This window comes from Mustela nivalis, assembly GCF_964662115.1.
Source record: "Mustela nivalis genome assembly, chromosome: 19".
Classification (NCBI taxonomy): domain Eukaryota; kingdom Metazoa; phylum Chordata; class Mammalia; order Carnivora; family Mustelidae; genus Mustela; species Mustela nivalis.
This window is the reverse complement of record NC_139038.1, coordinates 21090172-21211316: the sequence shown is the minus strand read 5'-3', so window position 1 is coordinate 21211316 and position 121145 is coordinate 21090172. Positions and strand designations below refer to the sequence as shown.

Genomic DNA, 121145 nt, shown 5'->3' with positions numbered 1-121145 from the left:
GTGCTCCGGGCCTGACACACAGAGAACAGCCCAGCATCCAGGACACGAGAGAGCCATATTTATTTCACATGGACAAGCATGATTCCTTCGCATGCTGAACATGAAAGCTCGCGTGAGTAAAGTACCCGTAACAGCAGAATTAATGTGCTTTTGTCCATAGGGAGCAGGGAGGGTCACAAAGTGGTTTTCAAAGACCGTTAACCTTCAAGCAGAGTTGAGACCACAGGCTTTGAAATCTCTGGTTTATTTCATCATCGAAGGGTCTGTCTGCGAGGAGTGACTGGGGGGTGCTTCCGGCCCTGCAAAGTCTCGATGAGCTGCTAAGGTCAGGAGGAAGAGGACGGTCTCCTGGCCCACCACCCGGGGCGGCTGGGGAGGGAGAGTGAAGCTCAGAGGGGAGGTACATGCCACTAGGAATTAGCGACAGGGACAGACTGCTGTGTTCACAGCAACAGAACCATCACCACTTATAATATCTAGCATAATCAGAAGATCCCTTCTTCTTAAAGCCGTTTCCCAAGGCCTCGGAGGGGCTGAAGGGAAATGATTCGGAACTGACTGGACAGGCCAGAAGCGGGTCAGCTCTGCCTCGACAGACTGGGGAGAGCGAGTGGCAAGGACCCCCTGGTCTCGTGGCCTTAGCTGGTCCTCCCAGATCCAGGACGATGGAACCCGAGATGGGAAAGGGGGCTGGAGCCTGGCTTGGGTTTGCTGCAGGAAGAGGATCACAGGCTCGGGGGGCCAGCCTCACGGAAGAGACAAGCAGAAGAACCCTTACATCTTGGTGGCTCACTCCCACCTGAAGTCCTGTCCAACAGTTTCATAAAATTTAATATTATAAGGTCTATAAAATTCCCGGAGCTGGTCTATCACTTCTGGATCAATCTGTACATGAGTTCTGCCTTTCGATTTGCCCAGGCACCGAGGCAGGAGGCTCGATTCTGTTTTTCTCAAGCAAGGGAATCCTTTGGTCTTGTTGAAGTAGAAGTGCTTGTCCGTGATGAACCTCTTGATGCCCAGGAAGTCCTGGACGCGGCCCAGCTCGCCCGCGGGGTCGGTGATGAGCCGCTCGCCGCTGACGAAGTGGATCTGAGCCAGTGGGAAGTACCGCAGCCAGCTCTCCAGGTGGAGCGCGTACATGCCGATGCGGATGGCGCTCCACGACACGTCCACCTGGCCCAGCGTGCGGTTGCGGAAGGACAGGCCCTCGAAGGTGGGGATGTCCGGCTTCTTGGAGAGCGTCTGTGTGTAGTCCGAGATGGCCCGGGTCACGGGGTTCCGCACGACCACGATCAGCTTGGTGTCCCGGGACATGTTGAAGATGCGCCGCGGGGCCTCCTGCGTGACGAAATAGCTGGGGGTCTTCTCCAGTGTGATCTGGCTCTCTAGGGTCCGCGGCATCAGGCTCCTGTGGGGCAGAAGCGGCACACCGTCAGACAGGGCCCCCCGGGGAAGGGGAGCAGGGAGCTGGTTTCCCTACACCCAGCCCCGCAGTGCGGGCCCCCCCGCCCCCCGGTGACACCCGAGCTCCACGTGCATTCACCAGGGGGTGCGGGGTGGGGGGGGGAGGTGCCCACCCGTCTTCAGCCAGCACGACGGACGCCCACACTGCTGCGTCCTCGGCTGCGACCCCTCCACGGCGGCAGGTCTCCGGGGAGGGACCCACTTCAACTCGTGCTAGTTGCTTAAAAAAATCTTTAACAGGTTTGCTTTAAAAGAGGAAACAGCCTAAAAGTTCATCAGTGTGGCTTAAATAAATGATGGACGACCCAATTAACAGAAATAGGCGTATCTGTTATATACAGAAAGGGAATGATCTCCAAGATACAGTGCTGAATGGAGAAAGACAAGATACAGCATGTTCGCCTAAAGGACACGTAACGGGTAAGAATGACGCTTCTGGGGAGGGGTCTTGAGGCGGGGGCAGAGTGAGGGGGTCAGGGATAAATGAGAATTACTTTTATTGGATAACCTTTTATGCTGCTTAAAATTGTTAATGTCTTTGTTGATTACATATTCAAAAAATACAAAAGCAAGCCACTGATGATTCTTCTGGCAAAAGAGATTTCCCCAAACATATTAGGAAAATTTTTTTTTTTCTTTTGCGGGGGGGGTGGGGTGGGGGAGAAGGCTTGTTTTGTAGGAATAGCAAGTGTGTTAGAAACGAGTCCTGATGTCTTTCTCTGCTGCAACACATCGGAAATGCATCCTTGGTGTAAGCCCGAAACAGCACGAACTCCAGGCCGGTCAGGACCTCAGCCAGAAGCCAGGTAATGCAAACTTCTCCTTACTCTTTAGTTTCCTGGTTCGGCTGGAGACTTGAAGAGACAATGGTGGGAAGCTCTGAAGTCTCCCTCGGGCCTTGATGGAGGGGAAGACTCCTTGGCTCCCACTTGGTTCTTCTCTCTGAAGGTCACATTTTACACTTTAGTCCACCCCAGGAATTTTTTAAAAATGCAGCTGTCCAGGGTCTATCCTAGACCAACCGATTAGAAATATATGGGGCGGGTCCTTTTTTTTAAAGCTCCTCAGGTGGTTCCAATGCGGAGGCAGAGCTGAGAACCCCCCACCCCCGCCAGATCATGGTTTCCCTACTGCGACTCATCTATCCCCTGAGCATTCCTCTTCCCCTTCTCTGGAGCGCTGGAGCACTCCTGGCTCCTGGCCCAGATCCCAGCATGCACGCCATCCGACAGCCCAGCTCCAGAGCTCTTTAACCGAACTCTCCACTTTCTCTTTCCTTTTAGCAACCCCTCCTCATCACAATACGTTGGGTCTTGTCATTGGAACTGCCCTAATTCTGAAACAGTTCCCCTCTTAAGTTCCACTCTAGGTCTGTGGAGGGGTCGAATGGTGGCCCTCCGAAAGGTATGTCCACTCAGAACCTACGACTGGGACCTTACTTGGAAAAAGGGTCTTTGCAGATCTAAAGTTGAAGATCTCAAGAGATGAAGCTGGGCGGGCCCCACTCCAACAAGCAGTGAGTAGCCTTCCGGGGAGCAGCGGGGGAGCAGCGACAGTGACGGTGGCATGTGAAGGTGAAGGCAGAGCGGGGGTGACGGATGGACAAGCGAGACATGCCAAGGACTGCTGGCCACCACCAGGGGTTAGTGGTGGTGTCCCCCGGTGTGCGGTCATTTGTTACGGGAGCCCCCGGAAACGAATCCAGACGATAACCTTCTCTCTTCCCACCTCCATTTAACACAGTCTCAAACTCCTTATACCTGATCTTCAAATTCAGCTATGAATCCCTCGACTTCACGGTCCTCCGTGCCTGCTCTGGACCCACAAATACCCACCGCCGTCGCGCCATGGCCACGGTCCTAAGCACCCAACCCCGCACGCATTTCCTCGTTCGAGGAGTTCTCGCCATCTCCGGCAGTGCATGCTTCCCGACCCCCGTCTCTTCCGTTCGCTGCCTGGACTGACAGACAGCAGCAGAGAGCACGACGGACGCGCACCGCTGGGTCCTGGATCTCCTTATTAATTCTGGTTTCGGTGGAACTCCGACCCTGCTCAGTCATGGCTGGTATTTGTCTTTCCAGAACCCCTTACGGTTCTTCCGAAGAAGCGCTCCACATTCTCCCCGGGAGCCCCCAACTCTACTCCTGTTCCTCCGCCTGCACGCACATCAGCTCCACCTCCGGACTGTTCTCTGCACCCACGCTGGGTCCCTCCCACGGGCCCCGGATGACAAGGCGGGCTCACTGATCTGTCCGCTGTGGCGCAGGTCCCTTCCCCCGGCACCTGCAAACCCACTGTGTGCCTGACAGACGGACACAGCTGCCATCCTGCTTCCAGGCTCGAGGTCTAGGAGGGACCCCTGTGAGTTGAAAGCTTAATATTTATTAATACCGAGTAGGCCGATTATTTTTAAAAAATAGTATACCATTATTAGCAATCACAAGTGTACATGAACAGAATTCCTTGGCTGGATTTCCTCAGACGTGTGGCTACAGCTGTGTGCTGTGTGGCTACAGCATTTTCTGACCCTGGCACAGCCTGTAATTAGGCGCTGGCCTTTAGGACAAGAGCGGACGACATTATACCGAGGTGACGGTGCGCTGAAGGTTAAGGACTTCCTATGGGGTTACTGATAGGAAGGTTTTCTCCAACACAAAAGGTTGACTTCACAAGCTACTCAAAAAAATTTCTATGCAACACCCTTTATCACACTAACAAATACCCAAGAGAGAAATGTGTGGTACTGTCTCTTCCCAAGAGACTAAGGAGAGCTACTTTGCCAGGAGCACCAATGAACACCTCTGTCACCAGTTTAGGAGAATTCTGACCAATTCCAGGGATCTCCGGAGTACCCCATCATGCCCCGAGCCGTGCACTGAAGGCAAGCCCCGCCCATCCCATTCCCACTGGCATCTCAGCTGCAAAACCAAGTCACAGATGCTGAGGAGACCCTCACACCAGACGGCAAACCACCTCACGCAAGCGTCAGCACGCCCTGAGCCAAATGGCTCCTGTGCCCGGCGCGCTTTCTCCGTCCCGTCCATACCTGCTTCTCCTCAGGTCATCGGGATAGACGGCTGGAGGCCAGTGACCACCATGGGCAAGGAGACCCCACATATTCCTCGTGGCTCTGGGCACGGGCAGGTGTCGGGTGTGGAGTGGGCAACAGACTTTTCCTCGAGGCTTACTTTCCCTCTTCACATCACTGTTTACATTTTGCTCACCTGTTTCCAGCTGCTAATAGCTGAACCGCTCTCTCTCTCTCAGTTCTGGCCTCCTTTGCTTACGAGGTTGCTCTGCACAAACTCCTGGAAGAACCGTCCGACGCCCCGCAGTCTGGACTCACTCACCTCCCATGTGTGAGCGTGACCTGCTCGGTGGCAATTTTCCCTCCAGCTGGCAACAGCCCCCAGATTTCTCGCGGACGAACTCCCACTCCTGCTTTGGATAAAATCCTGGCAGGCCCAGGGGGTGGGTGCGTGACTGAAGCTAAGACGACCAGTGCCGACCGTGTCATGGAGACTGGGGGACTGAACCCTCCGGGCAGGCACGGGAGCCTGGAAGGGCCTCCGCACCGGCCTCCTCCACCAGGTCCCTCTGTCTGCATTCTCCCCTCCTCTTCCACCAAGTCCCTCTGTCTGCATTCTCCCCTCCTCTTCTCGATTTATTTATTTGAGACAGAGAAAGAGTGTGGGCGGGGGGGGGGGGGCAGAGGCAGAGGGAGGGAGCATCTCAAGCAGGTTCCAGGCTGAGCGTGGAGCCCAAGGCAGGGCTTGATCTCATGACCCTGCGATCATGACCTGAGCAGAAACCAAGAGTCGGACCAGTTTATCCAACTGAGCCCCCACCTGCTCTCACTCTTGCCCTGAGACCTGGTTCTTCCACTTCCCTCTGTCCGTCCCTACCTGGCCTTCCAACAGAGCACTACTGGTTCAAGTCAGTGAGCTTGCTTTCTGTTGCTCACACCCCGAGAATCCGAATCTTACCTCTTTACAACCTGGCCTCCTCCCTATGGAAGCCCTGCTCGCCCCCCTGGCTTACCGGCTCTGCGAGGACAGGGCAGGGAGCCGATGTGCATCTTCCCGATGGTCTGTGTCCCTCTTCCCCGACGCACGTGGTCTCGCCGGAGGACTTCGGTCCTCCCCGGCCTTCACCCACCACCGAAGAGCCGCGGACTCACAAGACGAACAGCAGATCCAACTCGCCCGCGCTCTAGCCGGCCGTGCTCAACCCGCCGTGGGCCGGACGTGGCTCGGACTCACTTCTCTCTTTGGCCCGTCCTTGCAGATGACGTCACCGCGCATCCGCTCACAGAGCAGAGAACCCTCAGGGCCATTCCTGACTCCTCGCATCTAAGGTCTTTCATTCCGGTAAGTTCTCAAGGAGCCCCACCCATCCCCCCCCCCCCCCCCAGCGCTCCGCGGCCCCCGCTGGTCATCTTCCTCCCTGATCTCCATGCTTCCGCCCTCTCCCCGCTCTGTCCGCTCTGCATCCTGCGTCCGCCACGGAAATCTCGCTAAAGCGCATCCTGGCTTGTGAGGCATCAACTATTCTTTGGAAGGAAGCCCATATTCCTTGACTCAAGGCTCTGCCTTGACTTTCCAGAATGCATCCTTTGCCCCTTCCTGGTAACCGGATGCTCCTGTCGTGCTGAACGCAACATCCGCTCCCCGAACACATCCCGCTCCGCCCTGTGTTTCGCTACTTGCTGAGTTCTTGGCTTTTGTTGAGACTCTGGATCGTCTTTCTTGTCCCTCTCACCCTGGAGAACGTTGACTCCTCTTTCCACGCCTAAACCAGAAGTCCCACATCTGTGAACCTTTCTTATAATTTCAGGGCACACGGCGCATCCCTCGGCGGGCGCCCCCACAGCACCCGCGTCCCTGCAGACCTCACGCGGGAGGCGGTCACGCAGCGCAGCACCGGTGGCCCCGTGGGCAGGCTTCCTGTCCATTTTTGCCTTCCCAGCACGACACCCCGCGCTCCGCAGCTGCGCAACCCACGGCTCAGCGATCCGGTGTGAAAGGCAAGTACCCACTGACAGGTTACCGTGAGTCCTCAGAAGCCAGTGTTCGTTCAGGAGGTGCAGCCTTTTCTTGGTGTTCTGGCCTTGGGCGGAGGAAGGTTTCAGCAGACCGTCCTGGGGAGGGAGTGGTCATGGCGCCGTTTTTTACGCATTTTGTCCCGGCCACAGGTGCGCAGGCTCAGAGACGGAGGGAGGTCCCCGCTGGCCTTCAGCCAGACCTCCCTGTGGAAGAACGGAAACTGGGAGCCAGGGAGCACGACCTGCGACCCGTTCTGCCGCGGCACACACTCCTTCGCCCGAGGCAGCCGCGGTGTGGCGGCAGAACTGGCCGTGGTGGGTCTGCAGTGTCCGGGGGTCGCGCTGCCCCCTGAGGCCACCTGCAGCGCCTCCGGAGGGATTTAAAGGGCCGGGCCCCACACCAGACTATTCAAATCGGAAACTCTGAAAGTGGGGCCTGGACTCCTGCCATTTTCAGGCTCCCCAGTCGACCGCAGGGCGTCCCAGGGCCAAGCACCCCTGCCGCAGCCGGCGTGTTCCTTCAGCCAACGCAGCCTTTATAGAGTCGTTCGGGAGCGTCTGCCGGGGTGAGCCTTAGAGGAAGACAATCCACGCCCCGGCTCCGGACACTCTCAGTCAGTGGGTTTGGAGAGCAGGAGTCTCCATTTTTAACAAGCTCGCCCATGATTCTTACCATCAGAAAAACTGGGCAGAGCCACCTTCCTGAGATGCCCCCATCAGCACCGGGCGCAGGCTCCCTCCTATCTGATGCAGGTTCCTCCGCACGCCGCGTCTCTGCCCCTCCCCGCCTCCGGCCGCAGACGCCAAGTCCCAAGAGAACAGGGTTGGGGTCCGTCTTGCTCTCTAGTCCTGGCACCAAGGGGGCCACTGGCTCTTCCAGGGGAGCAGGAAACGCTTGCTGAAGGGAGAACCGCCGTCAGGGTTTTCATCTGGGAAGAGGGAGGACGAAGCCATTCGTGTCGCCGGGCACCTGCGTCTCTTCCACGCCGGCAGTCGGTGGCGCAGCTTCTTCCCGAGGGAAGGAGCAGACCTCCTGGGGGCCCTACCACTAAAAGGAAACAAAATCTAAATACTCTCTTGGCAGCTGGAAGCTCTCTGGAGAGGACACTGTTCTAGCCACGTGGTGGGGCCGAGGCTGCTCCTGCCCCCCCCGCCCCCCCGGCTGTCCACACCGGGGACGTCCTCTGCATGTCAGCACACGGGAGCCCGTCTGAGCCGGGCCGGAGGATGACCGCCAAGACTCTCTGGAAGGTTTCATTTTCTACGAAATCGATACACTCCACGTATGTGTTCTGGGAGGCCCAGCTGCCTGGGGGACTTCGGTGATTTATTAGTTCCTAACTGGCAGCTAGGCTCCTTGAAAACCACGGTGGGCTCCAGAGGGATAATTAAGAGAAGAGGAGGAAAAAGGCTTTATTGCAAGAAGCTGGTTCTTCCAGCGAAAGCTACTCACCCCCGCATGCCAAGCCGAGCGCAGGCTGGCCCTGAAGCCATTTATCCCCGCCTGGTCGAGAGGAGACGCGAGGACCCCTTCCTTCCAAGCCTACAGCCCCGATTCCTTAGGCTCACAGGACCCCCAGGAGCAACACACGAAGTCCCAGCCTGAACTCCGTGAACCGCTCCTCGCCGCACACAGGGTAAGGCCTTGATGGCTTTATGTGACTCTTCTTCATCTGGCCCGTGGCCACCCCGGGCTCTGGCCAGACTGGACCATTCAGGGTTCTCCCGACAAGACTATATTTCAGGCTAAGGGGCCCTTCACAGGTGGTGAAGCCCTCGGTAGCTTGTCAGGCTGTACTTCAGCTCTTAGCTCGTCATCACCTCCACCAGGGAGCCTTCCTTGCTCCCCTCCCGGAAGACGTAGGCGTTTACTACCCGTGTGACTCCACGGTGCCCACGGCAGACAGAGCCCCCATTTTACACACCGTCTGTGTCTATCAGAGCCCTAGAGTGTCAGGTCATGGAAGGTGGGGAATCGAACCTATCACACTGCTACATCGACAGTGCTCGGCCTATGCCTGCTAGGGACTCGTGTAGTCGCTCATTAAACAAGCATTCATGAAGCACCTACTGTATGCCAGGGATACAAAGATAAGCAAGGTGTAGCCTCTGTCCTCAGGAGTTAACAGTCTTGTGGAAATGGGGGGGTCCCTTATTTCCCAGTGTGGGGGCCAGTACCTGAACCTGGCTTCCCACAAGGGCTGGGGGCTTCTTCCCTCTGGCCAGAGGGACTAGGTCTGCACCCAGTTTCACCCCACAGGTCATCAAGGAGCCAGGCAGCTGGCTTTCCCGGAGAACTCCTGTGCCCGGCCTGCCTGGTGTCCCGGTACTGCGCTCAGTGCCCCAGCTGGCAGGGCCGCGCTCAGCCCGCCACAGACAGAGCCCCAGGGTGCAGGTTTACCCAGTGAAGCCTACTGCCTCTTCCATACCTCGTGCATTACGGGATTTGTCCCAGGTCCTGCTGAGTCACAGACAGAGACCAGAGAAGGAGCCTCCTTGTGTGACCTACCCACACAGAGATGTTTGGGGGGCAGTGCACTACTCCAGGCGCTGGTTGTGAGTGTGCGATCTGGAATCAAAGAGCCCCTTGCAAACCACAGAAATGGGCACACGGCTTATTTCTCCAAGCGTAATGGGCCCCAGGTTCATCCCACACTGTTAAAAGGGGCAGGATTTCCTTGTATTTTTTTTTTTTAAACGTCTGAGAGAAATAAGCCAGACACAGAAAGAAAGACAGATACCATGCGATTTCACTTAAATGTCGAACTTCTAGAACCAGAGAGTAGAATGGCGGTTGCCAGAGGCGGGAGGGAGGGGCACTGAGGTGTTAGCGAAAGGGTACAAACTTCCAGTTCCAAGATGAAGAAGTCCCGGGGATCTAGTTACAGCGCGGTGACTCTGGCTAACAGTCCTCCACTGTGTACTTGAAATCTGCTGCGAGAACAGATCCGAAGTCTCCGCACACGTGCGCACGTACGTGCGTGTGCACACAGTCACTGTGAGGTGATGGACAGGTTAATTAACTTGATTGTGGTTAATATCATTTCATGACGCAGCCACATATGAAATCATCATGTTCTAGATTTTTTTTTTTTTAAAGAAAGCAACACAGGCGCAGCGTGCATCGAATGCGAAGGGCCCAATGTTTATATCCTTCGAATTCATCCCCCGAAGCCCTACCTGCTCCCCACACCCTGTGGCCATCTCTGGAGGCGAGGGCTGTGGGAGGCAAGGAGCTCGCGCGAGCCACGTCCGCACAGATGGGCTTCGTGCGTTGCAAGGAGAGAAGCGAGAGAGAGACCCCCCCCCACGGGAAGATCCGGCAGGAAGGCGGCGGTCCACAAAGCAGGGAGAGAGCTCTCACCAGACAGCTCAAATGGGCTGGCAAGCGGATGCTGCACCTCCAGCCTCCGGAAGCGAGAGAACTGAACGCCTGCTGTGGCAGCCCCCACACCCCTCCGTGGTGGTGCTGCCCCAGCACCCAGAGCCACCAGAGACGCGGTCCCCGGGGGCCCGCACATAAGCCAGCGCCTGCGGCACACCGGCGGGGGGCCTGCTCCGGGGGCGAGCCACCTCCCTGGGTCTCCCCGTGAACTCCAGGAGGCCCCACGCCTCCCTCATTCCTGCTCTCGGGCGGAGGAAACTGGGGCAGAACGCACGTCATCGCCAAAGCAAGGCAAGTCACAGACTCTGGATTCAAGTGTGACTCTAGCACCAGAAGAAAACGTGAGAATGTAAAATTAATCTTGGCACGAGGACAGCCTTTCTAAGCATGAGACAAAAATCATGAAAGAAGAAACGGAGAAGTTGGCCTCTGTGAAAAATGGCAGTCTCCGGCATGGAAGCCAAGAGAACAACAGAACCAGAACAGAAGGAAAGTGACCCCGTTGGAAACGCACTGGCGGCATGTGAGGAACGAAGGGACGCTTGTTTCAGAGTTCCTGCAGACCAGGACGAGGACGAGGACGAGCCGGCAGCAGGCAGGCACGCGGGCCATGGAAAGAGGGAACAGTGAAAGAATTGAATTGCAATAAATACATGAAAAAGATACTCCAGCTCTCGCAAAGTTAAAGAAATGCAAATTAAAACCATGAGGCGATGACATCCGCCTTCAACACTGGAAAAATATATTTTCAAAAAATGCTAACCGTTATTGCCGGCTGCGGTGTCCTGAACGAATGAGCACTGTCCCGTGATCGGCAGGGCTGTCGATGGGCTGCAGCAGGACCGCAACGAGAAATTATGCGCCCAGATGGAAAGCGCACGCTCTACTCCAGCCAATCCACTTCCGGGGACTTATTTGTCCAGGCGGGGCAAGACCTGGGTGCTGGGTGTCTGTGGCGGCATCTGGGGAGATGGGGAGGCCCGGCCAGACTCCTGTTCCTCCCTCCAGAGCAGAGCTGTTCCCGGAGGGCAGCTGCCCAGCCAAGGGCCGCCCTTCCCAGCACCCACCGCGTCCACACGGGGCGCTGTGCCTGCGGCTTGCCACAGGGGTGGGGCGGGGGTGGGGGTGGGGGGGTGTCCAGGCGCAGTGCTACCCTCCAGCCAAGGGGCTCGCACCATAGGGGCGACCTCCGCAAGGTCCCTTCTGCCCACAGACGAATGCAGGGAACTCTGGAGGTCGCAGAAGGGCAGAACGAGACTGCATTTCTACCTTTCTCTTCCTGCACTCAGCGGCTTTTTCTTTGCCATAACTATGTATTCTCTGTAGTTTGAAAAAAAAAAAAAAAACCTAGCGAATACAAAAAGTGATGTTAAAAAGTCTCCATTGAGAACAGTTTCGGAAGAAGATGGCCTGTCTGGAAGCGGTTTCGTGGAGTGAGGGGGAGGAAGCGTGTTTGGAGGAGCTGAGGTGTGGGTGGAAAGCAAGGCATCGGGAGGCCCAGAATGTTCAGCTCCCCTCTCGAGAAGCCTGGTCGGAAAGGAGGGAGGGTGACCGTGGGTGGCGGGTGAATGGTGTTCGCTGCTGCACATACAGCTCGCTAAGTTTCCAGGCAACTGCACCTCAGTCTCCCAGGCACCATCTGCGGCTAGTGTGGCCTGACCGTGGGGACACTGTCAGGGTGCTTCGTGGGGGTCACTCCGGGTTCCTTCCTTCTCAGTCTGGGCTTAGCTCCTTGCCCACCTGAAGCCCACTCTCCCCTTTCCCTGGGAGCGCGCCCCTCCCATCAGTGCTTTTCATACTTGAATGTGCCTCTGAACCTCCTGAGGGGTAGGGGGCGGCGGAATCTTGCTGGAATGCAGAGTCTGACTGGGGAAGTCTAGGGAGGGGGCCTGAGACTCTGCATTTCCGACCAGCTCTGCAGCGAGGCTGACCTGCGGTGCACGGGCCACCGCTGCAGCAGCAAGGTCTCACAGGGCCCGGCGATGGCTGCACAGGCCGCAGACTCGGCGAACGTTCGCTGCACTCGGTGGAATTAGCTATTTTTTTTTTTTTTTTACTTCGTTAGTTTTATTGAGATGTAACGGACTTACTAGTTTCAGGTGTGCAGTGTGACTCACTCTATGTATAGATCACAAAATGACCGCAACACGTCTACTGAACCCCCATCGCTACACAGTGACATTTTCCTCTGATGAGAACGTCTAAGACCGAGTCTCTCAGCAGCTTTCAAGCACGCCACGTGATGAGCCGCGGTCACCCTGCTACCGAGTTCGAGGACTTCTGATGTTTAAGAAGCTAATCCTCCGCCCCTTCTCCCTCTCCTGCCACGGCCCTGGGTTTGTCCTTTTCTCCCCCAGGTTCTTGAAATACAGCTCAGCGGCCCCACCTGCTCACCCCACATGCGTCCCCAGCTTGTCCCATCTGCCACCCACCCCGTCACCCCGCGACGCGGCGCGCGCTGAGGACCCCCTCAAGCAGCCGTCCCGGTTCTGTCCTGGTCTTGTCACACTTCCCCATGGCAGCAGAAGCGCCCACTCCCTACTTCGTGAGAAATGTGTCTTTTCTTGGCTCTGGGAACATCTTTTGGTCGTCTTCTCTGCGCATATTTAAATGATTTTTCCCTCCACGTACCGTTTGCCTCCTCGCGTCTCAGTTCCTGACCCCCACCATCCACCAGCTGCCCCAGCAGCTCCCCCATCTAACCCGCGAGCAAGTCCCCTGACGCCGGCCTCAGCCGGCTCCAGAGCGGGCACAGCGCCCTCGTCCACGGTCAGAGCTGCAGGGAGCAGCCCAGCGCTTTTCCGGAGCGAGGCACTGGCTTCTAGTATCCGTTCCGAGCCTGCTCGCTCCCGTGTGACCCTCCCCAGGGACACCAGCCTCCAGGAAGCAAGACGGCACCTGGGGGCCACCAAGTGGGCCCAAGGCTATCAGTGATGGTATCAAGGTGTGGCTTAGGGGATCTTCACCCCCTCACAGTCCCCCAGAGACAATCTCCGTGAAAGGAGAGAGAGGAAGGGCGGGCGGGGGAGGCCAGAGCACCCCTGGAGGACCCGCAAAGCTGGCCGACTGGTTCCCCTACCAATGCCCAACTGCCAACGCAAGGGGCCCGGGCGCAGCGGGCAAGGCCCCCGCGTTCCGAGCCGCCCTCTGCACTACCGTCAGCTCGGACATTTTCCAGCCTCTGCCAATGAGCAAAGCCTGCCCTTCGCTGCCCGTCTGCTGCCGAGCTCACACCATACTCCAGAGAGAACCAAAGCAGCCGTTCGGATGGGGTGTCCTTACCATCCGTCTGCCGAACAAAGCTCTTCCACAGTGACCAACCCCAGGCGGAGGCTGAGGTGTCAGCCCCAGGGCCTCCTGAAGCCAGTGTTCCCATCGCCACCTCCCAGTGCTCCCTGCCTGCAGTGTCCATGGAGGCGGCTCCCTCCACCGGTGCCCGGACCCATTCAAAGGACCTGTCAGGCCCTCCCAGTTCTGAATGCTCCCTGGGCATCTGCAAACCCCCAGCCAATGATCGGGTGAGTCAGTGAGTTTATCTTATTATTACTATTATTTTTAACACAAAGCTTTACAACCTCACATTCCGGAGTCACATCTTGCTTATCTGGGGCTACTAAGTTTTGCAGGAAGGAGCTGCACGCCTGCCCCACTTCCTGCAGCATCACAGTGCCCCCTAGTGGGAGGTGAGCCAACTGCAGCCGTTGTTGGGAACCCACTCCCTGCAGGCCCCTCTGCGACTCTCCTCTCCCAGGCAGGAGGACACTAGCCCCGGACAGAAGTCACTTCCATCCTGCCTCCCGCACACACAAGTGTGCCAGGACACATTAAGCTCCACGGTTGCAAAGGGTTAGCGGGCGCTGGGAAAGCCGTACATAGGGCTCCCGGGAAGTCCACTGCTCACGTATCACCCAGGCCTCTGCTGTGGCGCACACCACATGTATGATGGTTGAGTCAATAATACTTCTGCGGGGTCCAAGGCCTGCGCAAACTGTACAAACCTGGATTCTTGTCCGGGCTATGGTGTGGATGGTCCAGCTCTGCGTTTCAGATCTGGAAAGTGTTCAGGACGCCCCTGCACCACGAGCTAGTAGATGCTCTTGCCTCCAGGCCTTTGCTCTTCTTCCTGCCTGGGACACGGTCTCTGGCCTTCCCATGGCTCAGTCCTTCTCTCCTCCAGTCTCTACTTACCTGTCACTACTCTCAGCTATCACTGTCTACACCCTGGGGTTTATTTCCTGAAAAGCTCGAAGCAGGATCTGTCAGCATCTTGCTTATCTGGTTGTACACCGAATGCCTCTCCCCGCAGTCTCCCCTCGCCTCATCAGGAAAGGATGATGTCGTCCCTGCTGACTGTGGTTCTTTGGTCCTCGTCCCTGTGCCATCTGGTTCCAGGCAGCCGGAACCCATGACTCAGGCGAGCTCGAATGGAGAACACGGGAGGAGCAACGCCCAGATCGAGAAGCCCTGAGCTCCTCCAGGGGACCCAGCAGGCCAAGCTCCCCGACAGCCGGGGCTTCCCCAAGGGCAGTCACAGCTCTTCCATCCCATGTGAGTGACTCTTGGACGGAGCTTACATTTGTTACAGGTGCGTGTTTATTTTAATGTATTTTAGGAAACTGGAACTAGGACATCATCTTCACTTCACAGATTTCATTGCCGAGGGTGAGGCCTCACCACATGGCCAACGCCGCGCACGGTGAGCGCTCAGTGGGTAAGAGGACGGATGGCACACGAATACAGAAGAACGGAGAGATCCTTTGATGACTGAAGTCTGGGAGCCTCTGGCTCAAAGCAATGCCGGCTGGGCCGAAGGGAATCCAAGCCAGAGTGATGTGGACCTACACTCATCCAACAATTATTAAGTGCCTACTGTTTGCTAGCCATTGCGCTAGGCACAGAGGCATGGCTGCCAATATAACGGATGTGGCATGGAGCCTGCAGTCTGGCGGGAGAGACGACAGACGAATCAATGCAGAATTCCAGTGCGCGGGGAAGGAGAGGGGAGCGAGCAGAGCGCGGGAGCCGCGGGGCCGGAGAACCCGGAGGCGAGGAGACCCAGGAAGACAGGAAGAGACAACAGGGTAAGAAAAACCACGTACGGAAGAGGCAAGACGGTGCTGCAGACGAGCCACAAATGCATCAGCAGATGACCCTGGTAGCAGGAAAGAGCAGAACTCGTGATACAGAAAAGTAAAACCGGAACACACCTGAGTCTGATCTTGGGCTTCTCAAGGAAGGGTCTACAAGACCGAACTGGTGAGGGAGGAGGAAGCATGGGAGACAGAATTGTCACAGGCAATGCACGTCTGCCAGGTTACTGAGGAGGAAATCTGAAAGAGGACGGAGTGATGGGCCACGATCGCATTAAAGAGGTATTTATGAAGATAAAAGATGGTCATGGGGGCAGATCAAAGGCCAGCTTTGTCCTAACGAAATAAAACCCACATCCAGGAATCCAGCCAGCCAGCCAGCCAGCCATTCACCCATCGTCTATCTACACAAACACGTATCATTGAATTCTATAAATTCAGACCTGGACTTTGCAGCACCAAAGCTAGAAAAACAGAGATTATCATCTATAGAGTTTTTGCAAAACAAAGAATTGTGACTTTCAGTACTGAGCCAATTTGCTTGTGAAGGCAGAAGAAAAGCATTACAAGACGTGCAACAGCTTTCAAAGCATTCCACCTCTCTCTCCAAAACGTTCCCTGAAAATGAAAGCCCTGACCTGCCTGATGGTGGGAAAGAATCCGAGACTGAGGAGGTTGTGCATGAAAGGGCCATGATTGGGATCAGACCAGTGGGAAGTCCAGATAACCCACAAACTCGGCTTCTCATGTCATGATTTGCCTTTCAGAAATTCCAAAAATCAGTCAACAATAAAGTTAAAAAATTAGTCATTTGATCAATCAAACCCAACATCCCAGATTCAATCGAAGAAGAAGTTGGTACCACAGGAAGGAGGGGAGGGCGCAAGTGTGTGAGGCGCTCTGCCAAGGGCGCTGCCTCCTCGCTTGCTCTATTGGAGCAGAGCGTAGCGAACAATTAAAAACAGGACCTGTACCTTCCAAAACACTGGAAAACAAAGAAGCAAAGAAAATGCAGCTCGTGTAACAAAGGAGACAGGAAAGGAAAGCCAGGGGGGAGAAACAGCCAAAATCGTAGAGCCAGAGGCCTGAAGTGTAGGAGCAGGAATGACTGTGGAGATATTAAAAATGACTGAAAACAGGCTGAACACCCTAATTTTTAAAAACGACAACAATCAAAGATTTCTCATTCTAAAGTGAAACCTAGTCATTTTTGTGTTTACAAGACTACCCCAGGACACAAGGACAGGAACATTTTATATGAAAATGGAGAGGTTCAGATACATTAGGAAAATGCCAGTCTAAAGAGAGATGGAGTCAAGATATTAATACCAGAACAAGACGAATCCAAGGCAAAGACACTGAATGAGACAAAGTGGATCATTTAGTATCAGTAAAGGGCCCAAGTCACAGCAGGACTTCATCTGACATGGTGGCTCAAACACAGTGTTCATCTCCACTCCCTCTCGGTCACCACTAAATCGATAATGAATGGATAAAAACATATAAAGTCAACACATTAAGAGAAAGGGTAAGGAGTCGCCGGCAGACAATGAAGAGAGACATATTTTTGGAAGAAGGAAGGCTGATGTGTGAGCGTATTGGAAGAGAGAGCCAAAACCTAAGTGGCTCAGGGAGGGGCGAGGTCACTAATGAGAAGAAAGTGGATTCTTGCTACAGAATTTTCTGGAATTGGAGGCACCAGGGAGCCTGGTGGGGCGAGAGGCACAGGTGAACATATAGTCAGGGCCCAAGATCTCTAGAAGCAGCAGCTATGCAGCAAAGCTTGCCCGCAACCCCACAGCCCTACCCAGGCCACTGCCCTGCTCCTGTCAGGGTCAGGGGAGGGGCACGTGATGGTCCACACCCGCTGAGCCGGGCAGCCCCCCTGACACCCTCACGGTGGAGGGGGCCCAGACGCCTGCCCGTACACTGACAGGCAGGTCCACCCAGGTCAGGTCGACGAGCAGAAGCTCCCTGACCAGTCAAGATTTCGAGCACTATCTACCAAAAGCATAATTTATTAAAAGAAAAGCTGTCACGTCCCATTGAGATCCATTATCATTACATTTAATACGAAATCATAATTCAGCGCAGAAATGGGTCAGAAGAAAAAAAATGATCATCTCAACAGATTCCGGAAAGGCACTTAGTAAATTCAACATCCATTACTAATCAAGAAAAAAATAATCTTAAGAAACCAGGAAGGCTGCCTCTTTAACATTAAAAAAAAAAAAAGAACGTCCATCTCAAACCCGCAGGCACCAGCATACTGAAGGGTGAAGAAATAGCAACAGTTAACATTTACCGAGAGCCACTGGGGTGTACTTTCCCAAGTACTATCTCATTTAAACCCCATCACCCTCTCACCAGGCAGGTATTTGTATTAGCCTGATTATTCACGTAAAGAGATTTGGTGCAGAGATACAACCCGCCCAAGGACCCAAGGTGCCGGTCGGTGAAGCCAGGCTATAAACCCAAGCATTTTTGACTCGAGTGACTCCGTGCTCGTAACCCACAGGCTCCGAGTCTCATTAAAGTTAGGCAAGACAAAGATGCCTCCTAACACAATTAATATTTAATACTGTTCTATAATTTATAGACAGTTCAATTAAACCTTTAATAAATGGAGAGATGGGAAGTCATAACGTTAGAAAGACATCCATTCTTCTCAAATTAATCTATAAATCAAATGTAGTAGCAATCTAAATCCCAAGAGGATTTGGAAAATCGAATTTGACATTACAATTACGAAGTTTCTTTTGGATGAATAAATTAAAGATAAGAGCTAATGCATCGTGCTTGAAGGAAGACTCATGGGCAGGAAGCTATGATGTCACCCAATATATACTGTGAAGCTGTAGTAATTAAAACAGTGTGGTTCTGGCTTGGGAACAGGCAAATGCATGGGCAGAATCCAGAGTCAGAAAGAAGCACGACTACGTGAAAAGCACACGGTGAAGGGGGCATGCTAGGTCAGTTGGGAAATTGCGGCTCATTGGGACTTTGTTGGGGACAATTAGCAAATCATGGGGCGGGGGGAACGGAATCAAGTTTCTTTATTCACCTACACCTACGTGAATTCAAAATAAATGAAGTCATTCAAAGTGAAAAAGAAAACAGTGGAGTAAGGGGTTAAAATATCAGTAAATATGTATATATTCTTGAGAACTGCGAAGGCTTTATACTCATAATACCAAAGGAAGAAAGCAAAGAAAAAGATTTTAATATAAGACATAAAAATTCTAAAGTTTTGGGTGACCAAAAAAAAAAAAGTCACCATAAGGGGAAATAAAATGCAGAGGAACAAACTGTGCTCTGTACATCATAGATAAATATTTAGTATCTGTGATAAATAGAGTTTTATAGCTCAGTAAGGAAAATACCCCCTCCCCCCCCCAGAAAACAGAGGAAGACACAAACAGTTCCTGAAGATAAAAAATTGGAAAAATACGAAAGCTCATCAGGTACTAAAGAAACGCAAATTAAATCCAAAAGAAGACAGCATTCTGACCTATGACAAAATCGAGAATTGCTTAGCGTTATCCGCGGTACAAGGAAACCTGCTAGGTTTCGCGTGTAAGTTTAAAGTTTACGGAAGTCAGTCTTCAGAAGTTCTTGTGTTGAAATGTGAAGACACTTGCAGATACTTGTATTTTAAGGAAACGCAACAACCGTTTAAATTGGTAAAAGATAATACTAGAGACAACCTAAATGTATAGGCATTTAATGAACTGCTATGCTGTGATTATAGATAATGTTTCAGAAAATAAGACATGGGGAAAACGCTCGTTTTAAATTGGCAGGAAAAAAGAAAAAGTCAGAAAGCACTACAAGCACATGATAGCTGGTCTCTAGTGCGTGAGAGTGTGTTACGTGGCTGTCAGAAGGAAGGACACAGCCACCCTGTGATATTCTGGTATCCCTGACCTCTCCCAACAGTAGGTGTCAACAGACGACCTGCTGTTCCTGATGACTTTCCCTGAAAGATGTGTGCAACAGCCTGCTCTTTGCTCGAAACTCACACAAAACCCTTCCACACTTTGCTCCCAAAGCATTTACAAATTTTATTTATTTATTTTTAAAGATTTTATTTATTTATTTGACAGACAGAGATCACAAGCAGGCAGAGAGGCAGGCAGAGAGAGAGGAGGAAGCAGACTCCCTGCTGAGCAGAGAGCCTGACGCAGGGCTCGATCCCAGGACCCTGGGATCATGACCTGAGCCGAAGGCAGATGCTTAACCCACTGCGCCACCTGGGTGCCCCGCATTTACAAATTTTAAGTAGGAAAATTCAGTACAGAGAAAGAGTCCATTTTAGCCAAATAGCCTATAATAGAAACTTCAAAAAGAAGAGAAGGTGCAGGTGCATCGAATACACTGGAAGATGCTCAAGAACACGAGGCCGGGCCTGCAGGAAGGAAACCAGAGCCGGCTAAGAGCCGGGAGGAAACTCCTTTTCCATGACTTACCCTTTTTGCAGGATTTGACTTTTTTTTTTTTTTTTTGGTCAAATGCACCTTTTTTTTCTTTTCTTTTTTTGAGAGAGAGAGAGAGTGCACACTGGTGAGCAGGAGGGGCAGAGCAAGAGGGAGAGAATCCTCAGCTGACCACACGCCCAGGGCAGAGCCCAACGTGGGGCTCGATCCCATGACCCTGAGATCATGACCTGAGACAAAATCAAAAGTCGGACACTTGACTGACGGAACCACCCAGGCACCCCTCAAGTGCATTTTTCCCCCCAAATGAAGGGTGCAGAAGAGGAAAAGACACAGGCTTTCGAGCCGGGCGTGTGTAAGTCTGAATCTCTGTTTTGCCACTCACTCATGTGCGGCATCGGGCAAGTCACTAACCTCTGAGCCTCAGTTTCCCCATTAAAGGGGGAGAAAAGAGAAGTTAGTCTGCAGGACTGTGGGGAGGATTGATGATGTCTGGGAATTTCCCAGGGTGGTGGCTGGTGCGTAGTAGGTGCTTGTTCGCTGCAGTTCTTATGACTAATCCTGTGCCTGCCCGAGACTGTCGGAGAGCTGGAGCAGAATCTAATTATCCGTGTTGGCACAAAGCCAGGATACCTGAGTCTTGCAAAACACGCTGTTGAATGTTCAATCAAGATATGTAAGTACACAGAGCCGCAGAACATACCCAGTGCTTTCCCCCAGGGCTCGGGAAGTAAAATGCATTCTACCATGGCACAGCTGCTCGTTTTTTAAAGTTCCACAACTAATTAACCAGGATCCTCATCAGCAATCTCCTTGTGGATTAACTAAACATGTCAGCAAACCCTGGCCCTTCTCTGTTAAACACAAGCAATTGCTTCTACCCACTAGCGCCTCCAGCAAGATGCTGAATGCCTGGGGAGTTGAACAGAAAGCGAAATCCAACTTTTACTTAACCTACTGGAAGGAATTTCTCACTCCGGAGGTCAGTGTGATAGCTCCTGAAAATGAGGAAGGCACACATACTTAGCAGTTAAACCCCACAGGCTCTGGAGTCGGTCTAATATGATTTCTAATTGATTACACCCTCAACCGAGAAGTCACTGGTAAGTTACTTAATTCTCTGGAAGCCTCAGTCTTCTTATCTGTGAAATGGTGCCAATGATGGCGCTTTACCCCATAGGATTATTCCAACAGTTAAGGGTAAAGATGGCTACGAATTAAATGTATACGTCACATCAGTGGTGCTCAGCAAGGCCTCAAAACACACAGACCTGTGTGCTTTTCGTAAGAAGATCCAAAGGGAGGATGATGTCCTCATGAGTGCGATGGAGAAATGGATGTGTGTTGTACATACAACTTTGTGTAGAGAGATGCGGGACGGACGTAGCTGCGCTCTCTTTACGGAACCCTGTAAATGGCCAGAAAAAAATAGTCGCAAAGAACCACCACGTTGTCCTCTGCTTATACAGGATTTGCTTATTAAGTACCTCCAAGACAAAAAGTAAGGAAAACCGTTTAAAGGTAGGATTCCATTATAATCAAAGCAATTTCCTAAAACTAATGTAATAGTGTGTGTCCACTAAATTTCAACAAAAAACAGAAACACAAACATTTCAATGATTTTGAGGGGCAAAAAAAATACAGCAATGCCCCTTTAAGAAGAAATTCCCTTTAGAAAACCCCAAAGTCTGATTATTACTGTGATTATGGAATGGGATCTCTCCTGTATCAACACGATTCAAGGGATGGGCTGTCATATAAATGTGATTAATTATTATTTAACTCTACACACTTATTAGAAAAGTAATTTTCTGATTAGTTAAGGAGGTCAAAGGAGAGATATCAGAGGCTTTTTTCCCTCTTTCTGATTGTACAGGATTGTCTTGAGGGAGACAAGGGTTTTTCCTTATAATACCAAGAATCTTGAAATGGAAGAAGGGAGCCACTATTTCACAGCTACACCCTCAAATCAAACCTAAAAATAGTCATTGCTCCAAAGGCAGTTCTTTATTCTATTCTTTTAAAGAAATATTTTTGTCAAAAGTCCATGATTTTCCAACTGAGAGCCTTTCCCCTAAGGTTAGGATCTCCACTTTCACCAGGTCTCTCCGGCACAGCCCAGGAAGTCCTAGCCACAGCAGTCAGACAACAAAAAGAAATAAAAGACATCCACATCAGTAAGGGAGAATAAAACTTTTACCATTTGCAGGGGACACGATACTATACAGAGAAAACCCAAAAGACTCCACCAAAAAAACCGCTAGAGCTGATAAACGAATTTAGTAAAGTCACAGGCTACAAAATCAATCTACAGACATCTGTTGCATTTCTGTACACCAATACGAAGCAGGAGAAAGAGAAATAAAAAACCTCATTTACAACTGCACTAAAAATAGTAACATACCTATGAACCCAGAGGTGAAAGACCTGAATGATGAAAACAAAAAAATCCTCATGAAAGAGGGCACAAAGGAACGGAAAGTCACCCCTTCCACGCTCATGGACTGGAAGAACAAATACTGTTGAAATGTCTACACTGCCCAAAGCAATCTCCACAATTTGCGCAGTCCCTATCAAAACACCAACAGCGTTTTTCACAGAACTAGAACAAATGTTCCTAAAATGTGTACGGAACCACAAAAGTCCCCGAATAGCCAAAGTCATGTTGAAAAAGCAAATTAAAAGCTGGAGGCATCATAATTCCAGACTTCAAGTTATACCACAAATCTACAGTAATCAAAACAGCATGGTACTGGCACAAAAACAGACACCTCGATCAACAGAATAGAACAGAAAACCCAGGCATAACCCCGGAATTATACGGTCAATTAATCTTCAACAAAGCAGGAAAGAATATATAATGGGAAGGAGACGGTGTCTCCAACAAACGGTGCTGGGAGAACTGGGTGGGGACATGGAGAAGAATGAAACTGACCACTTTCTTACACCGTACGCAAAAATATACTCAAAATGGATAAAAGACCTAAATGTGAGACATGAAACCATAAAAATCCTAGAAGAGAACACAGGCAGTAGTTTCTCTGACACTGACTCTGGCAACATTTTTCTAGGTAGGTCTCCTGAGGCACAGGGAAATAAAAGCAAACATAAACTATTGGGACTACATCAAAACAAAAAGTGTCTGTACAGCAACGGTAACAGTCAACAAAACTAAAAAGCAACCTACTGAATGGGAGAGGGTATTTGCAAATGACGTATCTGAGAAAGGGTGAGTGTCCAAAATATATGAAGAAATGGTACAGGGGCGCCTGGGTGGCTGATTCCCATTCAGCTCCGGTCAGGATCTCAGTGAGACGGAGCCCCACGTTGGGGTCCGCACTGGGTGTTGAACCGGCTTAAAAAAAAGAAACCGTATTAAAAAAAAGAAAAAGAAAAGAAAGAAATGATACAACTCAACACCCAAAAAACAATCCAATTAAAAATGGGCTGAAGATGGGGCACCTGGGGGGCTCAGTCGGTTAAGCGGCTGCCTTCGGCTCAGGTCATGATCTCAGGATCCTGGGATCGAGCCCTGCATTAGGCTCTCTGCTCAGCGGGGAGCCTGCTTCTCCCTCTACCTCAGCCTCTCCCCCTGCTCGTGCTCTCTTGCTCTCTACCTCTCTGTCAAATAAATTAAAACCTTTTAAAACAATAAAATAAAAACGGGCAGAAGATGTGAACAGACATTTCTCCAAAGAAGACAAAACAGATGACCAAGAGACACATGAAAAGATGCTTATCAGCCTTTATCATCAGGGACATGCAAATCAAAACCACCTCACACCTGTCAGAATGACTAGAATCAAAAATTTAAGAAACAGGCGGTGTTGGCGAGGACGGAGAGAAAAAAGAACCCTCTTGCACTGTTGCTGGGGACGCAAACTGATGCAGCCAGTATGGAAGACGGTATGAAGGTGCCTCAAAAAGTTAAAGACAGAACTACCCTCCTATCCGGCAACTGCACTCCTGGGTATCTACTGCCCCCGCAAATGCAAAAACACTAACTCAAGGGGCACATGCTCCCCATGTTTGTGGCGGCACAGTTCCAACAGTCATGTTAGGGAAGCAGCTGGGTGTCAATCAGAAGATGAATGCATACAGAAGACGTGTTACATATAAACAAAGGAATACGATTCAGCCGTGTTGTTGCCATTTGCAGCAACACGGATGGAGCTAGAGAGCATAATACGAAGTGAAATCAGAGACGAAGACCACATGATTTCACTCATACATGGAATTTGAGAAACAAAACAAATGAGCGAAGGAGAAAGAGAGACAAACCAAGAAACAGATTTTTCCACCCAAGAAACAGGCTCTTAACTACAGAGAACAAGCGGATGGTGACCAGAGGGGAGGTGGGGGTGGGGACGGGGTGACCTGTGGAAGCGCTAAATCCCTACGACACTGGAATGAAAAATAAACAGCGTAATTTTTAAAAAGTCCATTATTTCCCAGGAAAAGGTTATAGGCAATTCCCAAATGCCAGGTCTTAACCCCAATTCCCAAACGCCAGGTCTTAACCCCACCTCCTTAGTTATGGTTAAACACACAGACACACACAAAACCCCAAAATAAACCCTGCAAAACCCCACAAAAAATATAAAAAACCTACTGAATGTGTAAAGCATGATCCCAAGGAGAATGTTTCAATGGCGTAAGCACTCGGGCCTGGGTGGCGGCCCAGTGTCTCCCACTGTGAGGTCAAGGCACACAGAGCAAGCCACGACAGCTCTCAGACTCAGTTTCCACACATAAACGGAGAAAGTCATGTACCTCTGAGATGCATCGTTTTATGTATCAGTTTGCCTGGGGTGTGGGAGGCCCAAGTGGTTGGTTAAACAGTATTTCTGGGGGTGTCTGTGAGGGTGCTTCTGGAGGAGGTTAGCATTTGAACACAGAGTAAATCCTGAGTAAAGAGACCCACACCATCCAATCTGGAATAAAGCAAGCAAGCAAAGGAAGGGGCAATTCTGGAATAAAAAGGCAAAGGAAGGGTCAATTTGTTCTCTGCTCCTGGGCTGGGAGGTCCAGCTTTTCCTGCCTCCCGACCTTGGGGATCCTGGTCCTCAGGCCTTCAGGCTTGGACTGAATTTATCACCAGTTTCCCTGGTTCTCCATTTTGCAGACAGCAGATTGCGGAACTTCTCAGCCTCCATCACCGCGTGAGCCAATTCCTATAATAAATCTCCTCTTATATATAATCTATATATATCCTATTGGTTCTGTTTCTCTGGAGAACCCTGACAAATACAATTTCTTACAAGGCTTCTGTGAGGATTAAATAAAATATATATAAAATGTTAGTGCAGTGCCCCTGCATGCAAACGATGTAATAATGTTCTGCTCAGCCTCCCTTCTACTTGTTATCACTGTCACTATGTTTGATTTCGGTTGCAGATTTAGCACCCATGTTTTTAAGTCAGAACCTTTCATTGTTCTCTGCGCTTCCTCCTTTGTCTGTTTTCAGAAATGCACGTGTGCACGTATGTGCGTTTCCAGGTTTTTCTATTCGTGTTACTGTTAATTTGTATTTTGTGACTGTTTCGTATTTGTATATTTGTCATTGTGTTGTATGTCGGGTAGACACATCTATGTGTGTCTAGAGTGTAAAGGAAGAAATCTCCATTTTCATGATGCAACGGTCATTATCGTTTCAACTCCTTCCTTCAACAGTCAGTGAGAAGCCGGCTTGTGGGTGCCAGGCGCTGTCCTTGGTGCTGAGAGCAAATATCCAGCCTGAAGGAGGAAGGGCTCGCAATCTGGCGGAGAAGACAAAACAGCTACAGAAGGAGGAGAAATGCAGAACACTGAACAGGCAGTGGGGGCAAGTAAAGACAGGACGCGTAACTCTACTCCAGAAAGTACAAGCGTCAGAAGACTTCTCATGGAGAAGAGGTGGAACTTGAGAAGGAAGAATGTGCCCAATGGGCAAGGGGAGGGAAAGCAGCCAGGGCAAGCAGAGCGTGTGAGCAGACATGTGGCGTTCTAGGGCAAGAGAGCTCAGGGTGGCAAGAATGAAATGGGAGGGGGCCCCTGGGTGGCTCAGTGGGCTAAAGCCTCTGCTTTTGGCTCAGGTCATGATCCCAGGGTCCTGGGATCGAGTCCCATGTCAGGCTCTCTGCTCCATGGCGAGCCTGCTTCCCCTTCTCGCTCTGCCTGTCCCTCTGCCTACTTGTGATCTCTGTCTGTCAAATAAATAAATAAAATCTTTAAAAAAAAAAAAAGAAGAAGGAAACGGGAATATGAAGCAGCGGGTGGAAGTCAGGGAGAAAATTCGGGCGGGGGCCAAACACAGGCATGCCTTTCAGGGCATCCTTTGGAGTCTGACCTCTCCATGGTAGTTGATGGGTAGCCATTGTAGGAGTGACGGCACGACTGTGCCATGATCAGATTCACGCTTTATAGAATGGGGCCAGGCAGACGACATATATGAGAAGCCCAACGAGCTGGTTTTTGGGGAAGTGGAGAGCCTGTGTCCCACCTTAACAAGGCAGCTACTCCTCAGTGGTAGGAACTGCTGCTCTACAGGCTTCAGGAGTGCAGACATGTGAGCTTCATGTGAACAGCTCAGTATTTAGATGCTGACATCTAATGACTTTAAGAAAACCATCATGTAGACCAAAAAAATCATATGCAGAGCGTGGTGATGGCTCAAGACATCCAAAATGCTCAAGACGCCTTGAAGGCCCGACGTCCGCTGATGGCAGCGTGGCCGGGGCAGACGATGGAGGGAAGGAGACATGTGCGCAGGCTTCATACAGCGGGAATGATGAAGGCCTGCCGTGACCGTGGGGTCGGAGACGGAGCACGAGGTGTGTGTGTGCAAAGTCGAGTCTAGGTGGCTCTGGCTTTTGACTCAAAGGGCGAAGGGAGGAAAACTGACACTCGCCAAGGTCGGGAATCGGAGCGGGTCCAGAGGGTGGGGGGCAGGCGGAGGGGCTTATCAGCTCAGGCTTTGGATGACAGAGTTTCGGATGAAGAGGAGATCATTCACAGTCGGCACCGGGAAACCCAAGCAGGAGAGCAGAAGTGCTCTGGAAGGTCGGCCCTGAGGGGTGTGGCCTGGAGGAGCTCCTCCCGAGACAGACTGAACCATGAGGGAACCACAGGAAGCACAAGAGCTCGACAGGCCGGCACAGGAAGGCGATCCGGGCAGAGGACTGAGAAAAAAGGAGAGCCAGGAACACGTGACTGCTGGTGGCCCCCTAAAGCCTCTTACCCCTGTCCCCGCAGGACCAGAGCCTCTGGTTTCAGCTGCACGCAGGCCCGCCAAGGTGAAGACTACACTTCACAGCCTCCCTCGCAGCTCAGTGTGGCCGCTGTGTCTTAACCAGCCAGATGTGAGCAGATGGGAGGTGTGCCCACACCGCACCCTCCCCCACACACGCCTGCACCTTGCTTCCTGCTGAGCCACTCTGGACCACGGGGGTAAGAACGATACTCCAGGAGTAGAGGCCCAGCAAGGCAGAAGGGGTGAGGGCCCTTGGTTGGGGCTGTGGGACAGAGCCTCATCGTGCTGGCCCCAGAGTCTCCCCACACCGGTAAGTAAGAGATGCATGAACTTCCGTCTTGGTCCAGCCAGTCAGGGTTAATCTGGCTCTGTCCACAATTTAACTGACCCTCTGGTGAAGTGGAAGCCAAGGGATAAGTTTCCAAAAGGAGCAAGATGGTCAGTCATGTCTAACGCTGTAAATAAGCCAAAGAAGTTCTTGAATAAGTAGCCCTTGGGGACGCCTGGGTGGCTCGGTTGTGAAGCGTCTGCCCTCAGCTCAGATCTTGATCCCGGGGTCCTGGGATCAAGCCCCGCATCCGGCTCCCTGCTCGGCAGGAAGCCTGCTTCCTCCTCTCCCACTCCCCCTGCTTGTGTTCCCTCTCTTGCTGTGTCTCTCTGTCCAATAAATAAATTTTTAAAAAATGTTTAATTAAAAAAGAAAAGAAAAAGTCGCCCTTTTGTTTATGAGATCATGGGTGGTGTCAGCAAGACAGGAGTGTAAGGGCACGTGTCCGACAGTCAGCTCTGCATGAGAAAGAAGACGCGTGACGGTGTTAGGGAGGGTCTGGGTCCGATTCCCCCCCCAAAAGCGTCATGGAGACAAGGATCTGAGTGCAAGAGAGGTGACACTGAATGCAGTAAGGTGATATGAACCCACCGGAGGGTGACCCAGGAGACACCAGAGACCAGGAGAAGGAGGGAAGGACAGAAAGGCCGACAACAGGAGTGTCATCAGGCCAGCTGCGACCGCGGGCAACTGCCGTGCGATCCTCTGGGAGACGGTGGGGAACACGGCCCGGAGCCGTCCCAGCGCAAGAACAAGAACGAGACGAGCCCCCGTCTGTTGTGGATGGAGCGCGGTCTCCAGGGCCGGGACCCGCCACCACTATGACCGCCCTCCTGAGGCCACACGTGCCTCTGCCGGACCTCAGCCCGCAGTGTGTGCGGGCGGTGACCGGGCAGGGGCTCCTCCCGGCGCACACACCAGGGACAGGTGGGCGGGAGACGGGGGGCCGGGAGGGAGCAAGGTCAGCTGCGGAAGGGCGCACGGCACAGGTGCGGCAGAGGACCTTCGGCAATGGGACAGTTCTGAAATGACCCTGGGAGCTGGGTGTGGGAGGCCAGCAGGCGCGCACCAAAACGCATGCTCAGAAACGCCAGGGCCTCTGAGGGCGTCCGTGACTCAGAATCCCGGAGTGGAATCGGCGATCACACGAGCAGCTCTACAATGGGAGTTTATGAAACGGCACAGAACAGGGGGGCAAAGGTCTCCTTGCCTTCTTCAGTTTGTTTTGTTTTTAAATTCATGAAAACAGAAGCCACGTTGCACCAGGCCCACTGCGCTTCATGCTGTGCGAGAGCGTTCCTGCCCCAGGGTGCCGGGCTCGCAGGGGGGCGGGGGGCGGGAATCCAGGCTCCGTCTGGTTCCCCACACTGTGACTCACCAGATGCAGCCGGGCCCACCAGGCGTGGGGCCTCTGTCTCTACTACAGGAGGCTGGCGCCGGCCCTGGGCCACTTACAAAGGGACCTGACCCACCAAGGTCAGGGCCGAATGGAGATCTCTGAAGGTGGGTCATCAAGGCCCCATGTCCAACAGAGTGAGGCGAGCACCCCCTTACCTGCCTGCACCCCTCCCCAAGTTATACTTGCCAAGAAAGATTTTCTGCCTATTAGTATCGGAGAGAGCAAAGAAAAGCTATATTTCAGTTTGTTTATTGCTCTAAAGCATCTGTTACTTTGCTATGTTTTGCAGGGAAACCTGGCATCTCATACTCATAAACAGGCTGCTTTGGGTTTAATTGTGCAGCTAACTTGAGCTATCAGATGGGATCTGTGGTGGCCTAGAAAGGTTTTTGAGGGAGAAGCAAATGAGCCTCAACGGCTCCTTTGCTTAGAAGATCATCTACGTGCTAACTGTACCCCTGAAAAGAACGCACAGTCAGCCCTGTCTTGGGGTGCAAGGGAGCCTGCGTCCCCACGAGTCACGAGAAGGCAGCGGAAATCTCTGACTCCCAGACTCTTGGTGTCCGGTGACCGGCGACTGCGCCAGCCCTTCTGCGTCGCTCCCTAAATCTCGCCTGTCCCTGACTCACCACGGCGAGGCAGGTGCCGCTCCTCCAGGGAAAGGCCCCGCTTTATCCCCAGTATAAGAGCATCTCTGGTAAAAACCCAGGACCAAAAGGAATCCACAGGGACACACAGTGAGGCCACGAGCCCGAGGTTCTAACACTCCCTTCTTCCTGGGGTTTCCCTTGCTTCTGTCAACTCCCCCCTCCAGGGCCTTGGCAGGGGTTCTCCCGCATCCGAAACTTCGGGGAACGGGGTGAGAAGAGTTTCCAAGTTCACAAAACCTTCAGTGGCAGGGGCAGAAACAGCGGCTCGGGGGGTGGTGGTGTTTTGCGTGAACAGCGAGAAACCTGAGGGTTTAGCGCTGAAGGTGCCTCCAGCAACAAGAAATGACAGTCAAGGCCAGTGTCTCCATGGCATCGGACGCTCCCTAACTTTTCCCAGGGGGTAACACAGACAGCAGATTTCTTCCTCTCCGTTTCACAGGTGGAACACTAAGGCCGGAGGAGGTCCTGAGGTCGTCCAGCTTGGAGGTGGCGAGGGTCTGACCCGTCTCCGAACCAAGCCGAAGCCTGTCCTGGAGGGTGACACTGTGGGTCCCTCCTCAGGATCAGGGAAAAGATCTGGAAGTGACTGTCCCTCTGTTACGGAGTCCTGTGCCCAGGGCCACGGAGACTCCTGCCAAAACCTGCATCCTCTTGGAAAAGCACAGTGAATGAAGCTTCCGCTCTTCCTTCTGTCTTGGCAGGAGCTCCGATCTGAGTCAGACGGACCTGAGTTTGACGCTCAGCTCAACCACTTCCTACTGGGGCCTTAGGCACATGACTCAACTTCTCCGTTCCTCGGGTTTCTTTTACAGAAGACAGAGATGGTAACAGTGACACTCTGTAGGGTTGTTGCAAGGATTAAATAAGATAGTACGATGAGAGAAATCAGATCGTGTGAAGTCCCTTGAAGGTCCCTGAGACACAAGCACTCTGCAAGTGTCAGATGTCTGAAGCAACTGTTACGTGGTTCTCGGACAGGTGGGTCAAGTATGGCTCAGCCTCTTTCTTGAGCCTGTTTCTCTTCCTTTCTCTGCATTTGTGACTTGCCTAGAATTGGAGTCCTTGTCCCAACTGAGGCAGGACCCACCTGTTCTGGTTTCTAGAGCCCAGACTGGAACCCTCTGGCTTTTCTCTCCAAGACCCAGAAGAGAGTGAGGCACTGTAGGTCCTCTCTGTGGCCAGCTGAGTGGATGCCCCAATTTCTCCTGGAGGATGGCCCCCAAGTCAGGATTAGGGAGAGACAGGTTGCTGTAGAACGTCTAATTTTGATCTTGGGTTCAAGATGCACTCTGCAAGGTGCCTGGGTGGCTCAGTGGGTTAATGCCTCTGCCTTCAGCTCTGGTCACGATCCCTGCTCAGCGGAGGGCCTGCTTCCCGCTCTCTCTCTGCCTGCCTCTCTGCCTACTTGTGATCTCTGTCTGTCAAATGAATGGATAAAATCTTAAAAAAAAAAAATGCACTCTGCAATCTAGCTTGAGCAGAACACAAGTAGAAATTACATTTTCATTTCCACTAAATTTAGGTGAGAGCCAGAAGTGGGGAAGGGAGTGATTAACCTCAAATCTCAACAGAAAGGACGTTCAACGACCAACTACTGTTTTATCCTCAAGCCAAAAACAACAGCAAAGATCCAGTCCAGTGGTTAGTCCAACCACTGCAGTGACTTTCTAAAATAGCTCACTCCCCCCGCCCCCCACTTTTTTTTTTTTATAACGGTACTTGTGATTCCTTGAACTTGGCATCCATCTTCCATAACACAGCGGGCCTTCCACGAAACACACTTCCATCACCGAAGTCTTGTTCGAGCAAAATCGTTCCTATTCCCTCAACTCTTGCCCAATGGACCAGTTGTTCTGTGGTGTGCGTGCGTGCGTGCGTGCATGCGTGCGTGTGTGTGTGTGTGTCTTCTGGCCTCTCCAATCTATCTGGATCACCCTTAAGGGTGTGGAACCCTTTGAGCAGCCAGGCTAATGTCCACGGCAGCACTTTCCTGATATATTGAGGCTGAGAAACGTTCTCCAGCTTTTTTTTTTTTTTTTTAAGATTTCATTTATTTATTTGGGAGAGAGAGAGAGAGAGAGAGCAGGGAAAGGAGCAGAGGGAGAGGGAGAAGCAGACTCCCTGCTGAGCCCAGAGACTGACACGGGGCGCGATCCCGTGACCCCGAGACCATGACCGGAGCCGAAACCAAGAGTCAAGTGCTTACCCAACTGAGCCACCAGGCGCCGCTCTGAGTGTCTCTGCTACCACTTCGTTCCCCCCACGCCTCTCAGAGAAGGAAGCACCAACGGTCGATGTGGCCGGGAGCGGGCGGCTGTGGGCAGTTTATAACAATCCGCGAGCATTACACAGTGATCCAAATTTGCCCCAAGTGGAGCATATGGTCAGCAGGGAGGTTCCTATGATCTGGGAATCTGAACGCGGCTAAGTTCACCCGCCCCGCTGATCCCCAAGACTCTCTTTGGAAATCCCACATATGCTGCTTTATTTATTTATTTATTTATTTATTTATTTATTTTTCGTTTTAAAAGCGAAGTGAGAAATAAAGATGTTCATGAGGAATTTCTCAATTATATGACTTTGGCAACTTTTCTTAAACATCAACAGCCATGGGAAACAATAAGGACCAAGTCACATGTGTCCCTGGGGCTGGAGCCTCCCGGCCGCCACTTTGAAACCTGGGTCACCTTCCTCTCTAGAGAGAGAAAGTGAAAGAGAGCTCACAAGCAGGGGGAGGAGCAGAGGGACAGGGAGGGGGAGGGAGAGAGAGAGAGACTCAAGCAGGCTCCAGGCTGAGCGCAGAGCCCAATGCAAGGCTTGACCTCACGACCCTAAAATCATGACCCGAGCTGAAACCAACAGTCAGATGCTCAGACAACTGAGCTACCCAGGCGCCCCCAACATGGTCTTCCTTTCTTTCACCAGATGTCGGTTAAAGACCCACGAAGCACCAGTAACCTGGGAGAAAGCCGGGTGCAGAGAAGCGCGCAAACCACCCCCGGTTCCTGCCACGTGATCTTGCCAAGAACTAGACTAAGCGAAGAACCTAGGGCACAAGTCTCTGAGATGCTACAAAGTGTCTCCTCCGGCTTCCCAAGATCCCTGGAAAGCTTTCTGTCCTCATTCGGTGACGGGTTAGGACCGTGCCGAGGAAGCCCCCCATCCCGACAGAAACCTTATTCCTCCTCCAGTCACGACAGCGCTCCTTTCCCTCGTGGCCTTTGCTTCTCGCCCCTCCCTGGGCTGGACATGCATTCTGGTATGTTCTTTGGGGGCTTGTGACCAAGGGGGGGATGGGGAAACAGGGAGCGGAGAGAGACCGCGCAGGGGCAGGACCCGAGAGCTCGCCGTGTTCGTGAGGTTCCAGCGCCTCCTGACGGCGCCAACGTCTGCACGTCCGACCACAAGGCAGGCCTCCCCGTGCAGCAGGGAAGGAAGGGGACCCTGGCAAGGTCCCAGAACGGTCAGGGGAGGGCACACTGACCCTCCCCCCAGCCTACAAGGCGCACGGTTACTACGATTCCTATTCCGCAGACGCGCGAAGTGAGCCAAGGGAGGTCCCAAGATCATAGAATCCTCAGACGGCGGAGCGGGGGTCTGAGCGGAGGTCTGTCCCTGGGTGCAGGTGACGGAGACTCCACCCAAACCAGCACAAACAGCAAGGGGATTTACAGCCACACATTCTCTGATGGCAGGTGAGCCATCTGGATCCAGCGACCCAAACAGGTCACCCCCATACGTGGGTCTGTCCCCATCACTTGGCTCTGCTGTCCTTGGTACAGTGGCTTCACTTTGCAAACCACTCCCCAGTGTGACCGGCAGAGCTGGAGACCCCAGAGGAAAAGGGCCACACTCCGTCCCGTGGGGAGGGGCTGACTGGCCCGGTTGGAGTCACCCGCCATCCCTACAAATCTCAGCAGCCACAGAATGAAGGTCCCTGATTGGCCAGCCCGGGTCGTGGGCCCCCACCCCCCGGTAGCTGGGGCGCGGCCTTCTCTACTCATCAGCCAGGACCATATGGCACAGAGCAGCGGCAGAGGGGACTCAGCCCTCACCCATGCCCACCAGCTGCCTTCAGCCGCCCGCGGGCGAGGCCAGACACGCAGGACGCCCGGCAAGAACACACTGCACCAGGGGACCTCTGCTGCCTCCCACCCCGCGAGCTCAGTAACACCTGAAGGGACAGAAAGTTCCTGACACAACGGTCCAGGTCTGTAGGGTGCTGGGCCTCGAAAGCTCCGGGGGTGGTCCACAAGATGCCCAAATTCCATAGACTCTGCTCGAATCCCAAGCTGGGTTTTGCTCAGAAAGCAGAGACTGGGTTTGGGGCTGCGTAGACACAGACGCTGGGTTGGTAATGACATAGTACTAATGTTCCACGTGTGGCCGGAGCCCAGACAGTCTGTTCAGATGGTCTTGACAACGGCTGGTGAGGGCAGGTGCTCAGCTTGTGAAGACGGAGTACAAAGCGGCTGACTGAATTTTTCACTAACCGTCCCCCTAGCCCCCACTGCCCAAGGTGGTTGTGGGGCTATACAGACGGGGCTCTGGGGAAATGCCAAGAGACCGAACCCTCCCCCTAACTTCAGTGAATTCATCTCCAACCACTTGCCCTCTCCCTCTCTCCCTGCATTCCAGCCACCTGGGCGATTTTGCAGCTGAACACGCCAGGCACACTCCTACCACAGGCCCTTAGCACATGATGTTCTCTGTGCACAGAAAGCTTCCCCTCAGACCTCCAAGCCTCCCTCTCCTTCTTCAAGTCTGTATTCAAACGCACCTTCTCGGGAAAGACACCCCGGACCGCCTTATCTAGAAGGTCACACTCCTCCCTCTGTGCTCCTTATCTCATTTCGGGTTTTACTTTTCTCTGCATCCCTTACCACCTTCTAATTACTCCATAATTTACTTGTCTCTGTCGTCTGAGTCACACTGTGCCGCTGCTTAATATCCTTCATCCGTTCCCCAAGGCTTACGGGTCTCCCACTGGGTGGCTAATCTGGGGGGTCCTGGGGCTCAGCATCAATTAACACGGAGTCACAGACCAAAAAGGCGATTCCCCGTCCAACCTCTCCTGCTTAGCCAAGGACAAAGTCACAGTTCGGCATCAGCGTGGCTCGAACACCTGTTATTCTGCATTTTTAACAAAGAGAGAGCATGTCTCAGGCACGTCGCAGGCCCCGAGCCCATGGCCAGCAGCATGTCTACTCAGATGTGAAGAACACCATTTTGTTTCTGCTATATTTATTTCTTTGACAAAAGATACCGGTTTTCCCGTCATCACAGCAAGAGAGAGTTTACTCGCTAAGTAATTTAAGTAGAAAATCCAAATGCCTGACACCAAGAAAAATCAACAAGGGGCTCCATGAGTGACAGAAGTTCAAGAAATCGTCACGCACACAACCAGTTCTGAATATCCTCGCACGGCGCCCGCGGCCCATCGAGATCTGGTACTTGCTTTGATCCCGCCGGTACCCGCCTTCACGAACTCTCGACTCTGGAAATTCAGGAGGATTGAAGGTTCACCTGGGCACGCTTCCCACACCCCCGCCCAGCAGGCACGTCCTGACACTGGTCTCCAAGCGAACTCCTGCTCCTGCTTCAGAGCTTGGCGTCACCTCCTCCGGGAAGCCCTTCGTTATCCCTCCGTGCACCACAGAGGCGGGCTGTCCTCCACCCTCTCCGCTGGGCCCCTCGCTGACCCCACACTGCTGCACGGCGCGGTCTCACGACCCTTCCTCTCCTGCCCACCATGCCCAGCGAAGAGCCTGGCACAGCCCAGACGCCCAGTAAACGCTAAGGGAGAGAGACGCCATCTCAGGGACCCTGTGCAGGACAAGCTGCCAGCCTGCTGCTTCGGGGTCAGGGACAGATTTGGGACGTGATTCAAGCAGACACCCACCGGCACCGTCCTCAGGGTGAGCTGTGACTGTAGGACACAGGCTCGGAGTTTCAGATCCGCTCCCCATGCTGCGACTCTCTCTGGCTGTCACAAAGGGACAGTCGCTCTCCGCTGGGCGGTGTCACCCGGCCCGCCGTGAGTGTTAGAAGGGACCTTTGCTTTCCTGCCACGACAGCCATGGGGAAAGACCTCAGCCCGACTCCCTCCTGCTCTCTCCGCCCTCGTGTCGCTCCTCGCGGGGACTTGACTCGTTGGCCGGTCTGCGGGACGCTCCCGAGGACATGGTGGCCAGCACACCCCTTCCCGCCTCCCCCGCCCCCACCTAGGGCACCATCCGCTCCTCGGGGCCATCAGCACTGAGGGGCAGCCGGTGGGGGACCCCTGCAGTCCCTCCGCTCTGCTGGGGCACAGGTGAGTAAGTCTAACTAGGCAGGACGACTCGCGGGCTCTCCTGACCACACCCCCAGCCTCCTCCCCCGGTGACAGGGCTGACAGTCCGATCCCCTGTTGTCGGACTCTCGACTCCACGCGTCTGACCGTGGGGAGGGAAGCGAGGAAAGCAGCCGCACGCGCCACCCTCCCCGTCCTCGTCCCCAGCCCCCAGCAGCTGTCGAGTCCTGAAGTCTCCGGAGGCCAGAGGTCCCAGGTGCACAGAGGACCTGGGCCGGGGCTGCCCCCCGGGGGAGCTGGTCGTCAGCACCCGTGGCGGCCCCTCCAGAGAGATGTGGGTTGGTGAGAACCGCAGCGTGGCAAGAGTCCACCCTGGCTAGGTTCACCCAGTCCCCCCTCGCAGCCTCTCCCCGATCTCTGCTGGCCACCTCAGGGGCCCTCCGCGACATCCCGCGGCAGGGCTTCGGGGCGTCCGAGTCCGACAGGCAGGCCTGGGCGCGACCATCACCCCCGCCCTTCCTGCTGGCTGAGCCGGCACGAGTGACCTCCTCTCCCGCGTCTCGGCTCCCCCGTCTTTCCAACAGCAGCAGCACCACCAGCCTCCCAGGGCTCGCCGCACGCGCCACGGTGCCCGGCGCCCAGCAGAGGCCGCTCAGCGTCGGCTGCCGTCGGGACTGGCCCGTGAGGGCACGTTTCCGCGGCCTTGGCCTCCGAAGCCCTGTGTGGCGTGCGATTCGGTATCAACGCCCATGCTCTGGCGGCGGCTAAGTGTCCCGCGCCCCATCACCCAGCCCCGGGGGGGTCCCACATGGGGACACGCCCAGGCTGCCTCCCTGCAGGGCAGAAGGACAGGCAGCCCCAGGCTGCACAGATCCTGGCCAAGCTCTCGCCAGGAAACCTCAGCGAGTGTGTCCTGAGGACCTCGGGGACTCGGGGGCCTGGCTTAGGGACGCAGATCCGAGGAGAACCCGGAGATCTGCCACTGGTCCAGCCTCTGGGGCCTGCAGGGACAACGGGTCCCAGTACTCGTCCTGACTGTCCCGGGTTCTGGCCCCCGCAGCTGCCTCTGCTGGTTCTCAGCAAGGACGTCCGCAGTACATCATGCCTTTTCCCAGACAGCATATGGCCTTGGCAGCAGCCGGCGTGCAGGAGGCCCAGACTCCCAGCGGCACGGGCTCGCTGCCTGAGCTATTCTAAGTCAGGCCACACCGGGCCGCACGGGCTGGGGGACCGGACTCGGAATCTCCAGGGACAGGCTCGGGCAGAGCACACCAGCCCTGCGTGAAGGCGGGCCGGGGCAGCAGCCGAGGCCCAGAGTCCCTGCAAGCCCGAGGACCTGGGCGTGGGCCCCTGGGGACGAGCATGTACCTTCTGGGTTTTCCACTTCATACAAGTTGAGGGAGTCCTTTTCCAGCTTGACTTACAGTCAAGGTTGGGTCAACTGCGCAAAACCGGGAACAAGAATTCTGCTTCTTGTATTGATGGCCTTTGGGAGAACCGTCTCAGGGTGCCTCCAAACATGACTTCCCGCCGCCAGAGGACACCGGCAAAGGTGACGCATGCAGACCCTTCCAAAGCTCTCGTGCCCCGGGGCCGGCCCTCTTGCTGCTCCTGGAACCCCACGGTCACCACAGAGCATGCGGGGCTAACCAGCCAGAGAGTGAGGGACCACCGGCAGAGGGGGACCCCTCGTCTCAGGTGTCCTGGGCCAAGCCCCACACACCAGCCAGCCCCGGTCCACGGGCCCCGCCAAGCACGGGCCCAGAACCGCCCAGGGGAGCTCGGGCCAGCGCGCCGACCTGCAGGGCTGCCCAACTGCATCGGCGGCGGCTGCTCTGAGCGCCCGAGATCCGGGCTCGTCCGGCAAAAGCACACGGATTCTGCGTTGTCGGAGATCGCAGCGGTGTACCTGTTCAGAACGTCCCCGAACGGTCATCTGCCAAATCTAAAGACCAAAGGGAGGGATGAGGCGTTCAAAACTACCCGCACCAGGAACCGAAAGCCACCTCTGGCCGCTCCCTTTCTTCCTGTTTTAGGTCACCGGAAAGTTCTAGTTGGCTTTAACAAGGGCAGATGGTCCCAGAAGCTCAACATTCAAACAAACTAAGACTTAATGAACATTTAAGAGTTTGCTCTGTGCCAGGCGATGAAACCGGTGTTGAATTTTTTTTTTTTTTTAAGATTTTACTTATTCATTTGACAGAGAGCAAGAGCGCAAGCAGGAGGAGCAGCAGCCAGAAGGAGAGGCAGGCTCCCCGCTGAGCAGGGAGCCCAAGGCGGGGCTTGATCCCAGGACCCCGGGATCATGACCTGAGCCGAAGGCAGATGCTTAACCGACTGGGCCCCCCAGGCGCCCCTGAACCTGGTGTTTCACACATCCCATTCTCAGTTTTGTCGTCCCCCACCTCCCTGTAATAGCCCGTGGCACAGTCTGCTGTCCGGGGGTGGAGGGGTGGGGGGCGGAGGGGCCGGCCTCTGAAACCCCCTCCACTGACTCCGCGTTCTCACAGCAGCACAGGCCCTCCGTCCCGTGGACTCCTGCTCACCGCCGCTCACAGGCCAGGTCCTTTCCCGAACGCTTTACGTGAACAGAACAACCCTAACTCGGAGCCCTAACCCTCTAGCTGGGGACTCGTGTGGTCCTGACCTTACAGACGATGGATCGAGGCCCGGAGAGGGCAGGAAAGCCGGGTGGGGTCACGAGGGCAGCACTTGCCACCATGGGGCCTCCATGTGAGCCCAAGTGAGCGAGAACGTTCAACAGAAGGGACTGGACGTCCGGAAGTGATTGCAGAAAGAGCTCCCTCTCGTCAGCCTGTTGCGGGGCCCCGGGCAGGGGAGGAGACTGCCTGAAAAGTCTGCATTTTGGATTCTTTGAGATGGAGTTTGGGAGAATCTAGAGCTCTGGGGTCCACAGTACCCCTCCTGCCCCCTCAGCGGAGCAGCCGAGTAACCTGTCGGGGCACCTGATGGGGCCGCGCAGGGAACAGGTGAGTGGGACGGGCTGGGGGGGGAGGGGGGCGGCCGACCTCACCCGGACAGGAAAGCCTCTCCCCCTGCCTGCGTGTCGGAAAGCAGAAACAAGTCCCCGAGCGCACCCGATCTCGTCAGAAAGCAAAAATACCGGTCCACCACTGCCCTATTTCCCCATTTTCAAGACAAGCCAGAAATGTAATATTTCTCTGCTTTTTTAAATTGGTACCCAGTAGGGGAAAAAAAATTTTTTTTCCCTCAAAATACAATGTGAGCCAAACAAAACATCTCGGGGCCAAATACGGCCCAAGAGCGGCATTTGCTACATTTGGTCTAGAAGATAAAATTCAGGGTAAATGACAATAAAAATCAGAATGAGTTTAAGGGGGAACTTATCTCCTGGAAAATAAGTCTGGAAGAATCATCTTTAGGGTCGATATGAGAAGTGAAGGGTGGATTATTAAAGAGTCTCTCGCGCGGGTTTATCTCCAGGGCCTGCCACTTGACATCCTAATCCTCAGCTGACAAATCACAGCGCTGTCCCACTTCTCTGCAGCGAGCGGATTTACAAGCCAAGTTCTGAAACGGTCATCTCGGCGTGTCTGCCGGGCGCTGGCTCTCCAGGACCTCCGGTACCCAGATCGCGGTTCCGGCAGCAGCACGAGCCCTCATCCCTTGTCCCCCCCACCCCCCGACCCCGTCACCTCCCTCCCCTGCCCCCGGCAGCCAAGGCCAGGCCTGCACGCCGGGTCAGTTCCTCCCCGGGCCGCCCCAGGGCCTGCGTCCCCCCAGGGGAGCCGCCCCCCGGGCCCCGACAAGCAGTTCTGCCCCCGTGCCCACATCGGAGTCCCAGCCACGTGGGGCTCTCGCCCGCGAGGGGTCCCCGAGCCCGGCGGCTCCCAGCGTAGGAGCCTGGTTCCGCTCTCCTGGGACTTGGCCTCCAGATTCCAGGCCCCCGCCAGCAGGAGGAGGAGACGCTGCACCAGGTTCCTTCATTCATCACGTATTTATGGAGCATCGACATGCGCGAGGCGCTGCTCCAGAGCCCAGAAGGAGCCCGAGCGCAGGAGACAGAAATCCTTGCCTTCCCGGCGGGGCTTGTGCTGTGGTGGGGAGACGGGCGGTAAAAAGGCAAATAAAATGGGCAGGATGTGGGATGATCCCGAGTGCCAAGCAGAGGAAATAAAGCAGGAACAGGGAGAGGAAGGGTCCGGGAGGTAAAAATCTCCAAAGGGCATTCAGGGAAGGCTGTGCTCAGAAGTGGGGTTTGAGCAGAGACTTAAGCGGGGGAGTGGGGGGCAGGCGGCCCCAGGAGGAGCGAGCGTCCCCGGACCGACGGGAGCCACACTCGGCGAGGACACCCGTGTTCCCGGGACAGGACGGGCAAGCGGAGGAGAGAGACCGAGGGGAAGACACGGGCGCCAGGACCTCGGAGGACATCGAGGACGTGGATGTCGACTCTGAGGGAAACGAGAAGCGGGAGAGAGACCTGACCGCCCCTGTTTTCGCAGATCTCACGAGGCTGCGGGGCTGCGGGCGGACGGGAGCAAGGGGCAGAAGCAAGCATCAGGAGGCTGTGGACAGTCACTCGTGGAAGGGGACAGCGGCGTGTCTGGAAGTGGGCGAGGAGCGATCAGACTGCGGGGACACCCAAATCCCCAAAGCCTCAGTGGTTCCTCCCACCACAGCTTACTGGGCCCTGCTGGGCGAGGTGGGGGGAAGGTGGATTCCTGGAAGCGGTTTCACGTCTGGTATATACCTGGGTGGGGGCGGGGGCGGTCGGTCGGCGTAGACAGGTCCTCCCGGAGACTGACCCACGCTCAGCAGGCAGGCGGCCGGAGTTCAAAATCCGCGGGAAACCCAGAGCCCTCAGCAAGCTTTCGGACCTGCCCGGGCCTGCGGAACGGCCGTACGCTCCACGAATGTGAGAGCTGAGGACGGTGTCTGCAGAACACTTCAGAGCAAGTCCTCGATAAATACATTAGCTACTTTTTGTCCAACTTTCTGAAGGCACTGGTGACCCAGATAAGATGGAGACTCCAAGGCTTTTGCCTTCAACTTAAGCCGCACCACGGGGGATGACAAAAGATGCTCCCTTGGCCTGAGTTAAAAGCAGGTTGGGGGCGCCTGGCGTGGCGCGGTAGGTTAGGCGTCGGACTCTCGGTTTCGGCTCAGGTCGTGATCTGAGCGCCGAGTTTGCTTGAGCTTCTTTCCCTGTCCCTCCCCCTCGGTGCCTCCCCCTGCTCATGCTCTCTCTAAATAAATCCTTTTTTAAAAATCACAAAAATAAATAAAAGCAGGCTGAAGATTCGTGGGGTGCAGACCAGTCCCACTCTATCATCTCGAATCAGGAAAGCGAGTCTCGGGTGAGCTGAGCAGTTTGCAGTAACCCACCCAAGACCACAGAGCTAGAGAGTGGCAGAGCCGGGCTTGACTCCACGGCTGGGTGGTCCTAAGGCCACATCGTTACAATACCACGTTGCCTCCCGAATGGGATAGAAGACTTCTGTTCCAAGATTCGTCCAGCGGGGCCGGTCAGGAGGCCTCTAACAGGAGGCAGGGTCCGAACCCGCTGCCTTGGAGGGCTCGCTTTACAAAGACCCCCCTTCTCTGGCTTCACTGGGCTTCCTCCTGCTCTCCGAACCACAGAAATCCTAGCGGCCGGTCTCCCTGGTGAATACTTGTGAGGAAAATGCTAATTTCACTGCAGGTCCCACTGTTGTTGAGATGATCACGAACGGGTCCATCAAAAATCCTTGAGGGACGCCACTTACAAGACTCCCCTGGTAAAGTCTACTGGTGGAGCCTCTTAAAACTGCTGCTTCGTTAATGGGCCATCTTCATACTTGTTAATGTCTAATTACTGACACTAATGGGCCCATGTATTTTAAAAATGAAATTATGGGTTTTATTCAATTAGGAATTGCTGAATAAATCTGGCCAGGGACACAAAGGACTAGTGGTGAAGCAGGCGCCCCCAGCGAAGGGTGCTGTGGCAGCAAAATTCACTCCAAAAAGAAACAAATCAATGCTGGGACTTGTAAGCCGGAGCCCGGCTGAGGATGAATTCATGTGTAGATTAACAGCAGTCCTGGGTCAGGCCTGGGCTCGGAAATGGATCTGAAACTTAACTGCAACCGACTTTAAAATATTTCCTGACTCAGCATTCTCTGGCTGATTTACATGGAAATAACGCATTGGATAAGCAGAAAGGGGGAAAAAATGAAGATCCTGTATAATCCCACCAAGCAGAGATAAACACTATTAACAGTGTGGTGTATATTTATTCAGATTTTTTTATGAATCTCTTTGGGTGATTTTGTGCACGCAGAGTATTTTCAAAAAGCAAACAGAACGGCCCTAAATGAATGTGGTGTTCCGTAACTTTTTAAAAAAATTTGTTCACACGCACTGGATAATATTCCCTACTAAAGTTCACGTTCACGGACCTTGCCTCCGTAAACAGCTGCGCGGTGTTCTGTGACAACCCCCTAGGCCGGGTATTTGTTTTAATACTCCAACAAAACTTGACAAAACATCCTTGAGGTGAATATGAATCTACTCTTTCTTTTCCTGACACTCTCCTAAACACAGAATTTCTGGGTGTGACTCAATGTCTAAGGCTTTTCAACAAATGGCCAAGTTTCCTTCTAGAACAGTTACACCAATGGACCTTCAAAACAGCACTGCAAGAGGGCAGGTCTCCTCTTTCCTGACTTCGCAGGTGGAAAAAATGCGATCGTTATTTTACTTCCTTCTTCTCGGAACTACGGACTGGAGCATTTTCCTTTCATTTGTAAACTGCCCATCTGACTTCCTGCTCGTACACATCGCGTGCTGTGGACACCATCGCCTACATTACCTTCTGCTTGGCCTTTACGATTTCTTTTTCAGTGTACAAATGTCTTTATGTTTTTAGGTCTTCCGATTTCGTAGCCTTTTCCTTTACATTTCCCGACTCGGGTGTCAAGCTTTGAAATTTTCCACCGTTCCATAACGATGAAGCGGTTTTATTTTTAAGTCGAAAATCTGTAATCACGTTGAGACATTTTGATACACGTGAAGGAAGATCGATTTTCCAAATGGCTAGCCAGTTGTCCCAGCACCGTTTGTTGAAAAAAAATCTTTCTCACGGATTCAAATGCCACGTTATCATATGTTAAATTCAAAATTTTTAATGGATTTTCTCTTCTATTCCACTGATCTTTCTTGTATAGCCAGACTATTCTTTTTAATTATTACAAACTTATATTTTATTATTGTTATTTTTTTTAAAGCAGGCTCCACGCCCAGTGTGGGGCTTGAACTCACGACCCTGAGATCGAGAATTGCATGTTCGACCGACGAGCCAGCCAGGAGCCCCGACAAACTTCTATTTTAACATCATCATCTTATTCCCCGTGTTCACAATTTTCTCCGGTGTTCTCACTGATCTCCAGAGGAGCCTTACAAGTCAAGGTTAAAAAAAAGTGAAGATTTCCCCCTTCATTGTGGTTTCCATCTATTGAATAAAAGGACTAGATTAAGGAGAACAAACACCCAGGTACATGTCATGCCGTCCACTTAGGCCCTCTGTTTACATCATCCAGTAAGTTCTAGAGTTTTCTTCATACAGGTCCTTCCTGTGTATTTATTTAAGTATTTAACACTTTTGTTTCTGTTGTAAACAACCTTCCCCCTGTAACAACACACACCATATTACTGAACGGGTTACTCGGTGTGTGTGTGTGTGTGTGTGCCCGCGCACGTGTGTCCCCTTTACGAAACTTTACTCAGCTCTTTTTTTTTTTTTTTTAAAGATTTTATTTATTTATTTGATACAGAGAGACACAGCCAGAGAGAGAACACAAGCAGTGGGAGTGGGAGAGGGAGCAACAGGCTTCCCGCCAAGCAGGGAGCCCGATGTGGGACTCGATCCCAGGACCCTGGGACCATCACCTGAGCCAAAGGCAGACACACTTAACGACTGAGCCATCCAGGCGCCCCAGCTCTCTTATTCTTCTAACAAACGGCCAGCTGGTTCTTTTTGGGTTTGTGGGCACAAAATACCATCATCCTCTACTTCTCGGGGGGGGGGGGCCCTTCTTTTCAAGATTTGTGTCTATTTTCCCTTTGTTCTTTTCTTATTGCGCTGGCCATTCCATCCAGAACGACACTAAGTTACCGCTGTCTTCATCGTGTTGTTCTGGGCTTTAAATGACATGTAGGGGGCCAGTCAAATAAATAACAAAGAGTATCCTGCAGTCCTAACTCGGTATTTTGTTTTCAGACATGCCCACTGACTTCCAGCAGGGCCTAACTTAAAGCCATCCAATTCTGCTTTTTTCATTCCTTTGACCCGCTGTAGTGCCTCGGCAGCGTTGGCAGTCATCCTGAGGACAGGCCACTAGCATTCTTGGAATACTAGTTGGCTACAACACTGTCCCCCTAAATTCTCCAGCTACGTATTTTTTTTTTTTTTTTTTTGCTAACGTAGCCAAATACTATCTGTTCCTGTATCATTCGGGTTTTCTGTGTCTGTATTCAGAGTCTGGTACCAGGGCAATCCAGTTACTTGCCAGTAAAACAAACAGGGAAGTATGTTTTTCATACATAAGTCTGGAGCAGTACAAATAATCTGGTTCCCTGAAGATCTGACTGAATTCACACATCAGATATTTTTGGTCGAGCAGCTTTTTGCGGACACTGTTTTCAAACACACCTATGGTTATCAGTGTATTTTCAGTTTTTCTATATCTTCTTGAGTCAATGTTTTTCCCCTAGGACACCATCTGCTTAAATGACATCTTCCCTAATGAGAGCAATATATATATTTTTAAAAATCTGTTTTGTCTAACATTGTGCATTTGAGGTTTGTTTTGTTTTGCTTTCTCCCTTGATGGTGGCGCTCTGGAGAGATACATCCGGGGATCTACTCTGCCTTTAAAAAAGCAGCACTTGAGGATGCGTTGGTGGCACAGCTGGTTGGGTGTCCAACCCTTGGTTTTGGCTCAGGTTGTGGTCATAGGGTCGTGAGATCAAGCCCCACGTCAGGCTCAGTGCTCAGCGTGGAGTCTGAGTTTCTCTCTCCCTCTGCTCGTCCTGCTGGTGCACTTGCTCTCTTGCTCTCTCTCTAAAATAAAGAAATCTTTGTGTGTTTTTTTTTTTAAGATTTTATTTATTTATTTGACAGAGATCTAAGTAGGCAGAGAGGCAGGCGGGGGAAGCAGGCTCCCCACTGAGCAGAGAGCCTGACGTGGGGCTCGATCCCAGGACCCTGAGATCATGACCTGAGCCCAAGGTAGAGGCTCCAACCCACTGAGCCACCCAGGCGCCCCATAAAATAAATAAATCTTTTTTAAAAAGCAGCTTGGGGTGATTTATTTACTAGAGCGTCTTGAGGGCCATGCTCCTGGGGAAAGTAGTAAGCGTGTGGTTCCTATGTCCTCAGTCACTACCACAGATACACTCTGGGCCCACAGCTTCCGTTCTGCGAGCGGCCTCCTCTCCCCCAGGCCTGGCGCCCGTGGCCATATTTGGACAGAAGAGCTGCCCTGCCCTGGTCTGGACCGGACCAGCCACAGAGGTCTGGCTCAGGCTCTGGCCGCCGAGCGAGCCGTCTCTCTGAAGAACCGGGAACCGAGAAGTGCGCAGCAGAGGCGGCCGCTCGTGTCCGCCGTTCGCCCAAATAGGCAACTGCTGCTTTGGTTCCTGCCTCCGGGTCTTGATGAGGTCCTGCCCTGTTTCCTGTACTCGGTTCCATGAAATATCACTGTAATTTTACAAGAAACCCCCTGGAGATGGGCCACAGGCTCCCTCCGGGACCTGGGCGCCGTGAACTTCTCCATCCCGATCTCTCTCGTGTCTCCCGTGGAACCTCCTCACCATCTGGCCCCTGGGCTCCACGTCACAGATGCCAATCTAGCGGCGTCTTAACACGCGGCCCCGTGCGCTCGGCGATCAGGGCCTCTCAGACGGAGTGAGCGACGCTGCCCAGCTCCACTCGGGAAGGAACAGCGGGGCCCGGCCATGGGGCCCGGGCATGACAGAAGAGGTGGCGGGTCCTTGCCACCAAGCTTCCTGTGTGGCCCGGACCCCTACGGGTTGTGGGAGAAACGAGACAAACTAACACAAAAGGGCTTAAGTGGGCAGAGACTTTCCGCCACCAAACGGTCAGACGCAGACCCCGCTGGGCCCCGGGGGCTCGGACGACGTCCTCAGAGCTCGGGCTCTCTCTGCTCCTCTCAGCTCTGACTCCCTCAGTGTTTAGTCCACGCGGCAGGCCGAGGCCTCCTACGGGCCCCACAGCCGCACTGAAAGAATGCGGTCGCCCGCGGGACTCCGGCAGCAAGAGTCCTGCGGCCGATGCCGTGGCTCAGCTTGGACCGCACACCGACTGCCGCAACCCGGGGGACACATGTTCTGGGACGTGTGAGATCTGGAAGTGGACAGGACGGCAGAGGCGCGGACGGCACGCCGGGGCCTGACAGACAGCCGGACGCTGGTGCAGAGGTCTTGGGATTGCCGCCGGAGGGATGGGCGGGTGAGGGATTCCAGAAGGCTCGGCCACACCCGCCTTCATCCCGAGGCTCAGAAAGGTGTGTGTCTCTGTTTACTTGTGTGTGTGTTTTGACCGCATGTGGAGCTGTTTCCTGTTAAATTCAAGTTCATGGGGGGGAATTCGGATACATGGGCCTTAGCAGGTTTGCTGAACTTCGCACGGGGCCGCCCACGCGCACCGCACCCTGTCCCACGGCATCTTAAAGGCACCACGATCCGCGCTCCCTGCTTCTGTCAGGTTGGTAGGGGAAGTGATCAAACCTAACTAATAAGGGACACTAATCAGGGAGTACAGAAGCAAACGCTGTCATTTTAGCCGTGGCCATTTAAAAAATTCCACTCAAGTTTTCCTTGGCATCTAGTAGTTTCCAAGCTGTGCTAGGTGCTCAGGATGCCGGCCGTGGACAAACCAGGCCCGGCTCCCGCTCTGCTGGGCTGCCCTCCGCCTTCCCAGGGGAGACATGCCAAGACTTTGTCGCCAGCGCACACTCCTTTCTGCCTGGCCGTCAACCGGGCTCAACGTCTCTGGAAAAACGAGAGCCATCAGCCATGCCTCGAGACCGCTGGGCCTGGTCCTCCCGCCAGCCTCCTGAGAACGAGCTGACGCCTGGGGAGAGCCGGGGAGGCCCCAGAAGGTGTCCGAGTGTTCCACGTCGAGACGATCCAGCAGTCCGGGGTCGGAAAGTTCAAACGCTACCCAAGGAGCACGTCAAGGGAACGCGGGAGGTGGGCAAAGTGCAAGACAATGGATGCCCGGCGCCGGGATTGCGAGCGCCGGGGCCTGGTTCGTTTGCCCGTAAAACCCTGTGGGAGGCCAATCAAACCCCTTCAGCAAACCCACAGGCTCCAGCCTGAAACCTCTGCTGTTGATTCTCTTCAAAGGAACGGAGAAGACCCCCTCGTGAGCGAGACACCCCCCGACCAGCCGCCTTCGGATCCCGAAACAAGAATCCCTAATTGGCCTGTTGGTCGGTTCATTCCCGCGCGCTTCCTACAAACGCTCATGGAGCGCCCACGGAGCTCAGGCTGCCGTGCGACACGGGAAGGCCGCGGTCGCCAAGTTCCGGCTCTGCAGCCGGGGACGGGGGGCGCGGGGGGCAGCAGTGACAACCAGACAAGTAGGAGAAATGTGTCAGCACGAAATGCCGCGGGATGGGGGAGGCCGCTCTGGACGGGAAAGGTCCCTCGGACGGGAGGCGCCGGGCTCAGCTTTGAAGATGACCAGGCTGCGGGGCACGCGAGGAGACAAGGGTGAAGCCCGGAGGCAGGAGAGCGGTTCTGCGCCTTCAACAAACAGAGAGCAGGCTGGAGTCGGGCAAGGGACGTGGGGCGCAGGGGGGAGGCTGCGGGAGTCAAGATCTGAGAGCCCAAGGCGAGGGGCTTGTATTTCATTAAGTTCCACTGACTCCTGGAAGGAAGCTCCCCCCGCCCCGGCTCTGGACTAAAACATAGTGAGCAGTCATGACGGCGCAGCTGCCCACCCACGGGGGCCGACTAAGGTCCTGGGGCCACCCTGTCACCTTGCCTCCCCCTCTCCCGGCCCCCCGCCCCTGCCGAGATGGCCAGAGCAGAGCCCAGCCTCCAGCGGCTCTGAAACAGGAGCCACCCGCCTAGCAGGTCCGGAGTCTGCGCGGTTTGCACCAGCCGCTGCCCGGGTTCGGCTCTGTCCAGCCGCCGCAGGTCACAGGCAGAGACACGGAGGCCAAACAAGGAGCTGACCCGGCCAAACCCTATGACGAGACTGGCTGTTTCATCCGTTCCCTCCCCAAATGATCAGGAACCTCTGAGGTACCAGAAACAGTTGCACGAGGTCAGGATTATAGCCCTGAACACAAAAGCCAATTCCTGCCAGGAGGGGGAGGGAATGTCCCTCCCCTAGAGCGAATCAGACAGGTCCTAGGAAGGGGGAAAAAAGCCCAGGAGCGGCGTGAGAAATCCCGGCACGTGCAGGAGGAGAGGTGGTGATTTTCAACGGGGCCATCCGGGAGAATCTCACTCCCACCAAAGCAGAGATTCGAGCATCTCAGGGGAGCAGGACATGTGCCTGTCCTGGGGGACAGGAGTCCAGCCAAATGCAAGGGCCGAGGTTTTGGGACCGGGTGTGCCCGACATGCTTGGGGAAGACGATGTGCTAGACATCGGGATGGAAGGGGTGGGTGGAGCTGGGGGTGCACATCCTGGAACTCTGGTCCCTCAGCACCCTCGTCCCACTCACCACCTGCCCGAAAGCGAACTTTCTGTCAGGTCCCACCCACTGCTGGAGATTAAGATTTTAGGTTGACTTCAGCTATAGATTGTTTGAATTTTCCATCGAGATGGGCAGTGGGGATTTTGATTCTGGCAGAGAAGACCACCCTGGCCCGCTCTGGCTCCCGGCCAAGACAAGAAGGCGAGTGTGCAGGGTTTTTAACCCCAGCCCAGAAAGGAGAGAAGCAAGTCTGGCATGTGCTACGCCGAACGTGAGAATGAGTAGTTGTAATTCAGTTACATTTTTAGCAGTTAATAACAGAGCATGTAGTAAATGCAGTTTTCTGGACTTCTGCAAATCTGTGAGTCCCCAATCTCTCTTCCAAAATGATCTGAGGCAGTTTGCATTGTTTGCAAGTAAGAACAATTGCAAAATATTTCACACCAGTCTCTAATGTGAAGGCTCAGCTCTCTCCAAAGCAATGGTGCAGCTAACACTGCCTGGGAAACTTGAGAGGGGGACACAGCGTCAGAAAACAAGAACTGTGTGGTTTTATCGTATTTCTGATCAGCAAGACTTTGAGTTTTCTTTATTGTATATGGGTGGTGCACTCTGCGGTCCCTACAACAAACACATGGACATTCTCCCAGGAAGGCCAACGAGGGAGGCATCTCCCTCCTTTTTCAATACAGAAACAGAGAGGTAAAGGGACTTGTCTAAGGTCACACAGTACAAAGCAGGGACCTGAACCTGGCTGACTGCACATTTCATTCTCCTGCTGATGGGGTTTCCTCGCTAAATTGACTGCCTCCCCAGAATAGTTCACTCCTCCAACCGAGAAAATGGGTTCCAAAATAGGTCTTCCTAGAGTTATATCTGTAATAATGCAGTAATCTAATTACCCCGTACTTCATGATTTGGGAATATAAAACATCTCGGTTGTCTCAGCAGCTGCATCTTCTGCCTTAAAGGCCCATGCCATCCACACCACCAATGTGTGTTTGCGCATCTGCCTCCACAGCCCGTGAGCTGCTCACGAGGGCCAAGGTGTGTGTGATCCTTTTGCCTCTGGTGTCTAGCAACGCACCCTGCACGTTGCAGACGTCAGGGAAATCTGTAAAACGAATGAATGAGCAGCAACAGAAAAGCCACCCTACCTGACGGTCCCTGCCAGCTCTCCTACAGCTCCCTCCAAGGCTCCCAGCGCCTGATTAATTATGGATGGGAATGGAGATTCTGAAACAGAAGCCGATGTGGGTATAATCACACCCTGTGTTTGCATGATCATAAGTAGATTATTAAAAATGGATAAGGCAGCCATAATTGGGCTCCAGCCTACCAGAAATCTTAGAGGAAGCAGATGGAGCATTTGGGCATTTTCTGTGCTTTAATCTAAACCAGCAGAAAAAAAAAAATTGATTGGAAGACTGTCTTTCACATTCCATTATTGATGGGCGGGCTATCATTAACGAACGGTCTCTGTAAGAGCCCTCCCCAGCATGGAATCAGAGACGTGGGGATTTTATTTAGAGAGGGTTAAACTTTGTTCTGTTCTTCGGGGTCTTTGGAGAGTTTGGGCGTTTGGCCAAAGTTGTAAGTGAATTTCTCCCCAAACACATTTCTCTTTCATTCTGAAATGGGCCTGGAAAGGAAATGATATTAACGCGTTTTCAACTGTTTATGCTTTAAAATCATCTCGAATACTCATCAAGAGGCTTTGGTGGGAATAACAAGGGGGAGCTTTCTTAAAGGGAAATCATCTGGCGTTAACAAACGTGCAGAAAGATGCACGAGGGGTCTTGGGAACCAATGAGAGTTCCTATGTTCTCGTGGAAAATTAAGACTGTGAAACACCATGGTTAACAAGTACATACGTGCACAAGATCAAGGAAAACCATTTAGTATCCAGTGCGTATACCACCTTGGGCCTGGAGCCCAGTGCAGGGCTTAAACCCAGGACCCTGAGATCAAGACCTGAGCTGAGACCAAGAGTCAGACACTCACTCGACAAACTGTGCCGCCCAGGTGCCCCGAGCACTTACGCCATCTGAGGAAGCAAGTATTATCACGTCCACTTTATACAAGAGAAAATAAAGGTTCGAGGTCAAGAGACAAAGGTCAAGTCTGACTCCAGCCCTGTCCGAACCACATCACACCGTCGTCCACACTTGGTGTACATATGGGAGTCATTACAATTAATACTATTTCACCCCTAGGCTGAGCACGAGGAAATATCACATAAAGTCATGGGTGTGAGCCCAAACAATCTTACTTTTAAACAACCAGGTGTGAGGGGCACCTGGGTGGCTCAGTTGGTTAAGCGTCCGCCTTCTGCTCGGGTCATGATCTTGGGGTCCCGGGCTCCCTGCTCAGTGGGGAGTCTGCTTCTCCCTCAGCCTGTCTCCCACTCTGCTTCTGCTTGCTTGCTCTCTCTCGAATAAATAAAATCTTAAAAAAATAATAAACATGCAGGTGTTATTTAGCCTCTCTGAACCTCCCCTCCCTTACTGGTAAGATGGGGCTGTCAGTCATAGATATCTGGGGTTTACTGTAAGGCTTAAATGACAGAGTGTAGCTGAAAGAGCCGGATGGGGGGGCACCTGGGTGGCTCAGAGGGTTAAAGCCTCTGCCTTCGGCTCGGGTCATGATCCCAGGGTCCTGGGATCGAGCCCCACATCGGGCTCTCTGCTCAGTGGGGAGCCTGCTTCCTCCTCTCTCTCTGCCTGCCTCTCCGCCTACTTGTGATCTCTGTCTGTGAAATAAATTAAAAAAAAAACAAAAACAACAACAAAAAAAACCTGAGATTGAGGGGCATCTGGGTGGCTCAGTGGGTTAAAGCCTCTGCCTTTGGCTCAGGTCACGATCCCAGGGTCCTGGGATCGAGTCCCACATTGGGCTCTCTGTTCAGCAGGGAACCTGCTTCCTCCTCTCTCTTTGCCTGCCTCTCCGGCTACTTGTGATCTCTGTCTGTGAAATAAATAAGTAAAATCTTAAAAAAAAAAAAAAAAGAGCCGGATGGGCCTCATATATGATGTTACACGTAAGCACTGAAGAAAGGGTTACTGACATTATGTAGCATTGTTGAAATGTTGCTATGCTTACAACTGAATGATCTTCCCAGGCATCAGATCTGACAGGTGGGAAAGCTTTCAGAAATTACTCAGCCCTGCTCCATCCTAGAAAGGCCCAGCAAAAGAGACAGGACGTGCCCCAGGCAGAGACAATTCAAGCTTGTTGCTTCCTGGGTGTGCTGAAGTCACTCAGCTTGGTGAGGTACCGGCTGCCGTATGGAAGCAGATAAGGGCCTCTTCTGCTCTTCCGGAGCCTGCTCTAACGGCCGCAGAGGGAGCTCCTACCACTCTCTGCCACCAGGAATGCTAAGAGGTAAGGGGTGGGGGGAAAGCATGGTTTCTTAGTGAGAGTATATGCTTTGGGGCTAAGCAGTGGGGCACAGGAGAAGAATCATCCTATATTAGCAATAAGGTTTCTATTTCCGGGAAATGACACAAGAGTGAGGAGTTACATACTTAAACATGCAAAAGCAAGCTAAAGAAACGCACCAGGCCTGGCGGCTCAGGAAAAGGAAGTGCAGCTTACAAAAAGAACCACTGAGTAACAGCACCTTAAGAGGCCTGCTCTTTGATACCAGCCTCTAAGGCACCTTTATGCAGTTGGCAAAAGATGCACCATCTGATACTTCCATCTGTCAAAAAACTAAAAGTGATACAAATCTAGAATGTCTATGATGTAACTTGGGCTCCCTGAGATGTGGCATGGTTGTATAGTGCACAACCTGCCCAACTGTGCAGAGCAACCCTGCTGAGTCTGTTCACCACTTGTTACTCCGCAGATACAGAGCAGTTTTACAGAATTAAGTGGACAAGTCTTCTATAACGGACATCTATTATTTGTGGCACTACCATTCATTCATCCTTCTTCTAGTAATGGTAACCCAACATTTCTTTTTAGGATTTGGATGTGGCAGATTCCAATCCCTGCTTGAGAAGTGAACACATAGGGGCGCCTGGGTGGCTCAGTGGATTAAGCCGCTGCCTTCGGCTCAGGTCATGATCTCAGTGTCCTGGGATCGAGCCCCGCATCGGGCTCTTTGCTCAGCGGGAGCCTGCTTCTCTCTCTCTCTGCCTGACTCTCCGCCTACTTGTGATTTCTCTCTCTGTCAAATAAATAAATAAAATCTTTAAAAAAAAAAAAGAAGTGAACACATAATATGTGCCTAAACCAGGCAGCATATCCCACCCCCTAGATAGGACAAGTAGTTCAAAGACGAGCACATGACCCAATCAGAGCCAATGAGTCAACAAGTGAACTTTTCCTGAAAATGCTGGGAGAACAGAAAACATTCCTCCTGTATTTGGAATTGTGAGGCTCTAAGGGCTGAAGCTATAGTGGGCAACATGCCACTGTAAGGAACCTGAGAATGAAGGGAAGACAGACAGACAGACAGACAGACACCCGGTGCCATACCAGAAGCCACAATGACTCCTGAACGTTTCAGTTAAATGAAACAGTAAATTCTCTTTTGCTTAAGCCTGTCTGGGTTTGTTTTTATGTCATTCACGCATAATAGAGTCCTGAATGTCGCAGAAACCCTCACTGAGAGGACTCTGGACACCTGGGGCGTTTGAAACGTGCCATGGTACCCGCATCAAATGCGGAGTCCCAGTCCCATCCTGGGACGGTGTGTGGCCTTATCTTCCTTCTCCTTCCCCAGGATGTTCAATCCCTGAACGTGCACAAACTTCCAGCTCAGGATCCACGGGGAGGGGGGAGGGATGACTAGAAGAACCCACTCGCCCCTTTGCGGGAGGAAGTGAAAGACCATCAACTAAAAATAATGACAAGAGGGTGCCTGGCTGGCTCAGTCAGTGGAGCGTGGGACTCCTGACCTTGGTGAGGGGAGTTCGAGTCCCACAGTGGGCATAGAGCTTGTTAATAACGTTTAAAAATTTTAAAAAAAACTTAGAAGGAGAAAACCCGTGAAGCCTATGAGAACTGTTTGTGTCATGAAACGGGCAGGGAAAAAAAAATGCTTTTAAGAATGATTTTTCTGCAGGAAATAGAAATGAATTCCAACAGCCTTTATTTCATACTTTCAATAAAAGCAAAGAAAATACAGACATCATGAATCAAAAACATAGAGGAGATTTTTTTAAAAAAGGAATGAAAAGGATTATGGTTTCGAGGCAGAAAGGAATTAAACGGTTTAAACAATGCATTTGGTCCAGTAACAGCTAAATTAGCAATGTAGAAAAGCGATTCCCTGGCGAAAAAGCCAAGCTCGAGAAAGTTCACCAGGATTCAGAGGCGACCACGGTGTGGGGTGGGGGAGAAGCTCGCAGACAGGCAGCGTGACATCCCACGCAGGAAACGGGTCTCTATATACTTAAATGTAGCAGGGGCAGTATTCGATACGAGACACAAAGCTTCCTGAGTTACAGGAAAAAAAACAAAGCTTGCTTCAGGAGTGCAAATCGTATTGGGGGAAAAAAGAAAATTCACAGACTCCAAAGCCTAGACGCGCATCCTGGTACGGTTTTAACTTCGAGGAAAAGAACCGGACAGATACTCCGGGGGAGAGAGAGCTCACCGACAGAGGGAAAGAGTCAGCCTGGCCGCAGACTTCGCCTCTGCGTCATCAGGCAGAAGGCAACGTCCAGTTTTGAGGGTTCTGGAAGCCTGCGAGCCCAGGGCGCGGCACAGCAGCCAGGCCGCTGACCCCGTGTGCAGCGACAGGACCGTCTCTCTGTTACAGAAGGCCCAGAATGTTCGCTATTCCCATGCCACACTCCCGAACTCAGACTCCAGCCAGCCATCAGCTGATCCAAAACACAACTCGGAGAGCACGTGTGTCTGGGCGCATCAACGAAAAGTTGGACGAAACCGATGCTCTTCTAGGCAAGGATGAGTCACCCAAACGGACTCCCGAGGAGTCAGCCTGCCTAGACCAGTGAGCCCGCCAGGCATCTTGCTCCCGCAGCCCACCAGCCTCCGAGGACGCCCGGGCTCCGCCCGTCTGTAGCGGCCGGGGCGGCCGGGGCTGGGGGATGCCGTCCACGGAGCTGCTCTGCGCGTGGCGGCCGTCCAGTCTGGGAGGGAGGCAGCCCAGCCACCGCGCTGTCGGCTGCCTTAGGGACCGCCGCCGCCCGGGGGCCCTCCCCGCCCCCCCAACCCCAGGATGCGGACCGCGCGGCCGCCCTCCCTGGTACCTTCAGACCAACCTCACTGCTGCCAGGGGAGCGGAAATGCCTTCTGGTTTCTACCAAACAGGTAAAACCATCCCTAGAAAAGTATCCCAAACCAGTGCAGAATTTTCTCCCGTTGGGTTGACTATTCTCACGGGAGGACAGTGAGGGCTCTGGTGCCTGTCTTCGCCACAAACCCTGAATTCTCTCTTTTTCCCATTCATGGCCTCCTGAAATAGCAGCAGCAGAAGTTTTTACCGGACAGTTTCCCTTCCCTGTGGACGCAGCTACTGAGAGTCCTTCGAGCACATGGACAGAGAGAACCAGACACAAATGAGCAAACGCTACAGGACGTGTCGGTAGGGTTCGGGCTCTGTGAAGTCCTGAGAACAGACAGAATTAATCTTGGGTGATGAAGAGAGAACAGTGATTACCTAGGGGTGGGGGAAGGGGGGGTGTCGCCCGGAAAGGAGCGCAAAGGAATTTTCGGAGGTGATGGAATGTTCCAGATCTTGATCTGAGTCACGGCTACACAGATGCATACAGATGTAAAAACTGATCCAACCACACCGTTTGGTTTGGTGCATTTAACTGTATGCAAATTATATCTCAATTTTTAAAAAAAACACCCTTCAAAGTGGGTGTTAAAGGTAAGCTGATATAAAATGGAATTGCGTGTTTGGTAGGTGAAAGAAAAAAAGGCTTCTGTAATTTCTTTTGGGCAGATTAGTCAGAACCTGATCCTTTTCTCAGTTTGGGAACCAAACTACATAAAAAGGTCCTAGGGGATGGGCGGATTTTATAAAGAACCAAAAGAAATGATTTTCATCTTTTCTGAGAAAATACAAAATGAATTAGGCTCCTCGGAGACTCGAGTCACCACCGAACACCGAGTCGTCAGGGCTGGAGGGGCCGGCCCGAAATGATGAGAGGACAGGCTGAGCTTTCCTGCAGGAGAAAACAAGCAGTGATAACCAGCTGGAGAAAATTCTCCAGACAGATTGAATGTGACAGAGAGGGGAAGGGCCAGGCCTGGCGAGGCAGAGTCATGAAGGGCTTTAGGAGGCCAGGACGAGGGGACGGGAGGCTTGAGGCAGGGATCGTCAGGGCCTACCTCGGTGCCTTCCTTCCCGAGGGGGTGTCTGGGAACCAGTGAGAACGCAAGCGGGTGGGCCCGGCCGCCCTTGACTGGAGGAAATGACTGGGGACCGGCACCAGTGAGATGGGGAAGTTAAGAGGGAAGGAGCCATCTGGGAACTTGGGTTATAAAACGTGGTTCCCTCATCCACCATTATATCTGCCACTTATTACCCACTAATGCTGCATTAACCAGCCCCTCAATCTCAGGGGTTTTTTTGGGGGGGGGGAGTTGGCAGAGAGAGAGGAGGAAGCAGGCTCCCTGCTGAGCAGAGAGCCCGATGTGGGGCTCAATCCCAGGACCCTGGGACCATGACCTGAGCCGAAGGCAGAGGCTTAACCCACTGAGCCACCCAGCCGCCCCTCAATCTCAGGTTTTAAATAACAATTAGTTTTGCTCATCCAGCCCCAGGTTTCTCAACCTCAGCACTGCTGGTGGTTTGGACCAGGTAATTCTCTGTCACTGGGGGCTGTCCTGCACAGGACACAGGATGTTTCATAGCGTTCCTGACCGTGGAGTCCCACTCGATGCTTAGGGTACCCCCCTCCTAGTTGTGACAATCAAAAGCGTCGCCAGATGTCCTTAAATATCCCCTACTGGGCTAACTCGCTTTCAGCTAAGAACCACTGCTCCGGGCCGAGCTGGGGCTGGGCTCCGGGCCGGGGCCGGGCGAGCGCCCCACGTCTCCCGTCCGAGGACCAGCTGGCCAGCTGGTTCCTGCAGTGACTGCAGAAGTGCAAGGGAGCAAGTCCAAGGACGGAAGCACCTTCCAAGTCTCTCACCATGTGATATCGGTGCGAACAGCGCTTTGAGCAAAGCGTGTCCCATGACCAAGGCCGACACTGACGGGTAAGGGAGCGTACTCGGCCACAAAGGCGGGGTGAGGCACGTGAGTATTTGTGAACTGATCATCCGAACCACCCCGCCATCCACACCGTCACTGGCTTAAGATGGTATTAGTCTAGGAAGTTCTTTTTTTTTTTTTTTTTTTTAACGATTTTATTTATTTATTTGACAGAGAGAGATGACAAGCAGGCAGAGAGGCAGGCAGAGAGAGAGGAGGAAGCAGGCTCCCCGCTGAGCAGAGAGACCGATGCGGGGCTCGATCCCAGGACCCTGAGATCATGACCTGAGCCGAAGGCAGCGGCTTAACCCACTGAGCCACCCAGGCGCCCCTAGTCTAGGAAGTTCTTTAGCTTCTGCCTTAAGTTATCCTAGAGGACACGGAAGGAGTCGGCACACGTGTCCGTGAGGACACGGCCACAGAGCGGGGAAAACTCCGAGTGGGGAGAATCCAGGCGAATCGGGTAGCCTGCTCCCTCAGGAGGATGACCTCCCATCTGTGTTCTTAGACCCACGAACAGTGGCTGGACCAGTCCAAGGAGGAGACAGCCGGGCTGCTGCAGAGAACAAAAAAATGGACCCGGAGACAGAGACCTGACTTCTAGTCCTTGCTTTGCCATTTCCTACCTGTGCTGGATCTCGGGCCTGGCTCTGGACTCAACGACAACTTCAGTTTCCTTGTCCATGACACGGGGCTATGTTCGTTCCTACCTAATAAAGTAGGGGGTGGGGAATTAAAGGACATGATGCACATAAAAGGCATGTGGCTGACCGTCTGCAAGATGCCCCCAGCAGCCTTTCCCTCCCCGTACACACGGGCTCCTCCTCCCTCGGGAGCCAGGCCCCTGCCCTCGAATCTAAACTGGCTTCAGGGACTGGCTTGCCTGTCCAGTCCAATTCAGATAGACAATACATGTTTTAGTCTAAGTATGTCCCCTGTGATATTTGGGACTTCCTTATACCAAAGATTATTTTTTGTTGTTTATCTGAAATTCAGATTCAACTGGGGAGGCTGTGTTTTATTTTATGGGAGCAACCCTACTCCTATACCCAGCCCCAGGAGTGGGGGTGACCCACACTAAGCTGAGAGACTGCACTGCATTGCCCTAGCCATGGCGATCACATCAGTCTGGCTTTGTTACTTAATCCGGAGCTGTAAGAGAGGGACTCTCAGGATTTGTGTGGGAATTATTTGAGGGAACCCTGTCTCTCCTGCTGAACTGGGCACGTGATGACATAAAGATCAGAACTGGCAGAGCCTGCATAGAAAGAGATAACCAAGAGGGAGCAGATCCGAGTGACAGCATATGCTCTGGATCAAGCCTTTCCTGAAGCTGCCTCCAGGCAGACACGTTAAGAGCCAGTGCACACTATGGAGCATGTTCCCTTTCGGCATCTGCGGTGACCTTGGGAGCACATATTCAGAAGAAGCCTCCATGAGCTGGGTCCCTACCTGACCATGAGTAGAGGTCCCCTGCGGATCCTGAAGGTCGCTGGCACCAGGAAGAAACAAACCTCTCCAGGGCTAAGCCATGGACGCACCAGGGCTGTGTGTTAACTTCAGCACAGCCGAGCCTACTCAGTCTGTCTACACGGACTGAGCCCAAGAACTAGACGATAGAACGACGGGTACTTTCCCACAGACAGAAGACAAGCCGTAGTACTTCCGTGTGGCAACATTTCAGTAAAAGGTTTTTTCCTCTTCCATTTACGCTGTGAATCTCTGGCTGGACGGACCGATCTTACAGAGATGGAGGACTAGACTATTTTAAAGAGGGGAGTGTGTGTGTCTGCGCGCTCCTGCTGGCAGCGGCGAGGGAACGCAGGCGGACGAGTGAGAGCCGGGCGGGGGGTTAAAATCTCGGCTACACCTGCTATTCCGGGCACCCGGCATGCTTCACGGCCCTCGGGGTGTTTCGACGCACCGTGCTGAACTTCAGGCCCGTTTCCTAGATGAGAAAAACAAGGCACAGACAGAAGCAGCAACGCCCGCCCCCGTCGCACCGTTTCGTGGTCCAAAATCGGCCGGGTTTAAGACGTTCAACGTGTGAAAGCTTTTACAGGTCCTCAGGTTGAATGCAAGATTTCAGAAAGCAGCTGGATAATTTTACAGCGACTATAACCTGCTGCTAGGATGAATGCAATCAATCTAAAGGCCTCAGAAAATCACCACCGTCCACAGGAGAATGTCAGGATTTCCACGCTCTGTGGCAGGCGTGGGGGTAATCACCCACCCCTGCGTCAAGCTCCGGTCTCTCTAACAGACGGCAGAGAACAAAAGGGAGGGGGAAGTCAACCCGAAGGCACACGGTCCTCCTCTCCCAGCCCCGCAGGGCGGAAGGGGAGCGAGGAATCACGGGGTCCCTGGACCGAATGCGGGGACACAGAGCCGGGAGGGGTTCGGGGGAGGTGTGCGTGCACTCCACAACCGTGCTCGGAAGCAAGCCAGATGCTCACAAAACACAACAAAACCAAACCCCCAAAAACGCTGTGCAGAAGTTCTGTTTTAGCGGGACTCAAAGCCACCACCTTTCATTCCACTCTGTCTGAGTTCCTTTCTGTCTACAAATTCTTGACAGGACCCCTATCCTGTGCAGAGGCCTGCAGGAGACCATAATCAAGGAGACGACGCTTTACTGATTTAGAGAGTCTCTGCTCTATGCTCTGTACCGGGAAGAGCAGTTCACGCTTCCCACCGAGCCCTGGAAACAAAACCCTGAGGTCCTTGTTCTCCAAATGGGGAAACCGAGGCTCAGAAAGAGGACGTGACCTTGCTCAAGGTCAGATGGTCCACGGAGGAGGCCCGCCGGACCCCCGGATCCATCGGCTCTGGGCCACATCTTGTCGCAGCCGTGTAACAAAGAGTAAGACACAAACGCTGCATTGAAAGAGCTTATCAAGAGAGTGGGGTTGTGGGGAGATGCATAAAATAAGAATTATAGGATTCCAGAAAACACGTGAGGCTGGCCTGATCAGGCAAGAATTCAAGGAGAAAATGAGACTCCCAACTGAACAAATGCTCATTTCTTTCTTCTTCTTCATCTTCTTTTTTGTTTTTTTTTTTAAAACATCGTGTGTTGAGAGTTAATCATACTCCTTGCTCTACAGCTTAGCATTGCTGTGGTCTGTGCGTGGTCCCTTTCTTACCTATATATTAAAAATGTATTCACCTCCGTTCTCATAGGCAATCCATTCTCCTATATTTAATGTGTATCTTTTTGCTTGAGTGTGTTCTTGCAAAATGTATATTGTTTTGCATGTGGGTTTTTAAAAATTTACATAAATGGTATTGGGCTGAAAATCCCATTCCCTTTCGTGCATTTGTCACTCAGCACAGTCCTTTTAAGGACTATCCGTGTTGCTCTGTGCTCATCTATTCTGAGTCGAGGCACCGCAGGGGACTCCAGATATGGAGATTTGCCCCAGATTTGCCCCCCAACTTTCCCAGGCCCGACAGTGCGATGGTGGCTGCCTCCCACCACTGTCCTCACACCGCTGTGACTCGCTTTGTCCATGTCTCTGATGCAGCGCCACGAGAGCGACTTTAGGCTATCTGCCCAGCAGCGGAACTCTGGAGCTGGAGAGGTTTCATCCGGCAGCAACGCAGGACTGCTGTTCAGAGTTACATCTGTCTGCCTTCCCGCCAGTGGTCCAGGAAAGGCCTCGTATCCCTGTGTTCGCACCAACATGCGGCAGGATTCTAATTTTTGTTAGTCTAATAGGTGTGAAATGACATCTCGAGTTGTTTTAATTTTGGTATCTCCAATGACAAATGAGTTCATAGAACGTGTACAGATTTTTAAAAACTGCCTACCATGCGCTTGGCATCGTGGGGGGTAGGACATCAGTACATGACCTGGATCTCACTAAGCTAAAATGGGGGTATGGGGTAAGGTCAGGGGAGTAACAAGGGAGGTCGGAAAGGTGGGAGGATAGAAAGGGCTTTGCAGTGAGATCTACTGGGGACACCACCATCTAAAGCCTCCCTGTCCATCTGTCCACCCTGGAGTAGTATCACACCAAAACGGTCTTTTGTTAATGAGAAGAAAACTCAATTTCAAAAGACTGGGACTTTACCAATTTGTTTTGACACAAAAGCCATCTCTTCACTGCTCTGTTAAGTTTCTTACTGAAAGCAAATGTGGCCACAGTTGAAGAGACACCATGAGGGCCCATGGCAAAGTAGTCCGAGCCAATGTGTACTTTGCTATCAAATGCCAGATCAAATATTACAATATCAAATGCATGGGTGAGATCACAGAAAAGAAACGGGAATCCTTGGATGCCACAGACAAAGAGAACATGGATGGTCAGAGAGTGTCACAGCAGCCCAGAGAGGTAACAGACCACACACAGGCTTTAGCTGAGGAGCTGTTACCTCTGAAGAAGGACCCTAAGCTCATGTGAGATGATCTAGAACTGAGACCCTTGTGTAAAGCCAGCAATCTTTGAGGGGCTGCCATTGTTGGGATGGAGCACTAGAGAAAGTCTTCCCATTGGCCCAGCAGAACCACCTGGAACAGGGTTTTTACTCAGGGCTCAGGGTGGAAAACCTTAGTCTCAAGAAACCAAAACCCTGAAGTTGTGTTTAGGACACAAGAATTCCAAAGCAAAAAATTAACTCAAGTGCAACAGGTCCAGAAAGTCCCAGGGCAATAGGAGCAGAAACACATCCACAGCCAGGACACATGGAACTCACAGGGGAAAAACCACCCTGGCGAAGATGAGCTCACAATTTAAAAATTACAAAACATGCCAGGAAGTAAAATCTTAAAAAAAAAAAATAAATTGCTTTATTTATTTATTTGACAGAGAGAGATCACAAGTAGGCAGAGAGGCAGGCAGAGAGAGAGAGAGAGGGAGAAGCAGGCTCCCCACCAAGCAGAGAACCTGATGTGGGACTCGATCCCAGGACCCTGAGATCACGACCTGAGCCAAATGCAGAGGCTTAACTCACTGAACCACGAGGCGCCCCTATTTTTGTTGAAGATTTTATTGTATTATTTATTGGAGAGCGAGAGAGTGAGCATAAGCAGGGGGTGTGGTAGAGGGAAAAAGACATAGGGAGAAGTAGACTTTCCACCGAGCAGGGACCTGCTGAGTAGGACTGAGCAGGGACCTGCCTGAGGCACCCCAGCAATTTTTAAAAAAATTTTTATTTACTCATTTTAGAGGGAGACAGAAAGCAAGCAAGTGCATAAGCAGTGAGGAGGGGCGAAGGGAGAGGAAGAAGCCTGATGCGGGGCTCACTCCCAGGACCCTGGGATCACAACCTGAGCGGAAGGAAGAGGCTTACCTGACAGAGCCACCCAGGTGCCCTGATGCTAAAGTGATGTAAAAGAAGCTGTATGTTCTTAAGTTGAGGTGAAACGTAAGTTAAAAATAAATAGCTTTGGGAAGGGGCAAAATAGGACAAAAAAATAAATCAATCTTTAATCTAAGAGATTAAAAGAAAAAAAGAACACAAATGAAAAAAGAGTGTACTGTGGCAGCAGGGGAAGTGTGGGGAACCCAGGCAAATGCAAGTTTTGACCAAAATTCTAGCCTTTCCAAATTGAGCCTCTTTCTTATTAAAAGTAGATACTCTCAAACAAATGAAAAATACAAAGGAAATTTTCTATAGTTCAACCCAGAGAGCCTAAAGGAAGGAAAACGGGAAGATGTGAAGAGCGAGGGAGCATTCGCTAGCAGGTACAACACACGTATAACAGGAGGTCCTCAAAGGAGGAGGAAGAGAATGTGGAAGGAGAAACACTCAGAGACATGATGGCAGAGAATTTTCCAGAACTGACAAAATGGCATTAAACCCTTCAATTTAGGAAGCAAAATGTGTCCTGACCAAGAGAAAGTAAAACCTAGTCCATACTAAGGTACAATGTAAAGCAATTACAGAACACCCAAGGAATAGCAAAAGCAACCAGAGAGAGCTGACGCGTTGCCTCCAGAAGAATGATAAGTAGGTTCAGAGATTTCTCAACGACAGTAAGGAATCTCAGAAGATACTAGAATTATACCTTCCCAGGATTTGCAGGAGAATAACCACCAACTTAGAATTCTGCTATTAATCAGGAGTGACAGCCACATAAAGACATTTTCAGTGGGGGAAAAAAAAGACACTGGCAGAATATTTACTGGTGACAAGACACTACAGGGCATACTTGGGTAGAAACCAATTCAAGGGGTGCCTTGGTGGCTCAGTGGGTTAAGCAGCTGTCTTCGGCTCAGGTCATGATCTCAGGGTCCTGGGATTGAGCCCCACATTGGGCTCTCTGCTCAGCAGGGAGCCTGCTTGCCCCTCACCCCGCCCCGCCTGCCTCTCTGCCTACTTGTGATCTCTGTCAAATAAATAAATAAAATCTTAAAAAAAAAAAAAAAGAAGGCAATTCAACTCAGAAGGAGGAGGTGGAGAAAGAAGTGATGTGAGCCAAGGAATTAGGAAATTCTGCGTAAATCTACACTGCTTTCTACTCTCTTTCAAAAAGGCAGGAGTAAAAATCACAGGATCTGGGCTGTATCTGAAATCCTACGTGGTACACGGTCGCGGGCGTGGGGTGGTGACAGCAGTGAGTAGGCGAGGTTCCTGGATTACTTGGGAAAAAGGTACAATCCTGATACATTCTGAGATGGTTACAGTAAAATCGCAAGGATGAGCCCTCAGAGAACACGGGCAGAAGAGATGACGTCCAGAGTCGTGGAAGGAGAGGAGACGGTGAGGCTTTCGAGCCGGCTTGCGGCTTGGAGCAGTACTTCTGGAGAGTTCCGTCCCCTGCTCCAGAGCCATGAACGTTTCCCCTGACAGCGTGAGGCGGGTCACAGAGGGGAACAGAAACTACGTCACCAGCCCTAGCAGGCGGCTGGATGTCAGTCCCGCTACCTCCCCGTGCAGCCGGCTGCTCACCTCCACCTCTTCGGTGCACCCTGATGCCACCAAGGGATTCCTGTTTTACAAAAGCAGGTGGCAGCTCTGAAAATAACGAAGTTTCTGTGCCAAGCAAACATGCAGACTGGGCTGGAGGTGACCGTCACCTCCTTGACGCACGTGCAAGGGAAACGATGCGGCATGGATTCCACTTAGGGAGCCTGGGAGAAATCCTGTGCTCTTTGACACAAGGCCACCCTCCTGGGGCGAAGCTGCCCATGGAATCGGATTCCATCCACTTCCACTTGCCTGGTCAGGGGCCCATCGCCATCAAGACCAGAAGTCCGAATTGACCGGATGTCAAAGACGACGCGCGCGCGGCCCCGTAATTCAGCTTCCCTGCCCGCGAACAACACTGGCAGCGCTGGCACGGGAGCTGCCCTTCGAGCGAACTCGAAGGCTGCTCTTGGTCTCATTTTGCACAATTTGGGGGGGGTTCCCCCGAAAAATGACCATTTACACGAGAAAGCTGAGGTCGAGAAAACAGAGCTCTCTGCAAAGACGACACTCCTGTCGCATGCATCTGAAGGAAATCAATTTCCATTGCAAGAAGATGGATCCTCTGCAAACCGTTGCCGGTACATATTTATAAATAAGAGGGGGGTGGGAATATCGCTTTCAGCACGTTTCAGAGAAATTTATGAGCAAAATGGAGCCAGAAGCATCTGAGGCATTAATTTTAACTAGCAGGAGTGGCGGGTTGTGTGTGGGGGGGCATATCTGATCTTTGGGTGCAAGAGCGAAAAACTGTATATCATCCAAAAAAAACCAGAAACCAAACCAGCATTTACTGTGCTGCCTTGAGTGGAAGAAAAAGAGTGAAGTCGCGGCCACCCGGGAAAGGAGATTCCCCCTAACAAACCGGAGTTACCTACGCAGCTGCTTTTGTGCCAGAAAGAAAGTGTGAGGTGCGCTGCTCGAAGGTATGATTTCGTGTATCAACTGTGATTGACGGGCCATGCAAAATTACAACTATTCTGAAGCCGCAGGCAGAAAGGAACACTGATGTGCTCCTCCGTCACTACGTGCGCTTTTGTTCTTTTCAAGAGCTCCTTCCAGATTTCCCTGAGAAGCTTTTCACTCTTTCGTGCCTCTGTAGCTGGGAGCCGCAGGGGCGCGTGTGCTCCTGGTGGGCGCTGGGAGCTCTGCTCAGTCCTGCCCTTCCCCGGGGGGGACGACGGACGGACACACACACACACACACACACGTACGTTCTTTCGATGGTTACCAATGTCGCTAGCTGCCAGGCTCTTTGCTAGGCCCAGAGCACAGAGCCAGCGACGCGGCGGGGCCCCCACTGCACGGCCGTGAAGGTACGAGTGGGCAGCTGGTGCAGCAGGGGAGGGTGTTCTGAGGGGTTGCCAAGGGCAGCGTGGGAGGGAGGGGCACTGGAACCCTCAGTGCACACATGGGGCGACAGTGTCGGCTGGCGTCGGGGTGGGGAGATGGGGGGCTGGGGGCTCGGGGCTGGGCAGGGAAGCGCAGGGCCCGGCTGGGCTGGGCAGTCCTGGGCTTGTGCGGCAAAACCAGGTCAGCAGCGTCGCACCCGTGGGTCCTACGGTCATGACACCATGGCAGGGTTTCCCAGGAAGGGCATCCCAGGCCCCCTCTCCCTCTGCAAACAGGAACAGGGCACGCACCCGCCGACACCCTGACTGCCCACCCTACCACCTCTGCAAGGGGAAAGAACAGGCATTTCAGGGGCTGCCTGTCTCCACAAGCCATCGTCCCCCCACAAAAACTGCCTCCCCTCTCTCAATCACATCCTTGCCCTTCGTCATGACCCGTGGCCTTTCATAAACGTGGCTCTAGGAGCTTCCGCTGCTGGGTTTCAGCGGCCGTGGACACCTAATCGATAGCTCCTCATAACGATGCTCCCCCCAGCGAGGACTGAACCCAGCTCCGCAGCTACAAGCACACCTGGACTGAACCACACGAGGACGTCACAGCAGCCAAACAGGCAATTTACCGGTTATGATTTCTGAGGGCTCACGCTGTGGCTGCGGCACGAGAGAGAGACGTCGGCCAGCTGTCAAAAATGCCTCTGGATCCCATGTTGCCGATGCTGCGTCTGAAGGGTGGTTTGCTGGGGACGCATTCCAGAGGAATCCAAAACACATCGTGCAAAATCCGGACCGCGGAACGTCGTATCCGGAGTCCCAAACATGTGACAATTTTTTTTTGCTCAGAGAGATCCTTGAGCTGGAAGGACCCTTAAGGTGATTTTCTCCAAATTTAGTCAATCATATGAACCCGTCACAACTCTGGCCGTATTCTTGCACTTGTGTTTACTTCATGTTTCTCTTTAAAATCAGTCACTTTTTTCTTTTTCTTTTCTTTTTTTTTTTTTTTTTGCTTACATAAGTCTCTGTCTTTAAGGTTTGTTTGTTTGTTTTTTTCCTAAAACGTTACAGCCACAAATAAAAAAAAAAACAGTATCTCTTGCCACAAACAGGAGGCAATTGTAAAAACAAATACAGAGAAGACTTAGTTCTACCCAGGTAGTATCACAACATCAGAGACGTGTTCCGCGCCTGCGAACGCCAAGCTGAGACCTTCCCTTTGATAGAATCAGGAGGAGGCAATGAAAACTGACAACAAAGTCACGTGCTCACGGGGTGCTTTAATGTAGAATGTGAGCGCGTGTCATCCCAGATCACCTCAAGGGTCACCCCAGACCACCTGGTTCATGACAGGTTCCCCCTCTCAGGACACCCAAGTCCAGTCTGACTCTGTAATTCTATAAAAGAAAACACAGACACGAAGAACACTCAAGTCATTCGCCGGAGAGCAAAGGCAAGTCCACGAACTTACTGAACGCGGAACACGGGTTCTTGTTTTCGGGACACTACAGTTGGACTGAGATCCGCCCCCTCGTGGCACAGGACCCTGAGCACCCCTTGACATGGTTCCTCAGATCTCCCCAGCAGGGCTGAGCTCCGCTCACCGTACTGTCGACCAGCCCTTCCTCTGCACCCCCTCCCTCCGCACTGATTCTGCTTTTGGCCATCACTGCCTAAGTAAACGGTCTGCGCTCACGTTCTTGTCCAAACTCAGACATACGGGAAGGTCAAGAGGGCCAAGCTCATGGACTCTGGATAAGGTGCTAGACAGGAACTCCAGAGAGAAGAGGGCAGCTCCTGTCTCACTCAGCGAGGGACGCTTTCCTGCAGAGACAGTGTGCGCCAAGCCCAGGGATGCGACAGAAGGAAGAAGAGGCCGTCCGTCGGCAAGAGAGCCAGACCGAAAATCTGCACTCCAGTGGGAAGCACCACAACGAGATCCAGAAGTTCCAGGAGGCAAAGACGACGATGATGCTAGTTTTAGGTAAAACACCTTCTTGTATCTTCAACGTCCCCCACCCTACCCTCTTGGTCCCTTCCGCGAAGGACAGAAATAGAAGATGTCTGTGTTCTCACTGGGACCTGGGGATGTGCTTAAATCACATGCCAGGAGTTCCAAGAATTTTTTTTTTTTTACAAGATGTAATTAAGATGAAACCACAGTAGCCAAGACATGAAAACAACCCAACTGTCCGCTGACAGGCGAAGGGATAAGGAAGATGTTGTACGTATACATGACGGAAGACGATTCGGCCACAGCAAAGAGGGAAACGGGTCACCTGTCCACGGCCCCAGAGAGGAGAGAAAGACCACCAAGTACATGGAAGGTTAAGGCAGTTCAAAAACTTGGTAATGAGGAAGGACAGCTCATGTTATCACAATAGTAGACTTGTGGCAAGAAACGGAAGGAAGGTCAGAAAATCGCCAGCTGCATTCTCAACTCAAGAAAACATTGCATCTACATGAATCCACGGAGAGGGAGTAACCAGGGGAGGAAGAGCTGCAGAATAACCAGCAGTGATGGGAAAAGGAAAAGCCAAGACTAGAGCTGGAACCCCAGGTGCTACATGTCAAACTACGGGTCAGAGAACAGAACAGGTCAAGAGAAACCGCAGTCAGAGGCAAAGGAAGAAAGTCTCAGAAGAGGTGAGAACACAAGAAGGTAATGCTGCAAAACCGATGAAGATTTTTTTTCTAATTCTTTTTTTTTTTTTTTTAAGATTTTATTTAGGGCGCCTGGGTGGCTCAGTGGGTTAAGCCGCTGCCTTCGGCTCAGGTCATGATCTCAGGGTCCTGGGATGGAGTCCCGCATGGGGCTCTCTGCTCGGCAGGGAGCCTGCTTCCCTCTCTCTCTCTGCCTGCCTCTCCATCTACTTGTGATTTCTCTGTCAAATAAATAAATAAAATCTTAAAAAAAAAAAAAGATTTTATTTACTTATTTGACAGATGGAGATCACAAGTAGGCAGAGCAGCAGGCAGAGAGAGAGGAGGAAGCAGGCTCCCTGCTGAGCAGAGAGCCTAATGAGGGGCTTGATCCCAGGATCATGACCTGAGCTGAAGGCAGAGGCTTTAACCCACTGAGCCGCCCAGGTGCCCCTGAATAAGAATTTAATGGGGAATCGGACTAATAGGTAAGTGGGTGCTACTGATCAGAAGTGCTATTTAGTGGAGAGGTAAAGTCAGGAGCCACCCCTGAACATTTCCTGATAAAATGTTTTAATTCAAACAATAGAGGAAAATTATATAAGCATCCAGGTGGGGGGGGGATGAAATTGTCTGCAGAGGGGAAAAAAAAATGAATGCATCTGATGCCAAACTTCTCCTCTGCCATATACACAGAAACACATATACAGACACACACAATGCACACAAACCACACACACCCTAAGATAACAGGACCACATCTTCACAGGTGTTTTCAAAAAGATGCTGTCCTTAAATTTTTAATTCAGCCAGATTATCATTCATGCATGAGAAAAGCAGAGTCTCTGAATTTGCAAAGGGCTCAAATGAAAACACTAACTGAAAAGAAAATTTTTTTCTTCCTAAGAGTTTGTCCACTAGGTGAGAGAGAAATAAAAATGAACAACTAAAGGAAAAAAAAAGAAAAAGAAAAAAATGAACAACTAAAGAAAGGTATTAATTACAGAGAAAGGAAGGTGAAACTTGGTAAACACAGACTTCCACTGTTACTATGGTTTTGAAGCTGAAGGACATCAAATGTCGCATCTGAAACAGAAGACACATTACAGGAGACGGTTTAATAACGATCACTTAGCAGCAGAGTCCCGCGTAACAGCGGCTGTGGCTGCCCGTTCTCTGTGGCTCTTGGGGGTGACCTTTCCTCAGTTCTCAGCTAAGACTGTGGCTTTTAGCTGTGCTGCCTTGTCTAACTCTTCCCGTACCTATACTTTCTCCAGCATGTCCACGATTTACCTGCAGATGAGAGTCTGGGGAAAACGCTGTGCTGAAAATTAGCTTGAAAATGATTTTTAAGATCATGCTAAGAAAATACCTCTAAGATACACTGAGTGTCTTATGAGAACTAAATATTAGAGTCTGCCTCTTTCACAGCATCGTGAAGATGCTGAAGTACTTCGGGGTTTTTAAAAAAATCTGTGGTTACAGGCTCTTTCTTATTCCTAATTTGTGTATGTTAGCTTTCTTGCTTTCCTTTTTTCTTGATTAGATACCATTGGTATTTGTTGATTTTACTGATCTTTCAAAGAAGCAGTCCTTGTGATTATTTTTTTTTTTTTTTTAAATCACTGTTACTGCTTTCCTAGATTCATCTTCTGTTTTTATCTTCCCAGGGGAACCTTTCTTTATGTCTGTTTCATCCTTTGGCTCACTTTTGGGGTGGAATCCTTAGTTCATCTTTTTCATGTCCTGAAGAAGCCAAGTTGCTTCAGTATTCAGCTTGGGCTACATTCGATTGGTTTCCACAAATATTGTAGACATTATCATTACTTCCGACACACTGCACACCTGTGTAACGTCTGAAATTCTTCATTTACCTGAGCCATGAAGAGGTGCAATTTTAACCCCCAAAGTTAGCCTGTCTGTGACTTATAAGACGTGGCAATATAAACACATTATTTGGTAATATGGAGGGATACAGAAGTCTGAGAGAGCCTGAGGACGCAAAATAAGTTGTTCCGCTGCATGGGAATCAGAATGTTGGTGGTTAGGCCGTGGGTCGCAATTGTGGTAGTAAGTCTTATTATTTAGCGGTTTAGACGATGCAGGCATTATTTCCATAAACATTAAAATCACAAAAACAAGTGGAATAAAACACGGGGCAACCATAACATGGACAGTGTTGGGGCGGGGGCGGGGAGGCTGGGGGTCCCGATCCTCAATTACTTTTGCTAAGGCTTTGTTTGGTCACATGTAAGGGCAACCGTTGAAAGCAGAGAACTAGTTGGCGTGACTTCCACTCCAGTAGAGGGGAGAAAAGAAAGATCCACTGATCAAACAGCAGAGTGGGGGGGGGGGGGCGAGGGGGCAGTGGGGGAGGAAAAGTAACAAAGTAAAACACTAGAGAAAAGTCCAAACCGGTTGATGATCACACACAGAAACGTGCCAGCGCGCTTACTGAAAGACGATCATCAGACTGCAGAAAAAGAGAGAAGCCAAATTCTATTCGCCCAGAAACACATCTGGAATGAGAGGACGCTGAAGTATGAAGTGAACCCAGAACGAGCAGCCGGAACCCCTCACCAGCTCTTTCAAAAAGAGAAAAGAAAAATCTCCGGAGGCAAAAACAATAGCTAAAGTTTTCAGAAAATAAGTACAAACGGGCAGCAGACATGTTTAAATTGCGATCAAAATTTTTCAAATTAAAAGAAGATTATTTTCATGAGTTAGATTGGCAAAGATCACATCGGTTGTTGATAATCAGCGCTGACAAGGTTATGAGGGGAAAAGCCCTTTCCGGCTCTGCCAGTGGAGTAGAGAGGCCTCTACCTGCTACAGGGGTGGGGGACGGGCTGGCAGTTTCGATCAAAAACTTTACTTTTTTTTCTTTTAAGTGTGCTTATTCTCAAACCCAGAAATTCTTCTATAAGAGACTGATAATCAGAAAATGGGCAAGAGACTTGCTGCTGACATTTTTATTTTTAAATAATATTTTTAATATTTTTAAATTCAAAAAATATTTATTTATTTATTTATTTGTCAGAAAGAGAGAGAGAGAGAGAACACAAGCAGGCAGAGCGGCAGGCAGAGGCAGAGAGAGAAGCAGGCTCCCCGCTGAGCAAGGAGCCCGATGCGGGGCTTGATCCCAGGACCCTGGGATTATGACCTGAGCTGAAGGCAGAGGCTTAACCCACTGAGCCACCCAGATGCCCCTTAATTTTTCAAAGAATATACCCACATCGCTCAAAAAAACACACAAGGTGTGTAGTGACACTCTCCCTCCCAGCCCATCCCCATCCGCCCCGTTTCTCGTGTGGATCCTTTCAAAATTTACGTTCGCCTAAGTAAGAAAATTCGGATGTGCATTATCCCCCTCCGCTTCCCACAGTGTGTTTGTCACCTCGCTCTTTTCTCCCTGAACAACAGATCCTGAGAATGTCTCACGTCGGGTGTGTATGTACCCACTCTGCTGAGTTCACCGTGTGGCTATTATCGCTGTGTGTGTGTGTGTGTGTGTGTTTTCTTACTTCTTTACTTAGAGATGAATTACGACCCGAAGAGCCCAGGTGTTTGCATAACGGGCATGTTGAGGACGGGGACGGATGTCAGACACCTCGGTGTGTGGTATGATCATGATGCTTAAACCGGGTCACTATGACTTACTGACGCGGACTGTACAAGCGCCCAGACAGACCAGCAACCGTGGAAGACAGGCGACGTCAAGAAACACAAACGGTCCTTCCCCGGGGCCGGGCGAGCGCAGGCCCCTGCTCCCCCGTGGCGCGCGCAGACCCCCGTCGCCTCCTCCCGTGGCCGCGTTCATTCCCTCCCCAGGCCGCCCTCCTCCTCCCGCTGCTTAGCTCCGGAGATCCGATCGCCACCCCCCCCCCCCCCCCCCCGCAGGCAACGCACCTCCAGCCCTGGAAGCTCCGCAACCACCACCCAAGTAGCATCTCCGCCGCCCAGGAAACCCATTCACACCGAGCCCAGGAGAAAGTGGGGCTCGGGGCAGGATGCAGGGGAGCCCGGGGGCTTTCGCGGCTGCCCTCTGTGGTGCGCATCGTCTCTGTGTCCAACTTCAGACACCACGAGAGCCATGACACCGAGTGAGCCCAGGGCTGGGCGCGCATCTTCGGCCGTGGCTGGGGAGTAAAGTCTCGTGGGGCTTCTGGGGCTCTGGGAAGCATGGTTCCTTTCCAAGTACTGAGAAGAGGGGACTGCGGGCACCTCCGTCCGCGGTGCTCTTCCCCAGCTCTGGGGGTGCTCTGGCTGGAGAGATGCACTTGAGAGCCGTTTGGCCCTGGGTTGGCCGGTGGGGTGCAGGGGAGGGGAGCTAGGGGATGCCTCGAGCTTAGTCCTTAGGCTGCCTGGTGGTCAGGTCAGACACGCGCTCAGTACACTGCGAATGGTTCTGTAGGAGGGGAACCCGTGGATTCTTCTTCCAACTGTGGTTTATGACCCATTTCCCCCCAGGCTGCATCTCCTCCAACTGGCCCCCGGCCCCCAGTCCGGTCTGCTACCCACCAGCCGGCACTCTGACTACGAGAGGCATTTCCCACTGCTGCTTCCCACAGTCCTGACATCAGCGCCTCGGGGGGAAGCCAGGGTAGACATCTGTGCTGGCCACGGTGGCCCCAAGACCTCAGTGGAAACTTCCCAACCTTTCCATCAGATCCTAGCATCATTCAGGACTGGAGCCTGGGATGGGGGAGGACGGATTCTAATTTGTGATCAGGATAGAAGTGAGGGAGGCTGGTGAACTCCGGATATACAGGAGCCGGGCTGCTCTCTGGTTATTAGGATTTGGGGCATAGGATGCCCATCAGCGGCAGAGTCCTACAATCCTGGATTTTTTTTTTTAATCAAAAATATTTTTTTAATGTGGCAAAAAAAAAAAAAAAAGAAAGAAAAGAAATGGATAACTGAATGATTTTAGTAAAAGATAGTCCCAAACTTTAAAACATGCTCCCTGCCCATCAATGCTTGAATTTGCTGGCCCTTCCTCAGCAAGGAAAAACAGCCACTCCTGTATCGGGGCGGGGGGAGAGGCACCCAGTGCCTTTCTTTCAGAGACGCTGACAATGTATAATATATATATATATATTTTTTTTTTTTTTTTTAAATCTTGGAAAGTATTACGCAATGAAATAGACTTTTGACTGGTGCTCAGCTCTGCAAACTTAACACCTGTATCGATTCATGTGACTGCCACCACAATCAGGATACAGAACAGCCCCAAGACCCCCCAAAATAAATCCCCTTATCTGCTTCTTTATAATAATACCCTCCCCCTGCCCTAAACCCTGGCAACCACTGATTTGTTCTCTATCACTGTAGTTTTGTCTGTTTGAGAGTATCATATAAATGGAATCATACAGTACATAACCTTTCTTTCACTCGGCATAATGCCTTTGACATTCATCCAAGTCACAGTTTTTTTTTTTTTTTAAGGAGCAACAGATAAAGGTTTTACGTAGGTCGTTGCAATTGGAATTGGAAAGCAACTTTGGGTTAGCCCTCAGGTAATAGAGTGCAGTGATGGCACTGGAGCTTACCAAACCCGGAGTCCGGAGAAAATTATACGAACCCGATCCAGGGGGGAAAAGAAAAATCTAAAAATATAGCCGAGCTGGATCTTTTCCTCCAGTTCCTTGCGTCTCCATTTGCTTTTCCCATGATGCCCCATCGATTTGCAATTAAAATTGGAATCACAGTTTTTGAAACCACCCAGACTTGGTAATGTCAGCCAGTCCCTCCCAAGCTGTTGATGGACCATGACAAGCAAGTATAAAATAAGACAGCGACATCAAAGCAAGATGCCTCTAAGTGGGTTGGCCGGCGTGTCCCCGAGTGTACACACACTGTGGTGATGTGTACCACCGGCTGAGAAAGAAAAATGGAGGTGGCCCCTGGACACAACTTGAAATGCCACCTCATCACATCCCTCGAAAATAATGACCTTTGCTTTTTCTTCCGGTTCCAATCTTGCGATGGCGCGATGGAGAGAGTGTTAGGTGCTAAAACGTTGCCAATGCCTCTCTAATGGGTTTCTTTCCCTCTCTCCCCTCATTAGAAAGAACAAAACTGCGTCATGCGGAGTATGGGCTGCAACTGCCCCACACTGTTTGGGGACTATGGACTGCATTTATGACAATTTTCTACTCTGGATTAGTGGGGATTCGCAATAGGATGGTGACGTGAAGTTTCATGTTTAAGTGAATGTGTTAAAGCAAAAGTTAGGAGTGGACTTTGAGGTCATGCGAAGTCCATGAAGTATCTGCAGACACATCCAAGGGTCAATCATGAAGATGGCCCCCGAGTGACTGAAGGCCCCAATGTGACATCAGATTTCAGACAGAACTGTGAGCACCCAATGCCTGAGGAGGCTTGCAGCCAAGATTAGCCCCCAGGCACCACAAAGCCAGCCCTTCCACCAATGGTTCAAGCATTAGGCTCTCCGTACTGACCATGCCACCAATCCCAACGGACCTCCCTTCCCATCAAAGCTTCGAGCAGCTTGAAAGGAACTGTGTCAACTCTGACACAGCTGGTCCCCCTCACAGGCAGCTGCCTTCTCGGCTCCATCCTGATCTCTCCCCTCTGCCTCCTCCTCCGCAGCCCTCATCCCAGTGTTTCCCTGTCATTCTGAAGGCGCCAACTCCTGACCAAGCCTGAAAAACAATTCTTCTAGATGGACCTTGATGCCCACTCCCTGCCCATCCCTCAGCCTCTCCCTGTTAGCAAGACCCACTCTCCAGGGTGGACTTCTGTCTGCACCAGACTACCGAGTCAGAGAGGCAGTCACCTTCTGTGCAAGCAAGGCCATCTCTAAAGCATGGACTGCTGAGCTGCTCTGTCCTATCCAGCTATAGAGGCCAAAGGAAGGAAGCAGAAGGATGGAGAGCCCGGAGCGGTTTGGAATGGCGCGCACGCTGGGGGCAGTGACCAAGCAGGCTTGGGGGGCGGGGATGGCGTCACCAGCTCCACATCCTCCAGGGACCCCAAGGGCACCCGTGGGAATGACGACAGGGAGCGCTGGGGATTAGGGCTCCCACCCTGGGGGCCAGCTCCAGAACCACACAGGTTCCTCCAACCGTAGGTCATCCTGGTTCTAGAGTCTTCTCCTCCCTATGGGCCCAACCGAGAAGACTCCAGCTTTCCTCACCCTGACAAAAGTCCACGTCGTGTCTCTTGCCTTCCAGGCAGGCCCATCAGCTTAGTGATGGTCATACGTCCTCCAAGCACGATCCAGGAAGGGGGAATCGCAACAGGGATAAAATCTAACTCGTACTTAAGACACTGAGTCACTAGCACAGCCTGGGAGGTAGGAGCACCTGCCATCCCCATCACGCACAGGAGAAAGCAAGGCTTAGGACTTACCCACGGCGAACACAGACTGAAGGCGGGACTGGCAAAGAGCAGGGTCTGTTTCGATGACCCAGCCCATCGAAGTCATGAAAGGACACTTACAGGTAACATTCCGCTCTCTAATGTGCTCTACAGAAATTGCCAATCAGTAAGACAATCATAAACTGAGATTCGCTTTTTTAAAAAGATGCCATATTTCAAGCTTTGTTCTAAAAAAAAAGGAAAAAACCTAGAAGATTTGGCAATAAATCTGTTGAGATTAACTGGTAGTTGTCCCCCCTAAATGGGACAAGCGCCCTCTCTACCGGGGCCTTGTCCTTACTGTCCCTTCGCGTCACTGTCCCACTGCCAACTTCATTCGTTCACAGCCGTGTCTACAGAGACCCTGCAGGGTGCTGGTCTGTGACGGCATCATTGTTCCAAACTGCTCCTCCGCGAGATGCAAGGTCTGGGCAGCTCGGTCACTGCCCCTGTCACCGCTCGAAGCTCTCCATGCTTTTCACATCTCCCTGGGCGTCAGCCACCCGGATAGGGTAGAGGTGCTCAGGGGTTCATGTTCGAGAGATGACCTTGCTGGCACACTTGTCATTTGAATGATGTCCAAATCTGACTGCCTGTAAAAACAGCTTTGACATAAGAACCTCCCAGAGTTATTTCTGCCCGTATCCCCCTCTGTCTCCTCGGCAAGACAGAATAATTGAATTAAGTCAACTTTTTTCTCTCCCAGAGAAATGATGGACACACGGCGATCCGAGCAAGGTGCTCCAGGATTTCTGGCTACGGGCGAGGTCTGTGCTAGAGAAAATACCGGGGCGTGGGGGTGCGGGCGACTTCTGGTAGGGACTTTGCCACCACAGAGCTATGCAATGACTTAACTCATTTTTCACAGAATTAATAATTCAGATCCCCCACGGTTTCGGCCAGAAGTGGCCATAAACTGCAGAGAGTTTAACCAACCACTTCTGAAAATGGGGATTGATCCTGGGAAATGCTACCTCCACTTTCAGCCCTCTCGCCTGAGCAAAATGAAAGCTGTTAGGTGATTTCAGATCTTCATTAAAACCATCAAAGCAGAAACACTGCGAAGAGCCTGCCAAGGCAGAGAACATTCCCCCAAGCTCCGGCGGCTCTGCGGAAGTTGGGGAGATTCAGATCCCGATTACCGTGCAGGAAGGCTCTATGGTATTCAGTTCTGTTTGAAGGGACCCACACACGCAAGCCCCCTAAACCTAGCAATGCCAGCCAGGCCACTACCTTGCCACGCATGCTGATGAGGCTGGAATGAGAAACCGGGACACACGGACACACACGGACACACACACACGAACACACACACGCACACCCCACCCCCCCACCCCCTCCCGAGTGGCAAGGACCTCTTCTGGGCTGGGACGAAGGTAATTCAACCTTCAAAGGCTCTCAAGAGGTTACTTAAGAATGCTGCATTGGCAAAAAGGCCTCTAGAAAGAGGGACTGTGCCATGTCCCACCTATCTGGGCATGACCCTGCAGCCCCCCAGTCACAGGAGAACATGGCTTTCCTGTCTGGTTAGATCAAGGACACCTACAGATAGACCCTTGGCCAGTCAAGCCATGGGCTGTCACTTGTCACAGGACAGCAAGCGCTTCCTGGAGGCTGTCAGCAGCAAGCAGCACGGCCACTGTCCTCATTCCGCGGCGGGCTCCCCTGATGCCGACCTCATGCCTTGCCACAGCAAAACCCCTCGGCATGTCCTGCCTGTGTGTGTTCGCGCCGCACCCAGCATCCGACACAGATGTCTCTGAGTAGGCAACATCTGAGCTGGAACCCACACGATGAGAAGCAGCCAGATCTAGGGTACGGCACAGGCCAAGCCCCTACAGCTGAGGCATCAGCTCCCCCTTGGGCCTCTCTAACCCACGGCTGGGTGGGAAGCCCTCCTGTGTGATCCTACAGTGATCGCCCAGTCCCTCTGCTAGTCTCGCTCCTAGACTTGTGTGTCCTTCAGCTCTTTCAAGGAGAGATCCGAGATCCCATCTTCGCTTTTTCAGGGCTTGGCGCGGCGCCTGATACTAAGTCGGTGGTCAACAAATGTGTGCAGGACTGAAATCACGGCATCAGTGTATTCAGGGACACCCCTGACCGCCCCGCCCCCAACTTCAGCCACTCCCTTTGAAAAATCCCCTCTGCCCCCTGAGACCCAAGTAACATACTGCCTCCTCCGGGAAGCCTTCCAAAATTCTCCCAGTTGGATTTCATCTCCTTTCTGTGCTGCTACACCTCTGCTTGGGTCTCCACATGGTATCTCTCACCATCTGATTTTCCATGAGCATCTCGTAACCACATCAAACCGCAAAGAGCCCAGCGGCGGGACCCATGCCCAATTTGTCTCTAGGACCTCGGCACCTAGCTCAGTACAGATTGGATGAAAAAAAAAATCAATGACTAATTATGACAGGTAGCCCTTGTTGGACACCTTGCACATGCCAGAAATCTGAGCACTCGTGCACAGTCCTCACGGCAAGCTGAACGAGGTGCGGCCACGTGACTCGTCCTGATGTGCAGACAGAACCGAGGCACAGAGAAGCCGCTGCTGGTCGGTGGGGGCACACCTGGCAGGTGGTAGAAGTGAGAGCCCAACCCGTTCATTCTGGTTCCAGAGCTGAGTTTTTAATCGTGGCTGGAACTGCCCGCTCAGGGGCTCTCTGCCTCCTTACCCCCCTTCTGAGGTCATCTTGCCCACGCCCTTTGAATCCTGGCTCTTCTCCCTCCTTCCAATGAGATGCTTCCTCTCATCCCCCCAGAGGAGCACCGCTCCCCCAAGAGCCACAGCTGCACGGCCTGCTGCATCTCTCTGCCAGCCCCCAGGAGGATGCGGGACTCCCTCACCCAGCTGTGAGCACCCAGACCAGTGGGGGGTGGGGGGGGTGGGGGGGCGGGGAGGCTGAGTCTGCAGGAAGCCACCCTTTCATCAGTGCTGACGGCAACTGGCCCCACTAAAGTCAAGCTCGCGAGCCCTGCTGTCATAGCCACCCGTACCATCGCCGCTGCTGGATATGGTTCTATCCAGGGACAGGAAGTCCCAGGGACAATTTTCCCCGGTAGAGCTCCCACTACAGAGCTGAGAAAGCCCAAGTGTCACCTTATCCTGTCCTGTCACTAGGCTGAAGTCTCACATCATGCATCCCTGAGTGAAAGGGACTTTGCATCCTGAAAATTTAAAAAGACACCCTGTCTCTCATGAGCCTCCAAAAAAAAAAAAAAAAAAAAAAGGAAGGAAGGAAAGGCTTAGCTCCATTCCCATAAATTCCCATGAACTGCCCAGTCCCTGGTGGAAACAACTTTATGTGTGACTTTTGCAACACCGAAGCCTGTAGGTGTGTATGTAACGGCCTGCGTCGATCTGATAATCGGGGGGGGGGAGAGAATGCGGTTATTACACCCTCGGGAACAGGGAAGAAACCAATGCAACGTTGAGAGGGTTTGGGATCCCCCCTCCCCCGATTCTAATATCTGCTATACCCTTTATTCTGGGAACCCCGTTCTTCGGAAGGCTAGACTCCCTTGTAAATATTGCAAGTCAAAATACTTCTTGAATGCTCTTATCTGTTCTGAGTTTTCCTTTGGCTTGTCTCTTCCAATCATTAACACATCAAAGGAATCTGAAAGCTGGAGACCTGGCACGATTTACTTAGGGTGGATTTCCTGCAAATTCTAGCAGCGCTTCCCCGGACGGGACGTCGGCCAGAGGGCCATCTCCGTAATCCGGAGTACTCCACAGACCTACTAAACATCACCGGGTAGTTATGAATTATTTATGAAGTACCACGGACTATTTCTCACAGAGCGAAAACTTGTTATTTTTTACATTTTGATTCTACTCCTTCCATTCCCCCACATGAAGGAGAAAAGAAGGGCTCAGGCAGAAACTGAGATTTCTTGAACGAGCTTGCACCTAGGATCCTCTAGTACCTTCAGACAAAGACAGGGCAGGCCACAGACTTGGAACGTTCTACCCACCACCGCAGGAAGCAGGTCCCAGGCTTGGAACATTCCATCCACCTGAGAAACCGGACTTTGATTACAACTGTTTTATTTTCAAACTATTCTGATGATTCCCTCCTAATGATGGCACGTGAGGCCAGTTCTCCACGTCGGGTAGTTTTTGATCAAGTTGTTTTTTTAAAAACATGTATTTTCACTCTATCTGCCGATCCCGTGTTGGGTTTACACACGCACATCTCTACAAGGACACGCCGAAGTGGGCGCCTGTGATGGCTCGGGGAGGAGGAACCACGCACGCGGCCCAGAAACGGGGGTGGGGCGGAGGGGAGTAATTTTCACAGGACATCCCTTTGGAGTTTGCATTCTGTTTCCAAAATATTTGCACTGAGCGGGGGGGAAAAAAAAAGCCCAAATCTTTATGAAAAAAATTACAGCCTGTAAATGTGCTAACTTAAATAAAAATATTAAGGATATAAATAGGAGAGGCCATGCCAGTGTTGGGCAAATACTGTGGAGGTGGTACAGGAATTCTGAAGCTCGGAAAACGCAGCCCTCTGAGAACGGGGGAGAGACGCTGCCCCCTCGGAAGACGGCAGGGAGAGGTCCCCGGCCTCCACCCCGAGCAGACACCCCAGGTTTCTCGTGGGAGCTGAGGGCCGTGGGCATGGAGCCTCTGACTCCAAAAAGTTTGGGAAGATGCTCCCAGTGGGCTTGCACCTGGGAAACCACATGTCACCCGAGCCCCAGATAACCCCGTCAGCACCCCTGGCCTGGGTCCCTGGGAAGAACGTGCCAGTTAACACCCCCTTGCCCCTCTCCCTCTGCCATCATCTTGCGGAGAAGGCCCCGCCATGAGCGCGGCACGGGGCCCACAGCCCCGCTGTGCGGCTTGACAGGCAGCAATTACGTCTGAAATGCTAAGTTACTTCCACTCACTAGTGGCTTTTACCACCTCGTCAAGCCGCCCGTGGACTACGAACACCGCAGCCCACGAGGAGAACAAAGTGGCAGCGAGGGCTGGCCCCCGGCAGCCTGGCACGGAGCCTGGCGCACGGTAGGCGTCTGACAAATACACGGCTTCGCCTGCCCCAGGGTCAGCTCCAGAGGAGAGAGGCAGCCCTGCGGAGTCGGATCGGCCGTGACCTCTCCGACCCCTGCAGCCTGACTCACCGGCCCGTCTCCCCACCGCTGCCCCCCCCCCCCCGGCTGCCGGGCCCTTCGTGCACAGACGGCCTCCCCTCCGAGTCCTCCCGGGGACCCCGATCAACAGAGAGCCGGGTGCTTCCGCCCCCTCCCACCCACTGGGCGCGCAGGCATCCAGGGCTGACTCACGGAGGTCTAACCAAAGGCAAGAACGCGGCTCTCCAGGCCCACGCGGCAGACGCACGGGCTCATTAGCAAGCGTGCGGGCAGCAGCACCTGTTGGGCACCGACCGTCAGGGACTCTCAGGATGCGCCTCTGCATATCTGGGTGCTCACCACAGCCTCTGGTGGGAATCGGGCTGCACGTTCTTGCATGTCAGGAGGGACGTCTCCGGGGGGATGGCATGGGTGACACAGATCTAAAATGGGCACAGCTCCCTGACCCTCCGAAGAGGCCCCTGCCGGCCGCACAGACAGCAAGCTGGGGGCTCCCTCCCGGGCCCGGTATTTGCCACCTAGCGTCAGGCTCTTGGCGGGGGGGGGGGTGGGGTGTCCAGTGGGCCCCCACGGCAGACAGTTTCCACCCAACCCGGAAGCATCACCTCACCGTGTCTAAGACTCCATCAACTGTCAGACACCCTCATTTCAGTGATGTTAAAATGGGGGGGGGGGGTTGTGCTCTTAAAATCTTTAATAAGTGGTTTTTTCACATCCAGAACAGCCTTAACAGTGTGGCACTGACAAGCACAGAGGCTTTTCTCCCCGTCTGGAACAAGCACACAGCAGAGGCTGTGCGGACAGGCTGTCCCAGGGCGCGCCCCCCACCGTCCCTGGGAACTCCAGCGGGGCGGGAAGCTAGCGCTTCCAAACACGTCTCTGAGCCGTGACCCTCGTGCTTGCCCCCGATGAATGTTCCTCCGTGCCTGACAAGCAGACCTGTGCTAGAGCGAACTGTGCCCTCTCTGGCCCGCCGCCAGCTGACCGCGACAGGCGAGGACGGGGGACTTATGGACTCGAGGATCCCTCGCCTCCGCGTGGCGGACATCCTCCTGGACCGAGGCAGGAAAACTCCAAAAACCTGGGTCTGCACGGACGTTGTAATCATGCGTGCGAGGGCACACATGTGGGGTGGGCGCACACCTGACGGGCACGGAGCAGCCCACTGTCTTGTGCTGCTCAGCTGGTTAAAGACGGTGGAGCCGGGGCGCCTGGGTGGCTCAGTGGGTTAAAGCCTCTGCCTTCAGCTCAGGTCATGATCCCGGGGTCCTGGGATCACGCCCCGCATCGGGCTCTCTGCTCGGCAGAGCCTGCTTCCTCCTCTCTCTTCCTGCCTCTCTGCCTACTTGTGATCTCTGTCTGTGAAAAAAAAAAAAAGACAGTGGAGCCTTCTGCCTTTGGTCTTATTTCTTCCTAAAGTTTGGCTTTGCTATTAGAATCTCAGCTCTTGGGCGCCTGGGTGGCTCAGTGGGTTAAGCCGCTGCCTTCGGCTCAGGTCATGATCTCAGGGTCCTGGGATCGAGTCCTGCATCGGGCTCTCTGCTCGGTGGGGAGCCTGCTTCCTCCTCTCTCTCTCTCTGCCTTTCTGCCTACTTGTGATCTCTCGCTGTCAAATAAATAAAATCTTTAAAAAAAAAAAAAAAAAGCATCTCAGCTCTTGATTGAGAGGAGCCGGAAGCAGCGACAGACCATGTTCTCGGCTTTGGATTCCGTGTCCTACTTAGACAGTTGCGTCTGGGGGGGGCTCATTGTGTTGTCTCTGCCTTACACCCTCCCCAGCACCACCGACGCTGAACAAATAGCCCGAGATGTGACGTCTAAGGCTTACACAGGCTCATCTATCAAAATGCTGTCACCAGGCCCAGAGTCCATGACGGTGTCCCAGCTTGCTCGTGGTGGCGTTCTGATGCGTTTCAGAAAAGGTTCCGTTCCTCCTGACACCCCGCCCTCACCCCCTGGCCATCCCGGGAAACTAGCAAAATCCAGAATACTTCCGACGACACTCAGCTTCCCCTAAGACTCGAAAAACTACTAGACAAAGCACTGTGTGTATCTCCCGACCAAAGAGAGTCATTCTGCCTCACACCCAACCGTCGCTCCATGAGGGCGTCCCACATGGGACCTCAGATGGGGAGCAACCTCTTCGCATGCTCCGTCTCACTCGAGTTTGAGACAGTAAAGCAGGTAGGACATCCGTTCCGTTTTAAAGGTGAGCATACGGACACCCAGAAATGGGAAGCGACATTTTATCGACACGGGAGGAAGCCATGGGGATGGCGGGGTGGGGGAGAGAGACAGAAGACCAAAAAATTTTTCAAAAAAAAGCAAATGAAAGCACAGCTGGAACTGGAACTTAAGACTCGGGACCCTGCCTCGTCTATCACGGAACCACTTTTCCAGCAGTTTGTCAACCCCTCAGCCCCGTCTGGTAACAGCGGCAGGGCTGGAGACCCCCAGCTTTAACCGTACTCTGGGCGATCTCGAAGCATCGGTAGGGAAGCACTAGTAGCCACAGGCAATAGTGATCTTTACACACCACGGACTTTCCCAGGGCACTTGCCCACACGGGGTTTCATTCATTCTGCAAAACCACCTTCTGCGATGTGGCTGCCGGCCCCATTCTAGGAGGGAGCCGAGATGCAGGGGTACCACGGTGGCCCGATCCCACAGCGTCTGGAGGCCTTCCCTCTCCGGTTCCCTCGTCAGCCTGCTGTCGCTTTGTCTACCTGTCCAAGCCTCCAGCCAACGCCATCCCGTAGGCTCGGCTGCCACCGTGGGGAGGAAATTGGGAGGGGAACCAGGCCAGACACGCAGGGGATGAAACTCAGAGAAACCTCTAAGGTTTCTTAGGGCTGGCTCTCCGAGGGTGGCACCAACCGGGCTGGTTCCCAAGAGGGGCTCGGGGCCCACACAAGGCAGGCAGAGATTCTGCCTCCTGGTCTCTCTGGCTGTATCACTCCACCTTCATGCGCCGGGCGTCACCTCTCGACTCAGCTCCACAGAAATCAGGCTTTCCTTCGGGCTGGGACTGAAGTTGAATTTTCCCACTGTCCCTCTGTACTGGGGCCTTGGGACCCAGGAAGTTGCCCCGGGGGGCTTGGCCGTGGGCAGATTATAATGCGATCCATGCCCTACTACTGTGCCACGCTGAAGCCCACTTCTGGAAAAGTCTGCCAGGGCTCTTCGGCCATGTCTACCTGGTGGGCACTGGCCCTACAGGGGCCGGCTGTACAGAGCAGGAGTCAGAGCTCTTGGCTGGGAACCCCAAGCAACCGTTCACGGGCACACACACGAGAGCATGTGGATTTCGGCGGGATACTGCGTGCCAGGGACTTCTGGCTCACTAATTTGCTTTGCAACCCCCTTCAGGTGCTCTCCATTTAGGGGGCTGCAGTTTTCACACCTGTGAAGGGCCGTGGGCAGAAAAGAGGAGCATCCTACCACCTGCTGTCCAAACTCACAGAATTTGGGGCTCAAGTGAGAACATGGGTTTTCAAGGGTCCTAGGAATCCCTGTCACTTCTGCAAATGAGTGCATATCTCTCGACTAGTAATAAAGGATAAAGCACAGAGAAATGTTCTGGGACGTCTGAAAACAGCACCCGAATGGGGCAGTATTACCTAGAAACGGCAATCCACAACCAAACCCCCGGACTCTTGAGGGTGTGGGTCTGCAACAGAGAGAAACGCAAACCACACAGCCCTTTCCTGCGCTGTACACTCCCGGCTCTCCTGGGGAAGTGGCGAGGTGGAGCAGTCTGCGCCAGACCTCTGGGCTCATCATTCTAGAAATACAAAGGCTGAGGGGGAGGGTAACTCAGACCCTGAAGTGGGGTGGAGGAGAGAAGTGGAGCTGTCAGTGTGCTTAATGTTAAATAAAACCTACCAAGACTCAGCTGAGAATTTTAGCAGAATCCAAATGTGCTATAAAAAAAAAAAAAAAAGGCACGGCTCCCATCTCTAAGGTTCACAGCTAAGCTGGCTTAGAATCACACATGCCAAGGTTAAAAATAAAAAGCAGCCATCCCCGAATGACATGGGCTCCGGGAAGGAAGCCTGGGGTAAGTTCTTTGCTGGCGAACCCAGGAGAGGGAAGTGCAGAAGCTGGGTGTGGGGAACCGGTGTTTATTGGAAGACACAATTATCTAAAAGCCAGATGCTCAGAATTTTGCTGTTTTGCACTTAAAAGGCACTTTGTAGTGGCAAAGGGTTTCATAATAATCTTCAGATTTTCCATCGAGGAAAGCCTGCTGTGCATTAGAGCGTGACCACGGCTGACCCACACAGGGTTCTGCTCCTCCACGCATTTGCCCCCCTCACCCTGGGGTCTGGCTCTGCAGCCGTCCTCGCACACCTCGTACACCCAGGTGGGATTGCCTGTGGGTCACAGCGTGGAAAGCACCAGACCTGTGTCACTCTGTTCCATTAAAGCCAACACAGCGGTGTCGGGGACCACCAACAGGCCGGCGATCCCCTGCTGGGCTCCACGGGAGACGGTGTGTGTCCCCCTCCTGAGGACAGTGTCCCATCCCTTGGCCCCACAACCACAAACACCACAAGTCAGGCCTATGGGCCCCGCTACCCCCTTGCAAATCCAGGGCCCCTAAGATGAGCCCAGTGGGGTCCCCCTTCTAATGAAGTTTTCATTTGTCCAATATGCTTATGACTTCTACTCCCTAAAGGGCTTATTTTTATAAACATTTTTAAAAATTAGCTCTAGTTCCTGTGTCAGCTATCATGTTATTCCTCCCCAGCTGTATGACTATGCAGACATTTCCAGATGGTCTTCAAGGAATCAGGTGACGATGGGAATTCTGTGACCCATGTGTTACGGAATACACATTCTGTATTCTGTGTATACAGAGCCCCTACCTTACACCACCCTGGGGGATGCCCTGATTCAGCCCACATTTGGGCCAGTCTTACACCACGGCACCAGGCAGGGATTGGGAGCCGATGGGCACTGAACAGGAGAGGCAGTCACCTTCCAGAAGCTTCAGGCGATCCCTAGACACCACTAGCCTTGGTGACCGTCATCCCTGGCGGGGCAACGGAGGACTGGACAGTCTCTGACTGGCTCTCCCCAGGATCCAGCCAACGCTCATCTGAGGTGCCCACCAGTACCCCAAATTCCACATCCTGGCTGCTGGTTTGGAAGTACCACCCAGGGACAGGTGTCTTTTTCACACTCTGAGGGCACTTGAGAAAGGCCTCGGAAAGCAGGTAAGGGCTGGGACAGTTTTCCTGCCCATTACGATGGAGGAGAAAATCGAGGCTCAAAGAGTTTCAGATACTTGCTCAAGCTAAGTCACAGAGCATGAGTGAAATCCGAGGTTCCCTTCCACCACCCAAGACCAGTAACTCAGAGTCAGAGCGACTGGGCGCTCTCAGCGGAGGCTCAGCAGCGAACACCTGGAGCTGGGAATGAACCTCCAGAAGGGACCTTCCTCCTCCCCACACCTCTCCTTGGGCCTCTCCAGCCAAGCGCGGGGCCCTGCCACAAGGGGGCCCTATTGTGACCTTCCCTGCTCAGGGTCCTTCAGATGCCCCTTAAGATCGGCGAAGGTCAGGAGAGGGCCCCCTTCCCCGGGCACCCTGCTCCACCCGAGGCTGGACAAGGAGGCAGCCCACCGGCTCGCCCCGAGGTTTTGGTTAGAGACCCCCCCCTTCCCTTCCGGCGCCTCCAAAAACCACTGTCCTTCGCCGTTCGAGAACGCGCCGTGGTCTACACCATCCCTGGGAAGTTCTGAGTAAATCCTGCTGGAGTCCCCCCACGTGTCAGCCCGAACCCACACAACGAACCGGATTAAGAGGGAGAGAAGCCGCAGGAGGAGGCCCTAAGGATGAACCCGACTGGGCACCCGACGCGCCCGCTCCTTACCTGTACCAGTCGAGCCCGCGGCCGTAGTTCCTGTCGAAGAAGTGTGGCTCCGTGCCCAGGGCCCGCACGTCCGGGTGCACGCGGATGAACTCCAGCACGGCCCGCGTGCCCCCCTTCTTCACGCCCACGATGAGCGCTTGGGGCAGTCGCTTGGTGCCCATCCTGGCTGAGCCCGAGTGGTTGGCAGCGGGGAGGCGAGGGGCGGACGCGGCGGCGGCGAGCGCGCTGGGAGCGCCGGGCGCGCTGGGCGTGGGCCCCGGGGGATCGCAGGGGCGGGACTTCGGGAGAAGTTTCTGGCCGCCCGCGCCGGGGCCGCGCAGGCAGCGAGGCGCGCCGAGGAGGCGACTCTGGCCCAGGTCGTCGCAGCAGCACAGGAGGCTGTAGCACAGGTAAGTGCAGGAGAGCGAGAGCGTGAAGGCGAAGAGCAGCCTGCGCGCCCTCCGCGGCTGAGCTGGCCCCGCGCGGCCCAGGACCCTATAGGCCATGGCTCCATGGGCCCGCGCCGGGGGTCATGGTTTCCGGGGGGCGCCGGCGGCGGAGCTGCTGTGGCCCTGCGGCCGCCTAGAGGGCTGGCGCGGCGCTGCCCCGGTCCCGCGGGTCGGGCGTGGGGGGCGCCGTCTTCTCCGGGCGCTGCCGGCCGGGGCGCGCACCATGCCCGGGGATCCCGGGGGCGGCGGCTCCTCGGGGCACAGGCGGCTGCGCGTCCCACATCTCCGCGTCCCGGGCCACGGGGCTCGGGACGGCGTTCCTTGGGTCTCACGTGCGCCGGCTTCGGAGTGCGCCCAACGCCCGAAGCTCCATGCCCGGCCCCTGGAGCGCGGCGCCCCGAACGCTCCGCGGCGGCGCGGCCGCGCGGGCTGGCGGGCGGACCGGACGGTGGCGCTGGCGCGGGCCCCGCTCGGGCTCCTCGAGAAATGCCGAGCCGCGCGCGCTGCCGGCTCTATTTAAGGAGTCGCCTGACGTCAGCCGCGCGGGTCTCCCGAGCCCGCGCCCCGCCCTGGGACCTGGCCCGCCCCCTGCGCCCCCAGTCTCCCGCCCCTCCCAGGGACGCGCTACCGCGGGCCCTCCCCGCGCTGGCCGCTCCCTGAGCCGGCTTGGGCTGGCGAGACATTCACTCCTCCCGGGGGCTGAACGCCCCCACCACCCCCAAGGCTGGGAACCCCGGTCCAGGTCGCGCCAACATCCAGACCCGGGCGCAGACGCAAGCACTCTACACTGATCCACGGTCCCACCGCACTGACACACACGCACGCACACACTACAGGTACACACGTACCCTGACCAGGACACACCCCCTCACCCCACATGGGGCGTGGAAACACGACAGCGACCCACCGCGGTCCCCCTCATCCCCATCTCACCAGACACACACAGCCTGGAATCGGACATCGTGTCGTGTGCGCACACACGCGCGGGACTGGGACACACGCTCTAGACGGGGATGGGTGGAGGAGCCGAGCGTGAGTGAGATTCCGTGACTATTCACGGAGCTCCCCAGCCCCGCGCGCGCTGACTCATACGCAGGCGGCTCGCTCTGTCTCACACCCGTGAAGAATGCGCCCCCACCCCACTGTCACCCCACCGTTCCTGGGACGTGTCGGGAGAGTGAGCCCCAAAGGAGCGGACTCCGCGCGGGGCTGGTTCCTCTCTTAGCGGCCGCCCCCTAGCGGCGGACTGCTCCCCGGGGAGCTGTTCTGGGGTCCCACAGCGTCCCTAAGATCCAGAATGCTGCAGATTTCACCCAGGGACACGAGGAGGAGGAAACAGAGGGGAGGACTGATCCAGGAGCAATTCCGCGTTGGGTTCGAACGATTCCCAAGTAAATGGCCCACAGTGACCATGCCCAGAACCGGCATGTGTGACCAAACCCAGTGCTGCCCTGAGTGGCCACATTAGTGGGTCAGAGCAGACCTAAATGACCGTGCCCAAGAACGTAGTTGTCACTCCACAGCAATGCCAAATCCCAGGCATTCACTAAGTGCTACCCCCGCAGAATGTCTGAGTGACCACCATCTCCTGTACCCTCTCCTCCCACAAACTAATAAACATCCTTCTTCAGGGAATGACCTGATCAGGCTCTATGGACCTTAGCCCAAGTCAGGGAATATTCTGTCCCCAAACAAGGCCCACCCTAGAAACCTTAGGCCAATCCTTCTATTACAGATCATAACTGCCAACTTTGTTTCAAGCCTTCCCAGGTTAACTCACTTAAACAAGCCTCGGAGCTTGTTACCATTATCCTAACATCACCTCCCTTTCTTAATTCTCTTAGTAGCTAACAATTGTTGGGGGGTTGTCTGGTGCCGGTAATGCATATATCACTTGACATGCTCTACCTCCTTAGTCTTTGGATATAGGTACTCATTTATAATTCCTAATTTACAGACAGTGCGATAAAGGCTTAATGAACACATAGTCAGTGGTTAACAGGACTAGAGTTAACCTGACTCCGGGATTCAAGCTCTTAAATGACAGTGCTTTACAATTCCCTCTCTTCCTTTGATCATTCCTAATAGCATTCCATCCCAGGCTGCTCTCTCAGGTGTAAGCTAACATCTGTATTACCTCCAAAACCTGACACCTGGGACCCAATGAGGACTTCCAGGTGTAGGGTGAAAAGTTCACCAGGAGGTTCACCTTCCTTCGGTAAACTCTGCCTCTAGTAATGCCACCTCCGACTCCATTATCTTTATCTTGAAGCTACATCACACTGCTGACATCTCAAACTCACAGCCAAGTTCCATCTCTAAGTGTCTCTTACGAGTGCTGCTGATTAAGGCATGTCTCACCCCATACTGTGCTTGTACAGTGGGCTTTTTTGGACCCAACATGTAGGTCCTTATGTATCTGACCTGATTAAATTTTATCTTGTCTCATCAGCTCTCTGCTCCAGTTTTTCACAAATGTCTACTTGAATCCTGAATCGCAATGCAGCTTTCAGTTATTCAAAAAAAAAACGTAGAAAGGTTGAATTGCGGCAGCCCAACCCTTGATTCCTGGTGTACCTTGGGCACATGGGTTGACCTTTCTGAGCCTTGGTTTGCTGAGCTGTAAAATGGGGAGTTAGGATTAACTCCGAAAACCTCCTGGGGTTCCATTATTCAAGGCATGAACCACACTGCTGGCATTATGTCCTCTCTGGGTTTGATTACAATTTTATTAATTCTTCACTCATATTTTTAATAATAATGTCAAAACAAATACGCTGGAAGGAGCTCTAAGATACACCTTTGACAGTTTTTCACATTGTGAACCTGTTATTTCTGCACTTCGTTGTTAGAATTACAAGGTTAAATGTGGATTAATTCACTCTGACAAGAACTTTTTCTTGCAAAAAAAAAAATGAGTGTAGTTTTTTCTCATCATTCTCTACTTGGCTCTACTTAAAAATTATTTTTATCCTCGAATTCATAATCTGTGAAATGCCTGGGTATTCCAACCCATCAGAGCCAGGCAGACTTGCCTCTTCAGTTTTCCAACCAGAGTAGTGACCGTGATTTCAGTGGAGTTTTTCAGGAGTGAGACAGCAGTCATGCCTGCTCCTCACCCCCAAGCCCTCTCTTATTTCCAGAAGTACGGCCATTCTTCTTTGAGAGCATCGGGGAGGATTATGCACAAACTGGGACTGGAATCCTTCAAAATTCAGATACAGGGGTGCCTGCGTGGCTCAGTGGGTTAAGCCGCTGCCTTCGGCTCAGGTCATGATCTCAGGGTCCTGGGATCATGGGGTCCCGCATCGGGCTCTCTGCTCAGCAGGGAGCCTGCTTCCCCCTCTCTCTCTCTCTGTCTGCCTCCCCATCTACTTGTGATTTCTCTCTGTCAAACAAATAAATAAAATCTTTAAAAAAAAATCAGATACAGTCCTAAGATCTGGCTGCTTTTCTCGGTCTTCTCTATTCCTCTCTGTACCTTGTTTTATTTTCTTCTCATTCTCATCTGCCTTTTTGCCCCCTTTATTTATAAACCAGGAAGGGCTACTGAGTTGTGAGCAACAGAAGCTAACTTTGGGCTAATAGACAAAAAGAGGCATTTGGAATAGCTCACACAGAAAAAGAACTTAGCCGTCGCTCACAGAATGAAGGTGGGGGAACAGGGCACATACACAGGATAGCAACCACAGGACACAGCTCCTCCTTTTGCCTTCCTTTCTGAGTCTTGGTTTGCTCGTTTGCATGAGCATCCTCTTGAATCCTCCCTTCCACTCTTATAAACTGCATTTAAGACCTTGAATTTGAAATTATTAAACAAGGAGATTTTCTTTCCCCTAAGTCTTTGGACCCAATCAAGCCTTATTCAGCGGTATTTCCATGTAAGTTTCCATTCTGTTCCCCCAGAGCCTAATTTTGTAAAGTGTGAGAAAATGTTTCAAACTGGGCGGTTCCTAAGAGAGGAAGAATGGTGAAATGGACTCCCGCGGTCTTGCGGGTTGTGCGAGGTGCAGAGTTCACATCTGAGCTGGAGGGTGTGCATGAATATTCTACCTTTAGGAACAGACTGGGAGTGAGGATGAGAGGTTTTCCGCGTGCTCCGTTCTCTGGCTGAAGTCCGAGAGCGAAAATGCAAGGAACCAGATGCTGCCTACAGAAGGGAATCAAATCTGAAAGGCCAGGAACCATGGCTAAGCACTTTGTAAGGTTCCAAACCTTCTGTCATCTCCGTGTTGGCGTACTTGTGCCGTCCGCAGCATTCATCATCAACGTAACGGACACGAAGTCCTGAGCATTTATTCAGCACCAGGCCCCGGGCTCGGCATTCAGATGCAGTACCTCATCTCATCCTCGCAACAGGCCAATGAGATAGGGCTTATTAGTATTCCTATCTCGTAAATGTGGAAGCCATCTCAAGGAGGTTGACTTTTCCCTTGTTCTCCAGATGCTGTAGGCTGGAGAAGGGGACAACCGACAACCAGTGGGGGTGGGGGGAGCATGAATGGGGCACCTGGGTGGCTCAGTTAGTTAGGTGTCTCGCTCTTGATTTTGGCTCAGGTCATGATCTCAGGGTCATGAGATCCAGCCCCGAGTCGGGATCCACGGTCAGCAAGGAGTCTGCTTGAGATTCCCTCTCTCCCTCAGCCCCTCCCCATGCACGCAAACTCTCCCGTCCCCCACCCCCAAATCAATCAAACTTAAAAAAAAAAAATAAAAAAGCCCAAATGGGGAGGCTGATGATCAGCTTCACCAACAGTCTTCCCTTGGGTCAGAACTGCTTCGTGCCCCACCTCCCATCCTGCATTATATAGACCCACACAATCTTCTCACCTTATCTTACCATCTTGCGTTCTTAATGTGACGGTAAACTCTTTGGGGGCCGGGGACTAAATAGCTAGTTCCCGATCAGCCTAGTACTTGGAATCTAGGCTGCGTATTCATGCTGGGACTCCCCTGGATTCCTGAGCTCCTTTCTCCTCGATGGACCATGGACCACTATTACCCTGTTAGGGGTAGACTTCCAAGAAAGAACTAATATTTCATTACAAAATTTACCCAAAGTGGATTATTTATCATGTCAGAGAAGATACTAACCTTGTACAATAATGTAGCAGAGCTGACCCAGAGTACCTGGTGATACTCCCTCTCATCTTCTTGTCTTTAACCAAATGGAAGCAGATGAGAATATCACTCACTATTGGTGACGCCCCAATTTACCCATTTCTAAACTGCAGATCTTAGTGGTATAAGAAGAATACCTAGCTGCAGAGAACAACTTGAGGAGATATGTTTGTTGGCTTGTATTGAGTTTTCTGTTTCCTTCAACATTATTATTATAGATTATATTATCCTCAATGTAGAAACAAATGAGAAGCAAAAAGAAAAAAGTCCCCCATATAAAAATACTCGGAAATTACTATCACTAATGTTTTTTATATCCTTCTAATTATACATGTGTTTGTTAGTTTATGGATCAGCCCATGTCTGCTGTTTTGTGAAATGCTTTTTTACTTGACAATATTGTGAATCTATTTCATATCATTAACTACAGACCCATGTAGGTCTAATACTTTCAGAAAGAGAAAATACCTTGCTTGCTTTCTAAGGATGGGGTAAGCTGGCAGCTACCATGAATGGAGAGAACTTAACACATTTGTGAACTAATTCAACATGTAAGTAAGCAGAGGGAAAGGGAAAGACTGAGTCCCAGTAATAGTGTTTGACTCCTTGGATCCAGCTTTGCCTGAAGCTGTCTCTTCAAGAAACAGTAAGGCATAGTGTCTAGGAGTGCAGTATCTGGGAACAGGTTGCCTGAGTTCAAATCCTGGGTCTGCTAATGAGATTAAACAAGATTATAAATGTAATGCACGTAAAACAGAGCCTGCTAATAGTAAGCTCTTGGTAAATATAAGCCATTATTATACTGCAAACTTTTCAATTACATCTATCCATAAATTCTCTTTTTTACTTATTTTGGTTGATAAAGATATGTACTTTTCAATTAGATCTGCATCTTTCAACCTACTTAAAAATTTTATCAACAATAAAATAAAGTCAGGGGCGCCTGGGTGGCTCAGTGGGTTAAAGCCTCTGCCTTCAGCTCAGGTCATGATCTCAGGGTCCTGAGATCGAGGCCTGCGTCGGGCTCTCTGCTCAGCGGGGAGCCTGCTTCCTCCTCTCTCTCTACCTGCTTCTCTGCCTACCTGTGATCTCTCTCTCTCTCTCTCTGTCAAATAAATAAAATCTTCTGAAAAAATAATAAAATAAATAAATAAATGAATGAAGTCAACCTGTGTTCTCAGTAATCACCCAAGATCCCTCCCGCTTTGGATCCATCCAACTTATCTTCCTGATACTTCACATGCTTCTAGGGAAGTAACCACATATCCATTTGGACCTAGTTTTTGGCAAGTGTGCCGTAAATGCTTGTTAGATAAACAGGTAACACCCCCAAAGACCCCTCCACCTGGAGGACTTCGGCATGAGGACATGGGATAACTTATCTTAAAGGACTGCATCTTCTATTCATTGATCACCCCCCATGCCCCTTCTGCACAGATAAACATGCTCTGTAGTTACTTTTTGCTTAAACCATCTACTCCTTTGCCCCACTCTCACTGCGCTGTATTTTCTGGTTAAAATCAACTCTGCCCACTCAGTGCCCAGTACCTATACTCACACAGCCGAAAACAGCAAATGCACAAGCACGATGACTAGACCCACTTAAAATTCATCATTTCTCATCTCAAGTGGACCCTTCACATTTCCTGGCAATCATGCTACGTCCCCCTTGCCCACTCATTCTCGGTTCTCCTATGTACGTGTTTGGTTCCTTCTCTCCTCTCCTCAACAGCTCCTGCCCATCCGGATCATCTGGGGGCCTCGCTTCCTCCAGACTTCAGTGGTCCCTCCGTCTGTACACCCTATCCAGTCTGCTCCTGTCTGCTCCAGGACATGACTGCAGCCAGCATTCCCTTTTTCTCCCTCGTCATCAGTGCCTCCTCTCCACAGGGTCCTTCCTACCAGTGTTATCAGTATATTGATATCTCTTCCATCTTCAAAAGAAGAGAGGCAAGCAACCCGGTCTTGACCTCCCCTTTCCCTCCAACTGGAGCGCCATTTTTTTCATCCCTGTCTGTACTCAGTGAGGGTGATCTCTCCCCCTGCTACCCCTATCTCCCCATCCCCTCACCCTGAGCCCACCCCAGTCAGGCTTATGCTCCCACCTCCCCTCTGAAGCTGTTCTTCTGGAAGTCACCAGTGACATCCACCATATGAAACCGAAGCCAACTCTTCATCTTAGTGGCACAGCACGTGGCACAGACAACCCTCTTTCCTTCCTGAAACTCTGGTCACCAGGACTGGAAGATGCCACATCCTTCTGGTCTCTTTCCCACTTTTCTGCTTCTCCTGTTCCCTTTGATGGCCTATTTTTACCTCCCTGACCTCTCACTTGGAGTACCCCAGGCACTGGTCCTTGAACGTTATCTCTTTTCTGTCAACACTCCCTCCCTTAGTGACACCAGAGGTCTCCTGTGTGTATCCATCGTATACTACTGTATCTCACATTTGTAGCTCCTTTCCCTGGAATGTCTTCTGGCTGACAGCATCTCTACCTAAACATGTCATGTAAACAGAACTCTCACTAGTTCCGTAAAACCTGCTGTCACTGTAATTTTGGTCATCGAAGTAAATGGCAATTCTCATCTAACATTTGCTCAAGCCAAGAATAATCTAGAGTTAGGGGTGCCTGGGTGGCTCAGTCAGTTAAGCATCTGCCTTCAGCTCAGGGTCCTGGAATTGAGTCCCACATCAGGATCCCTGCTCAGCAGAGTCTGATTTTCCCTCTCCCCTTCCCCTTGCTGTGATCTCGCTCTCACACAAATAAATAAAAATCTTTAGGGGAACCTGGTTGGCTCAGTTGGTTAAGCATCTGCCTTCAGCCCGAGTCATAACCCCAGGGTCCTGGGGTCAAGCCCCCCATTGGGCTCCCTGCTCAGCAGGGAGCCTGCTTCTCCCTCTCCCGTTTCTCCTGCTTGTGCACTCTCTGTACATAAAAGGAAATTTTTTTAAAAGAATAATCTAGGGTTAACCTTGACTTCTCTTTCTGTCATACCCCACACCTGATTTGTGAGCAAATCCTGTTGTCCACAACCCACCCCAAGACCATATACTGAATATGACCGCCTCTCACCACCTCCACTGCTAATATCCGGCAGGCTTCGAATTTGTTCGAGTGGCTTGGAGGCTGAAGTGGGCGTTCCTGTGGCCTCCGCAGCACAGAAGGCATGGGTGTAGCAGACGCTCCACCTCTTAAGACACCTCTGGGGCCTAGAGGATCCTATGATAGTGGGAGTGTGACCTCCTGGCTTGCCACTAGGCGGGTGTGGCTGTGGTCCCCAGGGCTGCAGATGGTTGCAGATGCTCCAGAACCCACAGCCCATGTAGCAGTCGTGGGCTCAGCTAACATTTCCCTTTTGCTTCCCCAGCCTGCATGGGGGCGGCTCCTGACCTGATTTCGCAGTAATTCCGTCCTTCCCTTTTGGCGCCATCTACCCTGTCAGTTCTTTTAGAACCAATCTCCTGTATTACATCATTTCAGTTTGACATACCTAGAGTGTTTCCCTTTCCCTGACCAGACACTGACGGATCTAGCCCCCACCCGGTCTTCCTAAGATCTTCTCAACGACGAGAGGGATCCTTCTGTGGAAAGCCCTCTGTGGCTTCTCAGCTCATCCAGAGAGGATCCACCCCAGGGGCCAAAGAATTGTCAACGTGGTAAGAACTGCTGGAAGATAGTAAGCCCAAACTGAAAGAGCCAACTGCCCAGACTGTTCCCCTCCACCCCACACCCCTGCCTCCTCGCTATTCTCAAGCAACGAGGAATCTTAGAATTGACCTCATTCCAAAATGAGAAATAATTAGAAGACTCTGGCAGGAATAAGAGGGTGATTTTAACCTCTCCCCTTGGTTCACACCAGCACACCTCTCCTTTTCCTGCGCACTGTGAGATCTCCGTGCCTGGAGCTCATCTGAGTCATGTTTCCTACAGAACAGGCGACTACAGAGTGGGCAGCACACATTCCCAATGGTGTGCATGGCAGGCGATGATAGGGGGCCGGCTGCTCAGCCCGGCCCCTCTCCCCTGCTTCCTGCAGCACCCGATGCCTCCGACTACCAAGCTTTTGGCGATCCTCTCCAGCGGTGGTTCCTGTTTCCAGTGTTCGGTTGAAGTTTCTCGGCTCTGCGGTGCCAGGTACCGCTCCCGGTATTTTGCTGTAATTTCTCCTGAGCTGTTGTGTCCTCTCCCTTTGTCCTTGTAGATTAATACCTTGATTTCATTCTTTTACACGCAGTGGTATTGTAAGCAGTGCAATCTGTGCGACAGAGGGCTTCTGAAAGAACCTTGAACTTCTCCAACATGAAGCACTCGGGTGGTGGCTCTTGAGCTAATCTCTGTGCCAAAGTGGCCGCCCCTGCAAGTCTGCATCTTCAGCTCTGACAGCTCTCACATGTGGACCCTGCAGGCAGCGAGCGGCAGGCAAGTGACCCGTTTGAGAAGGTCAGCTGGTGGGTAGGTGGGAAGCCTAATTAATCTGTACCATACAGGTAGTGCCCAAATCATTCCTTTTGTATGAAGGAGGAATGCCAGCGTCAAAGGTAAGGGGCCCTTTGGCCATCCCCCAGCAATTTTTCTTCTCTCCCCAAAAGTTCTTAACATTGCACAGCTTACACAGTATATCTTTAGTCTTTCTTCTGTGCTTTCGTGTCTAGAAAACTAGGAAGACCCGGCCGGGTTTATTAAGGGATTGGAGGGGAGAGTACAGGAATGATGAGGCCGTTCCGCACCGTGCTTTTGTCACTCCTGGTGATGCCTGTAGATTCACCTCGACAAAGTAGTTCATCCAATATATGAGGCGTCCAGTTGTTTACAATACATTGTTTACATATCATGGTTGAAGTAGCCATTTCCCTGTTAACAGGCATTTACCCTTGTACCATTGTGATTAAACGTGGCTGTCTGTAACCGAGAAAGCCAAAGTAGCAGCAGTTCGACTAGGATATTCTCTGTTCACTTACAGAAAGTCTAGAAGGTGGTGGTCTGGGCCAGCCTGGTGGCTTCTAGCTCTTGGTAACCCACTCGCGGTCGAAGTTGGGTGCCGCAGTCTTCGGGAGCACCTCCTCTCTCCCGGGACCGGGAGGTCTGGCATTGACTCTGACTCTTCAGGTGTTAATCACAGGACAGTTTGGGGTGGGGTGGGGTGGGGGGAGAAGGTTAAAGTGGCCTGGGCAGTGGGAGTCAAGGACCCTTGCAGGACATGAGGTGGAGGCTGTCCGCCAACCGAATGGGAAACAGTTCAGTATCTCAGTAGCTGGTGGAGCCCGCCTGTGTGTACCCTTACTGTGTGCCCGTGCTGTTTCTCTGAGTACGTCCCCAGGGTCATAGGATGTGTGCTTTCAATTTGGATAGCTCTTCCCAAATCGGCTCCTCTGATCGTACCCTCCCAAGCTCATCAACTCTACGTATTAAGAGATTGTTTCGTTTTTTGTTTGTTTGTTTGTTTGTTTTTAAAGATTTTATTGATTTGACAGACAAAAAGATCCAAGTAGGCGGAGAGGCAGGCAGAGAGAGAGAAAGAAGCAGGCTCCCCGCTGAGCAGAGAGCCCGATGCGGGACTCTGATCCCAGGACTCTGGGATCATGACCTGAGCGGAAGGCAGAGGCTTTAACCCACTGAGCCACCCAGGTGCCCAAGAGATTTGTTTTAAAAGTGACCTTGCCAATCAAACAGTAGAAAAATGGTATCTAATTGTTGTTTTTATATACATTGCCCTGATTATCACTGTCGGTAAGATTATTTTTATATGTTCCTGGGCCATCCTAAATGGCCCAGGAACATATATTGGTATTGTCTATAAACTGACTGTTCATGGAGTTTGCCAATTTTCCCAGATATTATTTTTGTATATAATCTGAGGTAGCACAGTAATGTTTTCCAGTTACATAAGCACATGTCTGAAATCAATACCGGAACAGTCCTCTCTTCTCTTGCAGATACAAAATACTGTGTTTCCTGGGGCGCCTGGGTGGCTCAGTAGGTTGAGTATGCGACTCTGGATTTCGGCTCAGGGTCATGAGATCCAACTTGGCCTTGGGCTCTGCACTCAGCAAGGGGTCTGCTGGATATTATCTCCCTCTCCCTCTGCTCAAATATGTGCGTGCTCTCTCTCAAATAAATAAATACTGTTCCCCGGGGTGCCAGGGTGGCTCAGTGGGTTGGGGCCTCTGCCTTCGGCTCAGGTCATGATCTCAGGAACCTGGGATGGAGCCCCCGCATGGGCTCTCTGCTCAGCAGGGAGCCTGCTTCCTCCTCTGTCTCTGCCTGCCTCTCTGTTTACTTGTGATCTCTGTCTGTCAAATAAATAAATAAAATCTTTAAAAAAAAATACTGTTTCCCATGTGTGGGTTCTTTCTTTGGTTCCATAGATTTGTCAGTATTTGCAAACAATATTGTCTTAATATGCATTAATTTTGTAATAATTTTAGAGGAGTTTCTAAAATATTATTCAAGAATCAAAGAATAGACAGAATGTTTTTGAAAATAATAAGAATGATACACAGTCGACCCTTGAAAATAGGGGTTAGGGGTACCAGCTCCCATGCCGTTGAAAATCCATGTATAACTTCTGCCTCCCCCAAAACTTAACAATAGCCTATTGTTGACAGGAAGCCTTACCAGTAAGATAAATAGTGAACACATATTTTGTAAGTTTATGTATTCTAAACTGTATTCTTAGAATTAAGTAAACTAGAGAAAAGAGAATGCTCATGAGAAAGTCCTAAGGAAGAATACATTCACAGTACTGGGCCTTATTCATAAAAAAAAAAAAATCCACCTATAAGTGGACCTACATAGTTCAAACCCATGTTATTCAAGGGTCAACAGTACTTTTTGCAAGATCTTAAACGTAAAGTGACAGTATTAAAACAGGATGGTCTTTGCTCAAGGCAGTACGGACAGAATGATCAGCAGGGCAAAAGAGAAAGCTCACAACTGGGCCCTTATGTCCAGTATGTGATAGAGATGTCACTTGAGTGTTGATATCAAGGCCATTTCTTTGCCAAAAGAAATTCCAGATGAATCAAAGTATTTAGTGTTGGAAATTAGGTCATAAAGTAATTACAAGAACAATTTAAAATAAAAAGGAATAGGGACGCCTGGGTGGCTCAGTTGGTTAAGCAGCTGCCTTCGGCTCAGGTCATGATCCCAGCGTCCTGGGATCGAGTCCCACATCCGGCTCCTTGCTCCGCAGGGAGCCTGCTTCTCCCTCTGCCTCTGCCTTCCACTCTGTCTGCCTGTGCTCGCTCTCACTCTCTCTCTCTCTGACAAATAAATAAATAATAAATAAATCTTAAAAAAAAAAAATTTATAAAAAAAAGAAAAAATAAAATAAAATAAATAAATAAATAAAAAGGAACTTGAGAACCTAAACGTAGTGGAAGATACCACAGAGGATGAGACTAGGAAATTTGGCATACATACGTAATTTATACTTCTGTATCTAAAAGCCTCAAAATTAAACGTATCAAGAAAAAATACTGGCAATTGTACATGACATACAATTCATAATATATAAATATACCATTAATATACCATATATTAATAACCATCAATACTGTCCTATATAAAGTCTTTAAAAATCAGCAAAAAGTGACCGCCACAATGGAAAAATGGTCAAAGCACATGAAGAGCCACTTCAGAAAAGAAATACAAATGATAATATACAAACGGAATTAATGAACATTAAAGAAGTACAAAGTAAAATAATATTAAACAGAATTTATAACCAACAAAGTTGGCGAATAATTTTTGAATTATTGAAAAATTTAGGAAGTACCCTTACCTTTTTTAATCAGAGTAAGAATCTATCCCAAGAAAACAGATTATGGATCCATACAGAGGTTTGCACATAAGGTGGCTGGTTCATTAGAGCATTATTAAAATTAGAAGCAATCTTAAAACCACATCCATTGGTTTTTGCTTAAATGAATTATGGTCTCCTGTTCTTTCAATGCCAATCCTGTGTCCCACCCCAATTCAGAATGTACTAGGAAGAGGTAGAGATCACAGATTAGAGAAGGAATAAGATTGGCATCCCCCATGTGTGTCTGAACTTGGCCCCTTAATGATCTAGCCTGTTGGCTCTAATCTGGGCCGCATATGAGAATCCCCTGGGGTGCTTTTAAAGAATGGCTTATATTCAGCCCCACTGACTGGTCCTGGGTGAGGTCTAGGCCTGGTATTATTTTTAAAGCTCCCTAGGTGATTCTGGTGTGCAGCCAGGGTCAAGAACCATTGCTAACCAGGACTCCCTTTAAGTTGATTAATTACATAGGCTATTGACCAAAGCTGGAACTAACGGCCTCCAGAAGCCCCAGGGAAGCCAAACCATTGCTTGTGCCTGGCTGATCGCAAGTGGGCAGCGGCCAACCTCATGCCCCCAAGAGACTGGCCTCCCTGGCCTTCCTACAGCCTGTCCAGCCAAGTGTCTGTTAGATTTAATACCACCAAAGAGGTCACGGGTGACCTTGACAAGCACAACTTCCCGGCAAGGGATTCTTGACTGTTCTGTGACAAACTGCCATAACAAAGCTACACACCAGTTCGTGTTTCCATTTTTAGCCTCTTTATTACCTCCATCTGTTGACGGAGATGAGGCAGCAAGCACACGGGGTGTGAGCTGCAGTGTTCTCTGGTACCGTATAAATAAGGACCGCCAGACTCCTACAGCCTCCCACTTAGGGTGGGGGCCAGTGCTTCCTCTGTGGGTCCCTCCTGTCCCTTCCTCTCCACCCCTATGACACGTTTGCAGTTTACACTCCATTTCACACAAACAACTTTCTCGCACTTCCATGCTTATCCAGTGATGGCTTGAGGCTTAGCTGCAGACCTTGAAAATCCTTCTTTATTTTCATCAGCGACTGCCTCTTCCCTGATGCCCCCCCAGCCCTATCTCTGCCCTACCCACCCTAACCCCCTGTCCAATGATACTGCAAGCTCCAACGACCACTGCTCATTTTAGATCATTAACACACAAAGGAGGGGATATATTCGAATCTAGAATCTCCCCCCTTCTGTGTGAATAAAAAGAGGAAAGATGTGGATCATATTTATTGGGGTTCTTTAGTTGTGTGTGTGTGTCCTGTCCTCAGATTCCTTAGAGAGAGAGACAGCAGGGAATTGGGCATGTTCTAGGGCTGCGTACCTTGAATTTCAGTCATTTACATGGTACCTCCATGGCCTTAACTGTGTACAAACAATAGGATTACTTTTATAACATTTCTTTATATCATCCCCTCCTTTTATACTTAGATATTTTGAAAGTGAGTCTGAGTAGTCTTTCCTAGTGTGGATGTATCCATTTCTTTAATCACTCACCCAGGGAAGGACATTTGAGTTTTCCAGTTTTGCCAATTTCAAGTGGAGCTGCTGTGAACATTCCCGTATTTCAGGCGGACATACGTTTTTCACTTCTCTGGGATAAACGCCCAAGAGCTGAAATGCTGGATCCAATGGTGGTTGCGTCTTGACTTTCTAAGAAACTGCCAAACTGTTTTCTAGGCTAGCCTCCTCTCCTCTGCTCTGTGAGTGAGCCAGTTTCTCTGCATTCTTACCAGCCTTTGGTGTTGTCACGATTTTTTTTTTTTTTTTTTAAGCCATTCTGCTGTGTAACTCATGGTCCCTTATTGTGGTTTTTTATTTGTGTCTTCCTGATCACTAATCACACTGAACATCTTTCCATGGGCTTATTTTCCATCTGCATATCCTTTTGGGGGAAAAGTCTTTTCATGTCTTTGGCCCATTCTCTGATCTTTTGTTTGTTTACTGCTGAGTCTTGAGAGATCCTTATATATTCTAAATCCTAATCTTTTGTTGAATGTGTGGTTTGCACATCTTGCTGCCTGAGTCCCACCCCCACCCACTGTCCCCAATCTGCAGCTTGAATTTTTGTCCTTTTCACAGGTCCTTTGTAACACAGAAGTTTGTAGTCGAGGAGGTCAAATTCATCACTTTCCTTTTACAGACTGCTTTTGGCATCCAATCTCAGAGCTTTTTGGTTCTAGATCCAAAAGGTTTTCTCTCATGTCTTTTTTTTTCTCCTAAAAGTTTTATAGGTTTACATTTTTATGCTGATGATCCGTTTTCAGTTAATTTTTGTATAAAATATGAGGCTTAGGTCAAGATTCAGATTTTCCCCAGGTTTGATATATAAGTATTAATACAAATACATGTTGTTACGAAAATGAGTTGCATATCTTACATCCTGTTCTATAGCCATTTTCTCCCAGAGCTCTGTATTGTGCACCTCTTCACACACCCACTAAATGTATTTATTTTAATCTGTATGATAGTTTCTAATGGCTGTATAATAAGTCATTGCACTGATGTATCATGCTTTGTTAAAGCAGACATATTTTAAAGCCTTCTTACACTGTTCTAATACCCATTTAATGGAATTCTTTCTAGCTCAAAGCAGACAGTGTCAGTATCTGTTGCTTGAAGCTAAAAATTCATGCAAGCATGTAAGCGGCTTTCTGAGAGGTTATTTAAGCAAACATCACGTGTCAGATGTGTCAGGAAATGTGCTAGAACCTTGAAACAGTTCTTTCCTTGAATCCCTTCAGGCCTCAGGGTCAGGACTGAATCAGAGAATCTTGCAGCTTCAAGCTTACCTTCATCTTTGTGGGTGCTAAAATACTCCCCAACCCGTGGTGGTCATGTCCTTTAGGTTTCCAGTGTGTATCTGAAGGCTGGCATAGATTTTTTTTTTTTTTAAGGACCCGAGTCACTGCCAAGGTTGAGGTCGGAGCTTGGGAGGTCATGCACCTTGCTCCGTGGTTCTTCCCTGGGAGTGCTTACCAGCATCGTCTGGGAAGATTTTCAACTTGTACCTGCTCAGCCCTTACCTGACCTTTCTAGATCATACTCTTCTGGGATAGGACTTGGACCTGTGCGCTTGGGGGAAACCCGTCAGGTGATTCTCTTTCACACTCAGAGTGAAGAACCCTGGCGGCGGTCCAGTCTCCCTTCCTTTCAAGTATTCCAAAGTAGGGATTTCTTCTTAAAAGTTCTCTTCATTGACCACCACGAGAAACATGGGAGTTCTCTCCTGAAGCAGCCCATTCAGGGGTTCACTGTAGGGTTGATGGTAGAGTTTTCTCTACTGGGTTTGTGTATATTTGTCTTAGAACCTCCACCCACAGATTATTGTTTCACGATAAAGTTGTGCTTCCTGCGCTTGACTTGAATCTTGACCTTGAAACCATTTGGGGGAGCTGTGAGGAATGGTGGTGCCTGAGTCCCACCCCCCAGAGAGTCTGTTGTGCTGGTTTCGGGTGCAGCATGAGTACGGGGGGGGGGGGACAGCAGGGGACTTGTAAAACTCCCCAGGTAAACTGAATGCCAAGGCAGAGTTGAGAACCTGTGGATGAAACGCACGAGGGGTCAAAACGCAAACACATCCCGTGGCTAGACAGGCAATGAAGTGAGGACTGTGGTGAGCTAGAGAGCTCTAGATTCTTCCAGAAGGGACCTCAGCTAATCAGCTCCAGGAAACTGTTGCCGTGCAGGAAGGTGAGCCCACTGTCGTCAAATGTAAGTTTTGTTTTGTTTTGTTAAAGGAAGGGCTGGAATTCCAGATCTTTATGTGAAATCTCAGGATCCTTAAACATTAGCTAGTGGTATGGCTGATACCCACAAGCCTGATCCAGCCGTGGGGCTTGGACCTCCGCTCTACAACACTGCAGTACAGGAGTGCCTTCTGTGGTTTCCCAAGCTCGGCACAGTCAACGTTTTGGGCTAGATAATTCTTTGTTCTCCGGGCGGGCCTGTGCACCACAGGACGTTTGGAAGCATTCCTGGTCTGTATACTTAACCAGATACCAGGAGCCACCTGCCTCCTCCCACTGGTGACAATCAACGTCTCTCTCTCTCCTGAGGGGCAGGAGTGCCCCTGAAAACCATTTCCCTGAAACAATGCTGGTTGATTGCCTCCAGTGATGAGGAACTCACTCTGGAAGCCACCCACTGTTGTTTTGACAGGTCTAAGATAACGAAGTTGTTTCTTCTTCTCAGTAGAATCTACCCAGGCCATAACCTGCATCCCTTAGCGACAGTGCCATTTCCCAATACCACACAAAACTTTAAACTGCCTCCTGCGTCCCCCTGCCAGGTCTTCAGTCCTACTTGCTAAGTTCCCAGATTTGTTTCCTGCTCCTCACAAGGCGCCTTTTCCAGACCGTTTGCCCTCTGCCGAACGCCCTCCAGGCTTTTGATGGCCCTCATAAAGTGCGGTGCCGACCTGAACACAGCGTTCCAGGGGCGGCCTGACCAGCGAGGCCAGCGCAGGGGCTATTTCCTGCCTTGCTCTGAACATTGTGCTTCTATTAATGCACCTTTGGGTCGCATTAGTTGTTTTTTTGGCAACCACATCCCACTGTTGACTCAGACTGAGCCTGTGGTCAATTAAAACCCACAACTCTCGCTCATGCTGCTCTAAGGACAGTTTTATTCCATCCTGTACTGCTGCGCACGCGTTTGTGTGTGTGTACGCATGTGTGTGCACGTATGCACACGATATGCACTTTAATCTAATTTTAGCATATGGCACTTCCTGTTGTTGAACTTCGTCTCCTTGGTCTCAGTACATCATTCTAGTATACTAAATATTTTGAATCCATATTCCTTGTTCTGTTAGGCCCAATTTTCTGTCATTCACAGGTTATTAGCTTGGCAGCCCTCCTGGGTCCTCACTTAAGTCATTGTTAGAAATGTTGTCCAGGGCAGTCTGGACAGGAGTCTTGTGGAGACTTCCTGAGACAGCTTTCCTCCCCCCATGACACCGCCTCAGTACAATTTCCATATCCACCCTTCAGTCTGCATTCCTGCCATTTAGCCACGGGATTTGGGGAGAAAATTTATCCCATTAAAATTGAGATACGCTATTATTCAGCCTTTAAAAGAAAAGAGATTCTGACACACGGCCACAGGGATGAACCTTGAAGACGTCGCACTGAATGGAAGGAAGCCAGTCACAGAAAGACAAATACCGTGTGATTCCTCACAGAATCAGAGAGCAGTCAAATTCACAGAGACAGAACACAGAATGCTGACTGCCAGGGGCTGGATCAAGCGGGGGCCGTTGAGGGATTCTTTCAAGAGTACCACTTCAATCTGGGAAGATGAGAAAGTTCTGAAAGGGGATGGTGGTGATGGCTGCCTGGCAAGGTGTACACTGAGGGGGTTAAAATTGTAAATTTTATGTTGTATATATTTTACAATACAAAAAAATTTGTTAAAGATACATTATCTAGTAAAAATATATATATATTGATCTACAACCTGCCCAGACTTTCCTGCACCTGAGGAGTATTTTGTGGGGCTTCCAGAAGAGAAGGCAAGGTCCTGTAAGCTGTTTGGAGTATTCAACAATCAGCAGGAAAATCCCAGAGTATGGCTGAGTTGGACTTGCCGGCGGCAGGGGAGCAGTGGCCCTCAGGTTCCCCAAAATGGCATACCTCAGGTAGAGGAGATGCTTGGAGACAATAAACCATTAGTTCACCATCATCAGAAGATACTCCACCTGACCTCCCTGGTGAAGGAAGTCACTTGTGTGTGCACGCACGTGCGTGCGCACGCGCGCACACACACACACACACACACACACACACACAAGCACGTGGATGTTCACCCTGCCCATGGCCCTTCCAGGAAGGGCCCAGATGAGGAGAGACTCCTCTACTCACCTTTCATCAGACTACACTGTCAACTGGAGGGAATACACCCAGAACTTGGATGGGTACCCTGGTTGCCAAGCTTGTCGGGGGAGAGAGGGGGTAGAAAAAGACCCATGAAATGAAGTGGTGGGTTGGGTGGACAATTATCTTGGGTCTGGGGACTCGATCTTATTTGATGAAGCAAGACTCTCTTTACCTCCCTCTGTTGTTCTTTAAATTTCATTTTAAACGGTTTCTTATTTCAAACTGAAAGACCATTTTCTTTGTGGGAAACAGAGTAAGGCCTGAGTTCTACTTTTCATCTGTCATCTGTTGGCACCATCCTGCCATTTATCTGCTTGCTTCCAGTGTGCCCCCGAATCAATTTTTCTCAATCCTTCACATTTTTGCAAACCTTAGCTCTTTTTCCCCCACAGCCTCCCCGAAACCATTCTTGTCCATGCTTAACGACTTTTGTATTCATCTTTGTTTTGTGCCTTTCCATTTTTATGGACTGATCATTTTAAGATCAGGACTTGCCAGAGAATTCCTTGTGAGAACACACTAGTTTCTTCAGGGCTTTACCCCCCCCCCATAGGAATTATATAGAAAATTATCAAACATCCTTTTATAGGATAGGAGTTCCATGGATCCTGCTTTGCATTTTTGGCCATAGGACTCTGGCCTATGAAAATGTCTAAGTCCATGGGGAAAGTATGTGCTATGGTGAATGCTGTGAAGTGTGTAACCCTGGCGATTCACAGACCTGTACCCCTAGGGCTAATAATATATTATATGTTAATTAAAAAACTAAAAATTTTTTTTTAAAAATTGGTTGTGATGATACTTGCATTAACTGTGACTATATTCAAACCCATTTAATTGGGCGCCTGGGTGGCTCAGTGGGTTAAGCCTCTGCCTTCAGCTCAGGTCATGATCTCAGGGTCCTGGGATTGAATCCTGCATCGGGCTCTCTGCTCGGCAGGGAGCCTGATTCCTCCCTCTCTCTGCCTGCCTCTCTGTCTACTTGTCATCTCTATCAAATGAATAAATAAAATATCTTTTAAAAAAAAATTGTACACATTAAAAGAATAAATTGTATGAAACAAGATGGGATTGGGAGGGAAACAAACCATAAGTGACTCTTAATCTCACAAAACAAACTGAGGGTTGCTGGGGGGAGGGGGGTAGGGAGAAGGGGGTGGGGTTATGGACATTGGGGAGGGTATGTGCTTTGGTGAGTGCTGTGAAGTGTGTAAACCTGGCGATTCACAGACTTGTACCCCTGGGGATAAAAATATATGTTTATAAAATATTAAAAATTAAAAAAAAGAATAAATTGTATATGAATAAAACTCTCAATAAAGCTGTTTAAAAAAAAAAGAAAAGAAAATGTCTAAGTCCAGTAACTCATTTGAGCTTTACAGCTGCCCTGTGAACTAAGCAGGACAGATATTAATATCCCCCGCAACCCAGCTAAGGCAGATGAATCTCAGGGAGGTCACATGAAGTTATAATTGAGACAAATTTCCAGATTAGTTGACTCCGAGTCATCAGCAACAACACACAGCAACAGTCTGGACTGGGCACCTACCATGGGCTAAGCACTGTTCCAGACTGTGGGGAGAGAGAGGCAAAAAAATAAAACAAGGGTCTCATGGGACTTGCATTCTGGTGGAGAAGAATAAACTGTAAACAAGTAAACAGAGAGAGTACACCAGGCCGTGATAAGAAGGGGCAGGATGTTGTTTTATATTAGATCAGGGGATATATTTGAAGGACCTGAGGAAAATGAAGGAGTCGTGTGCATAAGTGGGGAAAGAGGGAAAGAGTGTTTCAGACAGGAGAAAGAGCCAGTGCAAAGGCCCTGAGGTTGGAATGTGTTTGGAGTGTTGAGCAACATTAAGGAAGTTAATGTGGATGGGACAACTGTGAGTGAGGGACAGTAGCAAGACATCACACCAGAGGGTCCAAATCATGCAGGATTTTATGGGTTATTGCTTTGGTTTTTTACTCTAAGGCATAGGGAAAGCCATTGGATTTCCTGGAGAGTTGAACTTGGCGTGTTTGAGTACAAGAGGAGTCAGTGATAACTCAAGGTTTTAGAATTCAACAATTAGAGGGCGAGGGAGAGAGGGAATCCCAAGCAGACTCTACGCTGAGCATGGAGCTTGACGTAGGGCTCGCTCCCAGGACCCTGAGGCGATGGTCTGAGCTGAAATCAAGAGTTGGACGCTTAAATGAGTCAGCCCCTTGTGTTTGTTTTTGAAGATGACTATTTCCCTGCTTGATGCTTACACCATATTTTCTTTATTTTCAAAACGTAAGAGACCTTTTTAGATTGTGTCTATGCAGGTCTCCTCCCGTTAATGTTTTCTTTTCCCTGAAAAAATAATGAAGTTTTTAAGAACAGGAAATCTTTGCTTATTATGTCTTTTTCATAATTCTACAGTTGCCACGCTGCTATTTCCTTGCCCTCTTTTATATTTGACTTCTGCTGGCTATGACTTTTCCAATGCTAAGGAAGAATATGTAAATCCCGTGAATCGAAAATCCTTAGCCAGACCACTGGCGGCCTCCCACCACAATCACAAACTGGACTCCTTTTGAGCATCCGGCCCGGCTTCCCTTTTGGGTTGTTGTAACAGGATCACGAAAATGTCCATTCACGGGGCACCTGGCTGACTCTATGAGAAGAGCATGCAACCCTTGATCTTGGGGTCACGGGCTCAAGCCCCATGTTGGGTGTAGAGATTACTAAAAATAAATAAACTTTAAAAAAATGTCAATTCAGAGTTACTTTTGGCCCCATCCTCAAGAAGCAGAGAAGCCAGTGGAAACAGCAAATAAGATTAGAGGCAATATTCTGGCCTTGATGTCTTTGTCAGGTTCTGAGTAGAATAGATCAAAGTTTGTCTTTATTTCCACAGCCAAAAAAAATAAAGGCCTCAGGCCAAAAAATGTCACTGCTAATTCAATTTTTCTTCTTCTAATGTGTATGTCACTCAGCACCTTTTGATTTTGTGGCCATTCACCAGCCAACGTATTTTCTAATCCCGTTAGAACTGAACTTCATGGCCTGCTGCTTTGGTCTCATAGAGGCACACATGAGACCCTACGGACTGCCTCTCTGTCCGGCAGGGACTCCAGTTATGAAGTTTGGGATTACGGGTATCCTATAAAAGCCTTGTAGAGAAAAACAGCCATTCACTAAAGTCTTTTCCCAAATACCTACTTTTTCCCTTTCCTGCTTTTTTTTAATGAATAAAACTAATAATTTAGGGTAGCAGAAGTGATACTTCAGGTTTTTTCATTGCAAAAGTTAATTCCACAGGACAGAACCGGGGTTCATTCCACAATGCCCAGAATTGAGGCGGAGTCACGGCTGAAATAGTACAGAGCCTTTTGAGGTCGGCGAAAAAAATCATTAAACATACAAAGCTTCCAGAATTTGTAATCCAAATCTATAAACAGATTTCCATACACTGATGTAGAGAAAACACAATTATCATTCATCACGGGTGTTATTGTCAGAGCATCTGAGCCGCGGCCGGTCCAGCAGCCTGAACTCAGGCTTCTGCCGCCACGCCCCAGCTAGAGCCCAAACTGATGGGAACGTGATACAGACACTGAATAATTCAGGCCCCCAGTCACCACCACCCCCACCAACTCCCTCTCTGTGTGTATCATTCTCCGTGGATCTGGATGGTTTTGTGCACATCTATGGTTTTGAATCAGGAAATTACCTCTATTGATTTTGTCGGAGTGTGTGATATAAATTTACATTGCCTCCCTGCCCCCAAGCTAAATGCCAGCAAGGGTCCCCTTCCGAACAGCCAAGTACATGGGCCATTCAGCTGGCCCTGTGGTTTGAGAGCCTGTGCAGGGGTGGGGAAGCCACGCTCTGAAGGTACTTTCATTGTGGTCATTTTAATTTTTAGGTTTTTATTTGTGAAACTGTTTCAAACATAGGGTAAGTAACAGACAGCTACGTACCCAGAACCCAAATTGTGCAGTTTGTTCACATTTTCCCCAGCTTTGCCCCCAAATATTTGTTATTTGTTTATATGTAGGATGTCAGAGCTGAAACAGAAGACACCCCCCTCCCCGCGCATGCACGCCCCACCTGGTCTCCAGACCCCTCTCCTCAGGTGGAGACCCGGCCAGCCACAGCGGCTGGGTATCCTTTCCGTGAGCGTTTCAGTATTTTGATACCGGAGAAATTAACACCGTGCTTTCCTTCTCGTCAACATTAGGGTTCTGAGATTTCTCCACATTGAAAAATGGAGATCTAGGTTATTTTTTTTTTAAGATTTTATTTATTTTATTTGACAGACAGAGATTGCAAGTAGGCAGAGAGGCAGGCAGAGAGAGAGGGAAGGAAGCAGGCTCCCTGCTGAGCAAAGAGGCTGATGCGGGGCTCAATCCCAAGACCCTGGGATCATGACCTGAGGCGAAGGCAGAGGCTTTAACCCACTGAGTCACCCAGGCGCCCCAGATCTAGGTTATTTTAACTGTAGGATCATATTCCACTAAGTAGATAAATATGGCCTTTTTTTTTTTTTTTTTTAACTAGACTTCTGGCTATTTTCAACTTTCACTATTGCCAACAAGCCTACAACGAATACTCATCGCGACCCCCACTGTGGGGACAAATGTGAGGCTTTCTTTATGGCAGGGTCTCTTTGATTCTTTTCTTTACCATGAACCCCAGAAAGCACACACTGACATTGCCACCAACACACGCACAATTTTTACAAAGTCAACACCTAATCTTAATATAGATAACGCACCTTGAGATCCTCTGCTTCCTCCTCATTTGTTTGGAAGGCTGATTAGGATCTTTCTGATGCCATGACCCACTCATGGGTAGTGGCCAGGCCATGCCGTGCGCTCAGAGATGGCGGACTTGGAGGGTGTGCGGGTTCGTTTGTCTAGTTGCTGACAAGCCTCCCAGACCTGCGGCAGCCTTGACACCGCCAACCCGACGCTGTGTGGGAGGTTCCCACCATCTCGTATCAGTCCCGATGCATGTCCTTGCCAGACTTGTCCCAATCTCTGCCATACTGATAGGTGTACCAGAATCTCATTACTTCAATTTGTATTTCCCCCATTTCTACTGAACTGGCCGCTATTCGCTTCCATGTGAGTTTTTAGAATTGGCATCTGCGTGTTTTAATGGGATGTGGTTTTTTATTACTGCTTATGTCTAAATGTGTTCTAGTTTCCATCTGATTTCTTCTTTGGCCTGTGAATTGTTTAAAAGTATAATCCTTTCCCTAGGGCGCCAGGGTGGCTGTCCCATATGCAACCAACTCTTGATTTGGGCTCAGGTCATGATCTCAGGGTGATGAGATCCAGCCCAGCATCAGTCAGGAGAGGGTCTGATTGCTTTTCTGCCCTTCTGCTTCAAGTTTCTTGCATCAGCAAGGAAGGTCGTCTACACGCATTGAATCTTTAGCATTTTTGAGACTTGCTTCGTAGACCTGGAAACTTCTTTTTATATTCTAATTTTTAGTTTCCATATCCTAAACATGTTCATTAGACCAAGTTTATGAATCGTGATATTCAAAACTTCAATATCCTTATTTTTCATTTCCTTTGTGCATCAGTTTCTACAAAATGTTGATTGTAGATTTATCAGATTCTTCTTGTCATTCTGTCATATTTGCTTTATCCGATGCTGTTTTGTTAGTTGAACACAGCTTTCAGTATTTTTTTTCTTAAGATTTTATTTATTTATTTGACAGACAAAGATCGCAAGTAGGCAGAGAGGCAGGCAGAGAGAGAGAGGAGGAAGCAGGCTCCCTGCTGAGCAGAGAGCCCGATCCCAGGGCTTGATCCCAGGGCCCTGGGATCATGAACTGAGCCGAAGGCAAAGGCTTTAACCCACTGAGCCACCCAGGCGCCCCCAGTATTTGTATCTTACTGGTGAATTCTCCCCTTTAGTAATTACACCATGTCATTTTTATCCCTAATTATATTTTGTCATCTTAAATCATATTTTATCTGATGCCACTCTTTGATACGCCAGCCTTCTTTTGGCCAGCCATCCGCTTGGGATATCTTCTTCAATCCCATTACCTACAAAATTATTTTTTTAGGTTTATCTCTAATAAGTAGCATATTCATACCTTCTTTATCTAATAGCAGAATACCCGTGTGTTAACTAAGGACAGCAAGCCATTCCTATCTATTGTAATTGCACATCTGGATTTATTTTGACCATTTTATGTTGTGAATTTATTTGATGTTATATATTTCATCGTGTTTATATTTCCTATTTTTGTACTGAATGAATTAGGTGTTCTTTCCTCTCTACTATTTTGGAGGTGATGCATTCTACTTCTATTTTTCTAGCAGTTTCCCTTCAGTTTCTAGTAGGCACACTTTGTCTCCTTAGTTGTCTGCTATTTCAGCTCTGCTCCGGAACACTAAGCAGCCCCTGGGGGGTTAGCTCTCACTGCTTTCCTTGCATTACATTCATTTTTGTTAACTGGTTATTTTGTTTCCACCCCACCCAGTATCAGTTACTGTTTTATTTTTTTTTTTTTTAAGATTTTTATTTGTTTATTTGACGGACAGAGATCACAAGTAGGCAGAGAGGCAGGCAGAGAGAGAGGGAAGCCGGCTCCCTGCTGAGCAGAGAGCCTGATATGGATTCGATCCCAGGACCTTAAGATCATGACCTGAGCCAAAGGCAGAGGCTTAACCCACTGAGCCACCCAGGTGCCCCTCAGTTACTGTTTTTTAAGAGAAATGGTTGTTTGGTTAGTGACCGGTGGCAGCAGGATATCTGCTAAATAATGCTTCTGGCACTCTTTCTATGGTCAGTTTCCTTTTTCTAGAATGCATCCATGGATCGTTAACCTTCCTCCACCTTTTCTGTCTAGATTTTTTTTATGACCTTCGTTGTTGATGTTTAAACTGAGTACAAAATTCTAGTCTGACAGTTGTCGTCAGCGGGGGTTTAAAGGGACTCTTCCGTTGTTCTGGGCTTCTCTTGCAGCTATCAACCTGTGTTTCCTTTGCAGATAATTTCACGGTTTTCCGTATTTTCATTGTCTTTGTTATATTTCAGTCTCAGGTTGATGCCTCCCTATCCATACCCTGTTCAGAACTCAGTGTGCTTCCTACATTCTGAAAATTCTCCTTGAATATTGCCCATTTCCCATTCTCTGTATTCTCATACCCGAGAACGCTCCTCATACCTGTTCTCCCTGTCTTTTATCCTTCTTGCCCATCTCGTCTTCCATGATCCTTATTCGGGGCGATGTTCTCAGCTCTATCTTTTACTTTCGTAATTCTCTTTCCAGTGGTGTTTAATCTGCTAACACATTTATTGAGGTTTTATTTTCTGTGCCCATGTTTGGTTTGGTTTGGTTTTTCATAGGCAGACATCCTATTTGCTTCTTTTTTCAAAGCTGCTAGTTATCCTTTTCGTATGATCTTATTCTTTAAGGATGATTTCTACTTTTTATTTATCTCTTTACAAATCTTAAACAAGCTTTTTCACATTGCCATCCTGTTGCCTAAAGTTCCTGAGGAGGCTCATTTAACTGTTTGTGGTGTCTACTGACTCTTCCTCATGGTTGACCATTTCTTCTACGGTTGTGCTATTCGAGTGATAGCTAAGTTCTAATGGGGACTGTTCATACCACGGGAGTCCCATGGAGCCTAGGGTTATGGTAATGGTATTGTAGAGTACTTTTGCTTTTGTGTCTGCAGGGAACCTTGGGGGTCTCACTAGTTTAGAACATGTTTATAATGTGAACTCATCACTTTCAGAAATCTGGCACTTACCAGTAGCCTAAGTTTGATGTTCAGCACCACCATGAAGTGCAGACTTGGCATCTTAGCTTCTCATGAGTGAGTTGGTTTTGTTAATTTTCTAACCCAGGCCCTGGGTAGTGACAGATTCCCTGTTTGCTTCCCTAGGCTGATGGACACAGTTTTTCTAAATCCCTTTTACTGACGCCAGAACCCTCCAAGGGTTCTAGCTTTAGTTTACTTAGGTATTAATTCTCAATCCCCACCACCACCCTGGGAGAGGTAGTAACTAGAGCAACCCAAGCTGATAGGTAAGGGTTGAGCTTTCAATGACCAGTAATGCTGACTCGCCATAACACAGGCCACTGTCTCCACATTCCCCAAGGTCAGTTCTTTCCCTATTGGTTGTAGATCTACATTTCAAATTTCAAACTCAGATACTCAATAAATATGCCTCTTTTTTTTTCCAGCATAATTTCATTATCCAACCGCATTCTCTCTATCCCTCTGATTTGTGGAAAAAGTTAACTTTGGTCCTTCTTAGGGTCAGTCACCTCCATGTTTTGCATCTGAAGACTGGCTATATTTGATTCTGTTATCTGTCTACACAGGTTGCCACTGATGCATCCATTGTCCCCATCTGCATGGCTTCTTTGTGTCCACTCCCTTTCTGTGTCTTTGTAATGCTCACAGAGAGTCTTTTGGGAGGCTTCCCATGGGCCCACCTATCTGGAAGCACCACAAAGTTTTCTGTCTCCAAGGTCGATCACCTGTCCCCCATGGTGCTGCCGGAGGGTGAGGCTCATCTCTGTTGCCCAGGGACTCAGAGGTGCTGTTTGTTCCCTGTCTCCTTCCCTCTCCTTCCTCCATCTCTCTCCCTTTCTCTGCCCCCGCCCCACACTGCTCATTCCTTATCTCCTCCTCCAGTCTAGCAGATCCTAATTCTAGTGGAATAAATCTTGCCATTTTTTCAAGCCAGCACTCTGTGTTCTTGGATCCCTTTTCCTTAAAGCCTTGGGCTTTGGGAGGAAAAGGCCATAAGGAAACCCTCTTTTCTGATTTCCATCCTACTACAAATGCCCTATGAGGAAGAGGCCGTCTCAGAGACTGCCCCCTACTTGAATACAGGGAAGGAAATAGGAATATAAAGAAGGGAAATTTGTGGGAAGAGAAAAAAACATTAATACTTCATAATATTTTCTTAGAATGATAGTTAAGATATTTTTGGTTTTGGAATCTGACATACTTGATTTCAAATCCTGGTCACACCACTGCTAGCAATGTGATTTGGTGCTACTTTCGTAATACCTCCTGACATGTGCTTCCTCATTTTTGTTGGGGGATAATAAGATTACTTACCCTGTAGGATTGTTGTGAGCAATAAATGAGATAGTAGATTAAGTAAAGGATTTATTTCACTACCTAGTACATGGCAATTTAATTAATGACTTATTAATTAACTTAATTAATTTAAAAACTACTAATGACTTAATAGTTATTCTTATGAACACATAGCTGTTGTTAGGATTCACTTTCTACTTAGAGCTAGATCATCTGGGATGCGTTATTTAACCTCGGTTCCCTTGCGTGTCACGAGAATCAAGGGACGCCATTTTGAATGAAAGGATCTACAAACCTAGAGCCACCAGGACCCTCTACACACCCAGATCCTGGTGGTGACTGCTAGGGACTCATACTTGGAGGTTTCTGAAGTCAGCTGGAGCCCCCCCACATGGAGATGCTCCCGAGATTACAATGTTCCTCTCCAGAGCCACCTGCAGCCAACAGCTGACTGGTGTGGAGGGTATAGAAGTCGGCCCCCTTGCTACAAGACAGTACTGACTCTGGAGAATTCACTCTCTAGAACTCTTTCCAGGCCTGAATGGAGGCACCAAAATCCACCACATCTTTGTCCAGCTTCTTACTCTGCTTCATCCTGCCTCTCTTGCTTTTTCACATGTTCCTTCCTGAGAGTTGTCTCTTCATTTGCAGAAGAAGGTCCCTCTCAGGTTGTGCCTCTAGGAACCCCACTAAAACAGAGCCTGAATTCATAGTAAGGCTGAGAACACAAATATTTCAACACCAAGGATAAAAGTCTTAACTTCTCCATTATACTGTCTTCTCTGAATTAAAAGTTATCTTACAGATAAATGCACCAATGCCTAATATGATGAAGTGATGGCTTATTTATTCATTTATTCAAAAAGTATTACTGAGCACTTACTACTTATCGAACAATGTTGTAGACCCTGAAAATTATGCAAGAAGTGTAAGTATGTAAAAAAAAAAATCCGGGATTTTATAATGACATTAATAGTAACTGTTTATTGACAATCTATTCCATGCTGAAATACTTTATATATCTAATACCCAGCACAACACTGCAACGCTGGCATTATTTTTGCCAACTTTTGTCATAAGGCAATGAAGATCCAGGAAGGTCAAGTGACTTGTCCAAGTCATGCAGCTAGCAGGTGGTGGAGAGAGGATTCAGACACAGGTCTCTCCACAACATACACTCTTCACCGCCTGCTTTGTTGACCAGAATTTCAGTTGTCTGCTTACCCGTCTACACCCCCCCCACCCTGCCCCCACCAGACTTGAGTTAATGGCAAGACAAGATTTTTCCACTTTAATATCCCAGACCTGGGGAAATGCTTGTCATCAAAAGCATCCAGAAGTGCCCGTGGAATCAATAAATGGGGACGGATGGCAGGACTTGGGAGTGATCTGTTTCCAGAACCCATGCCCCGCCCCCTCCTTCCTGCAGGACTCCCGTCCACTTCCAGTAAGAGGAGACACGATCTAGCTTTTAGCAGTTGTTTTAGTTTAATTGAGCATCTGCTGTGGGCCTGTTTCTGGGGCCTGTCCATTCCCAGCTCACAGTCAAAGCTGGCTGAGGCCGTTGCAGCTCCTGAGTGGAGCCCCGGACCCTGCACGCTGAGAACCATTAAGGACAAAAGCCACTGGGGGCCACAGAGTAGCCAGTTAAAGGCAAGTAAGATCACACAAAGTTCTGGGCATACCCTGACGTCTGGAAAGAGACTGGACACCCAGGTATGGCCATTTATCAGGAAATGTCAAGTCGAGAAAGGTTCTGTGAAGCAAGCAGACGGCTTTTCCAAAGGTCAGACAAGATAGCATCTGACATAAGCTTCTGTTAGCTGATTTGCCAGCCCCTTATCACTGATTACCATTAGCACTTATCCCTGAGCAATATTAATTACTCAAAGCCATAGTTCCGTGTCTCTCCTGCAAGATGCTTCTCCTGGCCACCGGCGACTGGGTCACGGGCAGACACTTAACCCAACCTGGGCCAGTTGTTTATCTGTCTCCTGAGAAACTGAACTGATGGTCCCAGAGTCCCAGAGCTAGAAGGTGTGTCGGACGGTCCCGGCAGAGGTGCAGAGGGATGGCTGACCGAGTCCTGTCTGGTCCTGGGGTCCCCAGGGCCTTCCTGGTCCCTGCAGTTCCTTGAATTGCTTGCACATCTTCTCCTTGGATTCTGAGAACTACTATATCCTTCCAACAATTTTCTCTTTTCAACTTAAACTAGAAAGACTGGGTTTCTGTTACGTGCAGTAAAAAGAGCCTTAACTAAAACATTGCCGGGTAAGGGTGGAAGAGACTCCGGTTGCTGCTTTTATCTGTGTTTATCCTTTCTTCCGTGTATTTCCCCCCTGATTTTTGAGAGAGAAATAGAGGCGGCTTCTGACACTTACAGTCTGGAGGGAGAGGCAGGCGTACACAAACCGTTTCAACACGATGTGGTAAGTGCTCTAAGAGCTATGATAAGAGTGTCGTGGGAGCTGAAAGGAGGAACCGTCTAACTCTGCTTGGGGCCGGGGTGGGAGGGCTTCGAGCAGAGCTGAGTCTCTGAGGATGAGTGGGAGTTCTGATATACGGATATATTTTCAGGAGCATCAGAAGAGTGTTAACAGCTTTTTTATTTCTTAAAAGGATAAGAGATGAAAGAGGAAATAGAGTAGGGTATAATTTGCTTCTGTCTTTAAGAGGTGTTTTAGCCGAGACAGTCTAGATTTTGCGGAGATAACATTAACTCTGGAATCTCAGCGGCTTTAATGCAACAAGTTCTCGTTCCTTCTCACGGTGCACACGCAGCCAGGCCACTGGGATCCGTGCTCCAGAGAGACTGTTAGGGTTTTAGGATGGGTTTCAGGAGGCTCTGACATCTTCTCACTGCACCATCTGGGATAGGAGGTCTCCTTGGGCATCAGAACAGTGTCATCACGGCAGATGCTTTGGCCCAGGAGTGACACAGGCCACTCTTGCTCCAGCCCAGGATCATGGGGGTCAGCCTGCATCATCCTCCAGTGTGCCCTGGAGAAGAGGGTTGGCAGCAGAAGTCTCCCCCCACAGCAGGAGACCATCATTACTCTTCTACCTCGATCTGAGTCTTGGTCCCTGGGCCTGACACTCCGTCTTGTCCATCTGTCCCAAATCCCACTTAGTCTTCTCTTGCTCCATCAGTGACACCTCTGCCATGTCACAGAAATCGTAGGGATTTCTTGCTACTAGGTAGCAAGGACAGAGGGTAGTGTGGCTTTAAGACTCTCAGGAAAGCTTGTGGACTTGAGGAAGCCCATCAGCATCAAGGCAGTGGTGCAGGAGGCTTACCCACAACTTAGTCATGAAGACCTTTTGGAGAAGGATTAGACGGTAAACCCCGGATCTTCTTTGCACACGTCCCCAGGTCCCTCTCGGGTCCCTATAGCTCCCAAACCTCTCAAGCCACGTTCCGTGACAAATCTGAGGATGTTATGAGAAGCAAAAGAAGCGAGCCTCCAAATGTCCAGGACCGAGTCCCTTATCTTCCCTCTCAAAACTCGCCCCACAGCCTCCCGCCCCCGGCACTAAAGGCAACTCCATCCTTGGACCTGTTCACAGCCGCCTCGACTGTTCTCATCCTTCGCCCCACCGCAGCCAGTACATCATGAAACCTCCCCCGGCCAACCTTCCGTGTGTGCTCCGAGCCCACCTCCTCGCCACACTGTTGTTCTCACCCTGGCCAGACGGAGCCACTGTCATCTCAGGACTGTTCCGTTAGATTCCTTACTGACCTCCCTGCCTCTGTTCTTGCTTACCTACAGTCTGTCCTCCACACAGCAGCCATCAGAACCTTCTAGGAGGTATGTCGATCATGTCATGGGTGTCCGTGTCACTCAGAGCAACAGCGAAGGACCTACAGTAGCCTCCCCCGCCACCTCCGTGCGGTTTTCCCGCTGTTCTACTAGACTGTACTAGACTGTAAGCTCCTAGAGGGAGCGTTCTTTCCCACTTTGATTCATTTGGTAGATTCCAACCATCTATTCACTTGATACTTTTCTTGGGCACATGGGAAGTGCTCACTAAGTATTTGTGGAATAAATGAATGAAATCTGGTTTCAGAGACATCTGCTCTCACTGATTCCATATGGTGAACTTTTCTTTTAAAAAAAAAGATTTTATTTATTTATTTGGCAGAGAGAGAGATTGGTGGCAGCAGAGGGAGAGGGAGAAGCAGACTCCCCACAGAGCAGGGAGCCCCGATGCATCCCAGGACCCTGGGATCATGACCTGAGCCGAAGGCAGAGGCTTACCTGACTGAGCCACCCAGGTGTCCCATCCATATGGTGAAACTTTCTCATCCCCCATGATCTTGGGATGAGAAATACCTACTCACTAGCACCAGAAAGGTGGCAGAGAATGCCAGGGCACTTCTAATACTCAGCCCTAAGGAGAACATTGGGTACATTTGTAGGTCATCCCCAAGGGATGAGATAAATTACATAAATCCTACAGACATAAGAGGGGGGAGGTAAAAGAACACTTGGTACAAATTAGGCAGATCAACACAAGCTAATCCTATACCCAGGTAAGAAAATGCAAAGTCTTAGAAAGTTCTAGCAAGAACGTCAGTGCACCAGAGAATCTGAATGTACATCTCTGCTGGAGGCCGAGTTCCTCCTTGTTATATGTCCTCCTTGATGGCCAGTCAGTGCTCACACAGCATCTCGCTGGAAACCTAGTCCCACGCTTGGCCATTCTGCTCCAGATGCTGCCTCCAGCCTGCATCCCCGAATATGACTATGTTCATGCGGGGAAACAATGTGGCAAACTGGGGTGGTAGAAAGAGCTTCAAAGTGAGACAAATCTGAACAGAGATCCTGAGTCTCAGATCCTTCATCTTCAAAATGTGGGTAATAGTATCTGCACATCTACTGTGGAGTTAATAAGAGTATTGAAAGACACAGTGGATGCTAAGACTCTGCACAGTACCTGGCATGGAGTCAGTACTCAGTCATTGCCTGATCCTATTTAATGCTCTGATCAGTAAGGACACTCCCATTTCCTATAGGCCCCTCAACCCTGATTACTCGTGCAGTCTATCACCTGTTGTCTAATGATGCCACTGACCCTGATCTGCCCCCCCAGTCCTATTGGCTGAGTCTTTCTACCAAGGAATCAGTCTATTCCCAGAGCACAGCTCAAGATATGAAGTGGCTTCTACCACTGGAAAAGGAAGAATGTCTCTGGAGTCTTGGGTGGAGAAATTAGTTTTAGTAAAAATCTATTAGTCTGAATCTCCTAAAGGGCCAAGTCTGACTCTTCATGACTAGAGTTCAATTATGCTTGACCAAAACATCACGAATGTCTTAAGCTGCCAAACTCAATAAAAAATCCTCTGAATACCAACTATTTCCCTAAGGAAGAGACTGGAGCATGAATATATCATGTTGAAGGTGGAAAAGGACTCTCCAAGTGTGATAACAAAGACAGAAACTACAAATTAAAGGACTGGTACATTTCACCAAAAAAAAACTTCTTAATGTGTTCCAAAACTTATTTTTAAAAGACAGAATTTTCAAAACTGGTATGAGTCATTTGCATGTCATATATAAAAAGCTCTGACAAATCAATCAGATAAAGATCTACCCATTAGAAAAATGGATACTGTAAATGAAATATTAATTTATAAAAGACATAGAAATAGCTAATTTTAAAAATTCTACATCACTCAAAAGCACGTAGATGCAAATAATAACAAGATGTAATTCTCAGCTGTTGAATCAGCAAAGACAAACCAGAAAAATACGATCTAGTATTGGCAAGTTAACATTCCCATATATTACATTTTTAGGAGTGTAAATATTTTTCCAGTATTAAAAACTATAATATTATTGGGGCGCCTGCGTGGCTCAGTGGGTTAAAGCCTCTGCCTTCGGCTCACGTCATGATCCCAGGGTCCTGGGATGGAGCCCCACATCGGGCTCTCTGCTCAGCAGGGAGCCTGCTTCTCTCTCTCTGCCTGCCTCTCTGCCTACTTGTGATCTCTCGGTCAAATAAATAAAATTAAAACAAAAACTATAATATTAAAAAATAATAATAATAAATAAAAATAAAACTATAATATTGTGTATATGCTTTAACCCATCACTAAACACAAATGGGTACAAATACTTAGCTATTCTAATTCTTAATCAAAGCATTGATTATATTAGCAAAAAAAAGAATCCAGAAACAAGGTAAGGAAGGAAGTTGATTCTCTAAGCTATAACACCTTTGAACAACAGAAGATGATTTAGACATTAAAAACTAAAATGGGGGGGCGCCTGGGTGGCTCAGTGTGTTAAGCCGCTGCCTTCGGCTCAGGTCATGATCTCAGGGTCCTGGGATCGAGTCCCACATTGGGCTCTCTGCTTAGCAGGGAGCCTGCTTCCTCCTCTCTCTCTGCCTGCCTCTCTGCCTACTTGTGATCTCTCTCTGTCAAATAAATAAATAAAATCTTAAAAAAAAAAAAAACTAAAATGGGGGCACCAGGGGCTCAGTCTGTTGAGTGTCCGGCTCTTGATTTTGGTCATGATCTCAGGGCCATGGGATAGAACCCCATGTCAGGCTCCATGCTCAGCACAGAGTCTGCTTGTCCCTCTCCCTCTGCTATCCCCCCCCACCTGTGCTCTCCCTCACAAATAAATAAATAAATAAATAAATAAAATCTTTAAAAAATCAAATGGGAGAGGAAAAGTCCCTGCAATGGAACATCCGGTCATTCAGCTATGTCCACTCACCCAAAACCACGTACTAACTACGTACTCCTTATACTTAGCACCACTGATGTCAAGATGAATAAAACGAAGTCCCTACCATGATGGGACACACACTTGATTATGGGATCCATTTAGCGAGTGACACAAAAGAGCTGTGAACGGAGTGCGGCTCTACTGTCCTCCTTTCCCTCTCAAAAACACCTGTTCTGGCCAGTGGTCCAGATTTGGGAGAACCAACAGCAGCACTTTGCGGTTCTGCACCATAAGTAAAGTGACAAGAGGCAGAAGTGGGATCAGACTGAGAAGGAATTTAGCTGTTGAAACTCCAAACTTGAAGGGACTGTGCGTTACCTCTCTATCGCTACATAACAAACAATACTACCACACACTTAGCAGCTTAAAACAACTCACATTTGTTACTTCACTGTTTCTGTAGCTCAGGGGCTGGGGCATTGGCTTAGCTGGATCTTCTGATTCAGGGTCCCACACGGCTGCAACAGGCCTTGTCAGCAAGGTCTGAGATTTTATGTGAAGGCTCAACTTGGGCAGAGCCAGCTCCTAAGCTCACATGGCTATTGGGAGGGTTCAGGTCCTTACGGGCTGATGGGCTGTCAGACTGATGGCCTCCGGTTCTTACTGGCTGGT

At 50.7% G+C, this 121145-nt stretch overlaps 1 protein-coding gene and 1 long non-coding RNA gene across 2 annotated transcripts; one reads left to right on the top strand and one right to left on the bottom strand.

Annotated features, from left to right (window-relative positions):
* Positions 1 to 228: 228 nt before the first annotated feature.
* Positions 229 to 86396, bottom strand: HS3ST2 (heparan sulfate-glucosamine 3-sulfotransferase 2). Its single transcript, XM_082714714.1, has 2 exons — positions 85478 to 86396; positions 229 to 1408 (listed from the first exon to the last, which is right to left on the bottom strand). Exons 1-2 carry the CDS (start codon positions 85960 to 85962, stop codon positions 790 to 792), a joined length of 1104 nt encoding a protein of 367 aa, XP_082570840.1. The 5' UTR covers positions 85963 to 86396; the 3' UTR covers positions 229 to 789.
* LOC309854972 lies at positions 85777 to 97285 on the top strand. Its single transcript, XR_014306511.1, has 5 exons — positions 85777 to 85866; positions 94545 to 94683; positions 95064 to 95161; positions 95262 to 95446; positions 96961 to 97285. It is a non-coding gene; the product is annotated as an uncharacterized lncRNA (long non-coding RNA).
* Positions 97286 to 121145: the final 23860 nt, after the last annotated feature.

Coding starts and splice junctions, on each gene's coding strand:
- HS3ST2 (XM_082714714.1), bottom strand. CDS start 85,962: ATGGCCTATAGGGTCCTGGGCCGCGCGGGGCCAGCTCAGCCGCGGAGG. Junction 1,409..85,477: donor CGCGGGCTCGACTGGTACAG/GTAAGGAGCGGG, acceptor TCTGCCCCACAG/GAGCCTGATGCCGCGGACCC.